The 144,179-nt window shown below is 37.0% G+C and overlaps 3 long non-coding RNA genes and 3 pseudogenes across 3 annotated transcripts in view; 3 read left to right on the top strand and 3 right to left on the bottom strand.

The window, feature by feature from the left end:
• The window catches only part of LOC138838498 (uncharacterized), a 20,297-nt gene extending 11,729 nt beyond the window's left edge, over nucleotides 1–8,568 (top strand). The window contains exon 3 of the long non-coding RNA XR_011375632.1: nucleotides 8,522–8,568. This is a non-coding gene — a long non-coding RNA (uncharacterized lncRNA). The remainder of the gene's footprint in view (nucleotides 1–8,521) is intronic.
• Nucleotides 2,420–2,516, top strand: LOC138838501 (U6 spliceosomal RNA; annotated as a pseudogene).
• A 33,954-nt stretch (nucleotides 8,569–42,522) lies between the features above and the next one.
• Nucleotides 42,523–93,317, bottom strand: LOC138838496 (uncharacterized). The gene is made up of 3 exons (XR_011375630.1): nucleotides 93,055–93,317; nucleotides 43,235–43,505; nucleotides 42,523–42,586 (listed from the first exon to the last, which is right to left on the bottom strand). It is a non-coding gene; the product is annotated as an uncharacterized lncRNA (long non-coding RNA).
• On the bottom strand, nucleotides 44,472–52,561 carry LOC138838497 (uncharacterized). Its single transcript, XR_011375631.1, has 2 exons — nucleotides 52,332–52,561; nucleotides 44,472–44,614 (listed from the first exon to the last, which is right to left on the bottom strand). It is a non-coding gene; the product is annotated as an uncharacterized lncRNA (long non-coding RNA).
• LOC138838510 (U6 spliceosomal RNA) lies at nucleotides 75,497–75,596 on the bottom strand (annotated as a pseudogene).
• A 25,135-nt stretch (nucleotides 93,318–118,452) lies between the features above and the next one.
• On the top strand, nucleotides 118,453–118,549 carry LOC138838502 (U6 spliceosomal RNA; annotated as a pseudogene).
• The last annotated feature ends 25,630 nt before the right edge of the window (nucleotides 118,550–144,179 follow it).

The following is a 144,179-nucleotide window of genomic DNA, read 5'->3' as shown; positions in this document are numbered from 1 at the left end:
CCTCACATTATCTGACCTTTTCCGCTTGACTCATACATATACTAGATATTGCAAATAAGGGAAACCATGGTACCTATGTTTCTTTGGGCCTGGCTTCCTTCACTTAATTTATTTTTTTCCAAGTTTTTCCATTTCCTAACAAATGGGGCAATGTCATTCTTTCTGATGGAGGCATAGAATTCCATTGTGTATATATACCACATTTTCTTGATCCATTCATCTACTGAGGGACATCTGGGTCGGTTCCATATCTTAGCTATGGTAAATAATGCTGCAATAAACATTGTTGTGCTGGTAGCTTTAGTGTGGTCTTGTTTGTAAACATTTGGGTAAATGCCCAAAAGTGGGATTGCTGGGTCATAGGGGAAATCTATGTGAAGTCTTTTGAGGAACCTCCATACTGCTTTCCAAAGTGGTTGAACAAGTTTACATTCCCACCAACAATGAAGTAAGGGCGAAAATGATTTTTAAAAATTTATTTGAAAAGGAATATACTTTCAGGAGATTAAATGTAGATTATCATTGGTTTGAGAGTGACATTTTTATACCACAGAACCATGTTGTACTGAAGTCCCAGTGTTTTGAAGCACTCCTTAGTGCTTCAAATATTTTTTCTGAATTACATTTGACCTCTAAGTCAAGTTTTCGGGCTTTGGTAGAGCAATTATAGATCTATCCTTCTAGGAACTATTTTTTGGCCCAATAATGTAGGAATAAAATCCTTCGTTAATCATACGTGAGGGGTATTAAAAATAATCTTATGACACTTTGTGAACTTGTTCACTCATATGGGCTGGTCATTTGTAAGTTGAATTTTGAATTACAGTACTTTCTCTCAAATTGTGTGATCTCAACCTTCATTTTAAGTTGCCTTGCATTTCACAATTGCTTACTGCTAATTCCTGCATCTCAAGGAATTGGGGCCCTGAAATATAGGAAATGCGAAATTGAGATGGGTCTTCAATTACTTTGTTTTGATATATTGCATGGGCCTTGGTGAAATATCTTGCCCCTGTTATCTGATGATGCAGGAAAATAGGCCTTGGGATCCTAGGACCCATGGGTACTGCAGAAGAATAATATTTTTTAGACATCTTAGCAAAATTTGGGCATAATCAGTAAGAATGCTTCAGAAATATGGACAAAAACAGTTTGGGACAAGCGAGTTAAAACAATAAACAGAGTTTCAGAGTAAAATCCATTACAGATTAGAGGAAAACATTGTTTTTTTATCATGTGGATTCAGAAGACCAAGAAGAGTTATAATGTATCACAAGTTTATACTAAAAAGTTTGCATTGATACGTTTTCTAGTCTAATACATATTTGAAACCTAAATATTTATATTCCAATTCTATTTATTGGAGGAAATAAATATCAATTTATTTGTCAAATTATCAACTAATTCTAGTAAGTTTCATTGTGTGAAATATAAAATCAGCACATATAATATAAAATATAACTATATATAATATGATTAAAAGACACAAGTTTTGTATTGTTCTGTTGTAGTTACTTTAACAAAGGCAACTCTGTTTTAAAGTATGATTCCATTATCTCTACTTCAGTGTTTGAAAGAGTTAGATCTAAAGCTTTATCATTTGTAGATTTACAGCATGGAGGCAAGAGGAAACACTGTGATTAAAACATTATCAATTTAATGCCTAATAACGAGGAGAAACATATGCACTTCTCCTGCAACTACGAAAATATTTGGTGATAAAAAGGCAGTAGTGTAAGTTCCTGCCAGGAACTTACAGACAGGACAGGACATTCAGTAATCATGCATACGAACAATTTTTTCACCTTCTTGGCTTTAGCTACTTTTAAATGGAAGGTATAATAAACAATTATATTTTGATAAAATACCTTCTCGTCTGAACAGTTCTGTTTGAACTGTTCATCTCTCTATGATCCCTTGTAACCAAGATTAGTTTTGTTCTAGTAAGAAAATCTTTGCTGTCAGGGTAAGGTATTCTGGTTGGTCTGTTCCCACATGGAAGAAAGGTAAAAGGCTCAGGTAGTCATTTGTTCCAGTAACACCTCATTTGGGAAAATGTGAGCTGAAGAAGTTTAGAAGTAGCTCTTAAGCAACGCTTAGTTTGAATCCATTAGGTCCACAAAGCTGGATAAATAAGTACTTGAAAAAGCCATCACCTTTGGACGTAACTATAAATAATAGAGAGTATGATCAAATTCCAAATAAAAAGACTTAAGATATTCATTGGAAAAAAAGTTTGCAAATGTGAGCAATCGACTGATCAATATAATTTTTTCCAATATTCACAGAATTTTAGGGAAATAAGATCGATCAATAGCATTGTTAGGAACAATAAGGTTTCATTGTTACAAGTAAGCACCCATAGATATAAGCCTGTATAAAGATTGCATCATTAACTATTAAATTTAGAGGATACTACATGCTTCAGCAGCACGTATACTCAAATTACAATACAGAGATTAACATGGCACTTGGACAAGGATAATATGAAAATTTGAGAAGTATTCCATATTTTTCATTCTTCAGATTCAAGAAATGAAAAAAAGTGATTAAAAAGTTGATTACAAAATTACAAGTGTAATAATACACATAATTCATATAATTAAATTTAGTTTGACATCAGTGTATTAAATCACCTCAGAAAGGCGTTTACATAGCATAAACTTTACAAAACTTTTCAAATTAGACAACATTGTAATTTTATCCCAAAGAAAAATAATATTAAGACCTAGAAAAAAAGGAATCAAACTGTTTCTATATGGAATACAATCGGAAAGGACACATTAATGAACCTATATATTATAAAATAATAAAGAATTCAATGTATATCTAGGAGAAAATAAATTATGAACATTATGCAAATATAGAATATAGAATATTTTAAAATATACTTTTTCAGAGAAGCACCAGAAATATTTTAGTTTCTGTACTACTCATTTCAACAGGTAAATTAAAATTATTTCTTATTAAAAAATCACAAACTCTGAACAAATTATTATACATGTTTACAAAATCTACTGAATACATTTTTCCATCCAAGGCAGGCAATTCACTTGGAAGAATTCCGCGGAATCCATGAATTTTTACAGTAAAATATTGGTGCTGCTGGGCACTGGTGGTTCATGCCTATAATCCTAGCTAAACAGGAGACTGAGATCTGAGGATCATGGTTCAAAGCCAGCCTGGGAAGGAAAGTCTGTGGTACTCTTATCTCAAATAAACCACTAGAAAACTGGAAGTGCAGCTGTGTCTCAAGTGGTAGAGGGCTCACCTTGAGCTGAAGATCACAGGGATAGCTCCAGGCCCAGAGTTCAAGCCCCATGACGGACCAAAAAAAAAGATATTGCTCTTATTTGGATTGTGAAAATATTTTGTAGGGACACAAAAGATGAACTTGCATTTTTGAAATTTAAGAAACTTAACTCGATCATTAGGACTTCGGTGAACAATTTGTACAGCCTTTTACAACTTCATACAGGTAGTGATACATACTTATGCTTTTGGCAATATCAAATAGAGTTTCTTCTATGTTGTTCTTCAGGCCTGGATTTATATAATGGTTCAACAGAAGGCGATCCAGCGTATCTTTGCTATCTCAATTCTCAACAGCAAGATATAAGGGTGTCAAGAGTCCTTTAGTTTGGGGATGTGTTACTGTGGCTCAAGTGGTAGAGAACTCCCCTTGAGCTGAAGAGCACAGGGACAGCACCCAAGCCCAGAGCTCAAGCCCCATGACCGACCAAAAAAAAAAACAAAACACAACAACAACAAAAATCAAACAAACAAAAATATTTGGGTTGGGAAAGTGGCTCAGTGGTAGAGCGCTGGCCTTGCATACATGAGGCCCAAGGTTCAATTCTTCAGCACCACATAAGCAGGAAAAAAAGCAGGAAGTGGTGCTGTGGCTCAAGTGGTAGAGTGCTAGCCTTGAGCTGAAGAGATGAGGGACAGCGTCCAGGCCCAGAGTTCAGGCCCCACGACCAGACAAAAAAAATTTTTTTTAAAAAAAGTCCTTTAGTATGGGCATTGGTATCTGTATCATGATGAAGTAAGAAAGAAGCCACTCTGTTATTATTCCACGTGTATGCACTGTTCAGGGGTGTCCAGTCATCTACAGTTATTGCATGTGCCGCTTGAGACACCAACTCACTGACAATGTCTAAGTGTCCACCGTAGGCTTCTTGAAGAGGGGTATACTGATCATCATCACTACTATTCACATACGTGGCCTTTTGGGAAAGAAGTCTCCGCACTGTAGTAAGCTGAATATTTTCAACAGCCCAATGAAGAAAGTTACTTGGATCCTTCTCCAATTTTTTTTCTTGCAATTGATACCATTCCTTACTTTTTCATCTTGTTCCCCATATTCCTAAGAATTGCCTAATCAGAGACTTTGAGTGCCAGTGGGAATGAGGTGTCCATGTATTTCCCTAATAGTTCACATTGGTTGAACTGGTCAGAAATATCTGGTGAATTTTCTGCAACTGTTTATTCACCATGATTTATTTTCTCTTTTTCCAATTTTACTATTCGAAATTATTCTAACTGGAGAATAGGGAATTGATGGAGAGCAGAGGAAAGATATTCCTCCATATTCAAATGTACACACTGAAAATGAGGACCAGTGATGTCTTCATGTGCAGCTTATTCTAGGCATGAGAAAATAGGAAATAATGCCTTCCATATAAATGATTTGGGAAATGGCAGAGCAAAAAGTGAAATGATACAACCAAAAATATAAAAGCAAAATAAATTAGGATAATTATAGAGCAATCGTGTTATATATGAGAACCATGAAATGGAGAGAGAAAGAAAGAGACAGATGTGTAATGACGTAGCTAGCCACAAAATCCATGCCTCTGATCAATTTGTAGAGCAAACAAAATTTTATTTTTTAAAAGAGATGGAAATCGAATTTATGTATTTACTTGAAGTTAGTAAATACATTTTTAGTAGCCTATGTAAAGAGACATAACTTTACCAACCTACAGACAGTAAAATAAATCCTTGATAGTTCTAGTAACAGATCTGACTGAAATCAGTTGAATCATACTTTTCTTGTACAATGAAGGATAAGAGGGTAGTAAAGCAGCTAGAGAAGGCAGGGAGATTGTATCTGTGACAAAACTTTGTGGAAATTGGTATTGAGGATTTCTTACTGGTGATCCACTTGCACTGGAAGCATGATTCTGAAGTATTGCTTGCCGATTCTGAACTATTGATTTGATTATTATATTCTTCAAGAAGAAAATGAGAATTGATAGTGAAGGACTACTAATACATTTTGACCTTCTCACTAAGCACTTTCAATCATCAAAATCACATGAAGACAATAGTCAGGCCTACTTTTTAGATGAAAGCAAGTGTCTTATAAAAACAAGGAATGTATGTAGTCATGCAAAGGACTTCTATTTTACCAATGCCGCATACATTTTTCTAATGTTGGGTACCAATAAATAATGGATCTATTAGAAAGCTCTTAAGGCTCCTATGTTCAATAGTGAGTTCTCTTACACTATATCATGGTATTTTTTTATGTATGGTTTTAAGAATAAATTTATATTACTAACTTGAATTTCTGACAGGACAGTATCATCACTGTACATTTTGCTTCTATACTCTCATTTTAAAATTACCATCTAAGTATGTGCATTAGATAACTATATAGGAAAAAGTAGAAGCCACACTGATGGCTTATGTCTTAGGTAGTAGTTAATAAGAAAGATGAAATCTGAGAATTGTGGTTTGAAAGCAGACCAAGAAAAAACAGTCCATTAGATTCTGATTTGAAAGTAACCAGCAAAACCTAGAAATGGAGCTGTGGTACAAGCAGTAAAATGCTAGCCTTGAGAAAACTGAAACAAAAAATAAATTCTGGGACAAAGCCAGGCCCTGAGTTCAAGCCCTAGTAGTAGCGCCAAACAAATAAATTAATTAATAAGGTAATTAATTAATTAAAACTAAATTAAGTGGTCACATGTGGAGAGGCAGGTAAAATGTAACATGCGTGGTAATGGTTTATGTAATATTTTGTAATAAGGCATATTATCATTTGTCCTAATCACTAATATTTTATGTGGACTTTTTTGTACAATAAACCCTGAATTTAGCATGCGTGTATATGTGTGTGTACATGTGCGAACATGTGTGTATGTGTATATGTGTGCATGTGCTGTTTCAATGTTGCTTGCCAATGTGGACAGGGTGAGGCTGAAAAAAGCTAACTGTGTTGCAATATTTTTATTTATCAGTGTTCTGTCATGTCATGTCATTTCAGTGGAACCAGCCTTTGTACATATTATTTGTCTAATAATAACATCATAATCAAAGCATTTATAATATTAAGTTAGAAAAAGAGACCGCTTTCAGCTCTTATTGTATGTTAGGTAAGAAGATACAGACATAATTAGTTAGTAAGTTGTTGCTATAAGATGATTGTCAGTACAAAATACATATTTGACCTCTTAAATTGGTTATACTTTCAAGATACACTCATAGAGTGATTTGGACCGACTTGACCAAACAGGTATTACTCTCTGCTTATTCCTGTGAAGCACAAGTTGGATAAACTCTTTCCAGATTTCTGTTGAAAATCACTTTCTTTGCAAGATTATATCTATTCTCACTAAGAGATAATCCAACCCATATTATGTTTGAATATCCCATCTTATTCATTGAAAATAAGTATTGGGGATATGCTTGTTAGATATTCCTTTCAAAAACGAACAAACAAAAAGCAAGTGTTATGTCCATATTGTGGATGCATTTGAAGGTGTTTTGTACATGCACAGGTATCTTTACTAATGGCTCTTTTGTGGGAGAAACTATGGCAACTTTAACAAATAAGGCTTTTTGAATATCTGTTCCAATATACATAACATCTCAGAGCAAGTCTTGCAATTTCTGAAAATCCTTTGAATATTTTAGTATTATTTCAGTTCATTGACTGTAGAGCTAAAATTTCTGAAATATTGTTAAGTTCTGAAAATGTAAGGGGGTATATACGCTTTTTTATGCTTCATTTTATGAAAACCCAGTTTTTATGAAAGTAAATGGAATAGAATAAAAGAATTAAGTGAATTGGGTAAGCTAATTATTAGTATAATTTTGTTTTCTATTAATAGTCTATTGAATGTAGATGATGCAGTTAAATTATTTCCTCTCTACTTCAGTTAGTTTTAGAATCTTTATAGTTATGAGTGAACTTTTAAATAAAGGTCTTTTAAAATGCTTAGGATTAACCTTGTGCTTTTCGTCCTACTCCCAAGAAAATGAGTTATTTTTAAGTGGTAATAGTTTATCATTATGATTATCATAGCGAATCATTATCATTATCATAGGGACTTAAAAATGCAGTAGTGTTGATGTCTTTTTAAACCGATTGTATTCACAAGTTGGAGAGTCTTTAATTCATAATTAGGTCTTGGTGTCAATGATTTTTAACCTGTCATTCCTAACATTAATGATAGGTAAGACTGCATTTTTGGGTATATGAAAGGTAAAATATTTATCTGGGGTCAAATGTGATTTTATATCATTCTTTCTTTAATAACATTTTAAAGTAGTACATTTCTCTCAAAATGGTGGGTATAAAAAGCAATCAAAATACTTCAAATGGTAAAAAAAAATTAGGTGAGCTACAATGTGGAAACGATTGCTCCAAAAGACCTGCAGTCTGTTTCCATCAGGAATTGGGCAGGTCATTCTTTCAGTAAGACTTGTTAACCAGAGATGGGGTCCCCAGGCAGTGCAGTGTTGAGTGAAGGCATAAAATATGATTTCTACTGTTTTGAGCTAGAAATCAAGAATGTTATAGTTTAGCAGTTCCTTTCACCAAGGAGGTATAAATTGATTATGAACATGGAGTTTTCTTCTTACAGTTACTTATTTTCTTTTTTTGTTGTTGTTGGTCATGGGGCTTGAACTCTGGGCTTGGGTGTTGTTCCTGCGCTCTTCCACTCAAGGCGAGTGCTCTACCACTTGGACCACAGTGCCACTTCCAGTTTACTAGTGGTTTATTAGAGATAAGGATCTCAAAGTCTGTCCTGTCCAAGCTGGCTTTGAACCACAATACTCAGATCTCAGCCTCCTGAGTAGCTAGCATGATAGGCGTGAGCCACCGGTGTCCGTCTTAGTTACTTATTTTCTAACAAAGATAAAGAAAATATTATTAGAGTGTGCACAATAATTTTGGGAATTTTCCTAGAATTAGTAGACTGAGTGCTGGTATTTAGTTATAAAATAGAATGAGGTTAGTTCATATAGTGGGAATGGAACGCAGGCTAACACTTACCGTGTGTAGAATGTTGTACTAGTAATTCCAACTCTGAAGACTTAAATATCATCATCTTAGAATTAAAAATATAAATAGTTTCACTTTATGGGATTATTGTGAGGATTAAATTAGATACCAAAGGTAAAGTACTTGGAAAAACAATCAGAGTTTGATACTTTCTACCTTTTATTTTATCATGTGATATATTCTAATATTTTTACTGTGATATTTATATTATCTATTTAGGATATGCAAAGTGATGTATTGATATACATTGCATTGTTCACTTTTCTGTCATTATGAGGAAAATACCTGCAAAGAAAATTTCTGAGAAGGCAAGTATCATATTGATTCATGGTTTAAGATCAGATGTCTCCATTGTTTTTAATTATATTTTTATTAAATAGGTGTACGAAATGTTTTCCATTCAACGAATCAGTTTAAAAGTACAATGGATCTTTACATAACTTTCTCACATCCTTCCAAACCTCAACCCACTTTCGTTTTTATTAGTTTCATACTATCTGCATTGAATATTATAGCTTCACTCTCTACTTCCATCAGTCTCTTTATTTCTTCCCTTTGATTTTCCCTCACATTTTCCAAGTGGTAGCCTCCTGGTATTCATTTTGTTGGATTAAAAGTTCAATTTTATAAGAAATTACACCTGTTAAATACTCCTCTACAAATAGCATGCTTTGATTAATACTGTTTTTTAACTTGCATAAAATTCTGGCTTCTAAATACGAATTCTTTTTGTGTCTGGCTGTGACTTCGTTTATTTAACATAATTTTAGTTCTATCCATTTCTTGCAAATGCTGTAACAGACTTTATCATGGATGGGTGCAATCCAATTGTGTATATGTGCAACACTTTCTCCAACCATCCTTCTGCTAAAGTGCATCTGGGCTGTTTCCATAAATTCTCTACGGTGAATAGTGCAGTAGTGAACATGATTGTGAGAGTGATTTTACTCTAACCTTTTGGAAAAATTAATCACTGTTTTTCTGGGAGCAATCCTCTAGCCAATTTTCCAGAATTAGCACATCCCTTCCTTCATCTACATCACAACGTTTTTCAGGTCCTCAAAAACACACTACCCCCTACAGGTACCAATCAGCTAAAACCATACTGTGCCCATATTCTTTTGTTGTTGTTATTGTTTTCTTTCCGGTCGAGGGGCCTGAACTCTGGGCTCCTCTGGTGTTGTCCCTCAGCTTTTTTGCTCAAGGCTAGCAATCTACCACAGAGTCACTTCTGGCTTTCTTCTTTTTGCTTATGTGATGCTGAGAAATCAAACCCATGGCCTCAGGCATGCAAGGCAAGAGCTCTACCACTGAGCCACTTTCGCAGCCCCGATGTGCCCATATTCTTTTAATACATTTTTCATAATTTTACACATAATTTAGTGAGAACCTTCTATGTACTTTCCTAATGTGTGAATGAGGTATATGACAATAGAGCAAAAGTAAGAGATATGGAATTAAATTAGCTATTAACATATTTAAAATAATTTTCAGCTCTAACTCATAGCCTCACTTAGTATTATTTTAATCTTTATTTGATTACTTTACCTATCCCCTAAATTATAACATGTGATTTAAATACAAAGGCAAAAAAGTGTGGTTTGACTTTGACACTCATGTGTGAGGATGCACAATATGGGCAAATAAAGGGATTGGAATTAATAGCCATTATCCATTTTGTTAAATGGTTTTCTCAAACTGATTCTCGCAATTCATATTTCATTCAACAACAAGAAACATGTGACAATTCCCTTTGTTTTGCTCCTCATTAAACTTGTTTCCATGTTATTTTATAATGAAGGATGATTTCGTAAATCTACTGTAGATACAAAAATATGTTAAAAATTTCTATATGTATGCATTGATATAAATATAAACACATATTATAAAGGTTATAATGATAAATTATAACTTCTGTAACTGTACAATTTACTAAATTATTAAAAACATGGACGACTCAGGCCTAGAATCCTGGTTACTCAGGAGGCTGAGATCTGATGATCATGGTTTTGAAACCATCCTGGTCAGGAAAGTCCATGAGCCCCTTATCTCCAAACAACCAACAGAAAATCAGAATTGGAACTGTAGCTCATAGTAGTAGAGTGATAGCCTTGAGAGAAAAGACTCAGAGATATCACCCAGGCTCTTAGTACAAGAACTAAAATCTACCCCCAAAAAGTATTTAATTTACACCTATGTAAATAGAGTATTTCCTTCACCCAAATGCACATCCACGCTCATTTGCAAGGTAACTCTGTTATGTCTGGAGTACCACATAATATCATCACTTAAGTAGAAAGTATTACAACATGGGTAAACTCTACCTCTCTCATGGATTTTTCTCCACTCAAATATTCAAATCTTGCAATTATTCCCATTATTTAAAGTCATACCTTTTTTTCTTTAATACACATAAGATTGGAATTTGAATTGAGTGTCTTGTGTCTCCTAAATGGATGTTCTTATCACTTTGGCATGCCCCCAGCCCTAAATTATCCTGATTAACTTTCAGATAGAATCTTGCTTCCTACTTGTGTATGATAGCGGGCTCAGTCTACTTTATGTTATTCTTCCTGGAATTTAGAAAAACAAGTGCCTGGCATTGTGTACAGATCTTTCTGTCCAGTCTGAGCTTTAACCACTATCCTCACAAAAGTAGACTCCCTCGTAGTCAGGATTTTCATAAGCTTATCATAGCTATTTAAAAAAAAATCTTTGCATTTCCTGCAGGTTCTTGAGTACTGAGTTAATTGGTGTTTTCTTGGGTTGTTTTGTTTCTTTTGAATGTATGTGTTGAGTTGTTCCTCATTTTTCTTTTTGTTTCTTTCACTCAAGTTCTTACCTATAATGCTGAGAAACCAATTCTTCTTTCTCAAGATAGTGAAGGTGAACATTATTTATTCCAAAACAATTCCAGTAATATTTAAACACCTTCAGAAATTTCGAGAAGATGGGGGAGGAGAATCTGGTGGCTAAACAAGCTCTTGCATAGAAAGCAGTTCTAGTGTTCCAATGAACAGTCCTAGGCACAACAAGTGTGCCATCACATTACAGAGAGTTTGGGCAGAGAGGAAAAATCCAGGTAAGGAGACAGATCTGAGCATTTTCCAGCAGCCATGGCTGAGGTTGCTGTGGCGGCCTTGGTGCCATCCATAGCCGCCATAACTACAACCCAGAGAGTCTGGGACAAATGTGCCAGATGCAGCGGGCAAGCAGATTTTACTCAACACGAGCAAGAACTGACAAGTAGCAGATATCTTCATCCTGCAGATAGCAGACCAGAGGCTACCCAGGAACCCACACTCCAGCGTGAGTACAAAACTAACATCCTCACTCCTTCTCAAAGGGAGCAGAGGAGGGAAGGACACCCCTCCCCCGAACACCGGAGATGTCCACCTTTGATGTAGACAAAAGCCTGGCTAAGTAGCTAGATCCAACTGAGTTCTTTGAAGAAAACAAAAGAGTCATTTAGCTAGTCACAAGTACCTACCCTGACCTGCCATTCTCAACTCCGCCCATGGGAAAGTCACAACAACAAGGCAGAGAAAGCTAATCCCACAAAGGAGTGGCTTTCTTCACTGGGTAAACAGAGCCAGAGGCTGCCCCTCCCTACAACAGCCCTGACAATCAATTGAAACTCAGTAAACATAAACCCTGAGAATGGCTCCAGGCTGGGCTTTGTGAATGTCTCAGAAGCTAGCCCCTCAGGGAAAAGCTACTGTTTGCTGAAAGGCCTCAACTTTACCCAGAACCCAGCCTTATTACAGTAACTCCAAACTAGAGGAAACAGCCACCTCCCTCTTTTGTGATACTCAAAGCAGATCTCCCTCCCACTGAACTAGCCTGAGAGGCGATCACAAACTTCTGGGTAAACCAACAGAATTTTTTCTGCCTGCCCAAACAAACTGACTTAAGAAACCAATCAAGCCACAGAAAACCAAACACCACAAGCAAACCAGAGACTCCACCAAGAGACTGGTGACTGACACAAGGGAGATACAGGATTTTCCCAGCAACCCCCCAAAAACAAAATCAAAGAAGTCTTTTTTGTATCTTTTTAAATTTTTACTTTTTAATGATAAAAATTGTTTTCATTAATCTTTTTTTTCTTCCTCTTATAACTTTTATTTTAGGTGTATGTGTGTGTGTGTGTGTGTGTGTGTGTGTGTGTGTGTGTGTGTGTGTGTGTGTGTGCTTTTTAAAAAAAAAATGTTTACTGACCTGTTGGTCTTTTTTGTTCTTTCTTTCTCATTCGTTTTACTTTTTCATCTTTTGTTCTTTTTGCCTGAATTATTTGTTGTTCTGTTCACCTCCTATATACCTGTCATTGATTATAAGACCTTATCCACAATTGTGTACATTCTTAATCCAAAAATGTATTACTCAATTCAAAACCTCTTAGGATTGAATTCCTTAATAGCAGTATTATTTATTTATACCTATAAATTATTTGAAGTATTTTTATTTTTTAATTTTTCAGGTCTCCTTTCTATCCCTCCCCTCCTCTCATCCTTGTTCATCTCTCAATTTTACTTCTTTAAATTTTCATTACTTTTAAGAGTTTCACTTTTTAAATTTAAATATTTGTCTTGCCATTTTTTCTTGTCTCTTTTTAAAAATTTTTTCTTCTCTCTTTTCTATCATTCTTTCCAATCCATTTCCCTCTGTGAGATTAGGACTTGGTTAATTTCACTCTCCTTTTACCTTTCCACATCCCTCTAACGCTGTTTTCCCCACCTTTCTCCCTAAACATAATAATTTCTGGTTGGTCAAATTATTCTTTGGTATTCTTAGCCCATTAAAACATAGTTATTTAATGTTGAATGGACTGTATCTGTTGAACTAGATTGTATCTTCAAACATTTGACTATGCAATTACAGGACTTTGGTTGATGATTGCCTTAAAATGGTGTTCTAGCACAAAACTGGCATTACTTTCATCCCAAATGGGCAGAACAAGCAAGAAAAACACAAGGAAAATGGCAAGTCCGGGTATCTCAATTCCCACTCAATATAATCAGGTGACAGAACAGATAATGAATAATCCAGACGAGAGTTCCCAAAAAGCGCTACAAACACTACTGGTAAACATGGTGAATGAAAAGATTGAAACCCTGCAAAGGACTCAGTGTGAACGTGTTAGGGAGAGAGAGGAGGCAAACCAAAGATCAAAACAGGAAGCTCATGGGCTTCAGAAAGCTACTCAAAGATTGATACTGGAATTGCATGAGCAGGTTGAGAATACTCAAAGAGAAATAAAGGAATTGTGTAAGCAGGCTGAGATCAGTCAAAGAGAACTAGAGAAGTTACATGAACGTGAGAAATCTAATCAAAGAGTAATACAAGAATTGCAAGAGCTGGATGAGCATAGACAAATATCAATAGAGCCATTCATGGAATCCATAAACAGTCACCTGAAAGGAGTCAGGAAGACCACAAAGGGAATGTTGAATGGAGCCCAACAGAAGGAATGGGAGTCCAAGGAAACCATAACCAATAAACTAAGTGATTTGAGAGTAAACACTGAACACCAAATTAAGGAAGTAAAGAATTCCATACAAGATCTAAAACAAAGCTCCAACAAAGAATTTGAAGCCATAACAGCCGACCAATTAAAAGGAAAAGAAATGAAAAATAAAGTAGAAAGTCTTGACATTAGGTTAGACTATGCAGAAGATTGAATCTCCGGCATTGAAGACAGCCTAGGTATTTTAGAGAAAGAACATACAACTATCCAAGACAAATTCAAGAAATATGATAGATCTATTCAACACTTGGAAGACACCATCAGAAGGCCTTATCTGAGGGAAATGGGTGTAAAGGAGCATATAGAGACAGAAGGTAATGGTCTAGAAAATTTGTTCAACAGGATCCCAGCAGAGAACTTCCCAACACGCAAAAAGATAGGCATATTCAGATACAAGAAGCTTTTAAAACTCTAAATAGACCAGACAAGAACAGGACTTCCCATCGTCCAATTAATTATAAGCCACACAGGATCAATTCAGACCAAGGAAAAGATCCTTAAAGCTGTCAAGGAGAAAAGATCAGTCACCTATAAAGGAAAACCAATTAGAATCACCTCAGATTTCTCAGAAGAGACAATTAAAGCAAGAAGAGCCTGGAATGGTGTATACCATGCTCTAAAGACAAACAACTATCAACCAAGAATAGTGTACCCAGCTAAACTCTCAATCATAATTGAAGGTCTAATAAAAATCTTCCATAGCAAAGAAAAACAAACAATATATCTCCACCAAATCAGCACTACAAAAGATACTAAAAGATGTCCTAAACATAGAAAACCAACAAGACCACAAGAAAGGCCAAGAAACCACATACAAACAGAATCCAAGAACCACAGAAAGAATCCAGTAGGCGCAGGACCCAAGAAGGTGGATAAAATGGCAGGAGCACCCAAATACCTCTCAGTCCTCTCTCTCAATATTAGGGGATGTAACTCTCCAATTAAGTGACATGGACTGTCTAGTTGGTTTAAAATGCAAGATTCTTCTATCTTCTACCTTCAGGAATCATAACTTGCCCATAAAAATCAAACACATTTTGAAAGTGAAAGGCTGGAACAAAATCTACCAAGCAAACGGCCCCCCAAAACAGGCAGGAGTTGCAATCCTAATATCAGATAAAATAGACTTCAAATTAACATTATTGAGAAGTGATAAAGAAGGTTACTACATACTAATTAAGGGATATCTCTTTCAGGAGGATATTAAAATTCTAAATATTTGCCAAACAATAGTGCACCCAAATTTATACAAGAAATACTACTTTAAATCTCACATAGATCCAACGACATTAATTGTTGGGGACTTTAACAAACTACTATTCCCACTAAATAGATCAACTCGGCAAAAACTCAACAGAGAAACTGCAGATCTAAACAAGTGCATACATCAACTGATTTAGCAGACATCTAGCAAATATTCATCCAGCAGCATAAGAGTACACTTTTTTCTCAGCAGCACATGGAACATTTTCCAAATCAAACTTGTCAAAATTCAGAAACATTGCATTCATATCTTGCATTCTATCAGACCAAAAGGGAAAAAAATTAGAACTCAACACAAAAAGCCACCAAAGAAAGTCCAGTAAAAGATGGAGGCTGAAAAACACACTGTTCAAACACCAGTGGGTCATGGAAGAGCTTAGAATCGAAGTTCAAATGTTCATATTATTCAACAAAAACTAGCACAGAGATTTTCTGCTCCTCTGGGACACAGAAAAGGCACGATTCAGAAGCAAGTATATAGCTCTGAGTTCCTATATTAACAAATTGGAGAGACCTGGAACCAACAATTTAATGAGATCTGACACTCCTTGAAAAAGTGAATCAAGATAAACCCCAATCAAGTTGATGGAAAGAAAGAATTAAAATTCAATCAGAATTAAGTGAATTAGAATCCAAAAAAAACCATATGAAGAATCAACAAAATGAGAAGGTTCTTCAAAATAATTAACAAAATTGACAGACCCTTAAAAAAGAAAAAGAAGAGAACACACCCAAATTAATAAACTCAGAGATGAGAATGGAAACATCACTACAAAAACAACCAAGATTCAGAACATTATAAAGGAATACTGCTCAAAACTTTATGCTAATATGTTTGAGAACTTGGCAGAAATGGACATTTTCCTGGCAAATTTTGACATGAGTTAAACCATCTTAACAGGCACATATCAAGCATTGAAATAGAAAGAGCAATAAGAGAACTCCTATCTAAGAAAAACCCAGGAATAGATGGTTATACAGCAGAATTCTACAAGGCCTTCAGAGCAGAACTCACACCAATACTCCTGCAACTCATCAATGAAATTGAAAGAGAAAGTTCACTACCGAACTCTTTCTATGAAGCCATCATAACCCTCATCCCCAAACCCTCATCAAAGAAAAAGAACTATAGACCCATTTCTTTGATGAACATTGATGCAAAGCCTCTCACCAAAATTTTGGCTAATCAACTTCAACAATTCATCCAAAAAATCATACACCATGAGCAAACAGGATTCATTTCAGGGATGCAAAACTGCTTCAATATGCACAAATCAATTAACATAATTCATCACATCAACAAGAGCAATGATAAGAACCACATGGTTATCTCAATAGTTGCAGAAAAAGCCTTTGACAAGATCCAACACCCTTTTATGGTGAAGGTCCTGGAAAAATTAGGAATCTATGGAACATTCCTCAACACAATAAAGGTTGTGCATGACAAAACTACAGAAAGCATTATACTCAATGGTGAAAATCTAAAGCTATTCCCTCTAAACTCTGGAACGAGACAAGGAGGCCCACTTTCTCTACTGCTCTTCAATGCAAACATAAAGAGGAAATCAATAGGGAAAGAAGAAGTATAACTTTCCATGTTTGCAGATGACATGATCTTGTATTTAAAGACCCCGCTCCCAAATTACTCAAGGTTACTCAAAACTTGGGCAAACTAGAAGGGTATTAAATTAACCCTCAAAAATCAATGGCTTTTCTGTATGCCAACAATGAGAAAATTGTGGCTGAAATTAGGAAAGCAACTCCATTCGTAATAGCTGCACAAAAAATAAAATACCTACGAATTAACTTAATCAAAGGAGTGAAGGACCTCTATGATGAAAACTTTAAATACCTGTAAAAGGAAATCAAAACAAACTTAGAAAGTGGAAAAACTCCCATGTTCCTAGATTGGAAAGATCAAATCGTGATAATGGCAATACTTCCCAATGCTATCTACAAATTGAATGTGATACCTATCAATATTCCAACCTCATTCTTCAAGGACATAGGAAAGGCAATCCAAAAATTCATATGGAACAATAAAAGACCCTGAATAGCAAAAACGATCGTTAACAGAAAGAACAGTGTTGGAGGAAAATCAGTACCAAATTTCAAACTCTTCTACAAAGCCATAGTAAGCAAAACAGCTTGGTACTGGCACAAGAACAGACCTCAGGACAAATGGAATAGAATTGAAATGAACCTAAAGACCTACAGCCATCTAATCTTTGATAAGGGAGCTGAAAAAAATAGAATGGAAGAAAGACAGCCTCTTCAGTAAATGGTGCTCTCAAAATTGGTTAACTACTTGTAGAAAAATAAATCTAGATCCTTATATATCACCCTGTAGCAGAATCAACTCCAAATGGATCAAAGACCTCACAATATGAACACACTCTGAAAACATTACAGGATGGAATAGGAGAAACCCTAGATCTCCTTGTTACAGGCCGAAAATTGCTTAATAGAGACCCAGAAACACAACAAATCATAGAAAGGTTGACAAATGGAACTGCATGAAATTGCAGAGCTTCTATATGGCAAAGGACATAGCTAGCAAGATCCATAGAAAGTCCACAAATTGGGAGAAGATCTTCACTAGTCATACAATGGACAAGGGTCTCCTATTTAAAATATATCTGGAACTCCAAAATTTTAAATCCCCCAAAAACAAATCCTAAAAGAATCAACAGCCCAATAAATAAGTGGGCTAAAGGCTTAAAGAGAAACTACTCTGAAGAGGAAGGAAAGATGGCCAATAGACACATGAAGAAATGCTAAACCTCCCTAGCTATAAAAAATGCAAATCAAAACAACATTGAGATACCACCTCACCCCAGTTAGAATGGCTATAATCAAGAACTCTAATAACAACAGATGCAGGAGGAGATGTGGATAGGGGAACCCTACTGCATTGTTGGTGGTAGTGTAAACTTGTTCAACCACTTTGGAAAGGGGTATGGAAGTTCCTCAAAAGACTTCATATGGAGCTCCCCTATGACCCAGCAATCACACTTTTGGGCATTTACGCAAATGATCACAAAGAAGACCACACTAAAGCTCCCAGCACAACTATGTTTATGGCAACATTATTTACCATAGCTAAGCTTGGAACCAACCCACATGCCCCTCAGTAGATGAATGGATCAATAAATTGTGGTATATATACACAATGGAATTTTTGCCTCCATCAGAAAGAATGACATTGCCCCATTGTTTGGAAAATGAAAGTCTTGGAAAAAATTATATTAAGTGAACTAAGCCAGGTCCAAGTAATAAATAGGATATGCCTGAGACAAGCAGAAAAGGTAAGATTCGTTGATGTTAGGTGAAATGTACCCCAACATAAGCATTCAAATATTTTTTTCTTTCATGCGATTGTTTCTAACATATTTATAAGATGAATTTTTGTTGCTTTGTATGTCCCTTCCCCACAATATAGCTCCTGTTTTCACTGTATTTTATGTTGGTATAGTTTGTGGAGGGGAAAGGAAAAAACAAATATTTTAAAAAAGGATAGAGTTGGACCCATTGTAACAATGAGATGTACAAGATGTTTTGTCGAAAAATGAACTTTAAAATTTTCGCAAGGCAGGGCATAATAGGGGGGAGGGGCAGGAGGGATGAGATGGAAAGTGATAGGAAGTGGAAACAAAAGAGGAGGCAACAATTCTTGATAAGAAATGTACTCATTACCTTGTCCATGTAATTGAAACTCTTCTGTATGGTATTTTCAGAATAATAAAAAAAAAACCTTCATACCTATTAATGGTATACGAATTCTATGTGCTTAGAAGGGTCTTTTTATTTTCACAGCCGTTTTTGGCATACACAGACATATCATTGATTATATGAAGATAATAAATTTCCAAATGCTTGCCAGGAGGAGTAAAACCTATAGTTTATTTTTTTCCAGAGGCTTCCCATTTCATGAAAGAAATATGCTGCTTGATGTAGGATTTCACAAAATTATATTGCTAGGAAGAACTTAAACAATCATCTAACATTACAGAGATGAGGGAGATGAATTGATCTCTTGAATAATTTACTTTTGGGTCAAATAAGAGCAGGCTGCCAAAAAGAGAGTAGACTTTAGAGAAACATGATGAGTTGTATGTAAATAGGTGCTTAGCTAATTTTGTTAATTTGTGAACTAATACAGGGAAATAAAGTACAGCAAGGTAAAAAAAAATAAAGAACTCTGCATTGAAATACTCATTTGTGTGTGTGTGTGCACACACGTGCCTCTACACACATGTGCATGTTCATGTGCTCATGCATGCATTCATCATTCCTGCTCTAAGCATCCGAGCCCAAAGTAGTGGTCTACCACTTGAGCCACTGATGCACTTCTGGTTTTTTGGAGATAATCACATGTTTTTTCATGATTGTACTGGCTTTGAAAAGTGGTTTTCAGATCTCGGCCTCCAGAGTAGCTAGCTAAGCTGATTCACCCTCTGAGTAGCTAGCTAAAATTCTGTTTGTCCTCTATGCTTCATTGCTCTTTTATTCTTTTCCTGAGGTAATCACAAACGTGTCATATAAATGTCTAATTGCTTTAAAAATACTGTTACTGTTTGGCACCAGGGGCTCCAATCTGTACTTTTAACTACTTAGGAGGCTTGAGAACAGAAACCAGGTCAAATTTTAGGGGAGTTCCTTCTCAATCTATAGCTGGGTGCATTAGATCATTTCCACCATCCTGCATTATCTAGAGACTAACATTGGAAGGACTGCAAGATCCAGGAAGCTAGACAAGTTGGTGTACAACTCTGATGCAATTGATGATGGGAAACTTAAAAGGACAGATCAGGTGCATGTTTTTGTGGAAAGGGAAACCTTATCCTAAAATTAACCACTGACATAATGCCAGCCTAGCAAGAACAATACCCCAATTTGAAATCCTCACAATTTTCCAAAACCAAAATAAGTACATACATTAACATCCCAAAACTTAGTACAATCTGTTCTTTGCTCTAATCTCATCTTTATCTGATTATCATATGGACATGACAGAATAGTTTCTTCATTAAACTTATGATATATTTTAAAAGACCTAGAAAATTCTTTCTCACTTATTAAGTGCAAACAAATGGTATATTACCTCCTTTCTTACATATTTGACTGTCGCTAAAAATCCATTCAATGATTAGTATAGTAATATATTCTGATTTATTACTTTATTTGTAACAGTTGTTAAACATGTTGCTTTTCTGCTGAAGTATAAGTATTTAAATAGTCTTAACACAGGGTGCTATATGCTGAGTCCTGGGAAAGAGTGCTATGTGCTGAGTTTTTCAAAGCATGCCATGCACTGAGTCCTATACACGGAGTGCTATGGACTCCCTCCTTCAAAGGGTGTTGTGTGCTGAGTCATCCCAAAGGCTACTATATGCTAAGTCCTTCAAAGGACACATTGTGCTGAGTCTTTTACTTAGTGTGCTTTGTGCTGTTTTTTGAAGTATGCGGTGTGCTGAGTCATCCCAAAGTGTGCTATGTTCTGAGTCCTTGAGAGGTAGTTTTCCCCAACAATCTCTCTCAGTCTCTCAGTCTCTCAGTCTCTCTCTCTGTCTCTCTCTCTAACTGGGTCACTGTGCACGTTCTTGATATGTGGAGTGGAGAGGCTTGGAGAAGAGTTTCCTCTAGAGGTGGGGCTGAGGAGAGATTCGATCCCCTGAGCAAGCGCTAGGGTTGGCGGGGAGTGCAGAGCTGAGGTGAGGCTGTAATTCCTATGGCCTGGAAGCCTTAAGGCCCAGTCAGGGCTGATCTTTTGGGCAAGGGTAGGGGACGGAGCCAAGGGGAAGAGGGGACTGGGCAGAGGGGAGGAGGAGGCAGGGTCGGGGGCCTCAATGTGGAGTCAGCAGTGGCCAGGGTCTCCCAGGGGCAGATGTACATGTGCAGAGGATGTGAGGCGGCCTGCAAGAGGAGTAGAAGTAGAGAGAGAGAGCAGAGAAGAGCAAGGATAGGCATGAGGGTAAGTGGCTTCACATGCTCTGTTCATGGATCAATAGAAAAATAGCCAAAACAAGAATAAAGGAAACAAATGTACAGCCAAGAAGAATATAGTTAGAATAAAGGTAGAGGCAATAAAGGTGCACCAAGTATAGAGGAAGCCTTGAACCAACACCCCTTCCTGCAAGCATGCTTCCATGAATCTTATGCTTTGTATGGCATGATCTCTCACGCAGATTCAGCAGGAGGTGTCATGGCATTTCTTCCTTTTTTATTTTTTAATTGAAGCTCATGAATGTCTTGGTGCACAGAAGAGATAAATCTAAAGATCATCCGGAAAATGACTGGAAATATAAGAATAAGAATTAGGAGAATTGATCTGACAATGGTAATTATAATTATTACATTAATCCAATCCAGAGGATTGAGAGCCTCCACGTTATGCTTAAATAATGCTGCCAAAGATTGTAAGTTTTTTACATCTAAATGAGCTTTACTAACTGCTATAATTTTATCCTGTAAAGCCTCCATAACATGAGAGATATCTTTATCTCTCCAGACTCCTAACAAATGATTTTTGGTGGCATTCCAATTAAAAGAAAAGCTGTATTTTAGAACAGTAACACAGATATATTTCAAACTAGCATGACATTTAACTGAGAGTTGTGTTTTTAAATTTTTAACTTCCTGACCTATAGCCAGAACCACTTCCTCCGGAGGATTTATTTTCATTTCTAACTTTTTATCTATAATTTGTTGTTCTGCTAAGGCTAATGAAACATATTTGTTTTAATCAGTAACAAAATGAGCAGTGTTTACTTCATTTACTAAGGCTGCTGTAGCAATCGCTAAAGAGCTAATTATTGTTAATAAAGCACTTATTCCTAAAATCAAGGCCGCAACAAAGCGTTTTGGCTGCAACATAATATCCAGAATTTTCAGCATTTGTAAAGCAGAATTTTTAAACCAAGGGTCATTTTATAGATCTACACGTAACATTACATATGAAGGTCTTTTTAAAATAAAAATTACAGAATATGTTTTATCCAGAGAAGAAGTAAGAAAATTAGTGAAAATATAATCCTTACAACTAACATAATAAGATTTTCCTTGATTAATAATGATTAAATTATCTAGTTTTCTAGATAAAATTCCCATAGGATAATCTACACATGCTCTTACCCCAATTGCAGTACTTTTAGTTTCTTTGGGCTTTTTCAGTAAAATCATGTTTGTTGCTGCAAAAAGTCTAAACAAATACAGATGAATGCCCATTTTATTGTGAAAGGGAGAGTGACTCACCAAAACGGAAGCCACCCACGCTGGAGTGAGCCATCTTTTCAGGGGTTCCCCGTGCCTATCAGGAGCATAGCCATTAAACTTTCCTGAATTATGTTTTAAGTAGGCGGCATAATCATAATCGGGGTTAGCAATGGAAAAATCAAAAATACTATCTGGTGCCCCAAAGGGTTGTAAAAAGAGGCCTTTTGAAATCCACATTCTCACCATTTGGTTGAGGTAATTAATACATCCCCAAACTGATCTTTGTCATGATATTTTTGTAGGCAGTTACCTAAATGTATATTCCTCTTGGGAATGAAAAAGTATTCGTTATAAGTATGAAAGCCTAATGTCATCATGCCAATTTGCCACATCAATCTTTTTTTGAACTTTTTATCATTGGATTGATCAAGGGTATCAGTCAAAAAAGTTCTATAGTTTATAGGCCAACACCCGTGGAGATTTTCTCCTGATAGCGTTATGCAAATTGGAGTGGTATCTGTCATTCCTTCATAATTAATTGTTTGAGAAGTCATATGAGAATTAGAATAGTCCTCCAAACCCCCTAGCAGGTCACTATTATTTGTCATTACTTGTATTATATCCTCATCTCCCCACCCCATCCCACAGGATGTAGAAGAGGAGGATTAGGAACATATGTCCAGTATTGTTCTCCTGAAACAGACACTGCCTGCACAGCAATAATGGCAAGCATAGCAAGAAACCTATTTTCAACAGTGATAGTCTTTCCTGTAGAAACAACAATCTCCTCCGCAGAATGGGTGAGTTTCTTAATTTATTCCCAGGTTGGTGGTTGGGCTTCTTTTGTTGTCTTCGCCTGTTGAGGAGAAAGGGGAAGACTTTTGAGCTTTGGCATCGCTTTCTTCATTTGCATCTTCTGTTTTGTTTTTTTTTTTCCTGGGTTTCTCTTATTTTTGTAGGGCACACAAGTCGATTGCGATACCAGATGGGTGACGCGGCTCCTGTGGAAACACACATGTATACACTCTTCCCGAGGTGATTAATACATCAGGCCCTTTCCAGGTGCCTGTGAGCAAATCTTTCCTTTTAACTTTTGGCTGAACTTTAAATCCAATTTCGCTCCAATGTTTTTGCATAAGTGTAAGATTTTGTTGATTAGTATTAAGGTGATTAATTACAAATAAAGCATGATGGTTTATCTAGTTAATAAGTCAGCCATCATATTTCCAAATGAAAGAGGACCTGGTAAATTTGTATGACTCTTATGTGTTCAATAAATAATTTTTCTTTTCTAAGTTGAATTAATTTTTGTAACTGTTGTAACAAGTCTATAATTTTTAATTGTCCTGATAAAAGAGCTGTCTCTATGGCAGGAAATAAGTTAACCATATGCTTAGAGTCTGTGTAAATGTTATGTTGCTGGCAAAATATGGTTAAAGCTAAAATTACAGCAATAATTTCTGCCTGTTGCTCTGAAATGTCAGATCCCTTTTAATAATAGGGAATGGTCTGGAATGTATACCACCGAAGTTCCATTTGAGAACCCATCAGTAAAAACTGTTAGAGCTCCTTCGAAAAGTGTTGTTACCACTAATGGAAAAATGGTTTTTACCTCTTCCACAAATTTTAATGAAGGATGTTGAGGAATATGAAATTTTATTTGTCCTGTATAATTTAATAATGCTAATTTCCAATTCTCATCATTCTGTAATAATATTTTAATTGTTTTTTATTATAAGTTATAATTATATTATACATTTCTTTCTCAAGTAACTCTCAGGACCTACTCCTTGCCTTGCCAATGAGTTGGCTGCACAAATATACATAAGAAGCTATCATTCTTGTCTGACTGTGAGGCAAGTGAAGCCATTCCAGGACTCCATCTTGCCATAAACATCTTGTATAAGATGTCTTTAATATTATAATAGCCCAGTCTTTATTATAGTCCAATTGGACCACTTTTGCTTGTAACTTTTCTTCCACCAATGAAATTTTTCTAACATTATTGGAGTGAATTGTCTCTTAGATTTAGGATTAGAATCCCCTTTTAAGGCTTCAAACAATGGGTGTAATTCTCCTGTGGTAATTTTCAAGTAGGGTCTAACCCAATTTATGTTTCCTAGTAATTTTTGAAAATCATTTTATGTTTTTAATTTATGTAGCCTAATACTCATTTTTGTGACATGATGTATTATTTTTCCTAAATAGTTTAAAGGTTTATTATGTTGAATTTTATCTGGAAAATAAGCAAACCAAAGTTGGTTAATTGCTCAATGGTTAATTGTTAAAATTTGTTCTGTTAAATGTTTACTTTCAGCAGCTATTAAAATATCATCCATATAATGAATAATATAAGCATTAGAAAACTCTTCCCTAGTTTTTGTGAAGCTTTATCCACATATTTTTGACACAATGTAGGAGAATTTTTCATGCCTCGTGGCAAGACCTTCCACTGATATCTCTGCCAGGGTCTTTTCAAATTACATGAGGGCACATGAAATGCAAATCTTTGAAAATCATTAGGATCCAATTTTATTGTTTAAAAAATCCTGACAATAAATGATTATTATATACTGTCCTTTAGGAACAGCCACAGGAAATGGAAGTCTTGGCTGAAGAGCCCCCATGTCATACATGGTGTTATTAATGGCTCTGAGGTCTTGTAACAACCTCCATTACCCAGATTTCTTTTTGATTACAAAAATTGGAGTATTCCAAGGGCTATTGGATTCCTCTAAATATCCTTTCTGTATTTGCTCATTTACCAATTATCCTACAGCCTGTATCTTCTCTTGAGTTAGGGACCACTGATCAACCCACACAGGCTGATCATTTTTCCATGATATTGCATCAGCAACTTCTCATCAGCGGCCCCTATGAAAAATTTTGTACAGTAAAGGAATCTGCAGTAACGAATTTTAGTTCAATGTTTTGCAAAATGTCTCTGCCCCATTATGTAAGGACAAAGAAGATATAATATAAGGTTGAAAGTTTCCAAATCTATTTTCACAGTCCCACTTTAAAATTTTTGAAGTTTGAGCAACATTGTTAGCCATACCCAATCCCATTAATGTAGATTCAGTCTTCATAATTGGTCAGGATGAGGGCCAGTCTTTTCCTGAAATACATGTTGGGTCTGCCCCTGTGTCAAAGAGATCTTTAATAGGCTTTCTATCCACTTTTATAGTTTTCATGGGTCAATCCTTAGAAATAGATTGTACCCAGGCCACAGTTTCTGTGCAAATGAAACCTCCTGTACCTCGATCTTGTTTTAGGATTTGATTTGGAAGATGGACATAATTTAAAATTAAGATTAAGATTTGAGCTAATCTTTGATCCATAGGTATTTGCATATTTTTTAAAGACCTTACCGTTACGTTAATTTTCACTTGGTAATCTGCATCAACTACTCCGGGTAATACCTCAAAGTTTTGTTATAATTTGAGCTTCTACCAATTATCAAACCCACAGTTCCTTCAATTACAGAACCATAAACTTGAGTTTCTATTAGCTGAACAGCATGCATGATAGAGATGATGTAATCTCTTTTTGCTGCCAGATCTAACCCTGCACTTCCTGGAGTAGCTCTTGGTAAATCCCATACTGTAAATGGAGGAGACAAGGGATTTAATGGAACTGATCCTTTAGGGGATTTTTGTGTAAAAGTAGTTGTTTCGCCTCTTTCGTTTAAGGGGCAGAGGGAGCACCCCTCTTCTTGTTTTTTTTTGTCTCCTTTTCTTCTGCTGTTAGGAGAATTCTATCCTTATAATATTTTGATCTACACTCATTTTTCCAATGATTGCCGTTCTTTCATCGTGGACAAAGTCCAGGCGCTTTACCCTTTTTATTGTTACTAGGTTTATTTTGCTTTTGTTGAAAATCTTTACTCATGTGTTCTGACTGGCCACATGAGAAACAGACCCCATTTCTGGCCTGAGGTCGTGTCTTATGTAATTTTTGTTCATAAGCACTGAATGATTCTCCTTTCATTGCTGCAGCATATGCCATTCCTTGAGTGACTGCTGGTGAGGCATCTATGCATGCTTTAACATTATCTTGAAATGATCCCGTCAGTAATTGAAAAGTACTTAATACATAACTTTTCATACTTGTTACCTCCTCCCTCATTTTTCTCAAAGTTTTCGTTCTCCTCAATACCTCTCACAAGTTGATATGTACATTTCCCATATATTGTCTTGTGAGCATTGCTATTCCATTGGTTTGCCCTTTGTCTTTTTTCTCACCATTTTGTTTTTCCTCTTTCATTCCCTAATTAAGGTAAATGTATACACAAAATACAGGGTACCAAAATCAGGGGGATAAACCATAGGGAGAAAACCCAAAACAAAATAGAAATCATATACTACCTTAAAAACAGCAACCGCAAAAAGAAAAAATGCCTCTGTTTTCATATCTTGGAGTTCATTTTGCTCTGCTTCAGCTTATATTGTAATATATATGCATAACAAAGCCACTGGAAAAGAATCGTTGCATGGACACTATATCATGAAAACAACGATAACTGTTTCTGATGGTAAAGGTGGAATTTAGATTGGTGAATTCACAATTCTGATAAAGGAATTTCAAAAGAGTTTTACAATTATGACAGGTAAATTTTAATTCTTCAGGATTTTTAACAACTTAGCCTATTAAGAAAATTTAAAATTGCCTGGGAAAAGAGGCTTTCATGCAAAGAAATCCATGGAGACTTATTGGAGAGAGATCAATGTGGGTGAAGTTGTCTCATTAAACAAACAAACAAACAAACCAATAAACCTCAGAAAACTTGCTGGAAATCCTGTAGGTTCCCTTGAAAATGTCCTTACCCAGGAAATATATTTTCAGTTTGTGAAACAAGGTTGTAGTGGAATTTAAATTCAAAGTTCTTTAAAAAAAAAAAAGACATCAAAATTTGTGAATTGACCTTTACCAAACTGTAATTCTTTGAAAAATATATTTTGAGTCAAAATATTTAGAGAGAAAGTGTCCTGAACAATGAAAGAATGTATTGGGTTTACATTTTTCTGTTTGTAATTCTTTCCACAATGTCTTTGCACATAAAGCACTGAAACACAGAAAAAATATCTGATAGGATAATTCAAACCAATGATTTCACATTTCTATGTGGCTCACAAAAAATAATATCCTTATTAAGATGAGATAGTGAACACTTCTGTTATTACATAAGCCAAAAAATTTTGGGATCAGAAAAGAATTGAGGAAATGAAAAATGTAAGAAAACTCTTTTTAGAACCCGAGCTAAGCATATTGGCTTCAACAGTGGAGAGAGGCCAAAACTTTTTGATATAGATTCTCTTAATATTTTAGCTACCTAAAGTGATTTTACAGAGCCTATTTGCCTCACTACGATGAAGAACAGATTGAATGAAGACATGAAAATAAATTACACATCCGAATGAGGCAACTTAAAAGAATTTTGAATGAGAAACAATGAAGATGGAGCAATGGGGGAGGCCGTATAGTCCTTCAGATTCACTAAACATGAAGCCAAGAAGCTGTGATTCATTGGAAATCAGGGAAGAGCTAAGAGGAGGACATAGAAGTAGGACATAGAAGCATTGTGCTTTGTAACAGACACTGTCATCCAAGGTATGGATGATTTAACTCTATTCTCCTCGATACATCTTGTTGAACAAATGCAAGACCAAGAGAAAAATAATCAATTGAAACAATTTTGCAAAGAATGACTTCACTTTTCCTGATATTATATCTAAAGAGAGACTTAAGAGAAAGGATAACAAGTGGAGTATACTTTGGTTTCCTCTAAGCATCTTGTTCCCAAAATGTATCTTTGAGGTTAGAAACGATTGAACCCAAAAGTGGTGGAATACTTATTTTTGTTGGCAATTGAGACACAAAAAGACTTTCAAGGTTAAAAAAAAAGAAAAAAAGGATAGTCAAATATTTGTGATCACAGCTTCTTGGACTGGTTTTTGGAGACAAAGTTTTACGAGTGTGTCCTCATTAACATAGAAGTTGGGTATTCATGACAACCAAATTCAAGAGGGAAGTTTAATGGACTCGCTAGGAAAGTAAAAAGAAAACCATTAGAAAACCCGAAAGTGGTGCTGTAGCTCAAGAGGTAGAGTGCTTGCCTTGGGCTGAAGAGCACAGGGACAGCACACAGGCCCAGAGTTCCAGCCCCATGACCAACAAAAACAAAAACAAAAAAATAAATCAAATTAGTAACAGAAACTAAGAAAACCTTGATCGTTCATCTTATATAATGGGTGGGAGAAGAAGGGTAACAAGAAATCTAAAGGGTTCTACATCTATGGCCAGGCAAATGTGTTAGTCATGTTCTTGGTGATAAGGCTTACAGGTGAAAATGATCGATTTAGGGGAAAAAACTCTCTGATAGTTCTAACGTTTATATTAAACAGATGCAAAGATTGATCTGTTTAGATATCATCAAAATAACCATGACCATGAATATGAAAAAGAATGATAAAATTGGGGGCATTATTAAAGAGAAGAAGAAAAGAAAAGTTATGACATAAGTGTAGTAATGTGAGCACCAGTGTGGACAAGATTGGAAGAAAGAGATAAGGAAACAAAAAAGTAATCGAAACAGATTTACAGAAGAAAAGAAAAGAAAGAATTTGCAGGAAGAAAAGGTCAAAACTGTTACAGAGACATTGAAGGAAATATGCTATTTGGATTTGAAAACTAAAAGGACATAGACAAGTTCAATAAGAACAGTGTTTGGTGAACTGCTAGAGATGTAATTCATATTGATGAAATTTTGAGATATGAATGTGAAGCCATAAAATTCTAGATCCATTAATTCAACAGATCCTTTTTATTTTAAATGTTGGGAACAAATGCTTTTATTCTGATCTTAGAAGAACTAATTAGCTCTAAGAAAATGTCTCTAAGAAGCCTTTCAATTCAAATATCACTGTTTGTCTCAAAATGCCTTAAATTCTACATCTTATAATGTTGGCATAGAGTTACACTGTGGAACTTTTATCCACAGAGAGTGAGTACTACCCTATTGGTTAACATGGATAAAGTACCTTCATAAATAGACTGGGTGTTTGCAAACAAGAAGTGGTAGCTGAACAATGTTCTTAGCAGTTTGTACAGATGAAATGGAAATAGAGCAATCAAAAGGAACATGCAAATAAACAAAGGCACAAAATAGAATGTGCCAAGGAAATGCTGATGTACAATTTCAAATAATGCTCAGGTGTGAGGGTGTGTTCAAAGTACAGCATCAGACAATATACTTGTATACCCTGAGAAAAAACTGCATTAAACTCTTCTGGGATTATCATACAAGGAGAAACCTGTTACACTGACTCTCTAATCAGTCACAACATCATCAATTTAGGGAGTATTTTCCAAGAGCATACTGAGAAAAAGAGGGCTCATCACAATTAGTGTTCAGGTTGAAGTAACGACAATCACATAATGTTTCATATAAGTTTTCAATTATTTTGGAGCATTAAAGTGTGAAAAAGCAAAGTAAATATTTTGCATGTATCTCAATTAAGTGGGATGAATTATATTGGTCTCTCTTTAACTTGGAAGTTATAGGTTTTGTTTTTTTTTATACTCTACGTTGGGACAATGATCTGCTTTCAGTTATTTTCTTCTCTTCCCCTTCTTTTGCCCTTCCACTTAAAGAGACATACTTGAGCTTGCATTTCTAAATCCTTCAAAATTATCCATACTTCTGTCAGCCTCCTATATCTTTCTCAAGGGAATATCTTCTTACTAAGATTTTTTTATCCCATATGATATTGGATATCTTCCTGCCTAATTCAGTGCAATATACACATTAGACTCATCCATATATCTCAACACTTGTACCACCATAAAATCCTATCCTACTTAGAAATCATGATTTTAGTATGTCTGGGGAGGTGACATATGTCATTTTTGAATGACCATAATTGATACTTACATGCAAGCATGTTTTAAACCAATATGCCTCTCAGTAGATGAATGAATTGGCATGTCCATTGTGGTGCTGTGGTCTGTGGCGGGGACGAGGAAGAAAAATGGTTGGCTACCCTCAGTTATTAATCCTGGGTCCCAGGGCTGGCCAGATGGAGAGTTTCCCTGCATAGGCTAAGCATTTTTATAGGAATTCCTTTATTGTCTATTTTTTATCTATACACTCTTGCCCAGTGCTTTCCTTTTTATATTTAGGGCAAATTTCTGATCCTCTCTTGTTAACATCAGTAGCCTTTTTACAGTTCTTCTTTATATGTCCCATTTGACCACATCCAAAACATTTTAGATTAGATGGTTTGTAAAGCATTCCAGGTAGTGGGCATAGTTTCAGCAAACAACTGCAAACGCCGGGATTCGGATGTAATGTCTTTACATGCCCTTAAATATGTATTTACATCCCCAGATTCTTTAATAGGCAATAGGGCTCGTTTACAGTCCTCATTAGCATTCTCATAAGCCAACATGCCTAGTAGTTGTTGCAGTGCAGCCTCTCCCACAACCGTATGTTCCAAGGTCAGTGTCAGTCGTGATAAAAATTCAACATAGGGTTTATTAGGTTTTTGAATTACTTTAGTCCAGGAGCTAAAATGCGCTCCTACCATCCGAACCTCCCCCCATGCCTCAATACCTATGTCTCATAACTGATCATGGATCTCTTCAGGAGAGTTCACTTGCATATGAGCATCTGCATATGTTTCTGTTCCACTCAACATAGGACAGGTTATGATCTGCAGGCGTGGATTATTGCTCTGTGCATTTTGTCTAATCCTTTCTGTATATAAGTCAGTAAACTACATTTGCCATTGTAGGTATTCTGGTTCCTTAAGCAAGGCTCTACAAATCATCTTCCAATCCTCGGGAGCAAAATTATCATGCAAGCCCATTAAGTAACTCCTTAATATAATGAGACTAAGGACCATAAGTCACTGATTGTTAAGTTTACCAATATCATCAACAGCAACACCCTCATATCTGGTTGGTTGAGCTATACCATTCATAGGAGGTGGTCAAATTACAGGATAAGAAAAAAAAGGCATTTCTTCATCAAACTCACTGAGCCTTCTGTTTTGTGAAGGAGTGATGCGGTAAAAATTGCTTCCGCAAGCTGAGGAGAGGAAGGCTGTTTTACTTTCACCTTCTCAGATTATCCTTTCATTCTGCTAATTTCTAACTCCATATGTAGTAATCTTGATAAAATCAATTCCATTTGCTCAGACATTCTATTTACGCTTTCAGTTTGTTCATTTTCAACTTTCTTTACCTCTTGTTTTTTCTCCTAATTGTGATGCAGCCTTATCTATTGCGTCCTTAACCTCCGAGTCCAATAGTAAACCTACAATAGAAGGCGCTGCCTCTTTCTTTAAGTCTGCTATTAATCTTTTCTCATTTAAAGCTTTAAAAAGGTTATGTAAAATAGCCCAAATGGACCAAAATCAAACAGGAATCCTTTCCCCTTCTCGAACATCTCTTTCTACAATACTTTCCTCATTTCCAATTATCAACATCTAATGCCCCATCAACGGGGAACCAAGGATTCCATTCCCTAACTACATTAATACACATTTCTATGTCAAAAGAAGAAATAGTTACACCATAAGCAGCAAGTAAATATTTTAGCATATGTAAGTACGGAGTAGACTTAACTTGTTCCATCACCCTGTAATTAAAAGTACTTACCTGAATATCCCTTCCTGTATTCAACACTGCAGGGTCCCTGTTCGTGTGCCAGTTGTCAACGTCTCAGGCATTGGGGTCCCTGGGTAAGTGTTGCAAAATCACCAGGACACAGGGGTTGCAGAGTGCAAACAGCAATTGCCACTGCATGCTGTGCTTTATTGTTAGTGGGTATTTAAAGACAAGCAAGTATTATCTTTGCCAAGATTTATTCAGGAGACATTCACACAAAGAATTTCAACAGATACAATTTTGCTTAAACTATGATATAAATCTTTGTATATTTTTATCTAAACTATTTTAGAGCAAGCTCAAACCATTTCCCCGTACTCTGGAAAATGCTTGACTAGCTGTTCATCTATGCGTAAGTAAGCAGAAGAGCTACTTCCTCAGCTTTGAGACATGATAGCTTTGAGATAGGGAGAGAGAACATGTTCCCTCTCTAGGCTGGTATGCCAAGAGCTTTCCACATACACAAACACAGTCCTCAGATAATCCTGAGGCCGGAGCCAGCATCATTCTGCCCCTCCAACACAGACCCTGAGTCTTCACAGAGATTGTTTACCAAGTCTTCTATTACTTTAAGCAAAAACAAAGCAAAGCAAAGCAAACAAAATAGACATTATTGTTAATTAAGCTGCTATTAAAGATTCTAGGCACAATTATACTGTTAAATGATGTTAGGAAATATGTTTTGTAGATACTGATCTCATATGTGTCACAAAAATATTCATGGATTCATAACTAGAAACTCTGAAGTGTAAGGTATATTAATTAGGTGAGTTTCATTAGGTAGCCAATGAAGAGAACACCACAGGGTTTTCAGTCAGGTAAAGAAGTTTATTTACTGAACTGCTGCCCATCCCATACATGGTCGAAATGCATGTAAAACAAAATGGGGCGATCTAACCTCTGGCAAGGATGATTCTATGTGAAGGACCAGATGAGGTGTGGCTGTTTGGGGGAAACTCTGGCCACACTGGATCTGGATGTGACTTCATGTTCTGGGACTCACCTCTGGCCAGATGGAAAGTGGGACCAGAGGCTGACCAGGTTGTGACTTAACAGGATGGGGAGGTGGCTGCCTCCAGGTGTGCCAGATACTAGGCAACACATAAAGGGTTGAAACTTAGCCAAGAATTGGCTGCATAGGGTCTGCATGACCTGGGGCAGACCTAACAACAAATACAGGTAGTACTTCTGACATATGACTCCTGACTCCAAACAATTCATTCTCAGTCATGTTCTTCCTTCCTTTCTTTCTTTCTCTTTCTTTCTTTCTTTCTTTCTTTCTTTCTTTCTTTCTTTCTTTCTTTCTTTCTTTCTTTCTTTCTTTCTTTCTTTCTTTCTCTCTCTCTTTCTTTCTCTCTTTCTTTCTCTCTTTCTTTCTCTCTTTCTTTCTCTCTTTCTTTCTCTCTTTCTTTCTCTCTTTCTTTCTTTCTTTCTTTCTTTCTTTCTTTCTTTCTTTCTTTCTTTCTTTCTTTCTTTCTTTCTTTCTTCCTTCCTTCCTTCCTTCCTTTCTTCCTTCCTTCCTTCCTGCCTTCCTGCCTTTCTTTTCTCCCTCCCCTCTCTCTTTTTTGTTTTATTGGTTGGTCGTAGGGTTTGATCTCTGGGCTTGGGCAATGTCCCTCAGCTCTTGAGCTCAAGTCGAGTGCTCTACCGCTTGAGCCACAGCGCCACTTCTGGTTTTTGAGTGGTTTTTTGAAGATAAGGGTTTCACGGACTTTCCTGCCCAGGCTGGCTTTGAACTGCAATCTTCAGATCTCAGCGTACTGAGTAGCTAGGATTACAGGTGTGATCCACCAGCGCCCAGCTCTTTCTCTCTCTATCTCTCCTCTCTTTCACTCACCCTCCCTCTCTCCCCTACCTCAACGTTCTCAACTCTCAAATAATGAACACTTGCTGAGTTGAACTCACAGGCTGGGAGAGAAGCTCAATTGGCATATGTGAAATTTATTTAATGTTTCCTTCTACTTCTACCACAGGTCACTGGAATTAAATAATGAACACTCAGCAGCATGGCTTCTCAAGCCGTTTGGAGGAGGAAAGCAAGCATGCTCACTTCATTCTGTGAGGTTCACCCTGGGAAGGTGGGGCAGACTCCTCCCTCCTCTTGCTAAATCTCAGCCCAGATTCTGCATCCATAGAGGTGACTGCCTCCAAGAGTCCCAGTTACTCAAGTGAAACAGTTACAAGGCAGAGACTTAGCTTCTTGTGGTGCTGAGATTAATGGCAGCATGATTCAACATGACCCACTAGTTTTTTGAGATTGGGACTCCTTAAATTTTTGATTAGGCTATGTTCAAATTGTGATCTATTTATTTCTGATTGCTAACCATGATTATAGATGTGAACCAGCACATCAGACCATTCAAAGTTCTTTATGCCACATGGAAGACATGAAGTTTATTTTACCAAATGACATACAACTAGACAGACAGCAAAAGTAAGTCCTTAATTCTGGTCAAGATGTGTTGTTAATGTGAAACAAAATTACTTAGCAAAATATCTGACTACTGCGATTATACTTTCAAACTTACCCTACACTTTAATATCAAATCACTTATATTTAGCCAATGATTCCCTCAAATTACCTGTAATCATTTATGTCTGGCCTATCTTCTAGAAGTAGGGAGAACATGAGCTCACACAATTAACTAAAGTGGTAGAATTTGAGAGGATCACAGTTCTGAATAGGTCTAGGAAGGAAAGTATCAGCCATATAAACCTACTAGGTAGGGATATTGGAATGCAATCCTGATCCCTGCTTTTTGGGCTGGGTGCAAAAATTGCTACTCTATGCGTAAAGTAACTTAAACTAGAAAGGAGTGGTGGAGTGACTCCAGTGGTGGAATACTTATCTAGCAAACAACATCAAAACTCAAATCAACTTCCTAAAGATAAAATAAGACAAGGAAAGAAAGAACAACTCATACTGAGCTTGTGTTCATTGTAAAGATTTACACTAAATCATTGTAGTTATAAATGCCATCATTTATTTCTAGGAGCACACACATTTTGTGTGAAGACTAAATGAAAAATTAACACCATATATATAAAGCTTTGGTAGAACACAGGTCTAGCTTACAATGGTGAACACTTAAGTTTGCATGTGCAGTGGTGTTGCAGGGTTGTTAAGGTTTATGGAAGTCCATCTTTTTGATGGACTTGACATGATGAAATTACCTAAACATACATAACCATACAGTTCACTGGACAGATACAGCTGATATATATATATATATATATATATATATATATATATATATATATATATATATATATTGCACACACATGTATGCATTTATATATTAAGTGACAGGTAAATAAAAATTAAAAAAATATAATGAATAAATTTAGTGAACAGATAACTTTTCCAAAGTATTACTTTACCTGAACCAGTTCATTTCATAAAGTCTACAATGCTATATCACACTTTCATGGCTGCTGATCCCCTTCAGATTTTTTATGAAATTGTTTTTTCTTTGTTTTACAAGTGAAAAGCCTGCCAATAAATATACTTTCATGACATTCCTTTCTTTAGAAAATATAAAGCACCTTGTGTGATCTGGCTCTTTATGTATCATCAATATAACTTTTTTATAATTTCAAGTACATATTGTCTAAGATCTCACTCATTCTCTTCCAATAGTACCTATGGGAAGGAGAAAATGAAGGATTATTCTGTTACTTTGGCAGTTTCTGTTATTAATAACTGCAATAAATATGAAAATGAAACTCTGAAATTACTTAGAGAGGTAGCTTGAAAGTTAAATTTCTACACACTTATGTTACTCCCTCAACTAAAACACAGAACTTAAAATAAGTAACATTTTTAGCTGGGTGCCAGTGGCTCATGCCTGGAATCCTAGCTACTCAGCAGGTGAGATCTGAGGATAGTAATTCAAAGCTAGCCCTGGCAGGAAATCCATGACACTCTTACTTCAAATTAACCACCAGAAAACCAGAAGTAGCACTGTAGCTCAAGTGGTAACATGCTAGCCTTGATCTGAAGAGCCAGGGACAGCGCCCAGACCCAGAATTCAAGCCCCTTGACCAAGAAAATTAAAAAGGTAAAAAGGGGGAAAAATAATATTTTAACGCTAATGTGCATATATACACAAAATTTGTCTAGAAATAAAACTATAACAGCCCCTGGACTGGCAAAAAAAGAGATTAAAGTGAAATTGCCTTCAATAATTCATTTAGACAATCTAAACTGAGGGCAGGCTACTGGAACTCACATCACTAATTGAAGAGGTAGAATTTGAGAGGATCACAGATCAGAATCAGTGTGCAAGGAAAGTAATAAGAGTCTCATATCATCCTAAAGGTTCGCATGTTGGAATGCATTTGTGATCTCCGCTACTTGGCAGACAGAGGTGAGGAACTTAGCCTGTGTTCAGCCCTCAGCAAAATGGATAACCTATGAACAAAGTAAATAAATCAAAAAAGGATTATTCTAATGGTAGAATACTTGTTCAGCAAACAAAATATTTAAATTCATACTCATTTCCTAAAAGAGGAAAGAAAAGGGAAGAAAGAAAGAAAGAAAGAAAGAAAGAAAGAAAGAAAGAAAGAAAGAAAGAAAGAAAGAAAGAAAGAAAGAAAGAAAGAAAGAAAGAAAAGAAAAGAAAAGAAAAGAAAGATAGAGAGGAAGAAAGAAAGGGAGGAAGAAAGAAAGGGAGGAAGAATGAAAGGGAAAAGGAGAGGTATAAAGAAAAACCTCATCATGCGTTAGATGTTAACAATGACCCTAAATCATTTTAGCTATAAATGCCTTCATTTATTTCTGTGCAGAGACATTTTGTATCAAGCCTGAAAAAAACCATAGCATACCGCATACAAAACTTGGGTTAAATACAGGTCTGCCCTACACTGTTGGACCAATAGGAATGTATGTCTAGTGCTGTTGCAGGTATGTTAAGGTGTGTGGGAGTTTATCATCCTGATGATCTTGCAATGATGAAATTGACTAACTACACAATTACCTTGACAGATCCCTGCTGAGACCTATATTATGTCACAGGTTAAAAAGGAACAATATATACAATGAAATATATTGAACAACCAGGCATTGTGTCCAAAATTATTTTTACCTGATTAAGTGTATTTTTATATTCTATATCACATGTACAAGTTTCTCATTCCCTTCTGTCTCATTATGTTGTCTTTCCTTGGTTTTGTTTTGTTTTCAGAACCGTGGTATAGGAGGGCATTTCTTATATTTTTGTCTTCTAGTCTTCATAATGTCTTCAGTTAAATATGCTTAAGTTCCTTTCATTAGAAAATTTAAACCACATTGGGTAGGGTCTTTTTCATGATTTTGTTATGATCTCAAATACGTTTTTATTTCTGGCATTCTACCTCTATAATCTCACTTCAATCTTTTCCAAAGGGCACTTTAGTGGAAGTAGGAAATTCAAAGGGGATTCTGGTAGAGAATTTCTGTTACTAAAAACTCTGGTACATAGTAAAGTAAATAAGTTCAAAATTATTCATTAGAGAGATGATTTGAAAGTCATCTTTTTACATCTTAATACTATTTCCTCAACCAAACCAGAGGATTTAAAATAACTTATATTTATAAGTTAATGGACACAAATGTGGATGAAAATTCTAGAAATAAAATGATCACTCATGAAACCTTACTGATACTACAAGGAATGCTTTCCAGTTAGAGGAATCATCTTCACACATTTTCACACAATGTGAATCTGCCTGTTAACAGAACCCCAAAATAGACTAAGGCATCTAATAGCTATCTAATTTTTGTTGTCTTTTGTCAATACTGCTTTCTTACCATATTGACTAGTATGAATTCTGTGACCATTATAAAATCACATTTGTAATAAAAGTTCCTAAGTAGGAACTTCAAGGATGAGGTGGTGTGGGGTTTCTGGTGAAGCCCTGTCTGGTTCAAGGGAGGAGTTGGTATTGGCACAGCCTCTGTGGTAAAGCAGGGCGGGGCTTTGAGGGTGAAAGCCAGTCTGTGTAAGGCTTTGAGACAGCAGGGAGGGGACAGGAAAGACTAGACTTGTTAGGAGCAGGGTCTCTTGTGGAGTAGGTGGGACTTTAGGATGGGTTTCCAGTGGAAGAAGGCAAGGTCACTGGGGAAGAGGCTGTTTGGGGCAGAGCTTTGAAAAGGAAGAACAAGGCTACAGAGGAGGAGGTTACTTAGAGGAGGGGTTGTGGTGTAGCACTGTGAGCCCTGGTGGGATATGTAGGGTGAGGTTTCCCGTAAGGCAGGGAAGATAATGAAGGCAAGAGGCTGACAAAAGGTGGGGATTCTGTTGCAGGAATGCAGAGCTATGAGGGAGAGGCTTTTCAAGGTCTGTGAGCGGGCAGAGTGGTGCTAGAAAGAAGTGGACTAGTAAGGGGCGGGCCTTTGGGAAGTGTGTTAGGGTGGAGGTGGGGTTTCTGGCAGAGCAGGATGTAGTAACAATGTATGGAGGAATTTTTCAGGACCAGAGCTTGGTGAGAGCAGAGATAAGATCCAGTGGACTAGACTAGTTAGGACAGGGTTTCTGGTGTAGCCAGTTACCACTTCGAAAAGAGCAGTAAGTTTGGGTGGGGATTTCAGTGTTGCAACGCAGGACATTAGACTTGGACAGGGTTTCCAGTGGGGCAAGGCAACCTTCAAAAAGGGATTATGAAGGGACAGGTATTTACAGTTGAACCTGGCAAGGCTTCCAGAGGGAGGCCAACAGATGCAGTAGTTTGCAGTGGAGCAATGTGGGTGTCGAGAGATGGGATAGTGTGGTGGGGGTTTTCTAGAGCAGGTCAGGGCTTGGAGCCATGGGGTTAATTGGAAGAGGGACTTTGAGAAGGAGTGAAAGGTCTACAAAGGTGTAGAGTAATTATGGGCATGGTTGAGTAGGGTGTGGCTCTGTGGGTGGAGCCAATAAGGGGAGGATTCATCACGGGAACAATTAAGCCATTGAGAGAGTAGATATGGGAGGTAGAGAGGCCAATGGTGGAGCAGGGCTGGCTTTCCAAGCAGGAGATGGGCTGTGTGAGAAGCTTCTGGTCAACTAAGGCGGGGCTACAAGGGCAGTTATAGAGAAGTGGAGGGTTTTTGGTGTAGCATGAAGGGAATTGTGGGAAGAGGTAGGTTCATGGCTGGGCTTGAAAAGTTCGGCTACTTAGACTAGTTATGGATCGAGTTTCTGATGAAACCAGGAGGGTTCGAGGGAGAAGTTTGGTTGGGAGTGGGGTATGAAATGGACGGGAGGATCTTGGAAGTAATAGAATATGGGAGCAATGGGACTCTGAGGGAATAGAGTAGTTAGGGACAGGGTATCTGGTGGATGAAGTTAGGATTAGAGGGAGGAGCCCAATGTAGGCGGAGTTCTTGTTACAGCAAGGTGGATCTTAGGAGGAGATATGGATGTGGCTTGGTTTCTGGTGGTGCAGAGCACGGATTCCAGGAAAGGGTGGAGTGGAAGAAGGATTTCCCTGTAGCAGAGGAGGACTTTCAGGAAGGATTCTGGTTGCAGTCAGGCCTTTGAAAGTTTATAGAAGGACTACCAGGGGGTAGGTTAGTTAAGGTTTGGCTTTTTAAGGACCAGGCTGACTGGAATTAGGTTTCCAGTGGATCCAGTCAAGTTTTATGGGAAGGGGAGATAGGAAAGGGACAAGACTTAGTGAAGAGTGGGGCTACAGAAAAATAAACAATTACTCTAATAGGAACACCATTTTCAGTCAGTGTAGAATTATATTACTTTTATGTATGCGAGAGATATTGGAGAAAGTAAGCAAGTAATAATTCCTTCCTATTGAATTTTTTTTAAATTCCTGTTGAGTGAAAATAAAACCACAGGTCACATCAGGCTCAGAGGCCCACAGTAGACTAAGAATATGAAGCACTGGACTTTATTCCCCAGCACAACCTTTAAGGACTACAAAAAAAATTAAAATATCTCACTTGGTCATAATGGACACTCTATTATCTTAAAATTGTGAATGAATAGAACTTTTACTCTGACCGTTTTAGAAATCCTAAAACTAAGTAAGTGATAATGTTTTAACTTTATATAATATGGGAAGTATATTAAAATAATTAGGAAAATATAAAATTGTACACAGAATATTTGTTGCCCAGCATCAATTTTAATCTAAAAGAATTTAAAACCAGAAAATTGCCATATAGTGAGATTGCAGCATGGTTTCTTTTCATTCATCAAAATGATGACTTAAGGAATGTGTCTTCATCATTGGATGCATCGATATTAAAACATATTTAAAAATGTGAAGCACTATACAGACCCTGAAGAAACTCAGAGGGATCTGTGCAATGAGGTTGGAATAAAATTAATGAATAGTTACAGTAAGAATTGATCTTCACTAGGCACATAAATATTTTCCAGAAGAAAAGACTACATTGAAAAATAAACAAAACAGTGAAAAGGAAGCAGGCAGGCAGACCTTGAAATACACATTATCCATTGAAGAATATCTATTGAAGCATGATTGCAATAATCTTTTACCTAAGTTACAGTACTGATCTATGTTCTTCCCTAATGCCAAATAACAAAGCCATGAAAATGCAGTAATAATTTTCAAGACATTAGACTTTACAGAAGGAATTCAATGAATGTATTTCTAGAAAGTAAAGATAGATGTCTGAGATAAACAGTAAAGCAAATATCCCCAATTCTTAGCCCTTCGAGGTCAGAGGGGTACAAGCCGAAGCACAAGGAGAATGGACAGAAGTACAGTAATGCATACCAGTAGTTCCCAAGATGCAATGATGAATATAAGAGGGGAGAAAATCAACATGACCATCACAGGACTTAGCACTGGAGAATAGAGAAAAGAACAGTGAAAATCCATGGAGAATCACAAAGAATGACCTTGCATATTTGACAGAAGTGTGCATTGCATGGCATTGAGGTCTAAAATATGTGTAGGTATTATAGGAAACTATTTGTGCTCATATGGTGCCTCAAGTAGTGATAAACTTATGATTTACAGGACACTGAGTAATAATAAAGGTCCTGCTTCAGTAGTGTAGAGTTAAACCTTGATAAATTCTGTTTTTAAATACCTAACACCCTATCAAACCAAGACAAGAAGATTCAAATTATATATAAGTGACTTGACTGCAACAATAGAGTTCAAAAAATCAAATCACATAATATGGATGCAAAAGGATTACATTATTAAGGTAATCTTTAAACAACACACAATTTTATGTGAATAGTCCTGATTATAAATGATTTGTTTTCCATACAGATTTTGGATGCACAAAAACAAAACAAAACAAAACGAAGAAATGACACTTGTCAATAGAGCTAGATGCCAGTATCTCATCTCATGAGGCTGAGATTGTAAGACCATGGTTCACAGATGGATGGGGTAGCAATCCACGAGACATTTATGTTCAATTGTTCAATCAAACACATAGTGAAACCTTGGTTAAAATAGTACAGATTCAGTCAGTCATGAGTGAAAAAAAACAAGCAAGATTTGAGGCTCTGAGTCAGTTTCATTACTGCACACACGCGTGCACACACACACACACACACACACACACACACACACACAGCGAATATTAAGAGTGTAAAAAATGAACCTATCTGCCAGGACTATCCTAAGCATATATTAATTAATAAAAATGAGGGAAACCATAGAGCCTATGTTTCTTTGAGTCTGGCTTCCTTCACACAATGATTTTTTTTTTCCAAGTCTTTCCATTTTCTTAAGAAAGGGGCTATGTCATTCTTTCTCACAGAAGCATGAAATTCCATTGTGTATATATTCCACATTTTCCTGATCCATTCATCTACTGAGGGGCATTTGGACTGGTTCCATGTCTTAGATATGGTAATAATGGTGCCAAAAACATACTTGTGCTGGTAGTTTTAGTTTTTTATTTTTTGGAGTCCGGTCGTCTGTCTTGAACTATGGACATGGACGCTGTCCTTCAGCTCTTCAGCTCAAGTTTAGCACTCTACCACTTGAGCCACAGCGCCACTTCCAGGTTTTTTTCTTTTTGCTTATGTGGTATTGAAGAATTGAACCCAGGGACTCTTGCATGCAAACACTAACACTGAGCCACCTTCCCAGCCTGAGAGAAGATATTTTAACTTATTTTCTACATGTAAATTAATATTAAGCAAAGCTAATTAAAATAATTACTTATTTACTCTTCAGAGGATGAGTATATTACACTTGGATATCTTTGAGGAAAAGACTTTAGACTCATTACAACTGATGCCTTGCATTGAAATTACAGGCTAAACTTTCTTCTTCATTAAACAAAAGCTTCAGTTCTTTCGTATTAGAATTATAAAATCATAATACCTGAATGTTGATTTGTTTTCCTTTGCTATTTTCAATTCTATTTTTCATCCATTAGCTATCTAGAGATAATTTCGACAAATGCCCATGAATGGGATTGCTGGCTCTAGAGCTATGTACATTTGACCATACAAAATGACGCTAATTGAAATGGACTCCAAGACATGGAAACAACAATTACTTTTTTTTTCAGATATCAACCTTGATGTCGGTAAAGAAGTGTAACTAGATGTTATTTTATTTCATTTGTTTTTGATTTATCTCTGGACATCTCTGTCTTGATTCTGGTACCTTCCATCTTGTATATACATTATCTGATTTGGAGAAGGAAAGGGAAATAACATAATGATGAAAGAAGTGACCCATTGCAACAATGATATTCACAAGATAATATACCGGCAATGAACTTTACAACTTTGGGGTGGGGGGTATGGTTGAGGGTGGGAAAGGATAGGAGAACAACAATGGAGTGGGTAACAATACTCATCAAGGAATGTACCTTACTCATGTAACTGTAACCACTCTGTACAGTACCTTTAAATAAAATAAAATTTAAAAAAGTGACCCTACCCTAGAAAAAAATATCCCTTTCAAAATAACCTATCTGTAATAGTACTTGTGAGGGATTCTAGAGTCAAACTGTTATACCTGGAAAGGGATATATTGGGAAGCCATCTCAAACAGCAATCAAAAGGCTGAGAGCTGTGCTGTGGAAAGGTCAAACAGTTAAGGGAAGACAGGGGTATGGGTTATTACCTCAAAAGTATTTAAGTTAGAGCTGTTGGACACTAAAAGTTTAAGACTTTGGAAACAAGATGGATGTCTGTGCTATGGTTGTAATGATTATTGCTCCATTCTGCTAATTAAAAATAAGGGATTCAATTATCACTATGTATACAAACAATACCTCAGTTAATAGTTGTAACCACAAACTAGATTGATGCCTCAGTTTGTGGACATACCTGTAGCCACTCATTACCCCACCCCTATAGTAGAATGAATATAAAGCATTTTAAACAGGATTTGGGGATCCAGAAGCTGGCAATGAGGCTTTGGGTCCTCTGGTGTCTTCTTTCCTATTACTTCCTGTGATTTCTCAGTTCTTTGGCCAGGTATCCCATCATCTTTGCTGTTTCATGGTTGTGGTGAATGACAGTACTGATATTCGGAACACCTCAAAACAAACTATGGAAAACACTTCCTCAGAGAAGATTCACAAATGTATAGGAGCACCTGGAAAGAAACCAAACATCAGCAGTCATTCTGTGATCCTCTAACAAGAAAGTGTAATTCAGGTGTATCTTTGCTTCGGATATATATAAGAGATGGACAATTGTCCCTTTTGTACATTTGGTATTTGGTATTGCATAAATTTTCAGAAACACATATACATTGTGAAATAATGTTATTTATTTCATAGGTCACAAACCTTGTCACTGGAGTGATGACCCAAATGTCTTATCTCAGTTGCCTGATTCAGACTTAGATGAGTTTGAATTGCATAATTGTGAACATTTTTCCATGAAACTTTACAACACAGAATGAAGTTTGAAGGTCAGGTCACTCCATACCTCTAAAGATTTTACATATATTACAGTAATACACACCTAAACTGCTCAGCACTCACAGCACATTGGTGTGTTATAATTGTCTTCAGATCAGAAATATTCTAGAGTTTAAAGTAGAATGACGGGCTGTACATTTTCAACGGAAGAGTGATGATCACCCCCTGCAATTATTCTTAGTGGAAAATCCTTCCTATACATTTTACTGACTTATCTTCTACTCTGTGCTTTACCATTATCAGGGAGGGTCACACTGTATAGAGCTACAATACTGCAGCAACCTTAGCTGTCTTTGAATTTTACCTCTAATCTTAATACCAAGGTCAACTTCGCAACTCTAATCACATCATTAGTGGACACCTGAACTTTCCAAGCTTGGTTAAAAATTCAGCTATCATTGCTCATTGCCAGTGTTAAAGATCTCACTCTATTAGATTTATTGTGTTTCTTCTTGTATTTCCAACACTGCCTTAGATGTTGGTTTTTGATATAGAGCTTTTAGTTTGCATTTGATTTATGGAAGTGTTAGTAATGTCAGTTGAACTGCATATATTATAATGTAAGAAATTTGATGTTTTGACATATGAATTTAATTTTCGCAATTGAGGAAGTCAATGCACATCACTAACAAAAGTTTCTTTATATGTACTGGTATTGCTTTATTGTGAACTTCCTAAAAGCCAGTCATAGGAGCACATGTCCTAATCCCATCACTTCTGTCACTGAGACAAGGCTTGAAATGTCCAGACGACTTGGCACTTCATAGTGAGAAAGTTTCTACAATGAAGGGTGAGAGAATAGAAAAAAGAGCAAATGAATCTTCCAACTGTTTTGTTACATGTTCTTTACACTTAGCCATTAAGACACCATAATAGTATTTTTATAACTTCTTACCTACTTTTTTCCTGTTCTGAGATGTTTTATTTATGGATCTCTAAGAAATCATATAAGAATCATAAAATAAATCTATAAATCATATAAGAAATCTTAAAAAAATAGTTTGTTATGGATTTATAACCTAAAAGGAATAATTGCAGGAAAGTATTAAGCACATAAAATGTAATGCACACCTAAAATTGTCTCTTTATTTAAAACTTCAGCAGTTGTAGTTTATTTATTCTAATAACAAAGATTATAATCTAAGTTACAATAGTATTCCAAATGGAACACAGAATTAGAAAAATGAAGGGGAGCACTAAAGAATGCTACTGCTACTACTAATAGTGTAAGAATATAATTTAGACAAAACTCCTTCAGACTAAAAGCCACAGGACAGCCCCAACATTACTTTGTTTCATATGAAGACAAGACCTTTTTTTGTAAAGATAAGTTTTCACAGATATTAACATCAGTTGGGTATATATTTCTTAAGGCTTTCAGGAAGGATGCTCTGACAATGCTGATGGAAGCTGACTTCTTTTGGACCTACTACACAATGTGCAGACCCCATTCCAAGCACTGCACCTGCATTAGGGTCATTTTCATGCTCAAGATAGTTCTTCCAGTTAGGAAATGAATTAAGTATTTTATTAAAAAAAGAAGTAGACAACAAGGCCAAACAAATTTCCCAAGTACCCAATACGGATAAGCTGTAGAACCATAATTCAAATCCAGGTTTCCACCAGGCATATCTGAGGATATTCTGTAAGTTTCACATTCATTACCTTTCAAGATGTATGGAGCAGATGAACCCACATTATCTTCCTAATTATGGTTAAAATGGCAATAACATTGCTACAGAATGTACATAGTTTTAAATTAAAAGGGTGTGGGTAATGACATTGTAGGTGATCTTTATACCAAATAAAGACTGAACCAAAAAGAAAAGTAAGGGGCTGGGAAGGTGGCTCAGTGATAGAGCGCTTGCCTTGAGTGCATGAGGTCCTGGGATCAATTCCTCGGTACCACATAAGCAAAAAGAAAAAAGTTGAAAGTTGTACTGTGGCTCAAGTGGTAGAGCACTATCCTGGAGCTGAAGAGCTGAGGGACAGCACCCATGCCCAGAGTTCAGGCCCCACGACCGGACCCCCCCCCCCCGAAAAAAAATTAAAGAACCTAGGCCGCAAATTTTAGTCATAGTACTAGCACTCATATACCATATATACATATATATACATACATATATATATATATATATATATATACACATATATATGCTTCCTAAAATATACAGTGAGTTAATTTTTTGAAACCTGGTCATAGATTAAATATGAGGTGTGAAAAAGTATGTAAGTCTGAAATGACTCCAAGGTATTTTGAGAAGACAGCTGGAAGAGTTATCACTTAATCAAATAGTAATTGGGGATTGGTTTGTAGATAGAGATCAAAGCTCACTTTGGGATATTTTGAGTTTGTTAAAATCAGTAGTTAGGAGTTGTCAGTAGACAGGATGCTATTAAGGACTTGAATTAAAGTAAACAGAGATGGAGAAAAAATGCAGAAATAATACTGTACTCAGTGGTAAAAAATATGAGAAGGAATATTACAGAGCTAAGCCCCGGGATACACAAATATGTAAAACATGACAAATGAAGAAAAACAGTAATAAGTATGTAATGCAGACTTATATTGGTAGGTATTTTTAATGTTTAAGGGCTATGAAGTGATTGTGTGATGACCTAAAATTTAAGAAATTCGTAAGTTCAACTATCCTTTGGGCCAACCATAGCTAATAGGTTAAGTAAAACGGGGCCACAATAGTGTGTCTTCATTTACCAAAGTGAAAGTAGGCCAATATTTGGAAAGCCACTTTTTGGACATGTGGTTGGAGTGGCAATTACTGCAGTTTGTTCAACTGTCAGTAGAAAGCAACAGGTTTAGCACAATGATAGAAATCTTTCAGGGATCTGGTAGATTTTCCCTCTGTCTTCAATTTCCCTTTTATTCTGAGAGCTAAAATATCACTATTGGAAGCCTGTCCAAATTGTGCCTTTGGCAAGTTAACAGATAGTCAGTCTATCACATGCCCAAATAAAAGAGAATTGGAACAGGTTTACATTGAGCACTCACAGTAGACAGGTCTCTGGACTTTCTCAGGAAAAGCCTTCTGCCATTGTGGGATGGATAGGGCTGGATAATATGCAAAATAGACACCATAGATTGAAAGTATTCTGCTAAGTTAACACTTGAGTTATCGGAAGTTTTAACTGCATTGTATTGACTTTAATGAATCAGTTAATCAGATTCTTCATGCCATATGATTTTACTAGACTGTAAAATTCATGCTTATCGCATTTCCTTTGTATAACGTATAGTATGTTTTGAAATTTAGTATAAAACATTTGTCTTTTCATTTATTTATTTTTAATATGTATTACTCTAGTTTTCATGAGTAGGGAAATGCCCTGGAACTTTGTAATTTGATGTCATATGTAATTTATTTTTTTTTTAATTCTTATTTATTGTCTATTGCAGCCCCCGGCTATATGTAATTTAAACTGTAGTTTTTTTCAAGTGTATCATCCTACGCTGAAGTATTTTTCTTACAAGCTTTCTAATAAATATGTAGTCTATTCAATTTTGAAAAGTACTGCTGTACCTTCCACTTATTTGTGGCATTTCTGAAATCCAAGTTCCTCTGTGTGTCAGGGTTGATACTTTTGCTTGTAACAGTTTTGTTATTGAATACATAGCATCTGACTACTTAGGGAACAAAGGATGTGAAGTTACAGTATCCCAATAAAGAACTTCCAGGACAATTCAAGGACAAATCATGTACTCTCTATGTAGGTGAATAGGAGCATAGAAAAGAAAGTCTTATACATAAAAGTGACTGGGAGTGTGTGCACATAGGTATTCACTTATTTATCTGTTGTTATAGTTTTACATATTCAATATTATTCATTATATATATATACATATATGATCACAATTTCCAAAATCCAGAGAACCACATCCATGGTCATTGCTTTCCTATGTTGCTCTTTGGGTAATAAGAATGAAACCTGGTATTGTCCTGTGGTAGAGAAATAACTCAGATTCAAACATTTTTCTTTCAATAGGTTGCCTGTTCCTACATCTAAAATGAGGAAGTCTGTTAATACATAATACATGTTATAATCTATTTAATATATTTATACAATGTATAATATATTCTATATTATAATATATATTATATATAATAACTGAGTTCATAAGGAAAAATACAACAAACATACCTAGGTCCATACTTTCCCAGCCATGATTAGGTTCAGTAGAGTTAGGTGCATTACATCTCAACAGGAAAAGTCTACTAAAGTTTTGATGACCTTGAGTTAGATAAGGAGAATTTCTGTAAAAAGAGCCTCTCTTCAATTATGAGAAAAGATAAGTTTGGAAGGATTTTTGTTTTATTTTTTTTTGTTTTTATTTAGGCCGGACAAGAAGCCTGAACTCTGGGCCTGAGCACTGTCCATCACCTCTTCAATTCAAGGCTAGTTCCCTACCACTCAAGCCATAACAGCACTTCTGGATTTTTTTTGCTTATGTGGCACTGAAGAATCGAACCCTAGGCATTGTCCCTGAGCTCAAGGCTCGTGCTCTACCACTTGAACCACAGCACCACTTCTGGCTTTTTCTGCCTGGGATTGCTTTGAATCATAATACTCAGATCTCAGCCTCCCGGGTAGCTAGGATTACAGCTGTGAGCCACCAGTGTCCAGCACTTTCCTCTCTTTTAGATGTTATTCTAAAAGCCTCCTATCCAAGGTCACTCCTAAGATAATAAATGGACCTTTGTCAATAGTTCCTTCATACTCTTATCTCCTGTTATGGCTATGGTGTGTCTTTTCCATTGTATCCTGAACATCCTTCACAGTTCTCTTCCTAATCCATGATTCTAGATATATTACTAATAATTACCTAAATTTTGTGGCTATAAACCCTAAATCACTCAACTATTAATTTAATTTAATTTTTTTTCAATATGATCGAGGTTCTGTACAAATCTGAGCTTATATTCACCTCTTGCATCTACCTCTAGGCATGAGCAGAGCCTGGGCCTAATCTGCTTTAAATGCAAGAGGTTAGCCAAAGAACAGCCTACAGTATTCCTGCCTAGGAGTCAGTACAGGTAGTTGAGTGCCTGAAAGGAGCAATGCATTCCTAACATGAGAAGGGGTGAGAGAGACAACAGCCTACAGAGCAAACTGGCAATCACAGCATTTAAAAACTTCTCCTTTGGGGAAACTGACTTCCTGCAAAGTGGCAGTGAGATAACTTTAATTTTCTTATATGAAGGAAGTTGTCATGTCTCACTACATAACTCCCTTGTAATCAAAGAGAGGGTCATTCTTTTGTTTCCACCTTAGGCCAAGTCTCAGTTTATGTCAGACTTTGCTCAGACTCTATTCCTACCAGAAGGTTCCTGATGAGGAGGAAAGTGTGATCTCTTGGCTTCTGACTGGCCCTTTGGGACCTGAGGCCAGTTTTAGTTTTCAACCTGTTCTTTCTGACAATGGGAAAGCTCATTCTCTTCATTGTGCCCTAGTATCGAATCTCTTCAGAGTAAGTCAAGGAATGACAGATTCTTTCTGAGTGAGTGAGTTTCTCCATTTCCAAAGAGGTCAATTAATATCTGATTCTGAGACCCAGGTGAAAGTCCTTTACCAGATCCTCCTAGCTGGAGTGGATGTTAGCTCAGACTCCAAGCCATCCTCATATTTCTCTAGCTCTTTCTCATGAACCAAAAAGTTACAGGAGTTTAGTTCAGAAACAAGGAGAAATGAGAGAAGTAGAAGAACCATTGGCAGGGTGAGGAATTTTGAGATTTTGGGTGAAAAAAAAGGGCTCAGAAAATCTAGGATCAGGGGGCTGGGAAGGTTGCTCAGTGGTAGAGCGCTTGCCTTGCATGCCTGAGGCCCTGGGTTCGATTCCTCAGCACCACATAAGCAAAAAGAAAAAAGCTGAAAGTGGCGCTGTGGCTCAAGTGGTAGAGCGCTAGCTTTGAGCTGAAGAGCTGAGGGACAGTGCCCAGGCCAGAGTTCAGGCCCCAGGACCGCACACCACCCCCCCCCAAAAAAAGAAAATCTAGGATCACTCACATCATTAGGGAATCACATCATAAAATTAGGGAATAAATGTAATAAATTACTACCTAAATTATTAACTCCACTACTCTACATTACAAGTGTTCTGTCAAAAGTTAGCTGTCCTAGCTCTATTTTGATCAGGAAAACAAAGTTCTACTGAGTATCTTTATCCATACCCCAGGTTGTTCTTACTCTCTACTTCTCTGTTACTTTCCTTTGCTGCATTCAATCAATGACACTTGAATGTGTTAGCATCTTCTAATCTATTTGTTATAAAGTAAAACAAATTATGGGGAAATGTATATCTATGGTACACTTTCTTCTATGGCATATTTATTTGATGTTATTAAGTATTATTTTAATAGTTTCATTGTTAATACTTGAGAAAAATATTTTACTATTAGCAGTAATTAGTTGCACATTTTTTTGATATTTTTCCACATCTGTGTATTTTTTAAGCTTCTAACATCGTCTTTTCCCCCAACTGTTGCCTTCTTAAAATTGCTTCAAATTATAAACTATATATGATGGTCCTCTATGTGTTCATTGATATATTTAAATTTTGATCTAATATGTACATATTATAGGAAATCTTCAACCTATTGTAATTGTTCTGAAAATCAATATGGATGTTCCTCATTAAAGCAAAAACACAATGCCACAAAACTTAGTGAAAGTAGGATTAGGTATATATTCAAAATATTTAGCAATGATACAGTAGAAACATTCACTTCTCATATACCAGAACATGTTTATAGCTATGAACAGCACATTTTCTTCATTCTCTCTTTCTGGTGCATCTAGGTTTATTACACAGGTTGGTTGCTATAGAATATTGCTGCCATGAACATGTATGTTCATGTTGATTTATATTCTTTCAATATGTATCCAATTGCAGTAAAGGTCATCAACATATCTGTCTTTTTGGTATTGTGTAAACTTCCATTAAGATATCCCTATGGTTTGCACTAGTTTACAATGCCACAAAACCAAATATAGTTCCTTATTTATTTACCTCTCCAGCAGTTTATTTATTTGAGTGGTGGTAGCTATTCTGGTGTGTAAGATAGGATCTCAGTGACTTTCCTCTTTATTTTCCTTCGTATTTGCTATGTGGATATGAATCTCAAAAATTTCATTTATTTATTAAACACTTACATTTGTACTTCATTCCTGATTAGTGTCTTTCTTTTTCTTTGGTATTTGATCAATTTTTAAGATTTATAACTTTTGATTTTTTCCCATTACAAATACTCATTTCAGTTAGTAAAAAGATTTTTTTTTTTCATTATAGTGGTGCACAATTAACTAAAAACAACAGATTGTACATTTATATCACTGGATGTTTTGTTTGTATTTACAGCCAGGAAATTGTTTCAATAAAGATGCTGAACTTCTTTCATTGATATATTGAAACTATAGTATCTCATATTGGCCTAAATTAATCTCAGAATTAACAGGGAGAGCCTGGGCCACCACAGTCTGGGCTAAGTAAAACCACTAACACAGTATAAACTGCATTTAAAGAGAGCAAAGGGCTTCATAAAAGATCGAAGAAAGGCATCACCTTCATGAAGCAAATGTTGAAGTTCACAAGCAGACCTTAGGAATCTGAATATCAAGAAGATCCAAGGATAAAAGTATTTAGAAGGACAACTTTAGAACTCAAAATTGGGGAGGTGGGACAAACGATAGATACCAAAACTCAGTGCTGAAGGGAAGGAGAATTTTACCTCAAACCTCAGCTGTGTCTGACTCTCTCACACAACACACACAGACACACACACACACACAGACACACACACACACACAGACACACACACACACAGACACACACACACACACACACACACACACACACACACACACACACACACACACACACACACACACACCCCTAGTGAGAGATCTTTGCCAAAGCACAGGCATTCTGGACTTAGACACCGAATACTCTGAAACTATCCATTGTGAAGGCCTTTACTGAAAGTACCCATTGTAAGTAGACATTTACTGAAAGTTAGAACTCAGGTTCCTGGAAAAACCGTGAAATGTCACAATAAATTTCTGCCCATAACTCCCCTAGCAATAGCCATCAGCGGATGACAGGAAGTACCTAAAGCTACAGATTATTTTTAATTTTTAATGTTTTTTTTACTTTTTTATTGTGAAAATACTGTACAGAGGAGCTACAGTTACATGGGCAAGATAATGTGTACATTTCTTATCAAGCATTGTAGCCTCCTCCTTTGTTTCCCTCTCCCATCCCTTCCCATTGGCCCCCGCCCCCCATCGAATCCTCCTCCCCCCTTCCCCTCACCAAAGTTGTAAAGTTCATTTTTCTCCATAAGAACTTGTACATCTCATTGTTGCAATGGGTCCAACTGTATCCTTATTTAAATGATTTGTTTTTTTCCCCTTCTCCTCCACAAATTATTGCTTATTGCTTAGCCTGCACTCGATAGCCAATAAGATTGTTATAAAATTACCCAGTTAACAGAAGGGTCGGGGATCTCAACTCTGATCCACTGCAATGGTGACAGTTGTGAGTCCAGGCTCGACCTTGCAATAAATGACTCTAATTTGGTCACATGAGAACTGGCTCCATGGTGGTCTTTGGGGATCCTTATCTAAGCACAAGGCTAGTGTACACAGAGAACCCCAGGGGCAGCTGTATCTGGAACAATGAAGCTTTTTTCCTCTTCTTTTCAGATAATCAATCATGATGTTGCAGTTGGCTCCACAGTTGCTCCACACCTGAGCAGGAGGAAGGAAAGGATGCCTTAGACTGCAGGACGGCCTTGTGTACCCCTGGATTTGTAAGAATGCAGTTTGTGGTCCTCTAGGCAGGGGTGGCCAAGCTGAAATGGTGGTAAACTTTGCCTGGAGGGTGGCACCCTGTGAGCCCTGCATGCATGGTGAAGCAGCCTGGAAAGCCCTGTGAACATCTCCGGTATGGCTTCTCAGTGGATTGGAGTTGCACATGGCATGAGACAGGAGGAGAGCAGGAATCCAGAAGATGGGAGAGGCACAGAAGCAAATGCACCTCTCCATTGAGACTCCTCGGTCATTCTAAAGAGGTTCACAACCCACACGTGGCGGCCACTGCACAGGTCCCCAGAGGCCCTACTTGTCTGGGGAGCAGTTCCTGGTCCTGATCCAGAGCTGGAACTTCCCAAGTCGCCCTGAGCTTGGCTGGGCTGGAGCGGAGTCTACCAGCCATGCTTCCTCTGCCCTGCTGAGTATAGCCTCCTAGCAGCTGCCCAGGCTACAGCACCCACAACAGACCACCTACTTGGGGCAGGCTGAAGCTGTGCTGACAATTCCTGCCTGGTGCCTGCTTCAAGGCAAGAGCCAGGCCTAGCCCACAGCAGAGCTGGCCCTCACTTCCAAGGGCATCGAGAGAGGCATGACAACCACAGGCCCAGCCTTGCTGCCCTCACTGCCCCTAGAGGTTACCTATAAGTCCCTGCCTTTGTTCTTGAAATTCTTCAGCCATTGGTTGTCTGATTTTTCATTATCTGTTTGGGTGGGACTCGAGACTTCTTCTTCTCCTCACCAAGATAACATGCCCTAGCAAAGCCACCCCAACTACCAATCTACCATATATTATGTGATTTTTTTGTTTCTCTTCTATTTTCTTCCTCCATGGTATAACCTGTTTCCACTGTATTTGAGGTCTGTGAGCTCCAACTTGTATATACAAATTTCTAATGTGGGGAGGGGAAGGGAAATTAAATGCTGAAAGAAGTACACAGTATGACCCGTTGTTACAATGAGATGAACAAGACACTATGTTGAAAATGAACTTTACTAGTTGGGAATGAAAGGTGAGAGTTGGGGCGGTGGGGAGAAAAAGGATGGCAGGGAAAAACAAAAGAGGAGGTAACAATGTTCGTTAGATAATGTACTCACTAACTTACTTATGTAACTCTAATCCCTCTGTCTACCATTTTCACAATTAAAAAAACATGAAAAAAATATCCTGGAGTACATTAAGTTCAAATATCCTAAATGCTCTGTAAACTAAGACCAATTTTAAATGGGAAGTAGGTTCTCAGAAACATTTTTTTGTCAGTGTTGGTGTTGTGCATTATTACCCAAGTGTACATAAATTAACAGAAGGAGAAACAATAGGAATAGGAGAAAGAGAAGTTCTGTGTTTAAGTATAATGGTTCAATAAACTATAGAAGACTCTGCAAATAAGACAACTTTGAAACAATAAAGCCAAGGCCAGTATTTAGACCTATGGGAGTGACATAGAGAAAGCATTACTCCTAAATGGAACATGAAGGATGAGGCCACTCTCTTTCTTCTACTAGCTATAAATCATGGTAGCTAATCATGCAAATTTGTAATAACTAGAATGCAAGAATAATTCTGGTTCCAAGCAAGTCATATATAAGACCATGGACTTAACTGGGGGAAAAATGCCATGTTGAGAGAGCAGAAATTATTCTAGCAATGAACTGGTGGCTAAGATCATATTTCTTTTTATTTCTTTTTATTTTTCTTTTCTTTTTCTTTTGATGGTAGTGGGGCTTGAACTCCATGCCTGGGCACTGTCCCTCTACTCTTCAGCTCAAAGCTTGTGCTCTACCTCTTGAGCCACAGCACTACTTACAGTTTTGTGGTGGTTAATTAAAGATAAGTGCCTAAGAAACTTTCCTACTCATGCTGGATTTGAACTGCAATCCTCAGATCTCAGCCTCCTGATTAGCTAGGATTACAGGTGTGAGCCACTGGCACCCTGCTTAGGATCACATGTAATTCACTTGCAATATATTATCTCCTTTTATTGAATACATTTTAGTGCTGTGGAAGTGAATTGTACCTTCATAGGTTTTCAAAGCCTAATTTTCACAAACTTGCATTTCTTCAAATAGAAATGCTATAAATTTTAGAACAGACATTAAAATAGATATAAAATTCACTTACAGGAATTTTTCCAGCATACATCCTCTATAGTGTGTCTTTTCAAAATTTGATTTTTGGGGATTTTTTCCAAGGTCTCACACATATTTTCAAGTGCACTGTCAATGAACTACAATTCTCTTTCGAAACACGGTTTTTACTTCTCTTTAATGCATTCATAGAAGTTTAATGAATATACAATTCTTTTTTACCTTTACGACTTGAAATCTTGCTTGCTAAAATGATTGCAGTATTATAAAAATCGATCATTATGAGGAGTTTATCAATTTCTCCACAAATGCATTACTTTATTTTGTGTCATCTTTTTATGTTAGGGTCATACTAGTGAGTTTTCTTTGTCTTTTTTCTTAGATACTAAAGAGTAACTTATTTCATATGCTCCTCCTATTGACTTTTAATTTACACATGTTCTTTAAAGAAATATCCTATTCAGGAAAAATTATATGGAATTGGAAGATATAAAAATACTTAAGATTCAGATTGTAGCATTAACGAATATGTTCCCTCTATCTGTTGGATATGTTTCACTTCGGTTATAGTGTCCTTTGAATTATGAGTATAGTTTCCTTTGAATTATGAAATGCTATCACTTGATATAATCCAGTATATTCTTGCCTTTCTTTAGCCACTAATGATTTCCATTAGAAAACTTTACTGATAAAATGTCATGAATTTTTACGTTTATCTCTTATAGGTTTTTACATCTCACATTTAGTTTGATAATCTTTTTTTATTATAAATTTTTGTATAAGGATTGAGGTAGGCCAGGCGCCTGTAGGTCACTCCTGTAATCCTAGCTAGGCAGGAGTCTGAGATCTAAGGACCACGGTTTAAAGCCAGCCTGGGCAGGAAAGTCCATGAGACTCTTACCTCTAATAAACCAATAGAAATCCAGAAGTGGTGCAGTGGCTCAAGTGGTAGGGTGCTCACATTGAGCTGAAGAGCACACGGACAGTGCCTGAGCCCAGAGTTCCAGCCCCATGAGTGACAAAAAAACAAAACAAAAGAAACAAAAAAAAGGATTGAGGTAGTAGTCTAAGATCATTCTGTAAATCCCGAAAGACAATAGTGCCAATACACCCATTTAAGATTCTATTTTTATTTCATAAAGTCATAGGATAGTTTTCAAAATCTATTGACCATACAACTGAGAAATTATTTTTAACAAATCTGTTACATTCTTCTATGTGTCTGCTCTTGTAGTAGAACTATGTTGTCTTCACTACTAAACATGATAAAAAGATTCAAAGCTAGTATGAAGGGTGAAGCTACACCATTTTACAAGATTGTTCTGACTGACCTGTATTCCTTGAATTTACATAGGAGTTTATTGAGCAGGTGGACCAATATTCTACAGAGATATCTAGATGTTTGATAGTCACTCATATTTTGTACCTTCAAAAAACACAAGACCCCAGATATTATATATAGAAAAATGTCTTCAGAGAATACTTGAAACAACTAAAATTAACTGAGGAATTAGTTAAGATTTAGATAACACTGTAGCATAACAAAGCTGAATGATAACAACTTGAGTTGTACAACAGAGGAAAGTGAGAGGAGAAAGAATGATGGACCACATAGGAGCTATATGTGATTGCTATTGTGTTTCAAAAACCAGGAAGACTTCAGAGAAGAAAAGGAGAAAAATAAAGTGTCCTGAGAGAAGTTTCTTTTTAATCCATCTAATAGCTTGTACTAAAATCAGTGGAAATGGGAAAAATTAAAATAGAAATTAAAGCGTTGTATATACATGTTGTAATAGGAATATGATAATTTTCAAAGAAATAAGAGAGAGAATAGTTAAACTCTAAAGGGAAAAGGAATGAAGAGAGAAAAGAAGCAAAGTAAAACCTTTATCAATAACAAACACAAGAGTTTGGAAGTGGAAATATTCTAAATTACAATAAAAATTGCTAGCATGGATAGAATATGGATGACATGTTATCATATATAATTTTGAAAAAGCATACTAGGAATGAAAGTCATGGTTTAAAACACTATTTGGATTATAACTAGACAGTATAGCTCAGTGGTAAACCATTGGCTTTGCATATGTGAAGCAATTGTGTGAACTCCCAAGCATTACAAAGTACACACAAAGCACACACACACAAAAACCACATAAACACACACACACACACACCACATACACACATTTGCAATATTGATATTTGTGGAGAGCTGTGGGAGCCGCGACCAAAGACGGCTGCAAAAGCAACATTGTAGCTAAAATGGCGGGGCCCGCGTGGCGCAGCTCCGACCTAAGATGGCACGGGCTCCCGCCTTCCGTCTTCCCGGTGACGAGTGCTCTCTATAAAAAACAACTCCTTATATGGCTATGACTTGGCTCCTAGTTTGCTTCTGTGTTTGCAGTCCTATCAGTATATGCCACGTGGTGCTTCAGGATTGGCCATCCAGGACGCTTATAACCGGAGCACGGGGGCAGATGGGAAGAAGAAGCAGGAAGAAGCAGGAAGAAGCGGGCAGGAGAGAAGCAGGAGAGAAGAAGCTGTAAACAAGGTCCTGAATAAACCGCCTGAAAGAAGAACCTGTTGTCGCGTCATCCTTGCGGGTCGAGGCGGTCGGGACAAGTGGCGCCCAAGGTAGGGCTCGACAGGATTCAGAACTTTCAGTGGTCAGGGTGGTGCACCGGTAAATTCCCAGGAAAAGGGGGAATCCGCGACAAGAGCAGGGGTAAGTTCCCAGGTAAGAGGGGATCTGCGATAAAAGCGGGAGGGATTTTTTTCTCGTCTCTGTAGATAAAAGAGAGAGCAGAAACCCGGGAAGAAATAAAATACAGGCCTAAAGTGAAAGTAACAAAAAAAACAACTAAGATGGGCACCGCCACGTCACATCAAATTTTTCTGGCCCTGGAAGAGCTGCTATGCTCAAAAGGACTAAAGTTAAAAAAGGATACTTTACGGAGGTTCCTTGAGGAATGCAACATTGTAGCTCCTTAGTTCCTAGTCTCCGGGAGCCTCACAGTAGCCTCATGGGAGAAGTTGGGAGAGGAGTTAGATTTTGCTTATGAACAAGGAGCACTTAAGGGTGGGGAAAGACCAATTTGGAGGTTAGTGAGAAGTTGCCTGGAGGATCAGCACTGCAGCAAGGTAGTGGAGATTGGGCAAGCAGCTTTAGAGAGACTGCAGGAAAAAAGATCAGAGAGAGGCAGTGTTGCTAGCGGCACTGCAAAAAGGCCAAGGTCAAAATTATACCCCGATTTCACAGAGCTCGATTCCCTTGAGGAATCTGACTTCGAGGAGATTCAAGCAATCACAGAACAAATTGAAAGGACAAAGATATCAGATAAAGGAAAAGAAGAGGAAAAGGAGTTAAGGAAAGATAGAGGGTGCTGCTGTGGGAGTTCCAGATGCCCCAGAACACCGACAGTTTCTCCCCCTTATAGTGAAGGTTTCAAGGTCTCGGGCTGGTCCTTCAACCCAGGGGCATGGAGAGAGGCACGAAGTGAGTTACCCCTGACTTTTCCAGTATTTGTGGATGCTAATCAGCAGAGATACCATGAGCCTTTAGATTTCAAGGTGATTAAGTCTCTAGCTGAGTCAGTACATATGTATAGAGTAACTGCATCCTTTACTATTGGACAATTCGAGGCATTAGAAAGGCATTGTATGACACCCGGACACTGGGCTAGTCTCGTGAAATCCTGCTTGAGCCCTGGACAATACTTGGATTGGAAAGCTTATTTAGTTGAATTTGCAAATGAAGAAGCCGCAGCAAACCAAGCTGCTGGCAATCCTGCTTGGGATAGAGACATGCTTCTAGGTATAGGAAGGTTTGCCAACCAACAGATAGGATATCCAGTAGAAGTATATCAACAGATTAACAAGATAGGGATTAAAGTATGGAAAGCCTTGCCTAATAAAGGAGAAGTAAGTGGGAACTTAACAAAAATCATACAGGGGTCTACTGAACCCTTCTCGGACTATGTAGCAAGGATGGTTGAGGCAGCAGGAAGAATCTTTGGGGACCCTGATGCGGCCATGCCCCTAATTAAACAACTAGTATTTGAGCATGCACTAAAGAGTGCAGGTCTGCCATTACCCCTTACAAAAATCAGGGATTGGAGGCTTGGATGAAAATTTGCAGAGAATTTGGAGGGCCTTTAACCAATGCCGGATTAGCCGCTGCAGTCTTGCAGTTAACACACAAAAAGGGAGGAAGGACAGGGGTGTGCTATCACTGTGGGAAAGATGGACATATGAAGCATAATTGTCCCCATAGAGGAGAGGGAGGTAGCAAGCTCCCAGGACCACAAAAGCAGCCTGGCCTCTGTCCGCGCTGCAAAAAGGGGAAGCATTGGGCAAATGAATGCAGATCCGTTAAGGATATCAATGGCCAACCCCTAGAGCAGACAAAAAACGAGAAGCGGGGCCCTCATCCCCAGGGCCCACAAATATATGGGGCAGTGGAGCAGGAACAATCAAAACTGGAACAGTGGCCGACATTACAGCACCCACAGAACCGCGGAGAGCCACTGCAGGCTCCGCAGGACTGGACCTCTGCGCTACCACCAGACTCGTACTAACCCCCCAAATGGGAGTTCAGTTAGTGGATACAGATTTCAAAGGACCCTTGGAACCAGGAACAGTAGGGTTGCTTTTGGGCAGGTCGTCTGTCACTCTACGGGGTCTTAAAATACACCCTGGAGTAATAGACCCTGATTATACTGGAACTATTAAAATCATGGTTGAGTCACCAAAAGAAATTTTTGCCATATCTCCTGGTGACCGCATTGAACAGCTGCTTATTTTACCTAGCCTCCATGAGCATTTTGAAGCGCAGCAACAGACTAGGGCAGAAAAGGGTTTCGGATCCACAGGAGTAGATCTGACATTTATATCACTTGATTTAGACCAAAGACCAGTGCTAGAACTAAAAATAGACAATAAAAAGATATTAGGTCTTCTAGATACTGGGGCAGATAAAAGTATAATTGCAAAAGAGGATTGGCCGTTTTGATGGCCTATACAGACCTCTCCTCAAGTATTACAAGGCCTAGGATATGCAAAAACTCCTCAAATGAGTGCAAGACAACTCTCCTGGAAGGACGATGAAGGCCACTCAGGCACTATTCAGCCTTACGTGCTAGAGCTGCCAGTATCACTGTGAGGAAGAGATCTGTTAAAAGAGATGGGGTTTACTCTGAGCAATGAATATTCAGCTGTTTCCCAAGAGATGATGACTCGCATGGGGTATCATCCTGGCTTTGGCCTAGGGAAATTTCTACAAGGCAATAAAGAGCCCATCCAAGTAAAACAAAAGTTAGACAAACAGGGACTGGATTTTTCATAGCGGCCACTGGGGCGGGCATTCCCATAGTTTGGAAGACGGGGGATCTGGTATGGGTGCCTCAGTGGCCACTGCCCTCGGAAAAGCTTGCTGCTGCTCAAACTCTAGTACAAGAACAGATAGAACTGGGGCACCTTAAGCCTTCTGTTTCTCCTTGGAATACTCCTATTTTTGTAATAAAAAGGAAATCCGGAAAGTGGAGATTGCTACATGACTTGCGTGCAATCAATGGACAAGTGCAAATTATGGGTCCAGTTCAGAGGGGCTTACTGCTTCTTTCTTCCCTACCTGAAAATTGGCCTGTTATAGTCATTGACATAAAGGATTGTTTCTTTTCTATTCCATTATTTGCTAGGGACACTGAACGTTTTGCTTTTACCCTCCCTTCCTGTAATCATGAGGAACCGGACAAAAGGTACGAATGGGTAGTATTTCCCCAGGGCATGGCAAACAGTCCAACCATGTGTCAGTTATTTGTGACCGAGGCTCTTAAGCCACTTAGACAAAAATATCCCAAGGTGCGCTGCATTCATTATATGGATGATATTTTGTTGGCCTCTAAATCAGAGCAATTACTACATAAAGCTTATGAGGAACTTACCAAGCTGTTAAATGCTAAAAGCTTGTTTATTGCCCCTGAGAAAGTACAACAACACTCTGTTGTTGAATATTTAGGGGCTACCATACATAAATCTCATATTGTACCCCAAAAGGTAGAATTGAGGAAGGAGACATTAATTGGATCTGATGTTATTTAAAGCTGCCAAATTATGAACTTAAGCCCTTATATAACATGCTACAAGGAGACTCTGCATTAGATTCTCCAAGACAGCTTACGGATGAGGCACGTGATTCACTACGAAAGGTAGAGCATGAGTTACAAAAGGCATGTTTAAAAAGAGTTAAGGAAGGTGAGCCAATTACTTTGTGTATTCTCCCTACATGTGTTCAACCTTCAGGGCTTTTATGGCAAGATGGCCCAGTGCTTTGGATTTACCCAAAAGTTTCTCCGGCAAAATCCATTGAGTATTACCCTGCCGCGGTAGCCACTCTGGCGTTATCGGGGGTTCAGCAGTGAATCCAACATTTTGGCAATGCTCCATGCTTCATTATTGTTCCATATACTAATCATCAAGTACAAACATTATGTGCTACTGTAGATGATTGGGCAGTCTTACAATGTAGTTTTAAAGGACAGATAGATAACCATTTTCCAAAACATCCCCTGTTAAATTTTCTAAAAGAACATCCCGTAGTTTTTCCTAAAGTTACCTCCTTAAATCCCCTTGCTAGAGCTTGCAATATTTTTACCGATGGCTCTAAAATGGGATGCGGCGTGTACATGGTGGAAGGCCATGACCCAGTCCGCCACCAGTTTCAAGCCGGTGCTCCACAATTAGTGGAACTACAAATTGTTGTAAAAGTGTTTCAAACCTGTCCTTTTCCTTTTAATTTAATTTCAGACTCTGCTTATGTTATAAATGCTTTAAGAGTCTTGGAGGCTGCAGGGCCAATAAAACAGGCCTCTTCTGTTGGATATTTGTTTTGTCGCTTACAACGATTGCTTTGGCAACGACAACACCATTTCTATCCCTTACATATTCGCGCCCATACTGGTCTGCCTGGCCCTTTAAATGAAGGCAATGATATTGTTGATTGTTATACCCGTCAAGATTGGATTTTTTTTAGTTCAAATTTGGATAGAGCAAAAACTTTTCATAATAACTTTCATGTTAACTCAAAAGCTTTACAAAAACAATTTCGACTTTCCTGTGCGGATGCCCGACAAATAGATTTAGATTTCCCTCATTGTGTAATTTATCACCACTTACCTAGTGTTGGTGTTAATCCTCGAGGCCTTTTGCCTCTTAAAATATGGCAAATGGATGTTACCCATGTACCTGAATTTGGACGCCAGAAATTCGTGCACGTTTCTGTAGACACATGCCCTGGCATTATATATGCCTCCCATATGACTGGATAAAAGGCACATCAGGTTATTACCCACTGCCTAGAGGCGTGGGCGGCTTGGGGCAAAACAAAACAGCTCAAAACTCATAATGGTCCTGCATATGCAGGAAATCAATTTTTCTCCTTTTGCAAAGCAATGGATGTTCAACTTCTTCATGGGTTGCTCTATAACCCTCAAGGCCAAGGCATCGTAGAACGTGCACATCGCACGCTAAAGGAGACTTTACAAAAATAAAAAGGGGGAATTGGCCATGGCCGTAACCCTAAGGAAAGGCTTTCTCTTGCTTTATTCACTATTAATTTTTTAAATTTGGATGCTCAAGGCCTGTCTGTGGCGGACAGGCATAACAAGTCTCAAGGTCTAACAAAAGGAATGGTAAAATGGGAAGATATTTTGACAGGGCTCTGGCGTGGGCCTGATCCGTGCTAACATGGGCACGAGGTTCTGTTTGTGTTTTTCCACAGGACCAACAGGATCCTGAACGACTTGTTAGGAGGGTCCAACAGGGTACCTGAATGACTTGTTAGGAGGGTCCAAGGAGAAGAAGCACAAGATGCAAGGGGTGGTGATGATTCTTCTGATCGCCCTCAAAAGGACAGCCTGTAAGACAAGTGCCGAGATGGAGTATCCTGTCTGTGTTCCCAAGACCGATGCCCTTATCTTTTAGATAATTGGACTGGAGAGTTTGACAGCTGTGGATCATTTGAAGGAGTGGGCGGGAATGGGCTCCCGTATTGGTATCCTGGCATTGGTGATCTTGTTGTGCCTGTGGTGCATATACCGGATTAGGAGCTCGCAGTGCAGAAATATGGCTACAGTGGTCCAGGCCTTCACTGCCATTGAGGCCGGACAGTCCCCCTATGCGTGGCTTGCCACATTAAAGGAATAGCACAGGGTGCGAGGCAAACGCACTGCACTTGGGAATCACTCCCTGGTGTGAGCCCAAGAAGAGCATGTTGGGTTGCAAGTGGGTTGATGCCCAAGATCCCACCTCTGCAAAAAAGGCATCGGACAGGCCTGGTCATCACTGGGGAAGGCGCGCACCTCAGGCGAAGAACAGTGCAAGGTCCTCTCATTAATGTTTTAGACAGAGGCCCAACCTCTACTCTCACATGTTGCTTAATAAAACAAAAAAGGGGGAGCTTTGGAGAGCTGCGGGAGCCGCGACCAAAGACGGCTGCAAAAGCAACATTGTAGCTAAAATGGTGGGGCCGCGTGGCGCGGCTCAGACCTAAGATGGTGCAGGCTCCCGCCTTCCGTCTTCCCGGTGACGAGTGCTCTCTGTTAAAAACAACTCCTTATATGGCTATGACTTGGCTCCTAGTTTGCTTCTGTGTTTGCAGCCCTATCAGTATATGCCACGTGGCGTTTCAGGATTGGCCATCCAGGAGGCTTATAACCGGAGCGCGGGGGCAGATGGGAAGAAGAAGCAGGAAGAAGCAGGAAGAAGCGGGCAGGAGAGAAGCAGGAGAGAAGAAGCTGTAAACAAGGTCCTGAATAAACCGCCTGAAAGAAGAACCTGTTGTCACGTCATCCTTGCGGGTCCTTTTAAACGGAAGAAATTATCACAAACAGTAAAAGTATGTTAATATGTGAAATAATAATATTGCTCGTAGTATTTAAAAGTTTAGTAGAAAGAAAATAGTCACAATATACTTGGATTTTAATAGATTAAGTAAATTGAAAATTAATAGAAGACATGAGAACTTTTGCAAATAAGTTTTAAATAATAAACATTTTGAAACATGTGTTCTTTTATTTTAACAAATGATTGATATTACTGGTGTTTTAACTCAAGATTTAGAATATGATAGCGAGGTGCTGTATATAACGCTAAGGATGGCTATATCCATAATCATTTCACTCTGAATAGTTTTATACTAAGGTCTCATAGTTTCCCAGTCTCTCCCGAATTACAAACTCTATTTACACTTCCCACCATAGCTAGAAAATGGATGTCACAAATCACCATGCCGAGCTGAAAGTTTTTTTTTTTTAATTCAAGTAAAAGTACTTCCAAAAAGTGACCAAGTAATGAAGCCTTTCTTAGTAAAGTATGTGCTTCATGAAAATACTGTAAGTATTTGTTACCTGGACAAATATTTTTATACTAAAAGAAAATAAATGTATTTAGATTCACAAACCATATAAAATTAAGAAATTAATTTTTAAATAGCCACATATTAAATATTATAAAAGCAAAATATATGTGTCTGAATAATTTACATGTGTAAAAATCATGCAAAATTAAATTTACTGATCCTAAACTTTGAAAAAAGAATTACTCTAAAGAAACAAAAAGAAACATTTAAGCTCAAAATTTGAAATTTAGAAAATAAAATGAGGTAGGGGCTGGGAAGGTAGCTCAGTTGTAGAGCACTTGCCTTGCAAGCATGAGGCCCTGGGTTCGATTCCTCAGCACCACAAAAGCAAAAAGAAAAAAGCCGGAAGTGATGCTGTGGCTCAAGTGGCTCAAGCACTAGCCTTGAGCTGAAGAGCTGAGGGACAGGGCTCAGGCCCAGACTTCAGGCCCCACAACCGGACCACCCCCCCCCCAAAAAATAAAAGAAAAGAAAATGAAGTATACTCTTTAGTTGACTTAATTAAGTGTAAACGCTCTGTATATCAATTTTATAATAAAAAATGCTTGAACGAAAAAAGCAAAAGTACCCATTGAACAATGGCAACAGCAAAAGCATCAATAGTTCTTATTTTGAGTGTACAAAAATATCGTTGGAATATATAACAATGTTCCTTCCCGAAGAAATGTACTCATTACCTCATTTATGTAACTGTAACCCCTGTGTACATTATCATTACAATAAAATTAATTTGAAATTAAAAATAAACCAAATAATATACCAATTAAAAATTCTTAGAAGCCATTGGTTAAAAACATTGTAAAAAACTCCCCTAAATATCCAAGGAATATACTTTGATGATACTATTTAAATGCTTCAAATTCAGCAGAAAAGCAAAAAGTTTAAAAACTGTTACAAAGTAAAGTAATAAATCAGAATATATTACTATTAATAATAATCATATGACAAATTTATAGTGGTAGTAAAATATGTAAGAAATGAGGCAATTTGCCATTCATTTGCACTTAATAAGTGAGAAAGAATTTTCTAGGTCTTTTTAAATTATCATAAGTTTAATGAAGAAATTATTCTGTCACCTCATATGATAATCAGACAAAGCTGATATTAGAACAAAGAACAGATTTATTAAGGTTTTGGATGTTAATGTATATACTTATTTTGGTTGTGGAAAATGTGGCGATTTCAACTTGGGGTATATTTTTCTTGCAGGCCGGCATCATATCTGTGGTTAATTTTAGGATAGTGGTTCTCTTTCCACAAGAACTTGCACCTGATCTGTCCTTTTAGCCTTCCCATCATCAATGGCATCAGAGTTGCACATCAAATTTTCTAGCTTGCTACCTTGCCTGGCCTGGATCCTCAGTCCTTCCAATCTTAGTTTCGAGATAGTGCAGGATGGTGGAAATGATCCAATTCACCCAGCTATAGATTGAGAAATAAGTCCACTAAATTTTGGCCTGGGTTCTGTCCTCAAGCCTCCTAAGTAGTTAAGAGTAAACATGCGATACCCTGGTGCCAAGCAGTAAGAATATTTTTAAAGCAAGTAGACATATATATATATATATATATATATATATATATATATATATATATATATATATACACATATATGACTTAGGCTTGTGAATACCTCAGGAAAAGAATAAAAGAGCAGTGAAGCGCAGAGGATAGGTAAAATTTTAACTAGCTACTCAGAGGCTGAATAAGCTTAGCTAGCTACTCGGGAGTCTGAGATCTGAAGACCACTATTCAATCATGAAAATGAAGCGATTATCTTAAAAAAAAAAACACAACAGGATTGTAGCAGTGGCTGAAGTATTAGACCAATATCCTTGGGCACAGAAGGTGAGGAATAGTTCCCAGGGACTATCAAGCCTCAAGAATGATGAATGCATGCATGAGCATATGCACATGTTCGTGTGCGTACTCGTACATGCATGCACACATATACAAACACAAATGAATATTTCAATGTGAAGTTATTTATTTTATTATACCTTGCTGTACTTTATTTCCCTGTATGAGTTCACAAATTAACAAAATCAGCTAAGGACCTATTTACATAAAATTCCTCATATTTCTCTAAAATCTACTCTCTTTTTGGAAGCCTGCTTTTATTTGTCCCAAAAGTAAATTATTCAGGAAGTCAACTCATCACTCTCAAGTCTATAGTATTAGATGATTGTTTAGGTTCCTCCTAGCAATATGATTTTTTTGAAATCCTGCTTCAAGCAATATATTTCTTTCACTAGAAGAGAAACCTCTGTCAAACAATTAATAATAGCTTATTCTCCTCCTGGCATTCATCTGTAGTTTTATTTTCTTCATATATTTCATGATCTCTCTGTGTATGCCAAAGTCTGCGCTTAGCATGTGTATACCATTCATAGATACTGAAATTGCTTTGGAATAAATAATGTTCACCCTGACTATCTTGAAAAAGAAGAATTGGTTTCTTAGCACTTTAAGTAAGAACTTGAGGGAAAGAAACAAAAGGAAAAGTGAGGAACAACTCAACACATAGATTCAAATGAAACAAAACAACCCAAGACAACAAAAATTAATTCAGTACTCAAGAACCTGTAGGAAATGAAAGATTTTAAAAAAATCAGCTATGACAAGCTTATGAAATTCGTGACTACATGGAAGTGCACTGTTGGGAGGATAGTGGCTAAAACCCAGACTGAACAGAAAGTTCTGTACACAATGCCATGCACCTGTTATTCTAAATTCCAGGAAGAATAACATCAAGTGCACTGAGACCAAGTTCATACACAAGTAGGAAGCTAGTTTCTAGCTGAAAAATAATCAGGATAACTTAGGGCTGGGGGCATGACAAAGTGGTAAGAACATCCATTTAAGGGGCACAAAACACTCAATCAAACTCTAGTATTAGGGGTAAAAAAAGCTATGATTTAAATAATTAGAACAATTGTAATACTTGAGTATTTGAGTGGAGAAAAATCCATTAGAGAGATAGAATGAACCCACGTTCCAATGCTACTTTAGTGATAATATTTAGTGGTACTTGAGACAAAACCGAGTTATCTTGCAAATGAGCATGGATGTACACTTGGGTGATGGAAATACTCTACTTACAGAGGTGTAAATTAGATTTTTTTGGGTAGATTGTAGTTCTTGAACTAAGAGCCTGGGTGATGCTCTTGAGCTTTTTCTCTCAAGGTTACTACTCTAATACTTTGAGCCACAGTTCCAATTCTGATTTTCTGTTGGTTTTTTGGAGATAAGAGGCTCATGGACTTTCCTGCCCAGGATGGCTTCAAACCATGATCGTCAGATCTTATCCTCCTGAGTAACCAGGATTCCAGGCATGAGCTGTGGACGTTTTTAATAATTCAGTAAATTGTATAGTTACAGAAGTTATAAATTATCACTGTAACCTGTGTAATATATGTGTATGTATAGATCAATGCATACAGTTACAAATATATTGACATATATTTGAATCTACAGTAGATTTATGAAATCATCCTTCATTATAAAATAAAATGGAAGCTTTAGTGTGGTCTTGTTTGTAAACATTTGGGTAAATGCCCAAAAGTGGGATTGCTGGGTCATAGGGGAGTTCTATGTGAAGTCTTTTGAGGAATCTCCATACTGCTTTCCAAAGTGGTTGAACAAGTTTACATTCCCACCAATAATGAAGTAAAGTAACTTTCTGTCCACATTTCCTCCAGCATCTGGTGTTGTTAGAGTTCTTGATTTTTGCCGTTTTAACTGGAGTGAGGTGATATCTCAATGTTGTTTTGATTTGCATTTCTTTTATTGCTAGGGATGTTGACCATTTCTTCATGTGTCTATTGGCTATCCTTCTTTCTTCTTCAGAGAAGTTTCTCTTTAAGTCTTTCGCCAACTTATTTATTGGGCAGTTGTTTCTTTGAGGATTTGTTGTTGGGGGTTTAATTTTTTGAGTTCCAAGTATATTTTAGATATGAGACCCTTGTCCATTGTATGGCTAGTAAAGAACTTCTCCCAATCCGTGGGCTTTCTATTGATCTTGCTAGCTATGTCATTTGCCCTGCAGAAGCTCTGCAACTTCATGCAATTACATTTGTCCAACCTTTCTTTGATTTGTTGTGTTTCCGGGTCTCTATTCAGAAAATTTCGGCCTGAGCCAAGGAGACCTAGGGTTTCTCCTATTCCATCCTGTAATGTTTTCAGAGTGTCTGCTTTGACTTCAAGGTCTTTGATCCATTTTGAGTTGATTCTGGTGCAGGGTGATATATAAGGATCTAGCTTTAGTTTTCTACATGTAGTTAACCAATTTTGCCAGCACCATTTACTGAAGAGGTTGTCTTTCTTCCATTCTATTGTTTTAGCTCCCTTATCGAAGATTAGATGGCTATAGGTCTTTAGGTTCATTTCTGGGTGTTCAATTCTATTCCATTGGTCCTGAGGTAACACTAAAGCTACCAGCACAACAATGTTTATTGCAGCATTATTTACCATAGCTAAGATATTGAACCAACCCAGATGCCCCTCAATAGATGAATGGATCAAGAAAATGTGGTATATATACACAATGGAATTCTATGCCTCCATCAGAAAGAATGACATTGCCCCATTTGTTAGGAAATGGAAAAACTTGGAAAAATTATATTAAGTGAAGTAATCCAGGCCCAAAGAAACATAGGTCCCATGGTTTCCCTTATTTGTAATATCTAGTATATGTATGAGTCAAGCGGAAAAGGTCAGATAATGTGATGTCAGGAAAACGAACCCTTAGATGTGTATTTTAATGTTTTTTTTCTTTCATGCATGTGTTTCTAACGCATTTATAAGATTATCTCTTTGTTGCTTTGTATGACCCTCCCCCCAATATAACCCCTGCTTTCACTATTTTTGATGTCAGTATAACTGGTGGAGGAGATGGGGAAAAACCAGTAGTTTAAGGATACAGGTGGACCTCTTGCAACAATGAGAAGTACAAGTTGTCATGTCCAAAACGAGCTTTCCAACGTCGGTGGGGGGGAGGGGGGGAAGGAGAAGTATTGGGATGGAGGGAGGAGGGAGGCTGGGAAGGGATGTGAAGGGTAAACAAAGGAGGAGTCTGCAATGCTTGGTAAGAAATGTACGCATTATCCTGCCCATGTAATTGTAACTCCTCTGTACAGTATGTTCACAAATAAAATTAAATTAAAAAATTAGAATAAAAAAATAAAATGGAAACAATTTTAATAAGGAGCAAAACAAAGGGAATTGTTACACGTTACTACTTGTTGAATGGAAGATGAATTGTGAGAATCAGTTTGGGAAAACCATCTCTACTTTAACAAAATGGATAATTGCTATTAATTTCAATCAACTTTGGTCGGGGGGAGTATTGGATGAGGGGGCGGGGGGAGGCTGGGAACGGATGTGAAGGGTAAACAAAGGAGGAGGCTGCAATGCTTGATAAAAATGTACTCATTATCTTGCCCATGTAATTGTAACTCCTCTGTACAGTATCTTCACAAAAAAAATATAATAAAAAAGAAAAAAAAGTGTAGGGAAAAGTTATATAAAGATCCATTACACTTAAATCATGATTTATTGAATGGAAATTCCCCTGTACAACTAGTTAAGATAATAAAAATATAATTAAAAACAATGGAGACATCTGATCTTAAACTGTGTTCTCTTAAACCATGAGTCAATAAAATAGTTTCCTCCTCAGAAATTTTCTTTGCAGGTATTTTCCTCATAGTGACAGAAAAATGATCAATGCAATGAATATCAATACATGACATTGCACATCAGAAAGAGACATAATAAAAATCACAGTAAAAATGTTAGAATTCACCACATGATAAAATACCAGGTAGAATGTGCTAAATGCTAATTGATTATTTTTCCAAGTACTTTACCTATTGTATCTAATTTAATTCTCAAAATAATTTCATAAAGTGGACCTACTTACATTTTTAATTCTCAGATGATGATATTGAAGTCTTCAGATTTGTAATTACTAGTACAAGATTGCACACATGGTAAGTGTTAGCCTGAGGTCCATCCCCGACTGTATCAATTAACCTCATTCTATTTTATGACTAAAATTCTAGGAAAAATTCCCAGAATTATTGTGTACACTCATAATATTTCAGTTTATCGTTGTTAGAAAATAGGGAACTGTAATATGAAAACTCGAAGTTCAGAATCAATGCATACCTCCCTGGTGAAAGGAACTACTAAAGTATAACATTCTTGATTTCTAGGTCAAAATAGCAGAAATCATATTCTATCCCTTCACTCAACACTGCACTGCCTGGGGAGCCTAACTCTGTTTAACACTGTCTTACTGAAAGAATGACCTCCCCAATTCCTGATGGAAACAGACTGCAGATCTTATGGACCAATCATTTCCAAATTGTAGCTCAACTAAATTGTTTACCATTAGAAGTATTTTGATTGCTTTTTATACCCAACATTTTGAGACAAAGGTACTACTTTAAAATGCTATTAAAGCAACACTGATATAAAAATCACCTTTGACCCCATATAAATAATTTACCTTTAATGTACCCAAAAATGCAGTCTGACCTATTATTAATGTTAGGAATGAGAGGATAAAAAATCATAGACAAGAAGGCCTAAGCATGAATTAAAGCCTCTCCAACTTGTGAATACAATTGGTTTAAAAAAGCATGAATTAAAGCCTCTCCAACTTGTGAATACAATTGGTTTAAAAAGACATTAAGTGCTGGGAAGGTGGCTCATTGGTAGAGAGCTTGCCTTGCATGCATGAAGCCCTGGGTTCGATTCCTCAGCACCACATAAGCAAAAAGAAAAAACCCACAAGTGGTGCTGTGGCTCAAGTGGAAGACCACTAGCCTTAAACTGAAGAGCTGAGGGACAGCGCCCAGGCCCAGAGTTCAGGCCCCACTACCAGACTCCCCCACCCCCGAAAAAAAGAAAACAATACTACTATATTTGTTCAAAATTTCTTATGATACTGAAGATTCAATTGTAAACTGTTAACACTTGAAAATAATTCATTTTCTTGGGAGTAGGAAACAAAACACAAGATTAATCCTAATCATTTTCAAAGACATTTATTTATACTACAAATTCACTCTTATAACTACAAAGATTCTAAAAATAACTGAAGCATAGTGTCACGAAGGACATAATTTAACTTCATCATATACATTCAAAGGACTTTGCTAATAGAAAATAAAGTTATACTAATAATTAGCTCACCCAATTCACTTCCATTCTTTTATTCTATATCTTTTATTTTCGTAAAAAACTGGCTTTTCATAAAATGATGCATAAAAAGCCTATATACCCACTTACATTTTCAGATTTTAACAACGTTTATTTTGAAATGTCTTTAGCTGTATAGTCAATGAACCGAAATAACAGTAAAATATTCAAAGGGTTTTCAGAAATTGCAAGACTCGCTCTGGGATGTTATTTATATTGGAAAGGATATTCAAAAAGCCTTATGTGTTAAAGTTGTGATAGTTACTCCCACAAAAGTACTATTAATAAAGAAACCTTTGTATGTATAATACAATTTCAAATGCATCCACAATCTGGAGGTGACACATGCTTTTTTTTTGTTTTTGCAATGTATATCTAACAAACATATCCACAATACTGATTTTCAGTAAATATGATGGGATATTCAAACCTAAAAAATACGGGGTTTATTATCTTAGTGTGAATAGATTCAATCTTACAAAGAAAGTTATTTTCAACAGAAATCCGGAAAGAGTTTATCCACCTTGAGTTTCACAGGAATAACTGGAGAATAATACCTGTTTGGTCAAGTTGGTCAAAATTACTCTATGAGTATATCTTAAAAGTATATCCAATTTAAGAGGTCAAATACATATTTTGTACTGACAGTCATTTTACAGCAATAACTTACTACCTAATTATATGTGTATCTTCTTTCCTAGCATATACTAAGAGCTGAAAGTGATCTCTTTTATCTAAATTAATGTGTAAATGCTTTGATTATGATGATGTTATTATTTTACAAATAAAATGTACAGAAGGGTGGTTCCACTGAAATGACAGGACGGAACACTGATAAATAACAATATTGCAACATAGCTCTTTTCAGCCTCACTGTCCACATTGGCAAGCAACATTGCAACTGCACACACACACATACACACACACACACATGTGCGCACATGTACACACACATATACATGAATGCCAAATTCAGGCTTTATTGTACATAAAAGTTCAATTAAAATATTAGTGATTAGGAAAAATGATAATTTGACTTATTACAAAATAATACATAATCCAATCACCACGGTTGTTACATTTTACCTGTCCACATGTGACCACTTAATTTCTTTTTAGTTCATTCATTCATTCATCATTCATTAGTTTGGTGTCAATACTGGAGCTTGAACTCAAGGCCTGGCTCTGTCCCAGAATTTGTTATGTTTTTGTTTTTGTTTTCTCAATGCTAGCATTTTACTGCTTATACTACAGCTCCATTTCTAGCTTTTGCTGGTTACTTTCAAACCAGAATCTAATGGACTTTTTTGTCTGGTTTCAAAGCACAGTCATCAGATTTCGTCTTTCTGATTAGGTAGGATTAAAGACCTGAGACACCCGTGTGGCTCTTAATTTTTCCTGTACATATGTAATGCACATACTTAGATAGTAATTTAAAACTGAGAGCATAGAAGCAAGATGTACAGTGATGATATTGTCCTGTCAGAAATTCAAGTTAGTAATGTAAATTTCTTCTTTAGACCATATACAAAAAATACTTAAGAAGAAATCTGATGTTGTGTGTGTATATGCGTGTGTGTGTGTGTGTGTGTGTGCTGTTGCAATATGTTCCACATATAAGCACTGTGCAGCGGTGTCCAGCCATTCACAGTTATTGCATGAATATCTGCCTTGAGATACCAACTCATGGGCAATGTCTAGGTGTCCACTCTAGGCTTCGCGATGAAGAGGGGTATACTCATCCTCATCCCTAGTATTCATGTAAGTGGCCCTTTTGGAAAGTACTCTCCACACTGTAGTAAGCTGCAAGACAAGCACTCTACCACTGAGCCAACTTCCCAGCCCAAGGATTAAGATTCTTGTCTGTAATTTGGTCAAAGCTATGTCTCTTTACGTAGGTGACTAAAAATATATTTACTAATTTCAAGTAAGTACATAAATTCTATTTCCATCTCTTTTAAAAAATAAAAAAATTGTTTGCTCTGTAAATTGATTAGAAGCATGGATTTTGTGGCTAGCTAAGTCATTTCACATCTGTATCTGTTTTCCTCTTTCTCTTTCATGGTTCTCATAGACAATATGCTTGCTCCATAATTATCCTAATTTATTTTGCTTTTATATTTTTAGTTGCATCATTTCACTTTCTGCTCTGCCATTTCCCAGAACAGCACCACATAAACAGAAAAATCCAGAAGTGGTTCTGTGGCTCAAGTTGTAGAGCGCTTGCCTTGATTTGAAGAGCTAAAGGACAGTACCCAGGCCCAGAGTTCAGGCCCACAACTAATTTTAAAAAAGAATCTAAATACTTGATAATTCTACTAACAGATCTGACTGAAATCAGTTGAATCACACTTTTCCTGTACGATGAAGGAATAGGTCTCGGCTAGGAAAGCAGCTACAGAAGGCAGGCAGATTGTATCTGTGACAAAACTTTGTGGAAAATGGAATCAAGGATTAATTACTGGTGATTCACTTGCACTTGAAGCATGATTCTGAACTATTGCTTGCTGATTCTGAACTATTGCTTTGATCATTATATTTTCCAAGAAGAAAAAGTGAAATTTAATTGATAGTAAAGGACTACTAATGCATTTTGACTTCTCATTAAGCATCTTCAATCATCAAAATCACTTGAAGGCAATAGACAGGACTATTTTTAGATGAAAACAAGTGTCTTTAAAAAAACAAGAATTTAGGTAGTCATACAAAGGACTTCTATTTTACTATTGCATTATACATTTTTTCTAATCTTGGATACCAACATTAGAAAGCTACTAGAGAGCTCTTAAAGCCCATATCTTGAATAGTGAGTTCTCTTACACTATAACATGATACTTCCCAAATCATTTACAAAGAAGGCATTGTTTCCTATTTTCTCATTCCTAGAATAAGCTGCACATGAAGACACCAAAGGTCCTCATGTTCAGACAAGGAACAAGATGAAAAAGTGAGGAATGGTATCAATTTCAAGAAAAAAAATGTAGTAGGATCCAAGCAAATTTCTTCTTTGGGATGCCGAAATTAATCTGCTTACTGTGGTGTGAAGACTACTTTCCAAAAAGGCCACCCAGATGAATACTAGGGATGAGGATGAGTATACCCCTCTTCATATGGAAGCCTACGGTGGACATTTAGACATTGTCCATGAGTTGGTAGCTCAAGGCAGATATTCATGCAATAATTCTGAATGGCTGACACCCCTGCACAGTGCTTATATGTGGAATAATACCAGAGTGGCAGATACCAATCCCCAAACTAAAGGCCTCTTGTTCACCTTGCATGTTGCTGCTGGGAATAGAAATCGAAAAGATACTCTGTTGAACCATTATATCAAACAAGGTTTGAAGAACAGGTTGGAAGAAACTGCATTCAATATTGCCAAAAGGATAAGTATGTATCACTACCTCTTTGAAGTTGTGGAAGGCTGTACAAATGGTTCTCATAAGTCGTAATGGTTTGGTTAAGTTTCTTAAATTTCAAAAATGCCAGTCCATCCTCTGTGGCCCTACAATTTTTTTCACAATACAAAGCAACAGCAATATCTTACTTTAGAAATTCATGGATTCCATGGTATTCTTCCAAGTGCATTGCCTGACTCTGATGTCAAAATGTATTCAAGAGATTTTTGTATACATCTATAATGATTTCTGCAGAGTTTGTGATTTTTTTAATCAGAAATAATTTTAACTTATCTGTTGAAATGAATAGTATAGAAACTAAAGATGTTCCTGGTGCTTTTGGGAAAAAAGTATATCTATGTTTGTACAATATCCATAATCTATTTCATTCGCTCCTAGATATAATACTTTGAATTCTACATTTTTATATAATGTATAGTTTCATTAATAAATATGTCCTTTCAGATTGCATTACATATAGAAGAAGTTTAAGATTCCTTTTTTCCTAGGTCCTTATATTATTTTATTTCTTTGGGATAACATGACAATGTTATCTAATTTCAAGTTTTGTAAAGGTTATGCTATGTAAAGGCCTTTCTAAGGTGAAGACTTAATACACTGATGTCAAACTAACATTTAATTCTATGAATTACATATATTGTTACACTTGTATTTTTGTAATCAACTTTTTAATAACTGTTTTTATATTTCTTGCATCAGAAGAATGAAAAATATGGAATACTTCACAAATTTTCATATCATCCTTGTGCAAGTGCCATGTTAATCTCTGTATTATTGTAATTTGGGTAGACCTGCTGCTGAAGCATGTAGTACCCTCTAAATTTAAGTACTTAATGATGCAATCTTTATACAGGCATATATCCACAGTTGCCTATTTGTAACAAGGAGCTGTTATTGTTCCTTAAAATGAGAATGATCTTATGTCTCTAAAATTCTGTGTACAGTGGAAATGCTTATATCATTTGGTCGATTGCTCATATTTACAATTTTTTTGTCAATGACTATTTTGTCGTTTTCATTTTAAATTTGATCATACTTTGAAGCCTTTAAAGCTAAGTCGAAAGGTGATGGCTTTTCAAGTACTTATTTATCAACTGAGTTAGCTTTGTAGAGCTAATGGATTCAAAGTAAGACTTGCTTGAGAGCTACTTCTAAACTTCTGCAGCTTAAAATTTCCCAAATAAGGTCTTGCTGGCACAAATGTCTACCTGAACCTTTACCCTTCTTCCTTGTAGGAACAGACCAACTAGAATATCTTACCCTGACAGCATAGATTGTCTTACTGGAAAAAAACTAATCTTAGTTACAAGGGATCATAGAGAGATGAACAGTTCAGAAAGAATTGTTCAGAATGGAAGGTATTTTATCAAAATATATTTGTTTATTATACTTATCATTTCAAAAGTAGCTAAAGCCAAGAAGGTAAAAAAAATTTCATATGCATGATTACCTACTGTCCTGGCCTGTCTATCATCCAACCAGGCAGGAACTTACACTACTGACGCTCTATCACCAAATATTTCCATAGCTCCTGGAAAAGTCCATATGTTTCTCCTCGATATTAGGCCTTAAATTGGTAATGTTTTAATCACAGTGTTTCCTCTTGCCTCTAGGCTGTAAATCTACAAATAGTAAAGATTTAAGTCTAACTCTACCAAACACTGAGGTAGAGATAATGGAATAATACTTTAAAACAGAGTTGCCTTTGATTCCCTAACCACAACACAACAATGCAAAACAATTTTTATATTATATATACTTATATATTTTATATTTATAAATATAAAATATGTGCTGATTTTAAATTTCACACAGTGAATCTTACTAGAATTGATAATTTGACAAATATATTGACATTTATTCTGATAAATAGAATGGAATATAAATAATTAGATTTAGGATATATATTAGAATATAAAAAGTATCAATGCAATATCTTCGGTATAAACTTGTGATACGTTCTAAGTGTTCGTGATCTTCTGAATTCACATGGTAAAATAACAGTATTGTTTTCTGCTAATCTATAACGGATTTTACTCTGATGCTCTGGTTTATTGTTTTAAATCTCTGGTCCCAAAGTGTTTTTCTCCATATTTCTGAAGCATTCTTACTGATTATACCCAAATTTTGCTGATATGATGTCTAAAAGCTATTATTCTTCTGAAGGACCAACGGATCCGAAGATACCAGTTCCCAGTTATCTGTATCATCAGATAACAAGTGCAAGACTTTTCACATAGGCCCATGCAATATGCCAACAGAAAATAATTGAAGTTCAATTTCTCATTTCCTATAATATTTCAGGACCCCAATTCCTTACAAGAATTAGCAGAATTCAATTGTGACATGCAAGGCAAATTAAAATGAAAGATGAGATCACAAAATCTGAGAGAAAGTACTGTAATTCAAACTTTCAATTTACAGATGACCAGGCCATATGAGTGAACAAAATTACAAATGAACAAGATTATTTTTAATACCCCTCTCCTAATGATTAATGAAAGATTTCAGTGCAGCCAAAAAATAGTTTCTGTAATGATAGATCCATAAGTGGCCTAGCAAGGCTAGGAATACTTGATTTAGAGGTGAAATATAATTTAGAAAAACATTAATTGAGAAGATACTTAGTGCTTCAAAACACTGGTACTTCAGTAAAACTAGGTTCTGTAGTATAAAAAAATGTTGTCATTCTCAAACCAAAGATAACATATATTTAATCTCCTGAAAGTATATTCATTTTCAAATAAACTATTTAAAATCACATTTGCCAAAATAACACTTGACAAGTAGATGATAGTGACATTACAAGGTTTTCAAGTGTAAGGAGCTAGTTACAATAGAGTTGATTTACGTACCCAGCACCAATAGCAAACAAGTTCAACCATTCATCCAAGTGTAGAAATAGTACTCCCCACCATTTGTGTTGTTCAGTAGGTGCCTTCCAGAAATGTGTTAAATAGATCAGCCTCCCATATTTCAAACCCAAATATTAGCTAATAAAGTAAATTTTAAAATTTTATCACATAAGAAGGTACATTTTAAAAAGTCACTAATAGTTGCCTTATCATGTGTTGTTTTATATTTTCCCTATCTGTCTAACATAGTAAGAAATATGACTTTAAGTTTTGAATATGGGTACTGATGAGAGATGTGACGAAAATAAAATCTGTCTTTTATTTCTGTCATATTCCTCTAAGTAGTAAATTTTAGTTTTCTTCTTTTTCCAAAACTTATAGGTAGTAAAAAAAATTATCCTATGTAAAATAAAATAATCATACACCATTGTACAAAGCCATTTATGAAAACTGGTAGTTAGAAATAAATTCTAAGCCATTTTTAAATTTTCTTGTTGACTAAAGATTAATCTTCAAATGAACGAGAATAAAATCATGTCTAAGTGCTTCACATCTCCAGTCTTGCAAATTGTTATTGCAGATGAATGAATTATGGAAATATAAGCTGACATCAGTTCAAGTATATGTGGGAGTAAAACTCCATGGAATGTATATAAACGTTTCAAAGTATTAACAGGCAGTTTAACAGAATGACTATCATGAAATTGAAACCAGAGAGGAACAATAGTAAAGAAATCGAATGAATGAAAAATGGAACAAGGGGCAAGTACAGCTAGAATACTCAATGTTCATATGTAATGAAGGAAGTGCTAAATCTGAACTCAATCTTGGAGAAAGAGTTGGTTGACACTGATAGAAGGAGTGACTCTGATCCAGGAGCATTAGACAATTAGATGGACATATTTAAATGTAAAACACTTGCAAAACCTTTTGAAATTCAGTTAAAAAAAACAACAAACAAAAACACACAAAAATGACAACCAAACAGCAATCTCTAGAGTATGAATATGACCTCTCAAAATTTTAAGCAGTTAATGAAGGGCAGTCTTTGGAAAAGCAAACAAACTGTTCACAGAAGGCAGTTTAGGGTAGGGGAGAATTTTGACCAGATTTAAAAACATTGTCTAAGGTTAAAAATCACCTATATCTTCGGCAAATATTTTCTTCTGCGAGTGCTCTTTGTCTGAAATGGATACTCCAGTCCTGAGTCACACTTAATAGCTTGTGAAGACAGAATGGAAGAAACAAGATCAAGTACGTATTACTCCACTGGAGAGAAAACAGTCCTCTCTGTTTTCTCTCAATCTCCTCACTACTCCATTTTCATACTTTTAATAACGTCAAGTGATTTTGAATTATATCTTTCCTTCTTTGTTCTCACAAAGTAATTGTTCAAAATAATTCATTAAATATTATTTGCCATTATTTTCTATCATGCTGTTTACTTGTTCAAGCGAGTCCATTAAACTTCCCCTTTTCATTTGGTTGCCACGAAAAACCAACAACTATGTTAATGAGGACCAACGCTAATGCAAAACTTTGTCTCCAAAAATCCATTCCAAGAACCTATAATCACAAATATTTAGCTATAATTTTTTCTTTTTTCTTTTACCTTGTAATCTTCTTGTGTCTAAAGTGCCCACAAAAATAAGTATTCCACCACTATTTGGTTCAATCACTTCTAACCTCAAAGATATTTTGCTAACAAGATGCTTAGAGGAAACCTAAGAATACTCCACTTTTATCTTCTCTCTTAAAACTTTTATCTTCTCTCTTAAGAATCTCCTTAGATACCATATCAGGAACAGTGAAGTTATTCTTTGCAAAATTATTCCAATAGGTTATTTTCCTCTTGGTATTGTATTTGCTCAACAAGATGTATGGAGAAGAATAGAGTTAAATCACCAATTCCTTGGATGATATTGTCTTTTACAAAGGACAGTACTTCTATGTCCTCCTTCTATGTCCTCTTCTTAGCTCTTGCCTGATTTCCAATTAATCACAGGTTCTTGGCTTCAATTCTAGTGAAGCTGAAGGACTATAAGGCGTCCCCAATGCTACATCTTCATGGTTTCTCTTTGAAAACTCTTTTATTTGGAGGTGGAATTTATTTTCATGTCTTCATTCAATTTGTTCTGCATTATACTGAGCCAAATAAGCTCTGTAAAATCACTTTAGGTAGCAAAAACATTAATACAATCTATATCACTATATAAAAAGTTTTGGCCCCCTCCACTGCTGAAACCAAAACGCTTAGCTAGGGCTTCTAATAACGTGTTTTCTTAACTTTTCTATTTGCTCAATTCTTTTCTGATCCCCAAACTTTTTGGCTTATGTAATAAAAGGAGTTTTCACTATCTCATGTTAATAAAGATATTATATTTTTGAGCTACTTAGAAATGTGAAATCATTGAAGTATCCAATCAGATATTTTTCTGTGTTTCAGTGCTTCACGTGCAAAGACATTGTGGAAAGTATTAAAACAGAGAAGTGTAAACTCAATACGTTCTTTCATTGTGGAGGACATTTCCTCCCTAAATATTTTGACCCAAGTAATCTTTTCAAGAGAATTACTGTGTAGTAATTAAAGGTCAATTCACAAATTTTGATGTCTTATTAAAAAAAAAAACTTTGAATTTAAATTCCACTACAATCTTGTTTCACACAGTAAGAGTATATTTCTTGGGTAAGGACAATTCTCATGGGAACCTACTGGATTTACAGCAAGGTTTGTGAGGTTTGTTTGTTTACTGTGAAAATGAGCCACCTTACCCACATTGCTCCCTCTCAGTTAAGTCTCCATGGATTTCTTTGCATGAAAGCCTATTTTCCCAGGCAATTTTAAATTTTCTTAATAGGCCAAATTAAAAGTTAGAACAATTAAAATTTACCTGTCATAATTTTAAAACACTTTTGAAACTCCTTTATTAGAATCGCAAATTTACCAATCCTAATTCCACGTTTACCATCAAAAACAGTCAAAAACAGTTAACATGTTGTTTTCATGATATAGTATCCATGAAACTATTATTTTCCAGTGGCTTTGTTATGCATATATATGAACATATAAGCTGATGCTGAGCAAAATGAACTCCAAGATATGGAAAGAGATATTTATTTGCAGTTGTTGTTTTTAATGTACTATGTGATTTCTATTTTCCTTGGGTTTTTCCCCTATGGTATAACTCCTACTGTGTTTGATTTTGGTACCCTGTGTATTGTGTATACATTTACCTTAATTAGGGAAGGGAAGAGAAACAACAAAATGGCGAGATAAAGGACAAAATGCAAACCAATGCAATAGTAATACTCCGAAGACAATATGTTGGAAATGTACATTACAACGTGTGAGGGGTTTGGGTGTGAAGGAAAAATGTGAGAAAAAATGAGAGAGGGCATAACAAGTTTGAAAAGTTATGTATTCACTGACTTACAATTGCTAACTCACTGTACATCACTTTCACATTAAAATTAAATTTAAAAAATAAGCTGTATGAAATAAAATTTCACTGTATTGGTATAGTAAATATTATTCTTTATGTAGTAACTTTTTAAAAATTCAGTACTATTTGGCATATAATTTGAATTAATTACCCCTTCTTTATCAGAGGGCCATCAACTTGAATGTTATCGAACTAGATAATTTTTTCACAATATACTTGCCAATATTTTCAAAAAGAATAAATTAGTACTTTCTCATACTAAAACCGAAAACCATTTAATTCTATGGAAACCCATAACTTTTAAAAGTAAATAAGTTTTTAAGAGCACAGAATATGTGTGTTCTTCAAAATTCCTATGACTAATAACTACTCACTTTCAAATTCTCAACATTCCATACCTGGGAGATTCAAAATAGTACCTGTTTGCATGTTATGTAATTCTGCAATAGATGCATTTTGCAGTGGGTGTTACAGATTGAGAAGTGAAGAGAAAAATAGCCACATTCTGGTATAGGATAAAACTAGAAAGCATCGGTTATAATTAATTCTTCAAGAGTAAGCAATTGTTTATCAGATTAAGCTATTATTTCTATGATCATCAATCCCAAAATTCATGCCATAAAGTCATCCTAGACCAACAGTTTCCAACTTGTAGGGTGCGCCTCAAAATTCCCTTAATTCACATCACAAATAGCTTATTTCTATTGGGAAAAATATTACACCTTGCTAATGTGATGCCCTCCATGTTCTGGAAAGAACACCACAATATACTGGGTTGCATCATTTTTCCTCCACTGGTATTCTTGAAAATATTATTTATATTTATACTTTTTTACTATCATAGATATTCAGGATGCTAAGATTGGAAGATTACAGTTCAAAGCCCACCCAGGCAGGAAGGTTCCCTAGATTGTTATCTCCAATAAACTTCTCAGCAAAAGCCAGACACAAGTGGTACTGAGGTTGAAGTGGTACGGCACAAGCCTTGAGCTTAACAGGCTCAGGGACAGTGTCCAGGTCCAGAGTTTAAGCCCTATGACAAAGCAATAAAACAAAAACAAAAATAAAAACAAACCCAAATCCTAGCATTTTTCTCACTGTATACAGAGGCATATAATTAAGGAAATTGCTTCCTGTGTTACATACAGGTAGAAGAAAGAAGATGTCACACAATTATTCTCTTCATACCATGTTATATTAAAGCCTCAAAAATTGCTTTTTCTAAATTTATAAATTAATATCATCAATTTCTTGGCAACTCAGTCTAAATTATTCACATTATCATTTTCTACATGAACAGTTAGAATTATCTATTAACTGAGTTCTAATTATAACTCGCTTGAAACAATATGCTAGGTAAATAGAATGCAAGAAACATCTGTAAATTTGTCAATTAAACCCTCTACCTAAAAAGAATTTTGTAGTATCCTATAGAATATGAAATTACAAATGAAACCAAAATATTTTTTGAAGTCTAAACTCCTATTTAGCAAGATCTATAAAGACCTACATTAGGTGATCTTTGCTATTCCTACAGGCTTAAGCTTTTGTAATCCTTAAGCCTTTCCTTGTAATCTAACAGAATGATGATTACTTACTTTTTCAAATTTTGGATGGGAATCATGAACCACTTTGCATCTCTGAATGTTCTGTAATGAAGAGCGCATTTAAAACACAACTGAGGAGGGGATGGGAAGGTGGCTTAGTGGTAGAGCACTTGCCTCGAATGCATGAGGCCCTGGGTTCAATTCCTCAGCACAACATAAGCAAAAAGGAAAAAAAGCTGGAAGTGGTGCTGTGGCTCAAGTGGTAGAGGGCTAGCCTTGAGCTGAAGAGATAAGGGACAGTGCCCAGGCCCAGAGTTCAGGCCCCACAACCGGAACCAAAAAAAAATTTAAAAAAAGAGTTAAAAAAAGAAAAAAATAAAATAAAACACAAGAGGATTATATACCAGTTGTATTTCAATAGAAAACTTGGCTTCTCAAAGCATAATGAAAAAATTAGCCCAAATTTCCAATTGTGTATTCATTTCTTGTTTGGTTTGTTTTATTAAGACAAAATTATACTACCTGGTCCAGGGAAGGTACCAGTAGTAATTCCAGTCTCTAATCTCCTGTCAGTTTGAGTGCTAGAATTCAAGGCTTGTATCACATTGCCCCACCATAGTTTCTTGGTTTATTTATTTATTTATCTGTTTGTTTGTTTGTTTATTTATTTTTGGGTCCGGTAATGGGGCCTGAACTTTGGGCCTGGATGCTGTCCCTCAGCTCTTCAGCTCAAGGCTAGTGCTCTACCACTTGAGCCACAGAGCCACTTCCGGCTTTTTTTTTTTGCTTATGTGGTGCTGAGGAATCAAACCCAGGGCTTCATGCATGCAAGGCAAGCACTCTACCACGGAGCCACCTTCCCAGTCCCTTCTTGGTTTATTTAATCTAGATACAGACTATCAATTCTGAACTTCTCCAGTGATATTATCCACTAGACTTCTCAGACTGTTCATGCACTATTTTCAAAGATGTTCTAACATTTGACATAGGGTATTAACATTTTCAAATGCACCTGCCGGGTCTCTGATTCATTCCTCCATGGAACCTATCCCTTTAATATGGATTACTTGACTCTCTTACTATCTCTGGTCCCTACTTACGTAATATTCTCAAACTTTTTTGAAGAAAGTTCACTTTAGGATTTTCTAATTTTAAAAATTATCACTTGATTCTAGTCTCACTCAGGACATACTTTCTATTGTTTTCTAACTTTTCTACATATTCTGATAGTTGATTCATTTGTGTATATGTGTGTGTACATACAAGTGCCTCTGTGTGTATGTGTATGTTTATATGTACGTATGCAAAAGCCTCAAGCTCTTATTCATCATTCTTGCTCATGACTGTTATTCCATCACCTGAGCCAATCTTCCAATCTAGCTTTTGGCTGGTTAATTATAGATAGTGTCTCAAACACTGTTCTGCCCAGGCTGGATGCAATCTGAACTTCCCAGACTCCTTTACATACTTAGGTTTCATTTATCCAGTAGAAACAACTTTTAAACTACAAACATTTTTTTTGAGTGTAAAGTCTAAATTGTAGCCCAGATTTTTTAACTCAAGAATTCATATAAAGATAGATTAACATACACATTACATATGTTGAATGTACACTGTTAGAAATGTGATCCTAAGCTGGATGATGGTGAGATCTGAGGATTTGGGGTTCAAAGCCAGCCCAGGTAGAAAAGACCAGGAGACTCTTTTCTCCAATTTACTGCAAGAAAACTGGAAGCCGCACTGTGGCTAAAGTGGTAGACCATTAGCCTTGAGCGGAATAGGAGAGGGACAGTGCCCAGGCCTACAATTCAAGTGCCAAGACCACCACCAACAAAAAATATATAAGTAAAGGAAAGAAAAAAATGTGATCTTATCCACCAGTTGATGGCTAGTATAATCCCTGCTCTCTCAAGATGGAATTTTTTTCCTTATTAAATCCATGCTCTTATATCTGACTTGCATTGGAAACAGAATTATTCTTCCATTTTAATTTCTACAAAGTTATGTCATTAGCAATCGTGATTAAGAAGGGAGTGGCCTCATACTTCGTGTTCCACGTAGGAGTAATGCTTTCTCTATATCAGTCTCATAAATCTACATACTGAACTTGGCTTTATTGTTTCAATGTGGTCTTATTTGTAGAGTCTTCTATAGTGTATTGAACCCTTATACTTAAACACAGAATTTCCCTTTCTCTTATTATTGCTATAGTTAACACGAGTTAACAAATTCATGTACACTTGGGAAATAATGTGCAGCACATATACTCACAAAAAAATGATCTGGGAACCTTCTTCCTCTTTAAAATTTGCCTCAATTTACAGAGAATTTACAAATTTTGAATTCAATATACTCATGAATAATGTATTTATAAGTAATATAAATTTCATGTTTTCTCTTTACTAAATTGTCTCTGAAACACGTGTTACATCAGGTCCAAATGTGTTCTTGTGTTATTTAGGTGAAGCCAGAAATCATTCATTATACCTCAAGCAGCACCATAGATTGTTTCTGGAAGTAACTGTTACTGGATATGGAAAATGATCCCAGTAGAGGAATGGAACATAGAGGATTGACAAAGTTCAAGTTAACTTGTGCTTTCCTTTTTACTGTAAAAGAAGAGAATCCGAAGGCTTGAAGGAAACTCTGTCCCTAACTTTTTCTAGTGTGTTTTTACTTATATATAATTTTTCTGTAAACTTCTAGTTGAGAGTATTACAAAAAGATATAAGGTGCCATTTGATGGCCAGCATAGAACAAAAAGAAATAACGTTGTTTTAAATATGTTCTTCTGCAGGGGCTGGGAAGTTGGCCTTGTGGTAGAGCATTTGCCTTGCATGCCTGAGGCCCTGGGTTAGGTTCCTAAGCACCACATAAGCAAAAATAAGCCAGAAGTGGTGCTGTGGCTCAAGTGCTAGAGCGCTAGCCTTGAGTTGAAGAGCTGAGGTAAAGTGTCCAGGCCCAGAGTTCAGGCCCAAGACTGGACCCAAAAAAATTCTACTGCAAAGAAACAAAGACATGGATGTTTTATAGTGTTTTGTGGATGGATATTTCACCCCTGAGATGATTCTTTTGTTGCAGAAGTCAGTTATCAATTACTTTAGTTTGGTCCTGAGTTCTCCAGAGCAATAAGGATTCCAAAAAAGCATCCAGTGCGTATGATCAGCAAAAGGAGCCACTTCTCAGACCAATACTCCTTTAAGGAGGGTCCCAATGAAATATCTGTTTTTTTGTTTGCTTTTGTGTTTAGCTTTTGTTGGTTCTGGGGCTTGAACCCAGAGGCTGAACCCTGTCCCTGAACAGTTTTCTTTCCTGCTCACCTACCCCCAAAGCTAGTACTCTATTGCTTGAACCAAAACTCCACTTCTGGCTTTTTTGCTGTGTAATTACAAATAAGAGTTTGACAGACTCTCCTGCCTGGTTTGGCTTTAAACTAAGATAGTAATTAAGCAAAGTGACATCAACTGTATAGACTTCTCTTTTCAAACGAGAAATATTAGATGAAGTTTATTGTAAAGCTAATATTTTACAAATTTTCTCTTTCTTTATTATTGTGAGCATACCGTACAGAGGAGTTACAATTACATGGGCAAGATAATGAGTACATTTCTTATCAATCGTTGTTGCCTCCTCTTTGTTTCCCCTTCCCATCCCTTCCCATATTCCCCCCTCCCCATACCCGATCCTCCCCCCCACCAACTTTGTAAAGTTCGGTTTTCGACATAACGACTTGTACATCTCATTGTTGAAATGGGTCCACCTGTATCCCTAGTTAAATGATTTGTTTTTAGAGCATATGTCCAGAAAAGAATCCATAACATAACTCAGCAAAAGTGCACTGAATCATTTTGGAATTTTTTTGTTTGGGAAGATTATTGAACTTGTCATTCCTTTTGGGGAAACTTAAAGTCATATTTCACCTTTTTTGTTGGTTGTGGGGCTTGAACTCTGATCCTGGGTGCTAAGCTAGAGCACCACCTCCGGGTTTCTGGTGGTTAATTGAAGGTTAGGGTCTCGTGGACTTTCCTGACCAGGCTGGCTTTGAACCACAATCATTTGGTCTCAACCTCCTGAGTAGCTAGGATTACAGGAGTAAACCACCAACACCTGGCTCATATTTGCATTTATGTGCACTGAATGACACTGTGTAGACAAAGAATGGAAATTTTAACCAAATGATATTGCAGCATTTCAGAAAAATTGAAGTAGCAATAAATATGTCCTCCTTTCCATTTTGTTACATTAATGACTGATGAGCTATGGGACCCTTACATTAGCATCCTCTGCCATCTGTATAGGTGTATTTAGTATCAGAAAATGTTCATAGAGAAATATAGAAAGAATAAGATTTTTAGAAAGCAAAGGAGATAAGGTGTGAAAGAATAGCATAGAAGGAGATACATTTATCACACAGAGATTAAGAGCTAGCCTAAGAGATTTAGAATGCTAAAGGCAATGAGGAACAGCCTAGCTGACAACTAGTTCTACAATAACCAAAAATGGTTCTCAAGAACAGTTTCTGGTATACCTTAATTACTATCATTTATTCCTTCTATCTGGAGTTATATATTCCTTATTTTCTTTCACAACTATTAATTAGCCTCTGCATTTTTGGTGCCATAACTGACCAAAAAGATTTCAAAATCACACATAGCCTACCATCCTCTTTGTGATTAGCAGTGATGACACAAATCCAGGAATGGTTGAATTTCCAGAATTAAACGTTACCTGACATCTAAGCACATCCCTGGCATTAATTGCTGTGACTTTTTTCAACACTGTATCCTCATATAAGTAAAGTACATGAATTAGGAACTTTTGTCAGGTGTCAGTATGGAAGGAGCAATTATATATTCCAAGTTTGGGTTATTTATTTTGCATTTACTAACTGAATGTTTTTGTTTTGTTTTGATTTGATTTGTTTTTGTTCTTTTTGCCAGTCGAGGGGCATAAACTCAGGGGTAGGGAATTTTCCTGAGCTTTTTTTTTCTTGCTCAATGCTAGCTCTCTATCATTTTTACAGCACCACTTCCAGTGGTTTTGTGTGTGTGTGTGTATGTGTGTGTGTGTGTGTGTGTGTGTGTGTGTGTGTGTGTGTTACTAAGGAATTGAACCCAGGGTTTCATGGATGCTAGGCAATCACCGTACTAGGAAGCCACATTACCAGAGCCCTAAATAACTTTCTTAAGATGGCATTACTTTCATTCTGTAACTACGTATCATAATTTTGGCCAACTGCTAGAAAATGATGTAGAAAGCAATACAATACAATAAGTCTAGTAAGGCTGGATGGACAATGAATAACTGTTATGGTCTAGCCAGGTAACAGAAGGGCTTATCTCATGGAGCTGTTTCAACAAGCTGAGGAGACAGCTCCTGACCCACAGCCAACCTCCAGAATGAGAGGGCCAACCTTGGGTTCCAGCCACATGGGGATGCTGGGCCCCCTCCTCCAGCACCCATTTGACCAGTTCTTGTGAAAGAGAGAGAGAGAAAAAAGTCAGAATTACAATTAAGTCTGGTGCCAGTGGCTCAGAATTCTAATCCTAACTACACAGGAAGCTGAGATATGAGGATCATGGTTCATAACCAGCCCAGGCAGGAACATCTGTGAGACTCTTATCTCCAAAGAACCACCAGAAAATCAGAAGTAGTGTTGTGGGTTCAAGTGGTAGAACACTAGCCTTTTGCTGAGGCTTTTGGGAACATCGCCCATGCCTAGAATTCTAGCCCCACGACTGACAAGAAGTGGACTTCCTACCACAAGAAGCGGAGTGAATAGCACCCATTGTCCTAGGGAGCATGGTAGCAAAGTCAGGCAGAGCTTCCTCTGAAGTTGAAGTCATAAGTAGGTCACCTGGCTTCTCTCTGCCTTGGTATCTCCAGCTGCAAAACTCAACACAGTGAAGGATCATCTTCCTCATGGGGATAGGGTAATGATGAGAGAGAGCCATGTTTTGTTTCATAATCCCACATCTGTTGCACAATTAATAACAGGCCTTGCCTGAGCCCTTTCTGGCTATCTTCCTGTCATTTCTTCAAAGAATTGCCGAGAACCTTATCTGAAGACTACTTCCTCTGTTCCTAGCCATGCTCCAGAGATCCCTCTGTATAAATCCCTTGTTTCCTCACAACTGTCCTGTGAGGAGAATGAGGTCTGATTGTTACGAACCTACCCAGAGCTTCACCTGTGGTCAAGAATCGTCTGCTGTGATTTTTCTGCCTGCTCAAACTGACTTAAGAAACCATTCAAGCCAGGGAAAATCAAACACAAGTAGACCAGTCTCTCCAAAAAGAGACAGGTTAAGAACACAAGGGACATACAGGACCTTCTCATACCCCACAAAAAAATCAAAGAACTCTTTTTTTGAACCTTTTATAATTTTTTTCTAAAAGTTTTTTTAATTTTTAATTTTTTACTTTAACTTTTTTCTATTAATTTTTTTCTTCCTCTCATAATTTTTATTTTAGGGGTATATGTGTGTGTACTTTTTTATCTCTTTTCAGAAACATTGAAGTAATACCTTGCATTCTCTCAGGCCACAAGGGTAAAAAATTAAAACTCAATAGGAAAAGCCAACAGAGAAAATCCTGTAACACACTGGGACAACACACTGCTGAATCACGAGTGGGTCATGGAAGAGATTAGAAAAGAAATTCAAATGTTGATGAACACATAAATTACCAGCTCCTTTGGGACACAGCAAAGGCAGTACTCACAGGCAAGTTTATAGCTCTGAGTTCATACATCAACAAATTGGAGAGATCTGAAACCAACCATTTAATGAAACATCTGAGTCTCCTTGAAAAAGAGCAGCAAGATGATCCCCAATCCAGTAGATGGTAAGAAATAATTAAAATTAAATCATAATTAAATGAATTAGAATCCAAAAAAATCATAGAAAGAATCAACAAAACAAAGATTTGTTACTTCCAAAATATTAACAAAATTGACAGACTCTTAGCAAATCTTATAAGAAAAAGAAGAGAACACACCCAAATAAATAAACTCAGAGATGAGAATGGAAACATCACCACAGAAACAACCAAGATTCAGAACATTATAAGGGAATACTTCTCAAAACTTTATGCTAATAAGTTTGAGAACTTGGCAGAAATGGACCTTTTCCTAGCAAATATTGACATGCCAAAACTAAACCAAGATGAGTTATACCATCTTAACAGGCTCATATCAAGCATTGAGATAGAAACATCAATAACACACCTCCCATCTAAGAAAAGCCCAGGACCAGATGGCTTTACAGGATAATTCTATAAGCCCTTGAAAACACAGCTCACACCAACACTCCTCCAAATCATCAATGAAATTGAAAGAGAAAGTTCACTACCGAACTCATTCTATGAAGCCATAATAACCCTCATGCCCAAACCAGGCAGGGACACATCACAGAAAGATGACTATAGACCCATTTATTTGATGAACATTGATGCAAAACATCTCAACAAAATGTTGGCCAATCAAATTCAACAATTCATTGAAAAAATTCTACACCATGATCAAACAGAATTCATTTCAGGGATGCAAAGCTGGGTCAATATACGCAAATCAATTAATATAATTCATCACATCAAGAGGAGCAAAGATAAGAACCACCTGGTTATCTCAATAGATGCAGAAAAAGCATTTGACAAGATCCAACACCCCTTTATGATGATGGTTCTGGAAAAATTAGGAATCAATGGAACTTTCCTCAATACAATAAAGACTATATATGACAAACCTACAGTCAGCATTATACTTAATGGTGAAAAACTAAAGCCATTTCCTCTTAACTCAGGAACGAGACAAGAAGGTCCACTTTCTCCACTTCTCTTCAATCTAGTATTAGAATGCCTAGCTACAGGAATACGACAAGATGCAAACGTAAAGGGGATCCAAATAGGGAAAGAAGAAGTAAAACTCTCCGTGTTTGCAGATGTCATGATCTTGTATTTAAAGAATCCAATAGACTCCACTCCCAAATTACTCAAGCTGATTCAAAACTTTGGCAAAGAAGCAGGGTATAAATTTAACCCCTCAAAATCAATGGCTTTTACAGAAAAGCCAACAATGAGAAAAGTGTGGCTGAAATTAGGAAAGCATCTCCATTCATAATAGCCCCACAAAAAATAAAATACCTAGGAATTAACTTAACGAAAGAAGTGAAGGATCTCTATGATGAAAATTTTAAAAACCTGAAAAAGGAAATCAAAAGAGATCTTAGAAAGTGGCAAAAACTCCCATGCTCATGGATTGGAAAGATCAACATCGTGAAAACTGCAATCCTTCCCAAGGCTCTCTACAAATTCAGTGCGATACCTATCAATATTCCAACCTCATTCTTCAAGGAAATAGAAGAGGCAATCAAATAATTCATAGAGGACAATAAAAGACCCCGAATAGCTAACGACCCTCAACAGAAAAAACTGTGCTGGAGGAATATCATACCAAATTTCAAACTCTACTACAAAGCAATTGTAATCAAAACAGCTTGGTACTGGCATAAGAACAGACCTCAGGACCAATGGAATAAAATTGAAAACGCAGAAATGAACCTACAGACATATAGCCAACTACTATTCGATAAGGGAGCTAAAATAATAGAATGGAAGAAGACAGCCTCTTCAGTAAAGGGTGCTGGCAAAATTGGTTAACTACTTGTAGAAAACTAAAGCTAGATCCTTATATATCACCCTGCACCAGAATCAACTCCAAATGGATCAAAGACCTCGGAGTCAAAGCAGACACTCTGAAAACATTGCAGGATGGAATAGGAGAAATCCTAGGTCTCCTTGGCACAGATTGAATTTTTTTTAATAGAGACACAGAAACATAAGAAATCAAAGAAAGGTTGGACAAATGGGATTGCACGAAGTTGCAGAGCTTATGCATGGCAAAGGACATAGCTAGAAAGATCAATAGAAAGCCCACGGATTGGGAGAAAATCTTCACTAGCCATACTAGAGACAAGGGTCTCATATCTAAAATATACTTGGAATTCAAAAAATTAAATCCCCCAACAACAAATCCTCAAAGAAACAACTACCCAATAAATAAGGCTAAAGCCTTAAAGAGAAACTTCTCTGAAGAGGAAAGAAGGATGGCCAATAGACTAATGAAGAAATGCTCAACCTCTCTAGCCATAAAAGAAATGCAAATCAAAACAACATCGAGATACCACCTCACCCCACTTAGAATGGCTATAATGAAGAACTCTGATAACAGATTCTGGAGGGGATGGGGACAGAAGGGAACCTTACTTCATTGTTGGTGGGAGTGTAAATTTGTTCAACCACTCTTGAAAGCTGTATGGGGGTTCCTCAAAGCACTCAACATAGAGCTCCCCTATGATCCAGCAATCCCACTTTTGGGCACTTACCCAAATGTTTACAAAGAAGACCACACTAAAGCTACCAGCACAACTATGTTTATTGCAGCCTTTTTTTACCATAGCTAAGATATGGAAGCAACCCAGATGCCCTTCGGTAGATGAATGGATCAAAAAAATGGGTTATATATACACAATGGAATTCTATGTCTCCATCAGAATGAATGATATTGCTCTATTTGTTAGGAAATGGAAAGACTTGGAAAAGATTATATTAAGTGAAGTAAGCCAGAACCAAAGAAACATAGGTCCCATGTTTTCCCTTATTTGCAATAACTAGTATATATCTGAGTCAAGCATAAAAGTTCAGATAAATTCATGTTAGTGAAAAGAACCCTAAGATATCTATTCATTTTTTTTCTTTCATACGATTGTTTCTAGTACATTCATAAGATTATTTATTTGTTGCTTTTTATATCCCTCCCCCACGGTATAATCCCTGCTTTCACTGTATTTGATGTTGTTATAATTTATAGAGGGGAAGGGAAAAAACAAATCATTGAAATAGGGACTAAAGTTGGACCCATTGCAACAATGAGATGTAGAAGTGGTATGTCGAAACTGAACTTGACAACTCTGGTTGGGGGAGGGGGATGGTCCGGTGGGGGGGGGGGAAGGATGGGATGGGAAGGGAAAACAAAGGAGGCTACAATGCTTGATAAGATATGTACTCATATCTTGCCCATGTAATTTTAACCCCTCTGGACAGTATCTTCACAATTAAAAAAAAAAAAAAAGAATCGGCTGCTGTGGACTAAATGTTTGAGATAATCCATCTAAATCGATGACTGTGCATGTTGCTACATGTCTACCAATGCAACTACAGATGACCAGGCCCCGTGGAACATACCTGTCACAGATAGGAGGACATCAATCCAGCCCAGCCAGAGCATATAGAGGCTCTGTTTCAGAAGTGCCCAAAACAGAAAGGTGGCTCCTCAGAGCCAGGGAAAGGAAACATGTAGCGGGTCTTGGTGCCCTCAGTGGGGTGTCTGACCCAGGGTAGGGGTGGTTTTGGGCAGCCACTCACATGTGCTCCTGGGAGAAGTTGCTTGAGGCTGCTCCAGGTGGGGCGAGCAGGAATGGCAGTGGCATTGCAGACACATGGCCTCAAAGAACCAACGCCATTGACCAAGTTGGGGCTTTACACAGCCTGGCAGGGTGCCATTGCCTGGTCTGAAATTCTGAACGTTGGGAAGGCGGTGAGGGGACTGGGGACTAAGGAGGCATCTCAATTGCCTTCTATATTCCAGTCGCCTTGAGTCTCTTCTCACCACTCAGCCATCTATACCTTCCTCAACTGCTGGTAGTGGTGTAAACTAACAGAGGGAATCCTGGTGCTACCAGGCAGCATGGAATGTGGGCGTGGCCACCATTCTTCTATCTCATTGGTCAGAAAGAACAATGAAAGAATAGGGGTTTGGCCAGAATCCTGTGATGCAAACAGCATGGGCGGAGTCAAGAAGATAGCAGCTCCCCCAGCCCTTTTCCCAGGGAACAATGTCCAATTCAGTTGGAGACAAGAGGGTGACCTGCTTTAGCTGCATGGCTGCACAGATCATTGTGTATGGCTGTTTGTTCCCAGTCCCAGACCATGAACTGAGGATATGGGCACAGTCTGTGAGCTGCTTTTGCTCATGGCTGGCCTTCCACACTGGAGCCACAGGGATTCTAGCTTTGTTGGCACTGAAGCTGGACTTTTCAGCCTAGGGTGACTTCGACCATGATCCTCCCATCACAGCCTTGTAAGTATTAAGGAAGACTGTTGAGGGCCACTGGTGCCTGCCTAATCATTGGTCTTACTGGTGTTCTTGGACAGACTGATGAGTTCCCTATCCTCGGGTTTAAGTGGTGGGAGCTATAGCCCACAGTTGGAATCCTGGTCCAGCCACCTCAAAATGGAAGGAGATCCTAAGAAACTTATTCCTGTCCATATGATTACCAATGGAATATGATGTATGTCATGATTGAAAGAGCAGTTCTTGAATGATTCTTGGATAAAATTATATAGCATTATTTTATAGGACACTGATCGATCTTAGTTAATGCTTTATGAAGCATTTAAACAATCACATTCATAAAATGGAGGCATAATGAAATACCTGAGAATTACTATACTATTACGTATTATAAAGGTGCCATATTTCTGCCAGGACAGGGATTGGAACCTATGGTCTTGGTAACTCTGTTGCACTGTGTGGGAAGGGGAAGCTGGCCTCCTTGAAGTCAAGAAATTCAAGTCGGTTCTTTAGGCCTGAAATAGATCCCCACCACTAGAAAACATCCTATTCATATACAATTTACATATATGATTCATATTTACATACATATGTTGACTCCATATTGCATTCAGTGCAGTTATTTTATTTGTTTGTTTTATTCATGTATTGACCGTTTATTTTGCCTATTATGGCACATAAAACATTGATTACATAAGATAGAGGTCTGCAAATGTATTCCACTTCATACCTGACACTCAGGACTTTCACAGAAAAGGAAAACATGTGTCGCCATCAACTTCTTACGCCACAATTCATTTTTGGGGAGTGCTGGCAACTGAACTCATAGCCTACAAGCTTACAAGGCCCAATTCATGAATGGGTGAGTGTCAGCACGCCATCTTCGGGCAAATTGAGCTGAAAGGCTATTCCCAGGACCTGAGATCAAGCCCCAGGTGTTAGCAAAATAAGAACAGATTGACGTGCAGATGGAAGTACGCTAATAAATATGTATTTATATAGAGTGTTAAAGATGTCTATATATTATTCAGTTATATAGACTACATTAATACCAATTCCTGGGCATTAATCATGCGTTCGTGTAATTAATGTTATTGTTTTCATCCTTATACTATTAATGAAATCAATCAGTGTCCTGAAATTATTGCATTCCTGTAAGTAATAATATTCTTTTTATGCTTCTTAAATATTAAATGAAAATCAATTAGCCTCCTGAAATGATGCTTGCTAAATTTATAGTAGCATCATTCATGATCAAGTCATTGAACATTGACATTGATAACATTCTATTGTTCTTCCTATGGTTGGGAACAATTTTCTTAGTATCTCCTGCCATTGGTTTGTGTTAGGAGGGGGATTCGAAATCAGGGTGTACGTTGCCACGTGGGCAGCCTTTAGCAATGCAAGGTGAAGTACCCTTTGCAACAGTGTCATTCAGACCCATGAGGGTCACCATGTAAAGGAAGTAAACATAAAAAGGCCACATTTTTTCTGTGTATTGCTTTCCCTACAAGACCTGAGGGTCTAGGATCCCAGAAGCATCTGTAGGTCTAGTGGCTGCACCCCAGCCTAGGGTGATCCAAGTTGAGGCAGAGTTGCCACAATCTGACTTCAAGCCCATACTGAGAAAAGTAAAATAAAAAAATTTAGCTCCCTGGCTTGCAATTCGTGATGTTTAATCTTCCAGGCTTTAAATTTGAACTTAGGATCTGGGTAAATCTGCAGCAATGTGGATGAAGGAGAAGATCACTGTACTTGAAGATAAGAAAGTCAGACCTGGGAAGATGGCGGAGAAGCTGGAGTCTAAACAAGCTCTCACATAGAAAGCAGTTTTAGAGTTCCAGTGAACAGTCCTAAGCCAGAGAATCACACCAAGTGTGCCATCACAAGCCAGAGAGTCAGGCCAGAGAGGGAAAATCCAAGCAAGGAGACAGATCTGAGCTCTTGCCAGCAGCCGCCGCAGTGGTGGCAGTGGTGGCAGCTGTGACCGCAGACGCCATACCTGAGGCACAGAGAGTCTGGGACAAAGGAGCTAGATGCAACAGGTGAGCAGATTCTACTCAAAACCAGCAAGAACCGACTAGGAGCAGACATCTTCACAGACCAGAGACGAACCAGGAACCAAGACTTGGCGGGAGTAGAAGCCTGAGGTCCTCACTCCTTCTCAGGGAGCAGAGGAGGGAATGCCACCCCTCCCCTCCCGTACTGGAGATCTCCATCTTGGATACTGACAAAGAGCTCCAACTCAAACATTGGAATAAAATGAATCATTTAGCAGGTCACAAGAACTTAACGGCGGCGTGACCTGCCAGACTCAGCTCCACCCAGGGAAAAGTCACGCAGCTTGGGCACCAGCCCTAGTAATGGCATTCTTCACTGGGTAATCAGAGCCAGAGGCTGCTCCTCCCTTTAGCAGCATCGACAATCAATTGAAATTCAGTAAACAGAAACCCTGAGAATGGCTCCAGGCTGGGCTTTGTGAGTCTTTCACAAACTAGCCACCAGGAAAAGCTACTGTTTGTTGAAAGGCCTCAACTCTACCCAGAACCTAGCCTCATCACTGCATCTCCCTCTTTTGTGATACTCAAAGCAAATCTGACTCCCATTGAACTAGCCTAGGAGGAGGATCACAAAATCCTGGGTAAAGCAGAGCATTTTGCTGCCTGTTTGAATAAACTGACTTAAGAAACCAACCAAGCCAAAGGACCAAAAGCAGACAAGAGACTCCAACAAGAGGCTGGTTACGGACACAAGGGAGATACAGGATTTTTCCCACCCCTCCCCAAAAAATCAAAGCACTTTTTTTTTTCTTCTTCTTCTTCTTTTTTTTTTTTTGGTACGTTATATAAAAACATTTTCATTTCTAAAACTTTTTTAATCATTAATTTTTGCCTTGATTGAAAAAAAAATGTTTTCCAGTAACGTTTCTTTCCCTCTTACAATTTTTATTTTAGGGATACGTGTGTGCATTTTTCGTTCTTTTTTGATTTCTTTCTCTTTTTTTTTCTTTTTTAATTATCTTTTTGTTTTTTGTTTAGCTCTACTGAATTTCTGATCTTTTTTCTTCCTTTCTTATCCTTTCACCTTTTCCTCTCTTTCGTTCTTCTTTATGTGACTTAATTCTTGTCCTGCACATCCTCAGATAAACCTGTAGTTGACTATTAGACCCTATCCTCCATTGGGTACACACTTAATCAACAAATTTATTACTCAATTCAATACCTCTGAGACGTAAATTCCTTAATAGCAGTAATACTTCTTTATACCTATATAATATTTTAAGCATTTTATTTTTAAGTTTTCACATCTCCTTTATATCCCTCCCCTTCTCTCATTATATTCACATTCTCTAAATAGATTCTTGTCGAATTCCTGCATAATATTATTAATTTTTATTTTTCTATTTTTTCTGGTCTCTTTTCTTTTCCATTTCCCTTTCTTCATTTTTTCTCTCTCTTTCTAATTTCATCCTACCCAACCTATTTCCTGCTTTGAGATTAGTACTTAGTTAACACTCCCTGTGACTTCCCACATCAATCTATTCCTATTTTTTACCCACATCGCTCCCTAACCCTAATAATTTCTGGTTTTCCAAATTCTTCTTTGCGGTTCGTAGCCCATTAACATATAGCTGTTTGATATTGAATAGATGTATCTGTTAAACTAGATTGTATCTGTAGACTATTGACTGTGCAAATTCAGACTTTGGTTGATGCTTGCCTTAAGACAGTGTTCTAGCACAAAACTGTTGCTATTTTCATCTCAAATGGTCAGATAAAGCCGGAAAAACACAAGAAAAATGGCAAGTCCGGGTATCTCAATTGCCAATCTTGATAATCAGGGGACAGAACAGATAATGAATAATCGAGAGGAGAGTTCCCAAATAGCTCTACAAACACTGTTGGCAAACATGATAAATGAAAAGATTGAAAACTTACAAAGGACTCTGTATGAGCATGATAAGGAAAGAGAGGAGGCAATCCAAAAGTTTATACAGGAATATCATAAGTATGAGGAAGCTACTCAAAAACTGATACAGGATTTGCGTGAGCAGCTTGAGAATACTCAAAGAGAAAGGGAGGAATGGTGTGAGCAGGCTGAGAACACTCAAAGACAACTACAGGAATCCCATGAACGGGAGGAAGCTAATCAAAGAGACATACAGGAATTGAGAGAGCAGGAAAAGAATACAAAAAGATCACTAAAGGCATTCATGGAATCCATTAACAAAGAGCTGAAGGAAGACAGGGAGACCACAAAGGGAATGCTGAATGGAAACCAACAGCAGGAATAGGAGTCCAAGGAAACCATAACCAATCAACTAAGTGATTTGAGAATAAACACTGAACACCAAATTAAGGAAGTAAAGAAGTTCATACGAGATCTAAAACAAAGCTATAACAAAGAATTTGAAGCCATCAAAACTGACCAATTAGAAGGAAAAGAGATAAAAAACAAAGTAGAAAGACTTGATAGCAGGTTACACCATGCAGAAGACCGAATCTCAGGGATTGAAGACAGCCTAGATATTATAGAGAAAGAACATACAACCATCCAAGACAAGTGCAAGAAATATGATAAATCTATCCAACACTTGGAAGACAGCATCAGAAGACCTAATCTAAGGATAATGGGTGTAGAAGAGCACCTAGAAACAGAAGTTAATGGTCTAGGAAATTTGTTTAACAGGATCCTAGCAGAAAACTTCCCAACCATGCAAAAAGATAGGCCTATTCATATACAAGAAGCTTTTAGAACCCCAAATAGACCAGACCAGTATAGGACAACCCATGGTCACATTATAATCTTCACAGAATCAACTCAGACCAAGGCAAGGATCCTTAAAGCTGTCAAGGAGAAAAGATTAATCACCAATAAAGGGAAATCAATTAGAATCACTTCAGATTTCTCAGCAGAGACAATCAAAGGAAGAAGAGCCTGGAATGATGTATGCCATGCCCTAAAAACAAACAACTATCAACCAAGAATACTGTACCCAGGTAAACTCTCCTTCATAACTGAAGGTCAAATAAAAACCTTCCATAGCAAAGAAAAATTGAAACAATACATCTCCAGCAAACCAGCCCTACGAAAGATTCTTAATGATGTCCTACACATAGAAAACCAACAACACCACAATAAAGGCCAAGAAACTGCACCCAAACTGAGAATCCAAGAACCATAGGAAGAACCTAGTTTTCGCAACCCCCAAGAAGGTGGATACCAGGGAAATAACTCCCACATACCTCTCAGTCTTATCTATTAATGTTAACAGACTGAATTCTCCAATTAAGCGACATAGACTGTCTAGTTGGTTTAAAAAACAAGATCCTTCAATCTGCTGCTATCAGGAGTCACATCTTGCCCATAAAAACAAACACATTTTCAATGTTAAAGGCTGGAGCAAAATCTACCAAGCAAACGGCCCCCATGAACAGGTGGGAGTTGCAATCCTAATATCAGATAAAATAGACTTCAAATTAAAATTCGTGAGAAGAGATAAAGAAGGTCGCTACATACTAATTAACGATCTCTCCTTCAGGACGATATTACAATTCTAAATATCTATTCGCCAAAAAATGGAGAACCCAAATTTATCCAAGAAACACAACTTTCTCTCAAATACCACATAGATCCAAAGACATTAATTGTTGGGGATTTTGACACACCACTCTCCCCACTAGATACATGAACTCGGAAAAACTCAACAGAGAAACCGCAGATCTAAACAGCTGCATAGATCAACTAGATTTAACAGACATCTACCGAACATTTCACCCAGCAGCATCAGAATACACGTTTTTCTCAGCAGCACATGGAACATTTTCTAAAAATAGACCACATTTTAGGCCACAAAGCAAACTTGTCTAAACTCAGAAACATTGAAGTTATACCTTGCATTCTCCCAATCCAATAGACGGAAAGAAATAATTAAAATTAAATCAGAATTAAATGAATTAGAATCCAAAAAATTATACAAAGAATCAACAAAACAAAGAGTTGGTTCATCGAGAAAATTAACAAAATTGACAGACCCCTAGCAAATCTTATCAGAAAAAGAAGAAAACACATCCAAATAAATAAACTCAGAGATGAGAATGGAAACATCACCATGGAAACAACCAGGATTCAGAACACTATAAGGGAATACTTCTCAAAACTTTATGCTCATAAGTTTGAGAACTTGAGAAAAATGGACCTTTTCCTAGAAAATATTGACATGCCAAAACTAAACCAAGATGAGTTAAACCAGCTTAACAGGCCCATATCAAGCATTGAAATAGAAAAGTCCAGGACCAGATGGTTTTACAGCGGAATTTTACAAGGCCTTCAAATCAGAGCTCACACAAATAGTCCTCAAACTCTTCAATGAAATTGAAAGAGAAAGTTCACTGCCGAACACATTCTATGAAGCCATCATAACCCTCATCCCAAAACCAGGCAGGGACTCATCAAAGAAAGAGAACTATAGACCCATTTCATTGATGAACACTGATGCAAATCTTCTTAACAAAATTTTGGCCAATCGACTTCAACAATTTATCCAAAAACTCATACACCATGATCAAACAGGATTCGTTTCTGTGATGCAAAGCTGGTCCAATATATGCGAATCAATTAATATGATTCATCACATCAAGGCGAGCAAGAATAAGAACCACATGGTTATCTCAATAGATTCAGAAAAAGCATTCGACAAGATCCAACACCCCTTTATGATGAAGGTTTTGGAAAAATTAGGAATCCATGGAATATTTCTCAATACAATAAAGGCTGTATATGACAAACATACAGCCAGTATTATGGTAATGGTGAAAAACTAAAGCCATTTCCTCTTAACTCAGGAACAAGACAAGGATGTCCACTCTCTCCACTTCTCTTGAATCTAGTATTAGAATGCCTTGCTACAGCAATAAGACAAGCTGAAAACATAAACTGGATCCAAATAAAGAAAGAAGAAATAAAACTCTCCCTCTTTGCAGATGACATGATCTTGTATTTAAAGAATCCCATGGACTCCATTCCCAAATTACTCAAGCTGATTGAAAACTTTTTCAAAGTAGTAGGGTACAAAATTAACCCTCAAAAATCAATGGCATTTCTGTATGCCAACAATGAGGAAAGTGTGGTTGAAATTAGGAAAGTAACTCCATTTGTAATAGTCCCTCAAAAAATAAAATACCTAGGAATTAACTTAACCAAAAAGTGAAGGACCTCTGTGATGAAAACTTTAAAATCTTGAAAAAGGAAATCAAAACAGAACTTAGAAAATGGCAAAACCTCCCATGCTCCTGGATTGGAAAGATTAACATCGTGAAAATGGCAAAACTTCCCAAAGCTATCTACAAATTCAACGTGAAACCTATCAAAATTCCACCCTCATTATTCAAGGAAATAGAAGAGGCAATCCACAAATTCATATGGAACAATAAAAGACCCCGAATATCAAAAAGGCTACTCAACGGAAAGAACACCGCTGGAGGAATATCAATACCAAATTTCAAACTCTACTATAAAGCCATAATAATCAAAACAGCTTTGTACTTTCATAAGAACAGACCGCAGGACCAATGGAATAGATTGAAAACCCAGAAATGAACCTACAGACCTATAGCCAACTAATCTTAGATAAGGGAGCTAAAACAATAGAATGGAAGAAAGACAGCTTCTTCAGTAAATGGTGTTGGCAAAATTGCTTAACTACTTGTAGAATACTAAAACTAGATCCTTATATATCACCCTGCACCAGAATTAACTCCAAAAGCTTCAAAGACCTCGGAGTCAAAGCAGACACTCTGAAAACTTTACAGGATGGAATAGCAGAAACCCTAAGCCTCGTTGGCTGAAGACGAAATTTTCTAAATAGAGACCTAGAAACACAACAAATCAAAGAAAGGTTGCACAAATGGGATTGCATGAAGATGCAGAGCTTCTGCATGGCAAAGGACATAGCTAGCAATATCAATAAAAAGCCCACGGATTGGGAGAAGATCTTCACTAGTCATACAACAGACAAGGGTCTCATATTTAAAATATACTTGGAGCTCAAAAAATTAAATTCACCAACAACAAATCCTCAAAGAAACAAGTGCCCAATAAATAAGTGGGCTAAAGACTTGAAGAGAAACTTCTGTGAAGAAGAAAGAAGGATATCCAACAGACGCATGAAGAATTGCTCAACATCGCTAGCCATAAAAGAAATGCAAATCCAAACAACATTGAGGTACCACCTCACCCTAGCTAGAATGTCTATAATCAAGAACTCTAACAACAACAGATGCTGGAGGTGATGTGGACAGAAGGGAACCTTCCTTCATTGTTGGTGGGAGTGTAAACTTGTTCTACCACTTTGGAAAGCAGTATGGAGTTTCCTCAAAAGATTTCACATAGAGCTCCCATATGACCCAGCAATCCCACTTTTGGGCACTTACCCAAATGTTTTCAAACAAGACCACATTAAGCTACCAGCACAACTATATTTATTGCAGCATTATTTACCATAGCTAAGATCTGGAACCAACCCTGATGCCCCTCAGCATATAAATGGATCAAGAAAATGTGGTATATATACACAATGGAATTCTATGCCTCCATCAGAAAAAATGACATTTCACCATTTGTTAGGAAATGGAAAGGCTTGGAAAAAATTATATTAAATGAAGTAAGCCAAGCCTAAATAAACAAGGGTCCATGGTTTCCCTTATTGGCAATATCTAGTATATGTATGAGTCAAGAAGAAAGGTCAGATAATGTGATGTTAGGAAAATGAACCCTTAGATAAGTATTTCAATGTTTTTTTTTCTTTCATGCATTTGTTTCTAACTCATTTATAAGAATATTTCCTGGTAGCTTTGTATGTCCCTCCCCCACAGTACAACCCCTGCTTTCATTATTTTTGATGTCGGTATAATTTGTGGAGGAGATGGGGAAAAACACGTCGGTTAAGGATACAGGTGGACCCGATGCAACTATGAGAAGTACAAGTTGTCATGTCAAAAACGAACTTTACAACTTTTGTGCGGGGGAGGGGGGGCGGATTGGGTGGGGTGTGGGGAGAGGCTGGGAAGGGATGTGAGGGTAAACTAAGGAGGAGGCTGCAATGCTTGATACGAAATGTACTCAATATCTTGCCCATGTATTTGTAACCCCTCTGTACAATATGTTCACAAAAAATAAAAATTAAAATTAATTTTTAAAAATGTCATATGTGAAATTTAATGAGGTCAACAAGAGATTATGTGGACAAAATGGCCTGAGAATTATAATTGCAGCATATCACAAAAGTTATGACAGGATATGTTTGTGATGTCACGGGGTGTTATGTGATATTGTGATATGTGGTTATTATGATATTACAGTGCCAATGTGATGTAAAAAGGGATTGTAATGTCACAATGGTTATGAGTTCATAATTTCTTTATGATATCAACCTACAGGCCGCATTTTAAATAGAATGAAATCACAGAAAAGGCATTCATAATGTGTCTATGGTGTCACAAGGACAATGTGAAGATCTAAATCTATCATATCATTTTAGTTTTGTGATTTCTCAATAAGCAGATGTTGTCAAAATGACAAAGTGATGTCACAATTGTGATGAACTCACAAACTGTTTTTGATGTTAAAGTGTCTTGTCTGATTCTCAATTGTCAATATTTCACAGTGGGGATTTGAGTACACAAAGGGAATGTGATGTCACAAAGCTATGTACTTTATCAAAGGATATAAGAGGTCATAATAGATTTGAGATGACACAATGTGATCCTGGTGTCAAACCAGGAATGTGATGTCACAATGGGTTTGTGATGTCAATCTGGTGATGAGATCATAATGGATTATTTATGCCACGACTTTTAATATTACAATTATTTGTCCAATTTCAATTGCTACTAGACCACCATGAGGACACGGTAAAAACCAGCAGTGCCCTTATAATCCACGGGAACAGACAGTCATCATGGCCTCTTGGTCTCGACCACTGGAGAGGGTGGCTGCATGCCACTGGAGGGGGCAGGACATGCTGCTAAAGGAGATAGGATGTCAAGCCCCACATGGTGAGCTACGAAGAAGTCATGGGCATGAACATTTGGGAAGTGATGATTGAAAACTGTTATGCAGAAAACATCGCAGTGGGGGAAGGGCCCAGCCTATATATAGGCTGCAGGTTCAGAGCAAAAGAAGGGGAGAGAAAAAGGGGAAAGGCATGGAAGGAAAGAAGTGATGAGCCTGTAGGAAGGTAAAGACCTGGGAGGAGAGGAAATTGAGGAAGAGCAGGAGGTGAAGGATGGCAGCTGGCCACATGGATATGGCAGGGCAGGACTGTCAAGAGTAGAGCAGCCTGAAGAGAAGAAGGGCATGGTGGATGGAAAAAATTTAAAGACCTGAAATGTAGGACAAGTCTGGAGAGAAGGAGAATGAAAAGCACGGAAAAAGCCTTGTCCTTTGAAGTGTGGAGTTTTGGAGATCATTATTTTGGGGGATGGTTGTTTGCAGACCAGTTAACAAATAGCTGGTCTTCTGTTTGGAGTTCTGAGGGTTCATGGTTGAGGCTGAATTTAGCTCTGGGCATCCAGCCCAGGTCAAGGTAGTCGCTTGTTACAAAATTTATGAGGACAAGGCAGGTTTGTGATATTACATTGCATTAATGATATCACAATGTCAATATGAGGTCACAAAGGGATTGTATTGTCACAATGGTGATGTGGTCGCAATGGGTTTCTGAAATCAAACTATATGCCACATTTGAGATGAAATGAAATCACAGAATAGGCAAGCACATTGTCTCTATGACCTCACAATGAAAATGTGATGTCATAAGGCTATGATGTCATTGTCATTTTGGCATGTCACAATGGGCTGATGTTATCCTAACAACATTGTGATCTCACTCTGGAGATGATGTCACAAAGCATTTGTAATGGTAAAACGGCCTGTCTGATATCAGTTGTCCTTTGCTCACAATGAGGATATAATTACCCAAGGGACTGTGATGTCACAAACCCTATGTGCTTTTTCATAGGTGCTAAGAGGTCACAACAGGTTTGGTATATCACAAGGTGATTGTGATATCCCTGTGGAAATATGATGTCACAATGGGTTTGTGATGTCACAGTGGAGATAAGGTCACACTTTGATAGTGACGTCACTATGAATTTGTAATATCACCATTACATGGTGATATAACTAGATCACAGTGAAGATAGTTGTTCACATAAGGAGCTAGAAGTCAGAAAGGCCATGAATTTTGTAAAATATTATGAGTACATAATAGATTGGTGGAAATGTGATGGGACAGAGATATCCCATTGGCAATATAAAGTTACAATTACATGAGATAGTATTGTTTTGAAGTCACAAATAGTTGGTAATGCCATATAGGTGATGAGGTCATATAGATTTGTGATTTCACAATGGGATGGTGATGTCACAATCTCATGCTAGGTCTCTAATTGACAATGAATATATAAGTTCACAAGGGATAATGATGTATCTGAAGGCATATGTTGGCACAAGTGTAATGAGTCTTGACAGGTTTGTGATGTCACAATGTGACTCAATGTTCATGACATCTGGCAATGTGTTGTTGCAGTAGTTGTGATGTCACACTGGATTTCTAATATCACATGTCATACCTGATGTATTATGAATTAAACAATTATTAGCTCAGGGAGGCCAGAGATCACACTGGCAGCATGTCAAAACATTTATGAGGATAGGACAGTTTTGTGGTGTCACAGTGGGTTAGTGATATCATAATGGCAATGTAGTGTCATCAAGGTATTGTGATGTCATAATGGTTAGGTTGTCACAATCTATTTCTGATATCAACCCACCTGCCACATTTGAAATAGAATGAAATCACAGAATAGGCATTCCAATGTATCTGTGACATCACAATGAGTATGTAATGTCATAATGATATGAAGTCATTGTTGTTTTATGATGTCACAATGGTCTGATGGTGTCATAATGACAATGTAATGTTACACTGGTGATGATGTCACAAAAGTTTTGCGATGTTAAAATGGCATGTCTGATCTCAGCTCAAAATGAGGATATGGGTACACAAAGGGCCTGTGATGGCACAAAGGCCATGCTTTCAAAGCTTCTGAGGTCATAATAGGTTTGGAATGTCACAATATGATCATGGTGGCACAATGGCAATGTGATATCACAATGAGTTTGTGATGTCTCCGTTGTGATGAGGTCACAATGCATTAGTGATATCTCATCAGGTTTTAATATAATAATGACATATACAACTTCAATTTCTTCTAATTCATTATTAGGATACTGTAATAACCAGTGTTGCCAGAATTATCTGTGGGAGCCTATAATCATTGTAAATTCTTGGCCTGGCCCACAGGAGAATGTGGGGAATGCCGCCAAAGGTGGAGTTGTTAGACCTCACATGCTGAGCTGTCAAGAAGTGATTGAGCATTGGGAAGATTGGGAAGAAACGATTAAAAATTGTTAAGCAGGAGACCAGTTAGAGTGAGGAGGGGTACAACCTATATATAGTTTGCATTTTCAGAGCATTGGAAGTAGGGATAAAAATGGGAGCTACCTGTATGTAAGAAAGTGATGAGACAACAGGAAGGAAAAACCTGAGAAGAGAGGAAGATGAAGGAGAGCAGAAGTTTGGCAAGTGGTCACTGGGTCAGAGTAGAGCAGGCCTGTGGAGATTGGAGAGACCTGAAGAGAATAAGGAAATGGTGGAAGGGAAAAAGGGAACGACCAGGAAGGAAGGACAGGTCTGTAGTGAAGGAGGGAGGAATGAAAAAGTAAAAAGCCTTGCCCATTGAGGCTTGGAGATTCGGAGATCATAATTTTTTGGCCAGTGGTTTGCAGACCAATTAAGAAAGGGTGGGGCTGCCCATTGGAGGTCTCAGGTTTGGTGGTCAAGGCTGCTTTTGGACCTAGCTATCCAGGCCAGCATAAGGTAATCTCAGTCCTCTTGCTATTGTAAATTGTTTTATTATATTAAATGTGACTACATTGTTTGTCTCCTTGTCTTAGAGGTCATAAGTACATGAGTTCACAGAAAGAGCTTGAAGTCTCAAAGGCCACGAATTTTCTAAGATGTGATGTGGCCATATAGGTTTGTAAAAACACAATGGGACAGTGATATCACAACGGCAATACCACAATATCATGTCAAAATAATGCTTTGATACTAGAATTATTTCTTGATGCCATTCTTGTGATGAGGTCACAATAAGTTTGTGATGTCACAATGGGTTCATGATGTCAGATGGCATATAATGGTCCTTAATTGGAAATGAATATATGAGTTCAAAAAGGGACTGTAATGTCTCCAAAGGCATGTGTTGTCACAAATGTGATGCCATTCTCACAGGTTTGTAATGTCACAATGTGACACAATGGTCATGATGTCTGGCAGTATGATGTCATAGGGGATTTCTGATATCACATGTCATATCAGAAATATGATATTGAAAACAGATTATGAGCTCACAAAGGTTCTAACATATGACAATGTCACAAAACTTATAAGGACAGGACTGGTTTGTGATGGCACAGCAGGTTAATGATGTCACAATGGCAATGTGATATCACAAAGGATTGTGATATCACAATGGTTATATGGTCAAATGGGTTTCTGAAATAGAATGAATCCACAGACTAAGCCTTCATACTGTTATGTCTATGACATAACGATGTCACTGTGATTTATCATGCTATGATGCCATTGTCATTTGGTGATGTCACAATGAGCTGATGGTGTCATAATGACAATTTGATGTCACTGCTGATTTATGATGTTACAATGGTTATGAGGTCACATTATGTTTCTGATATCAACACACATGTAAAATTTTAAATAGAATGACAAAGCCTGGCACGGGTTGCTCATGCTTGTAATCCCAGCTACTCAGGAGGCTGAGATCTGAGGATTGCAGTTCAAAGTCACCTCAGGCTGGAAAGTCCATGAGCCTCTTATCTCCAATAAAAACCACTAGAAAACCAGAAGTGGTGCTGTGGCTCTAGTGATAGTGTGCTCTCCTAGAGCTGTAGAGTAGGGACAGCACCCAAGCCCAGAGTTCAAGTCCCATGAACAACTACAACAAAAAGAATAAAAACAGGCATTCACAATCTGTTTATAACATCACAATGACAATGTGATCTGATAATACTATCTTGTCATTGTTTTCTGATGTCAAAAGTAGTTGATGCTATTATAATGAGAATGTTATGTCACACTGGTGCTGTCACAAAGTGTTCATGATGTTAAAATGGCATGTCTGATATCAATTGTCAGTTCATAATGAGGGTATAGTTACACAAAGGGACTGTGATGTCACAAAGGCCATGTGTTTTTCAAAGGTGCTAAGAGGACCTAATATGTTTGGGATTTTACAATGTGATAGTGATGTCAAATATCTATGAAAGCTAACAATGGGTTTGTGATGTCACACTGGTGATGAAATCAAAGTTTTGTGAAGTCACATCTCAAAATCACATGCCCAATTTGAGTTGCTACTATTTCACAATGAGGATAAGAGTTCACAGAAGAAGACAAATATAAAAGGCCCTGAATTTTCTAAAATGCTATGAAGACATACTAGGTTATTGAAAACACAATGGAACAGTGATATCACTATGGCAAGCTGATGTTGCAATATGATGACTTAAAAATGTTTTGATACCACAATTGGTGATGCCACACTAGTAATGAGTTCATAAGAGGTGATGTCACAATGGGTTGGCGACATCAAAATGACACATGTGATCTCAATTGTCAACTCACAATGAGTATATGTGCTCCCAAAGGGACTGTGATGTCTCCAAAGGCATGTGTTTTCTCAAAAGTGATGAAGTCCTAATGTGCGTGTTATCAGAATGTGACATATGCTCATATTATCTATCAGTGTGAGGTCACCATGATCTAAATGTCACACTGGATTCGGGTATCACATTTCATACCTGGATTGGGTATGAGAGGATTGGAATTTCACAGTGGATTAGTGATATTACTATGGAAATGTAGGGTCACAAAGGGATTGTGCTACCACAATGGCTAATAGATCTCAATGTGTTTCTACTCTAATAGGTTTGTGCTGTCACAATTGGTTGGAAATGTCACAATGGCATGTCGATTCTCAAATATCATTAATTCACAATGAGGATATGAGTTCACAAAGGGACTGTGTAGTCACCAAAGTCATGTGTTGGCACAAATGTGATGAAATCCTAACAGATTTGTGAGTTCACAATGTGACACCATTGTCTGGATGTCTATTAATGGGATGTCACAATATTCATAATATCAGAGTCAATTTCTGATATCATATGTCATGCCTGAATTATTATGAGTTTGAAAACAGAATATAAGCTTACTAAAGGCCTAAATATCCTAAGGGCAGCATATCACACAAGTTATGACTAAAAGCTCATGGTCTTTGGATCTTAAGATTCTTTCTTTGAAATTGTATCCTCATTGTGAACTAGTAGAAATTGAAATTGGACATGTCTTTGTAATAATACAAACTCATAGTGACATGACAAACTCATTGTGATCTCATCACCACTGTGACATCACAAACTCATTGTGACATCACATTATTGTTGTGCCTTCACAATCACTTTGTGACATCACAAAGCAGTTGTGAAGTCTTAGCACATTTAAAAAAACACATGACTTCTGTGGCCTCACAGATCCTTTGTGTACACATATTCTCATAGTGAAAATTTTGATCACACATAGCATTGTATCATCACAAATACTTTGTGCAATAATTACAGCTGTGAAATCACATTGTCATCATGACACCATCATCTCATTGTGATAACACCAAACCCCAATGACACTATACCATTTTTTTTCTTTTTTTTTCTTCTGTACATTTTTATTGTAAATATATTGTACAGAGGGATTAGAGTTACATGAGTAAGGTAATGAGTACATATCTTATCAAACATTGCTGCCTTGTCATCACATTGTCACTTTGATATCATAGACCCATTGTGAATGCCATTCTTTGATTTCAATCTATTTCAAATGTGCCATGTGGGTTGATATCAGGAAACCATTGTGAACTCATTACCTTTGTGACATCAAAATCTCTTTGTCATACCACATTACCTTTGTTATATCACTAACCCACTGTGACATCAAATACTTGTCCTGTCCTCACAACATTTGTGACATGTCATTGTGATATTTTAGGCCCTTTGTGAGTTGAAAATCTGTGTTTGACTTCATATTTCAGATATGATATTAGATATCTAAAATCCAGTGTAACATCATGATATTACACCACTGGACATCATAACAATTGTGTCACTTTGTGACATCTCAGAACTGTTAGTTCTTTACCTTTTTGACTAAATGTACTTTGGGGACATCAGAATTCCTTCGCAAACCCATATACTCATGGTGTATGACAACTGAGGTCCCACATGCCATTTTGACATCACCAACTCCTTGGGACATCTCAAATCTATTGCGACCTCCTCATCAGTATGGTGTCACCAATTGTGACATCAAAACATTATTATAACATGATGTTGAGATATCACATTGTCATTGTGAAATCAGTGTCCCATTGGGTTTTCACATAGTATGACCTCATACTATGAAGCTTCTTCTATCACCTGGTATCCTCATATTGAATTAAGAGTAATTGAAATTGGATATATTATTCTGATATTATAAACTGTGACATCACAAAACCATTGTGACCTCATCAAAAACCCAATGGGAAATCTCATTTCCATTGTGATATTATGAATCACAGTGTGCCTTCCAAAGCTATTATGACCTCTTCCCACCTTTGAAAACACACATGGCCTCTATGATATCACAGAACATTTTTTGTATCCATATCCTCATGGGGAACTAATGACAACTGACATCAGACATACCATTAAAATACAAAAAAATTCTCTCTGACATCATCATAATTGTGACATCATGTTGCCATTATGACAACATCAGCTCGTTTTGACATGTAAAACTACAATGACGTCATAGCACTGTAACATTATATTGTCATTCTGATATCATAGACACGTTGTGTTTGTCCTTTATATTATTTGATTCTATATCTAATGTGGCATGTTGGTTGATATCAGAAACCCATTTTGAGTTCATCACCATTGTGATATCATGGTGCCTTAGTAGCATCACATTGTCATTGTGATGTCACATTGCCAAATTGATGTCACAAAGGGATATTAATGTCACAAAGGTTATGACATCACAATGAGTTTCTGATATCCACCCACATGCCACATTTCAAATACAATGAAATCACAGATTAGGCATTCATAATGTGACTATGATGTCACAATGACATAATGGCAAATGCTGTAATGTCATTGTCATTTTGTGATGTTACCATAAGCTAAAGATATCATAACAACAATGTGATATCATACTGGTTATGACGCCACACAGGGTTTATAATGTTACAATGGTTATGAGCTCACAATATGTTTCTGATATCAACTGATATGCCACATTTAAAATAGAATGAAATCATAGGATATACATTTACAATGTGTCTATGACAGCAAAATGGCAATGCAATGTCATAATGCCATGATGTCAGTGTAGATCGGTGATATCACCATGAACTGAAGGTGTCATAACGACAGTCAGATGTCACATTGGTGATGATGTCACAAAGGGTTTGTGATGTCACAGTGGCAAGTCAGATCTTAATTGCCATGAGTTTATAGTGTGGATATGAGAATGAAATCACAATGACATACGCAAATGAACTGTGATGACACAAAGGCCATTTTTTTTTCAAAAGTGCTAAAGTTCCTAACAGGTTTCAGTTGTCAAAATGTTGATAGAAAAATGCTCTCAGCAGTCCTCCTTGATACTTACAAGGCTGTGATAGGAGGATGATGGTCAAAGTCACCCTAGGCAGGAAAGTCCTTGAGACTCCTGTCCAAATTGTGCCAATAAAACCAGAAGTAAAGCCATGTAGCTCCATTGGTAGAGGGCTAGCCTTGATCAAAAGCAGCTCACAGACTGTGCCCAGATCCTGAGTTCAAGGTCTAGGACTCAGAACAAACAGACATACACAACAATCTTTGCAGCCATCCGGCTAAAGCAGGTAACCTTCTTGTCCCTAAGTGGATTGAACTGAGTTCCCTGGGAAAGGGGCTGTCATCATCTTGACTCCACCCATTCTGATTGCATCACAGGATTCCAGCCACACCCCCATTCTTTCATGGATCTTTCTGACCAATGGGATAAAAGAATGGTGGCCATGCCCACATTCCATACTACCCAGTAGCATTGGGATTCTGTTTGTTGGTTGACACCACTACCAGCAGTTGAGGTAGAGGTAGCTGAGTGATGAGCAGGAGACTCGAGGACTAAGAGGAGAGGCCTTGCTCAGGCCCACCATGTGCCCGCCTGCGCTTGGGCCCCCTCCTCCCCTTCCCCATGGCACAGCATTTAGGATGACTTCATGGCATAAATCTTGGGATTGATTATCATAGAAATAACAGCTTACTCTGATCATAAAAAATGCATACTCTTGACAAATTATTACAGATGCTTCATAGTTTTATCCTCTACCAGAATGTGGCTATTTTTCTATTGACTTCTCAATCTGTACACTCCATTGGAAACTGCATCTATTGAAGAATTTTATAGCATGCAAAAAAGTACTGTTTTGAATCTCTAATGGATGGAATGTTGAGAATTTAAAAATGAGTAATTATGAGTAGTTATTTGTAGATGAATTTTGAAGAAAATATACACTCTGTCCTCTTAACAAATTATTTAATTTTTAAAGTTATGGGTTTCCATAGCATTAAAGTGTTTTTCTGTTTTAGAATGAGAAAGTAATAAATTTATTCTTTTTCAAAAAATTCGGCCAGTATATTATGAAAATATTTTCTAGTTGGATAACAATCACGTTGATGACCCTCTGATAAAAAAGAGGTAATCAATTTGAACTAGATGTCAAATAGAACTGATTTTTAAAATATTGCTACATAAAGAATAATATTTACTGTGCCAATACAGTTAAATTACATTTTACGCAGCTTATTTTTTCAATATTATTATCAAACTGATGTATAGTGAGGTTACAGTAATTGTAAGGTAGTGAATAAAAAACATTTCAAACTTGTTACCCCTCCTTCATTTTTCTCACAGTTTTCCTTCACCCCTTCACCCCTCACAAGTTATAAGGTCCATTTCCAACATATTGTCTTGTGAGTGTTGCTATTGCATTGGTTTTCCCTTTGTCTTTTGTCTCACCATTTTGCTTTTCCTCTTCCCTTCCCTATTTAAGGTAAATGCATACACAATACAAAATCAAATACAGCAGGAATGAACTTTGGGGGAAAAACCCAAAGTAAACAAGTCACATAGTTCATCAAAAACAACAACCACAAATGAAAAAATCTGGTTCCATATCTTGGAATTCATTTTGCTTAGCATCAGCTTATATGGCTATATATACGCAGTACAAAGCTACTGGAAACTAATAGTTGCATGGACACTATATCATGAAAAGAGCATGTTAACTTTTGGATGGTAAAGGTGGAATTAGGATTGGTGAATTCGCGGTTCTGGTAAAGGAATTTCAAGAGTTTTAAAGTTATGACAGGTAAATTTGAATTGTTCAAAATTTTTAACAACTTAGCCTATTAAGAAAATTTAAAATTTCCTGGGAGAATAGGCTTTCATGCAAAGAAATCCATGGAGACTTAGTAGAGAGGAAGCAATGTGGGTGAAAATGGCTCTTTTTCACACTAAACAAACCTCAGAAACGTTGCTGTAAATCCGGTTGGTTCCGTTGGAATTATCCTTACCCAGGAAATATATTCTCACTGTGTGAAACAAGGTTGTATTGTAATTTAAATTCAGTTCTTAAAAAATAAGACATCAAAATTTGTGAAATTACCTTTAATTACCAAACAGTAATTCTCTAAAAAAGATAATTTGAGTCAAAATATTCAGGGAGAAAGTGCCCTCCAAAATGCAAGTAGGTGTTGGGTTTACACATTTCTGTTTGTAACACTTTCCACAATGTCTTTGCATTTGAAGCAGTGAAACAAAAAAATCTGATTATATAATTCAAACCAATGATTTCACATTTCTAAGTGGCTCACAAAAAATAATATCTTTAATAACATGAGATAGAGAAGACTTCTCTTATTACATAAGCCAAAATATTTTGGGTTCAGAAAGGAATTGAGCAAATGGAAAAGATAAGAAAACATAGTTCCTAGAAGCCCTAGCTAAGCGTATTGGCTTTAGCAGTGAAGGGAGTCCAAACTTTTTATATAAATTGTATTAATATTTTTTGGAGGGTCCGGTCGTGGGGCCTGAACTCTGGGCCTGCGTCCCTCAGGTCTTCAGGTCAAGGCTAGCGCTCTACCACTTGAGCCACAGCACCACTTTCGGCTTTTTTTCTTTTTGCTTATGTGGTGCTGAGGAATGAAACCCAGGGTCTCAGGCATTCAAGGCAAGCACTCTACCAAAGAGCCAACTTCCCAGCTCTAAATTGTGTTAATATTTTTACTACCTAAAGTGATTTTACACAGCCTATTTGGCTCACTACAATGCCGAACAGATTGAATGGAGACATGAAAATACATTCCACATCCAAATGAGGCAACTTAAAGAGTTTTCAAAGACAAATCATGAAGATGTAACAGTGGTGGAGCCCATATAGTCCTTCAGCTTCACTAGACTTGAAGCCAAGATGCTGTGATTAATTGGAAATCAGGCAAGAGCTAAGAGGAGGACATAGAAGCAGGACATAGAAACAATGACCTTTTGTAACAGACACTGTCTTTCTAGGTATAGGTGATTTAACTCTACTCTCCTCCATACATCTTGGTGAACAAATGCAAGACCAAGAGAAAAATAATATACTGAAATAATTTTGCATAGAATAACTAAGGAGAGTCTTACGATAGAAGATAAAAGTGCAGTATTTTTCAGTTTCCTCTAACTATCTTCTTAGCAAAATATATCTTTTAGGTTAGAATTTATTGAACCAAAAAGTGATGGAGTACTTATGTTTGTGGGCACTTTAGACACAAGAAGACTTTCAAGGTGAAAGAAAAAAGAAAAAATACAGCCAAATATTTGTGATTACAGCTTCTTGGACTGTTTTCTGGAGGCAAAGATTTATATTAGATTTCTTCTCATTGACATAGATGTTGTTTCATAGCAACCAAATGCAAGAGGGAAGTTTAATAGACTCACCTGGCCAATTAATCAGCATGAAAGAAGAAAATGGCAAATAATATTTAATGAATTACTTTGACCAATTACTTTGCCAGAAGAAAGAAGGAAAAATATAATTCAAAATCAATTGACTTAAAAGTATGAAGAAAGAGTAGTGAAGAAAGATTAGAGATTTATGTAGGATTGTTTTCTCTCCAGTGGAGTAATGTGTTCTTGATTTGTTTCTTCCATTCTATCTTCACAAGCTATCAAGTGTGTCTCATGACTGGATTATCCATTTCAGACAGAGAACTCCTAGAAGAAAGATACTATTTGCAGCAGATGTAGGTGATTTATAACCTTAGACAATCTATTTAAATCTGTTCAAAATTCTCTCCTATCCCAAACTTCTCTCTTTGGACAGCGTTGTTTGCTTTTCCCAAGACTACCCTTCATTAACCGCTTAAAATTTTGGGAGGCAATATTCATACTCTCTAGAGATTTCTGGTTGGTTGTGATTTTTGTCTGTTTTTGTTTTTGGTTGTGTTTTTAAACTGAATTTCAAAAGGTTGTGCAAGTGGGTTACAATTAAATATATCCATTGCTCTTGGATCAGAGTCACTCCTTCCATCATTCTCAACCAAATGCTTCTCCAATATTTATTTCAGATTTACCACTTCCTTTATCATATGTGTACATTGAGTATTCCAGCTGTACTTGCCCCTTGTTCATTTTTCATTCATTCTATGTCTTTACTATAACTTCTTTCTGTTTTCACCTTCCTGATAGTCATCCTGATAAACTGTCTATTAATACTTTGAAAGGTTTGTATACATTTCATGGACTTTCCTTTCTGCATATGCTTGAACTGATGTCAACTTATATTTCCATAATTCATTCATCTGCTGTAACAATTTGCAAGACTGGAGACGTGAAGCACCTAAACATGATTTTATTCTCATCCATTTGGAAGATTAATCTTCAGTCAAAAAGAAAGTTTAAAAATGCATAGAATGTACTCCTAGCTACCAATTTTTATAAATAGCTTTGTACAGTGATGTGATTGTTTTATTTTACATGGTATAATATTTTTTTACTACCTATAAGTTTTGGAAAAAGAAGAAAACTAAAATTTATTCCTATATAGGAATGTGATAGAAATAGAAGACAGCTTTTATGTTTGTCATATCTCTGATGAGTACCCATATGCAAGACATAAAGTCATATTTCTCCCTGTTACACAGATAGGGAAAACATAATATTACATATGATAAGACAACTATTTGTGACGTTTTAAAATGTACCTTATTAAATGATGACATTTACTTTATTAGCAAACGTTTTGGTTTGAAATTTGGCAGGCTGATCTAGTTAACACATTTCTGGAAGGCTCCTACTGAAAAACACAAATTGTGGTTGGTACTATTTCTAGACTTTAATGAATGGTTGAACGTGTTTGGCATTAGTGCTGGGTGAATAATTCAACTCTATTGTAACTTGCTCCTTACACTTGAAAAACTTGTAATGTCACTAAGTATCATCTACTTGTTAAATGTTATTTTGGCGAATGTGATTTAAAAAGTTATTTTGTAAAGGAATAACTTTCAGGCGATTAAATGTAGATTATCATTGGTTTGAGAGTGACATTTTATACCACTGAACCATGTTGTACTGAAGTCCCAGTGTTTTGCGGCACTAAGGATCTTCTCAATGTTTTTCTGAATTACATTTGAACTCTAAGTAAATTTTTCTGGGCCTTGGTAGACTAATTATGGATCTATCCTTCCAGGAACTATTTTTTGGCCCACTTATGCTGGACTAAAATCTTTCATTAATCATAGGGGAGGGGTATTAAAAATAATCTTATGACACCTTGTGAACTTGTTCACTGATATGGGCTGGCCATCTGTAAGTTGAATGTTTGAATCATAGTACATACTCTCAAATTTTGTGATCTCATCTTTCATTTTAAGTTGCCTTGCATTTCACAATTGCTTACTGCTAAATCCTGCATCTCAAGGAATTGGGGCCCTGAAATATAGGAAATGAGAAATTGAAATGGGTCTTCAATTACTCTGTTGCATGTTGCATGGGCCTATGTGAGAAGTCTTACCCCTGTTATCTGATGATACAGGTAACTGGTACCTGGGATCCTAGGAATAATTGGGTCGTGCAGAAGAATAATATTTGTTAGACATCTTATCAGAAAAATTTGGGCATAATCAGTAAGAATGCTTCAGATATATGGAGAAAAACAGTTTGGGATCAGTGAATTAAAACAATAAACAGAGAAGCAGAGTAAAATCCCTTATAGATTAGAGGAAAACAAAATTGTTTTTTACAATGTGAATTCCGAAGAACAAGAACAGTTAGAATGTATCACAAGTTTATACCAAAGACACTGCGTTGATACTTTTTATATTCTAATATACATTTTATACCTAATTATTTATATTCCAATTCTATTTATTGGAATAAATAAATTTTAATTTATTTGTGAGATTATCAACTAATTCTAGTAAGTTTCATTGTGTGAAATATAAAATCAGCACATATAAATATAAAATATATAACTATATATAATATAAGAAAAAGACATGTTTTGCATTTTTCTGTTGTTACAGTATCAAAGGCAACTCTGTTTTAAAGTATTATTACATTATCTCTACCTCAGTGTTTCATAGAGTTGGACCTAAAGCTTTACTATTTGTAGATTTATAGCCTGTAGGCAAGAGAAAACACTGTGATTAAAACATTACCAATTTAAGGCCTAATAATGAGAAGAAACATCTGGACTTCTCCTGCAACTATGAACTATTTGGTGATAGAAATGCAGTAGTGTAACTTCCTGCCTGGTAGGATGGTAGACAGGCCAGGATATTAAGTAATCATGAATATGATCAATTTTTTCACCTTCTTGGCTTTAGTTACTTTTGAAATGTTAGATATAATAAGCAATTATATTTTGATAAAATACCTTCTAGTCTGAACAGTTATGACTGAACTGTTCATCTCTCTATGATCCCTTGTAACTAAGATTAGTGTTGTACAAGTAAAACAATCTATGCTGTCAGGGTAAGATATTCTGATTGGTCTGTTCCTACATGGAAGAAGAATAAAGGGTCACGTAGACATTTGTGCCAGTAAGACCTCACTTGGGAAAAAGTCAACTGCAAAAGGTTAGAAGTAGCTCTTAAGTAAGGCTTACTTTGAATCCATTAGCTCCACAAAGCTAATTCAGTTGGATCACCTTTGGACCTAGCAATAAATTATTGAATGTATGATCAAATTCCAAATGAAAAAGACTTAAAATTGTCATTGACAAAAAAATTTGCAAATGTGAGCATTAAGATGAACAATATATTTTTTTCCACTATTCACAGAATTTTAGGGAAATATGATCAGTAGCATTGTCAGGAACAATATAGTTTCCTTATTTCAAGTAGGCAACCGTGGATATAAGTCTGTATAAAGATTGCCTCATTAACTACTTAAATTTAGAAGATACTACATGCTTCAGCAGCACGTATTCCCAAATCACAATACAGAGATTAACATGGCAATTGCACAAGGATGATATGAAAATTTGTGAAGTATTCCGTATTTTTCATTCTCCAGATGCAAGAAATGAAAAACAGTTATTAAAAAGTTGATTACAAAATAACAAGTGTAACAACACACGTAATTCATATAATTAAATTTACTTTGACATCAGTGTATTAAATCTTCACCTCAGAAAGGCGTTTACATACCATAAACTTTACAAACTTTTGAAATTAGACAACATTGTCATTTTATCCCAAAGAAAAATAATATTAGGACCTAGGAAAAAAAGGAATCTAAAACTTTCTATATGGAATACAATCTGAAAGGACACATTATACAAACATAGAATATTTTAAAATATTCTTTTTCAGACAAGCACCAGAAATATTTTAGTTTCTGTACTATTCATTTAAACAGGTAAGTTAAAATTATATCTGATTAAAATTTCACAAACTCTGCAGAAATCATTATACATGTATACAAAAACTCTTGAATACATTTTGACATCCAATGCACACAATTCAATTGGAAGAATTCCACGAAATTCATGAATTTTTACAGTAAGTATTGGTGTTGCCAGACGCTGGTGGCTCAAACTATAAAAAGAATTTTGAGGTATTACCAGGTGTAATAGACTCAGACAGTCCTACCACTATAAAGGTCATGATAAGGTCTCTAAAAGAGACTATTCAAGTTAATAAAGGGCAGAGGATTGCCCAAATACTTTTACTCTCATATGTAAACTTGCCTAATCCCACACTGACTCAAAACAGAAAAGGAGGGTTTGGCACCACAGATACTGTAGCCTGGGTTCAGGAAATTACAGATAAAAGGCCTTACAAGGCCATTAAAGTCAATGGAAAACAAATGACAGGACTCTTAGACACAGGAGCTGACAGATCCTGTATAGCTGGAAAAGATTGTCCTATGGCCTGGCCAGTGCAAGAGACTTCTTCTTCCTTAATTGGATTAGGGATGGCTTCTAATGTAGCTTAGTCAGCTCAGAGACTCAAATGGGTATGTGAAGGGCAGCAAGGCCACTTCAAACCTTATGTTATCCCCAGCTTGCCCTTTTCTTTATGGGGCAGAGACATCATGCAAGGCATGAAACTAAAATAGGACAAATAGACTCCTCATGGAAGGAGCAAAATTTTTCATAGGGGCCACTGAGGAACAGCTTTATGCTGACAAAATAATATGGAAAAGTGATGATCCTGTATGGATTAATCAGTGGGCCCTAACTCAAGAAAAGATTCAAGCCATACAGGACTTAGTTCAAGAACAATTGAGTCAAGGGAAGAATAGAAAAGACTACCAGTTCATGGAATACTCCATTTTTTGTAATTAAAAAAGAAGTCAGGAAAATGGAGATTATTACAAGATCTAAGGGCAATTAATGAGACCATGCATGACATGGGAGCCCTTAAACCAGGTCTACCCTCTCCTGTTGCAGTCCCACAGGGTAGATACATAATAATAATAGACTTACAGGATTGCTTTTTTACAATAAAATTATAACCAGAAGATTCCAAGAGATTTGCTTTTAGTGTCCCTTCAGCTAATTTTAGACAACCTTATAATAGGTACCAATGGAAAGTGCTACCTCAGGGCATGAAAAATAGCCCTACCTTATGTCAACAATATGTGAAAAGGGCTATAGAACAAATTAGAGAAAAATATCCAGGGTCATATATTATTCATTATATGGATGATATACATATGGCCGATGAAACTAGAGAAAAGACAGAAAAAATATTACAGGATATGGTAGAACAATTAACAAAATTCGGTTTGATAATAGCTCCTGATAAAGTTCAACAGGAATGACCTTTAAATTATCTGGGAAAAGTGATTGGACATGATTATACTATGTCTCAAAAGACACAAATTAGAATAGATAAACTAAAAATATTAAATGATTTCCAAAAATTATTAGGGAATATTAATTGGATTCGGCCTAGTTTAAAAATAACTACAAGACAATTAGATCCTTTGATGAAAATGTTGGACGGAGACCTTAATCCTAAATCTACCAAGAAAATAACTCCTGCTGCATTATCCTGTATAAAATTGGTAGAAAAAGCAATGAATACAGCTAAAATACAGCAAATTAATATTGCACAAACATGGTCCTTTATAATTCTGGCTACAAGCTTTACTCCCACAGGATGTTTTTGGCAGGATGGGATACTAGAATGGATCCATTATTCCCATAACCCTGGAAAAATAGTTGCTTCATATCCCTATTTATGTGCTAATTTGATTTTAAAGTCTAGATTAAGAACTAGAGAATTATTTGGCCAAGAAATAACTAACATTATTATCCCTTATAATAAGAAACAATTAGAACATTTGATACGATTTGATGATGATTGGAAAATTGCTGTATTAACTTACACAGGTAAAATAAGCTTTCATATGCCCCAACATCCTTTGTTACATTTTTATACTGAAACCCCTGTGATATTTCCAAAGGTTTTGGTTACAGAACCTTTGGGCGGGGCATTAACTATTTTTACAGATGGATCTTCTAGCGGAAAGTCTGTGGTTTATTGCAGTACAAAACCACCATTAATATCTTCTGACCCAACTGTATCTGCACAACAGATTATTGCAGTTCTGCTAGCCTTTCAAAATTATTCAGAGGTTAACCTTTACACAGATTCCCGCTATGTGGTTTCCTTGCTTCCTGCCATTGAAACAGCCCTAGTTACTGGTCATTCTAAAGTAAAAGAGTAATTAATAAAATTACAACAGCTATTACAACAAAGAACGACAAAGGCATTTGTGGGACACATCATGGGGCATAGTAACCTCCCTGTACCTTTGTCTCAAGGGAACAAGTTAGCAGACATTAACTAAGGAAAGTCATGTAATGTCAGCTTTAGAAGAAGCTCAGGAAAGTCATAGACTACACCATCAGAATGCTAATGCCTTAAGAAAGATGTTTCAAGTGTCCTGAGAACAGGCAAGACAAATTGTAAGGGAATGTGAGGCATGCCCGGAAGTTTTTCATCCACAAAAAATGGGAGTTAATCCTAGAGGCTTAAAGCCTAGAGTTCTGTGGCAAATGGATGTTACCCATGTAACAAAATTTGGGAAACTCTGCTTTGTCCATGTTACTATAAATACTTATTCTCATGCTATGGTTGCTACAGCCCATTCTGGAGAGGCTGTGAAAGATGTTATTCAACATTTGGTTAAAGCCTTTGTAGACCTAGGAATTCCTAAGGGAATAAAAACTGACAATGCACCAGCATACACCTCCAATGCTTTTGCTAAATTTTGTGCACAATGGAAAATCGTGCACAAAACAGGGATTCCGTATAATCCCCAAGGCCAAGCAATCATAAAACGAGCTCATCAGACCTTAAAAACTCAATTGACAAGAATTAGACAGGAAGGAGAGAAGCAATACTTCCCCCATTACACTCTTAACCATGCTTTACTGGTTCTTAATCATTTCAATGCTGATGAGCAAGGAATAACCCCAATGATGAGACATTGGGGCATGGAAAAAACTACAACTTTTCCTTTACTAAAATGGAAGGATCTACTTACTGGAACCTGGCGTGGGCCAGACTTCCTGTTAACATCCAGGAGAGGCTATGCTTATGTTTTCCCACAGAATGCGGAATCCCCCATTTGGGTCCCAAACAGACTCATCAGGCCTTTCTCGGGCCCAAAAAAGAGACAGGAAGAAAATGAAAATACATCGGGAGAGAAAACTGGAGCAGAAGATAAAGACTCTCTCTATCACCACCACAGGCTAATTCAACAAAAACCGCAACACAACCTATATGGGGAAAGATCAAGAAGCTAGTTGAAAAGGCTCGGCACATTTTGTTAATGAGTTAAGTAAGGATGTTTCTCTAACATTAACAGAGCAACAAATTATTGATCCAAAATTAAAAAAAAAACAAAAAACAAAATAGAGGCTTTGGAAAAAGTAGTCTTAAAGTTAGGGACTGAAGTCAATAATCTAAAAACCCAGCTGACAACTAGATGTCATCAGTCATTTAAATATGTTACCCATTACCTTATAATGAGAGCTTAGATTGGGAAGTTACCAAAGTGCATTTACAAAAAATCTGGAAGGACAATAGCTTAATTCATGAGATAGGACAGCTACAGGAAGACATCTCAGCCCTTAGTCAAGCTCATTTGGAAACTGTGGGGATAAATTCTTTGGCAGCAGACTTACAGAGAGGATTAAAAAGTCTTAATCCTTTAGATTGGTGGCACTACTTGGTTACATTTGCAGTCATAATACTAATTGTTGTATGTATTCTTGTTGTCTTTCCAGTCCTCTTCAAACTAGTCTTCTGATCCATCTTCTCTATATGAGAAGAAATTTCTCTGGCACATCTAATATATAAAAAAGTGGCAAATGCCATGCCTACTCTGGTGGAGTCTGCTTCGCATGGAACACCTGTATTCAGACCTGAGAATGGGGCTTCACAGAAGCCTATCTCTGAGAATGGGACTTCACTGAAGTCTACCTCAGAGAATGGGGCTTCAAAGAGGCCTATCTCTGAGAATGGGACTTCACTGAAGTCTACCTCAGAGAATGGGGCTTCAAAGAGGCCTACCTCCTGGAAAGGCTGGCAAGCCCCTGGGAAAGATGTGTTTCTATTCCTGTTTTTATTTTCTTCGCTGTATAGGAGTGCCTATTAATCTTTTACTGTTACTGCTGCTTGTTCTACTTACTCATGCTCAATGTTCCCTTATTCAAGGCTCTTTCTTAAAAGTGTTGATGACTTCAACATACGATGAGTGTCCAGAGAATATGACTAACTCACCAGAGTTAAGTGCTACCGTAAAAGCCCCTCTTATGGAAACTATTAGACAAGTCATAAGTAAATATAAAAGTATTGGGGGTTTCATGACATAACTTCAGCAGAAGGAATTGTTTGTAAGAGATTTACAGGAAGCTGTAGGCACGGCTAGAGCAAAAAGAGTGTATGGCTACTGGAGACTTCCCTTTAATCCTAAAGCATATACAATTGACTCATATAGATATCCTTTAGATAAGAAAGATATAGAGGGATATTTAGACCAAAAACTAAATAAGATTCTTAAAAAGTTGGTAGATGGTAGGTGGCAATGGCTTATCAGAGGAAAATGGTGGGATCCTCCATTATCTAGAGGACCCAAAGACTTCCCCCAGATCCATAGCCTTTTACAGGTGTGTATGATAAGGATGGCAACCATTGGGAAAACTACTAAGAAGAAAGAACTTCCTATTACTCTCTTTCATTTACTGAGAGACTTGCTAGATCTAGGTCTCCTTGTTACTTACTATCAAAGAAGGAACAAGAAAGATCTTATGAGACAGTTAAGGCCTCTATGGAGAAGAGTAAACGATTATGTGAAAGGGTTACAGAAAAGACACTATGAGCTTAAATTTGATATATGGCTAGATTTAACTAAGTATACTAAATATCATCATTTTGGCCACAAATTGGGGACCCTCTAAAGAATGGCAAAGAAGCCCAGTTGCTTAAAAAAGATTTGAAACATATAAAGTACAAAACTAAACAAAAGTAACTATAAAGTACTAGAGTTCATGCCTTTCTGTCCAGCACCTTGCCCATGTGCTCTGGTTAATGGTTAATAGGTGATAAACATCAAAACCAATTGTATTTCTTAAAAATAGAGGTAAAGCCAAAAACAAGTGCCTATTGTCATAGCTGGTCATCCAAAAAACAAGATCAGGTGACCAGCTGGTGAACACCCAAAAATGAAGCTTTGCAGCAAGATTGTGTAATTTTTGCCCTTTCTCATGGAGACTTTTGCTATAAAAGCGTGTTATCCTCTGCAATAAATCACATTCAGCATTCATTCCTCTTCTGTGTGAGTTGCCTGTTTGCCATCTCCCCACCTGTTCCAGTACCTCCACTAGGTGTCCTCCATCGTCCCGACAGAGCCAGTCAGCGGCAGAGGTCCATTGTATCTTTGCTATCTCAATTCTCAGCAGCAAGAGGCCTTTAGTTTGGGCATTGGTATCTGTATCATGATGAAGTAAGAAAGAAGCCACTCTGGTATTATTCTGCATATATACACTGTGCAGGGTTGTCCAGCCATCTACAGTTATTGCATTTGCCACTTGAGCCACCAACTCACAGACAATGTCTAAGTGTCCACTGTAGGCTTTCTGATGAAGAGGGGTATACTCATCATTATCCCTAGTATTCACATGAGTGGCCCTTTTGGAAAGTAGTCTCCGCATTGTAGTAAGGTGAATATTTTCAGCAGCCCAATGAAGAAAGTTACTTGGATCCTTCTCCAATTTTTGTCTTGCAATTGATACCATTCCTTATTTTTTCATCTTGTTCCTCATCTTCCTAAGAATTGCCAAACCAGAGACTTTGAGTGCCAGTGGGAATGAAGTTTCCATGTATTTCCCTAATAATTCACATAGGTTGAACTGGTCAGAAAAATCTAGTGAATTTTCTGCATATCTGATTTATATCCTTTTTCCAATTTTACTATTCAAAATTATTCTAACTGGAGAGTAGGGAATTGATGGAGAACAGAGGAAAGATGTTCCTCCGTATTCAAAGGTACAGACTGAAAATGAGGACCAGTGATGTCTTCAAGTGCAGCTTATTCTAGGAATGAGAAAATATGAAATAATGCCCTCTATATAAATGATTTGCGAAATGGCAGAGCAAAAAGTGAAATGATGCAACCAAAAATATAAAAGCAAAATAAATTAGGATAATTATAGAGCAATATATTATCTATGAGAACCATGAAATAGAGAAAGGGAGAGAGATACAGATGTGCAATGACCTAGCTAGCCACAAAATTCATGCCTCTAATCAATTGATAGAGCAAACAAAATTTTATTTTTTAAAAAAGATGGAAATAGAATTTATATATTTACTTGGAATTAGTAAATACATTTTAGTAGCCTACATAAAGAGACATAGCTTTGACCAAATTACAGACAAGAATCTAAATCCTTGCTAATTCTAGTAAATCCTTGGTAATTCTAGTAAATCCTTGGTAATTCTAGTAAAATTTCACTGAAATCAGTTGAATCACACTTTTCCTGTACAATGAAGAAAGACGTCCAAGCTAGTAAAGCAGCTAGAGAAGGCAGGAAGATTTTATCTGTGACAAAACTTTGTGGAAAATGGTATTGAGGATTTCTCACTGGTGATCCACTTGCACTGGAAGCATGATTCTGAACTATTGCTTGCTGATTCTGAACTATTGCTTTGATCATTATATTCTCCAAGAAGAAAAAATGAGAATTGATAGTTTAGGGCTACTAATACATTTTGACCTTCTCACTAAGCACCTTTAATCATCAAAATCACATGAAGAAAATAGACAGGCCTACTTTTTTATATGAACACAAGTGTCTTTTAAAAAACAAAGAATTTATGTAGTCATGCATAGGACTTTTATTTTACCAATGCCTCATACATTTTTTATAATGTTGGGTAACAATAAATAATGGATGTATTAGAAGGCTCTTAAAGCTCATATGTTCAATAGTGAGTTCTCTTACACTGTATCATGGTATTTTTTGTTTATGGTCTTAAGAAATTTACATAACTAACTTGAATTTCTGACAGGACAGTATCATCACTGTACATCTTGCTTCTATACTCTCAGTTTTACATTACTATCTAAGTATGTGCATTAGATAGTTATAGAGAAAAAAGTAGAAGCCACACTAGTGGCTCATATCATTAATACTAGTTAATCAGAAAGATGAAATCTGAGGATTGTGTTTGAAAGCAGACCAAGAAAAAAAAGTCCATTAGATTCTGATTTTAAAGTAACCAGCAAAAACTAGAAATGGAGCTGTGGTACAAGCAATAAAATACTAGCCTTGAGAAAACTGAAATAAAAAATAAATTTTGTAAAAAGCTGTGTGTACATTAGGAAATAACCTGCTGTGTTAGGAGCCATTCCAGATGTGTAGAGGCTCTGAGTTTTGTCTACAGTTGTTCTGATAACAATAGTGTCATCTTCTTGGGGGTTAGAATATTCATGTGCTCAAGGACACCCTGAGGCCTTGGGCTACCCATTGTTGTGTGTGTGTGTGTGTGTGTGTGTGTGTGTGTGTGTGTGTGTGTGTGTGTGTGTGAGTGTGTTTGTTTCCCTCATTTTCCCCTGTCCACTTTGTGAGTGCCTGTCTGCCTATTCCTAATCTCGGATAGTGCCCCTTCTCCATTGCATACTTGCCTTTAGCCTCGATCAGGATCTGTAATCAATCTTAAATTGTCAGAGACCTGAATATTCCACTTTTCCTTTGGAGCCCAAATTCGGCTGTCCATATCTTTGTACACCTCCAGAGGATTCTGGGTCAGCAGGCCAGCTGGCATATGTTCTCCCCTGCCTTTGGGGGGGCAGGGTCAGTCATGCGATGTCCTGTCATTTTCCTCAGCTGGGCCTCTGGCTGTACGTCCCACTCTCAGCAGTCTGGCAGTGGAGTAGGGGAAGGGTGGTTGCCAGTGGCTCTGACCAACTCGAGTTTGATAGCTCACTGAAGGCTAACCCAGCAAGGATGATCAGGGTTGACATGGGAGGTGAGGCCAAGGTGGCTTGGAAGTATTGGTCGATGTCTAGGAAATGTCAACATATCTTTTCACAGGTAAGTCTATCTTCCAACCCTAGCAGGGCCTCTAGACAAGTCCAGATGTCAGAATACAGAGGCACAGAGTTTGAGCTCCAGGGCCAGAGAACTAGGGGATGAGAGACTGGTATGGCCAGTGCCTCAATGTTCTGGGGCATTATCCTTGAACTGGCTATGTCCCCCTTGCGTAAGTTCTTAACCCAGTGCTAGCCACACACCGGCCACTTGTGCTGTGGAAGTGGTAGGAGCAGAGGTGAGATCTAGGATGATCAAAATCGGGATTTATGGCCTGAATGGGGTGTAGGGTGTCTTTAAAAAAGTCTTAGAGCTGGAACTCAGAGCTTGGCATTGTCCCTGAGCTTCCTTTGTTCAAAGCTAACACTCTAACACTTGAACCACAGCTCACCTTTCATCTTTTTTAGTAGCTGAGTAGACAGAAGAGTCTCACATACTTTCCTGCCTTAGCTGGCTTCAAGTTGCTGCCCTAAGAGCTCAACCACTTGAGTGGTTAGGATTTCTGGTATGAGTCTCTGGCAACTGCTAAGGATGTGTGTGTGTGTGTGTGTGTGTGTGTGTGTGTGTGTGTGTGTGTGTGTGTGTGTGTGTGTGTGTATGTGTGTGTGTGTGTGTGTGTGTGTGTGTGTGTGTGTGTGTGTGTGTTTACCAGGGCTTAAACTCAGAGCTTAGGTGGTATCCTAGGTATCTTTAACTTGTTTGCACAAGGTTGGTGCTGTACTACTTGAACTACAGTAGCTCCACTTCCCATCTTTTTCATGATTCTTTGGAGATAAGAGTTTTTCCAGGCTAGCTTTGAATCTTGATTGATCCATAGGTCTCAGCCTTGAGTAACTAGGATTATAGGCATGAGCCACTGGCATCCAGCTGCATGGATGTCTTTTCCTAATCTCTTCTGTTCTAACAGCTGTCTACTTGCCCTGGCCTAGATCTCTGACCTCCACATCAGCTTCCACCAGCCCCTGACTGTGTGAAGAACATATAACTGAAACCTGATCCCATTCTTTTTCCTCAGGGGAGGAGGTTATGTTTCATCTGAAGCCTGGGGTAGGAGGGGTAGCTGTAGATGGGTGCTCAGCTGGGAGAGAGGTAGTATGTTTTAGCCAAGAAAGGAAGTGTGGCCAGATGCTAATAGCTCATGCTCTCATACTTCTAGCTCTTCAGGAGTCTGAGATCTGAGGAGTGCCATTCAGAGGCAGCCTAGATAAAAAAGCCTGTGAGACTCTCTTCTGCAAATAACCACCCAAAACCTGGAAGAAAAGCTGTGGCTTAAGTGGTAGAGTGCTAGCCCTGAATGAAAAAAGTGAGGGACAGAGCCCAGGCCCGGAGGTCAAACCCCAGTACCACACTAAATACTGTACATAAACTGCTTTGTCAAACAGCAATTTCTATACAGCTACTTAAAGTTAATTTAAAAATATGATTAGAATAAAATACCAATCACTTTGGGAAGAAAACATAGATAGAATTGAAAGGTTGTTTACAGGAGACAAAGTAAATTTTATATCATACACTTTGAGTTGAAATTTGTTCTTGTCTTCTTACATCATTTATGAAATTGACAATACTATAGTTATGGGTCAATTTCCTTGAGAAACTTATTGTATTCTTCTGTCTTTTCACAAGAAACCATAGAGGTGATTTTTTGCCTCTTTTTTGAAAAATTGTGAACGTACCTTTCAGAGGGGTGACAATTACATGGGCAATGTAATGAGTTCATTTCTTATCAAGCGTTGTTGCCTCCTCGTTTGTTTCCCCTTTCCATCCCTTCCCATCTTCCCCCATCCCACCTCCAAGCCAAAGTTGTACATTTTGTTTTTCGACATAAAGTCTTGCACATCTCATTGCTGGAATGGGTCCACCTGTATCCCTATTTAAACAATAATTGTTCCCTCCCCTCCAGAAATTATACAAACATCAAATACAGTGAAATCAAGGCCTTACTGTGGGGAAAGGACATACAAAGAAACAAAGAAATCACCTTATACATATGTTAGAAACAAACACAAGAAAAAAAATACATTTGAATCCTTATCTTGGAGTTAATTTCTCCTAACATCAACTTATCTGACAGTTTCTGCTTGTCTCAGACATATATTAGTTATTGCAAATAAGGGAAACAATGGGACATATGTTTCTTTGGGCCTGATTTACTTCACTTAATATAATTTTTTCCAAGTCGTTCCATTTCATAACAAATGGGGCAATGCCATCTTTTCTGATATAGACCTAGAAATCCATTGTGTATATATACCACATTTTATTGATCCATTCATTTGCTGAGGGGTATCTGGGTTGGTGCCACATCTTAGCTCTAGTAAATAATGCTGCAATAAACATAGTTGTGCTGATAGCTTTGTTTGTGATCATTTGGGTAAATGCCCAAAAGTGGGATTGCTGGGTCGTAGGGGAGCTGTAAGTGGAGTATTTTGAGGAACCTCCATACTACCTTCCAAAGTGGTTGAACAAGTATACACTCCCACCAACAATGCAGTAAGGTTCCCTTTTGTCCACATCTCCTCCAGCATCTGTTTTTATTACAATTCTTGAATATAAACATTCCAAATGGAATGAGGTGGTATCTCAATGGTGTTTTGATTTGCATTACTTTTACGGCTATGGAGGTTGTGCATTTCTTCATGTGTCTATTGGCCACCCTTCTTTCCTCTACAGAGAAGTTTCTCTTTAAGTCTTTAGCTCACTTACTCATTGGGCAGTTGTTTCTTTGAGGGTTTGTTGTTGGGCATTTTAATTATTTGAGTTTCAGGTATATTGTAGATGTGAGACCCTTGTCCATTGTATGGCTAGTGAAGATCTTCTCCAAATCCTTGGGATTTCTATTGATCTGGCTAGCTATGTCCTTTGCCAGCAGAAGCTCTGTGATTTCATGCAATCCCGTTTGTCCAAGCTTTCTTTGATTTGTTGTGTTACCTGGTTTCTATTAAGAAAATTTCTGCCTGTGCCAAGGAGACCTAGGGTATCTTGTATTCCATTCTGTACTGTTTTCAGGGTGTCTGCTTTGACTCTGAGTTCTTTGATACATTTGGTGTTGATTCTTGTTCAGGATGCTATATAAGCCTCTAGCTTTAGTTTTCTACAAGTGATCAACCGATTTAACCAGCACCCTTTACAGAAGAGGGTGTCTCTCTTCCATTCTATTTTTTAGCTCCCTTATCGAAGATTAGGTATGGGTTCATTTCTGGGATTTCAATTCTATTCCATTGGTCCTGAGGTCTGTTCTTGTGCCAGTAGCAGGCTGTTTTGATTACTATGGCTTTGTAGTGGAGTTTGAAATTTGGTATTGATATTCCTCCAGCACTGTTCTTTCTGTTAAGGATTGTTTTTGCTATTTGGGTTTTTTTTATTGTTCTATATGAATTTTTGGATTGCCTCTTCTATTTCCTTGACGAATAAGGTTAGAATACTGATATGTATCACATTGAATTTGTAGATAGCTTTGGGAAGTATTGCCATTTTCACGATGTTGATCCTTCCAATCCAAGAGCATGGGCGGTTTTTCTGCTTCCAAAGTTCCCTTTTGATTTCCTTTTTAAGGTTTTTAAAATTTTCATCATAGAGGTCCTTCACTTTTTTGGTTAATTAATTACTAGGTTTTTTATTTGTTGTGGGGCTATTATGAATGGAGTTGCCTTCCTGATTTCACCCATTATATTCGCATTGTTGTCATACAGAAAATCCATTGATTATTGAGGGTTAATTTTATACCCTGCTACTTTGCCAAATTTTGAATCAGCTTCAGTAATTTGGTAGTGGAGTCTGTGGGATACTTTAAATGGCAAATCATGTCATCTACAAAGAGGGAGAATTTTACTTCATCTTTCCCAATTTGGATCCCTTTGATGTTTGCATCTTGTCTTATTGCTGTAGCTAGGCATTTTAATGCTAAATCGAACAGAAGTGGAGAGTGTACATAAGAGGAAATGGCTTTAGTTTTTCACCATTAATTATAATGCTGGCTGTAGGTTTGTCATATACAGCCTTTATTGTGTTGATGAATGTTCCATAAATTCCTAATTTTTCCAGAAACTTCATCATAAAGGGTTGGTTGGATCTTGTCAAATGCTTTTTCTGCATCTATTGAGATAATCATATGGTTCTAATCCTTGCTGTTTGTTGATGTGACGAGTCATGTGATTTGCTATATTGAACCAGCTTTCCATCCCTGAAATGAATATTTTTTGATCGCAGTTTATGATTTTTTGGATGAATTGTTGAAATCGATTGGCCAAAATTTTGTTGAGAAGTTTTGCATCAATGTTCATCAAAGAAATGGGCCTATAGTTCTTTTTCTTTGATGAGTCCCTGCCTGGTTTTGGGATGAGGGTTATCATGGCTTCATAGAATGAGTTAGGTAGGTAACATTCTCTTTTAATTTCATTGAAGAATTGGAGGGACTATTGGTGTGGCCTCTGCTTTGAAGGCCTTGTAGAATTACACTGTAAATCCATATAGTCCTGGGCTTTTCTTAGATGGAAGGTCTCTTACTGCTGTTTCTATTTCAATGCTTGGTATGAGCCTGATAAGTTGGTTTAACTCATTGTGGTTGAGTTTCGGCATGTCGATATCTGCCAGGAAAAGGTTCATTTCTGCCACGTTTTCAAATTTATTAACGTAAAGTTTTGAGAAGTATTCCCTTATAATGTTCTGAATCTTGGTTGTTTCTGTGGTGAAGTTTCCATTCTCATCTCTGAGTTTATTTACTTGGGTGTGTTCTCTCCTTTTTCCGATAAGATTTGCTAAGTGTCTGTCAGTTTTGTTAATTTTTTCAAAAAACCAACTCTTTGTTTTGTTTATTATTTTTATCATTTTTAAAAGTAATTCGTTTAATTCTGATGTAATTTTAATTATTTCTTTCTGTCTCCTGGACTGGGATTTATGTTTGTGCTCTTTTTCTAGGACGTTCAGATGTCTCATTAAATTGTTGGCTTCAAATCTCTCCAATTTGTTGGTGTAGGAACTCTGAGCTCTAATCTGCCTCTGAGTACTATATTTGATGTTTCCCAGAGGAACTGGTAATTGTGTGTTAATTTTTGTTGAATATCATGAATATTTGTATTTTCTTTCTAATCACTTCCATGACCCACTGGTGATTCAACAGTGTGTTGTTCAGCCACCATGCGTTAAAGGACTTTCTTTGGTGGCTTTTGGTGTTGAGTTCTAATTTTACTCCCTTGTTGTCTGAGAGAACACAAGGTAAAAGTACAATGTTTCTGAATTTAGAGAAGTTTGCTTTGTGACCTAAAATGTGGTGTATTTTTGAAAAATATCCCATGTGCTTCTGAGGAAAACGTGTATTCTGATGGTGCTGGCCGAAATTTTTGGTAGATGTCTGTTAAATCTAATTGATCCATGCAGTTGAGGACCTCCCTATTTATTTTCAGAGCAGTTACAATAGGTTGATGATATCCTATAATATGTGGATATCAGATCCAAATTTAAATATATCACTGCACACATACAGGACCATCATATATAGCTTGTAACTTGAAATTTTAAGAAGGCAACAGTTGGGGAAAAAGAAAATGTTAGAAGGTTAATACCAAATACACAGACATGGAAAAATACAAAAAAATGTACAAATAGTGCTAATAGTAACAAAACATTTTCCTCAAGTTTTAAAGTTGAAACTATAAAAATAATCATCAAATAAATATGCCATGGAGAAAATTTACCATAGACATATATTTCCACATAATTTGTTGTATTTGATAACAAATGGATTAGAAGAAAATGTAATTACATGTCTGAAGATGATAATACTTTCAAGTGTCATTGACTGAATCCAGCAAAGGAAAGTAACAGAGAAGTAGAGAGTGAGAACAACCTGGGGTATGGATGAAAATACTCAGTAGAACTCAGTTAGGAAAGAATGTGCTCCATTTCCCTCATCAAAATACAACTAGGACAGCTACCTTTTGACAGAACAGTTGTGATGTACAATAGACGAGTTAATAATTTAGGTAGTAATATATTACTTTTATTTCCTAATCTTACGATGTCATTCCCAAATGATGTGAGTGATCCTAGATTTTCTGAGCCCTTGTTTCCCCCAATGTTTCTAATTCCTCCCCCTGCCAATGATTCTTCTGCTATTCTCATTTATCTTTGTTTCTGAACTGAACTCCTGTAACCTTTTGGTTCATGAGAAAGAGCTGGAGAAATATGAGGATGGCCTGAAGTCTGAGCTAACATCCACTCCAGCTTGGAGGATCTGGTGAAGGAATTCCACTTGGGTCTTAGAATCAGATATTTATTGACCTCTTTGGAATTGGAGAAACTCACTCCCTCAGGCAAAATTCAGAGAATGAGCTTTCCCAATGTCAGAAAGAACAGGTTCAAAACTAAAAGTGGCCTCAGTTCCCACAGGGCCAGTCAGAAGCCAAAAGATCACACTTTCTTCATCAAGGACCTTCTGGAAGGAACAGACTATGAGCAAATTCTAACATGGAGATTAAATGAGACTGGGCCAAAGGAGGACACAAAAGAATGACCTTCTCTTTGACTACAAGTGAGTTGTGTAGTGAAACATGACAACTTCCTTCATATACGAAAATTCGCTAGGTGAGTTATCTCACTGCCACTTTGCAGGAGGTCAGTTTCTCCAAAAGAGAAGTTGTTAAATGGTGTGACTGTCAGTTTGCTCTCTAGGCTGTTGTCTCTCTCACCCCTTCCCATGCCAGGAATGCATTGCTTCTTTCAGGCACTCAACTACTTGTCCGGACTCCTAGGCAGGATTACTGTAGGCTATTCTTTGGCTAACCTTTTGCATTTGAGGTAGAATAGGCCCAGGCTCTGCTCATGCCAAGAGGTAGATGGAAGAGGTGAGTATAAGCTCAGATTTGTACTGAAGAACAATCATATTGAAAAAAATTTAAATGAAATTAATAGTTGAGTGATTTAGGGTTTATAGCCACAAAATTTAGGTAATTATTAGTAACACATCTAGAATCATGGATTGGAAAGAGAACAGTGAATTAGGTCTAGGATACGATGCAAAAGACACACCATAGACATAACAGGAGATAAGAGTTTGAAGGAACTATTGATATAGGTCCATTTACTCTCTTAGGAGTGACCTTGGACAGGAAGCTTTTAGAATAATATCTAAAAGAGAGGGACTTGCTGGGCACTGGTGGCTCACACCTGTAATCCTAGCTACCCAGGAGGCTGAGATCTGAGTATTATGCTTCAAAGCAAGCCAAAGCTGAAAAACTCAAAAGTTGTGCTGTGGCTCAAGTGGCAGAGTACTAGCCTTGAGCTCAGGGACACTACCTAGGACCTGAGTTCAAGCTTCAGGATCAGCAAAACTACAACAAAATAATAATGATAAAAAAAAATAAAAGAAGGACTTAAAGATATGCGATGGAGCCGGGCGCTGGTGGCTCATGCCTGTAATCCTAGCTACTCAGGAGGCTGAGATCTGAGGATCGTGGTTCAACGCCAGCCCGGGCAGGAGAGACCATGAGACTCCTATCTCCATTAAACCACCAGAAAAACGGAAGTGGCGCTGTAGCTCAAGTGGTAGAGTGTTCGCCTTGAGCTGAAGAGCTGAGGCACAGCCCCCAGGCCCAGAGTTCAAGCCCCACGACCAACAACAACAACAACAAAAAAGATATGCAATGGAATGTTGATCATGTGTAACTGTTTATGGAACATAAAAGGAGAGGAAATTTGGAGTAAAATAATACCTATTCATTAATAATCAAGGATGCAAACCAAATGCCAAATCCCTCTTCTCAAAAACTTCCATACTTGGGCTGGGAAGGTGGCTCAGTGGTAGAGTGCTTGCCTTGTATGCATGAGGCCCTGGGTTCGATTCTTCAGTGCCACGTAAGTAGAAAAAGCCAGAAGTGGTACTATGGCTTGAGTGGTAGAGCACTAGCATTGAGCTGAAGAGGTGAAAGGCAGTGCCCAGGCCCAAAGTTCAGACCTTTTGACCGGCCAAAATAAAAACAAACAAACAAAAAACCAAAAAACTTCCAAACTTATCTTTTCTCATAATTGAGGAGAGGTTCCTTTTACAGGAATTCTCCTTATCTAGGTCAAGGTCATTATAACTTCAGTAGACTTTCCCTGTGGAGATGTAATGCACCTAACTCTACTGAACCTAATCATGGCTAGGAAAGTATGGACATTGAGACGTTTGCCGTATTTGACCTTATGAATATATAATACTGTCAGGTATTATATATAATATATTATATATTGTGTTATGTATTAAATGTGTAATAATTTAAAATATATTATGTATTAACAGACTTCCTAATTTTAGAGGTAGGAACAAGCAACATCCTGAAAGAAAAAACTTGAATCTCTGAGTAATTTCTCTACCACAGGACAATACCACGTTTCATTCTTATTACCCAAAGAGCAACATAGGAAAGCGATGCCCATGGATGTGGTTCTCTGGATTTTGGAAACTGTGAATGTGTAAAACTCTAGCAACAGATAAATAAGTGAACATCTATGTGCACACACACTCAATCATTTTCAAGTGTAAGAATTTCTTTTCTATGCTCCCTATTCACCTACATAGAGAGTACATGAGTTGCCCTGGAATTGTCCTGGAAGATCTTTATCTGGCTAGTGTACTTCACATCCTTTGTTCTCTAAGTAGCCAAATGTTATGTATTCAACAATATTGTTACAGGCAAAGGTATCCACCCTGACACACAAGGTTTCAGAAATGCCACAAATAAGTGGGAGGTACAGCAGTACTTTTCAAAATTGAATAGATTACATATTTATTAGAAAGCTTGGAAGGAAAAAACTTGAGTGTAAGATGAAATACTTGAAGAAAACTACAGTTTTAATTACATATATCAAGGTGCTGCAATAGAAAATAAATAAAATAAAAAATAAATTACATATAATTTATTACCAAGTCTGTACAAGGAAAATAGGATATGACACATGGCATCATATGACTTGAAGTTACAATGTTCCAGGGCATTTCCCTAGGAGTAATCCTTATTAAAAAAATACAAAGACGAATCTTTTTTTTTTTACCAAATTTCAAAACATAGTATATGTTATACAAAGGTAATGCAGGAAGCATGCAATTCATTGTCTTGTAAATATCATATGGTATGAAGTATCTAATTAATTGATTCATAAAAATCAATACAATGCACTTAAAACATCCAATATCTCAAGTGTCAATTTAGCAGAATACTTTCAATTTATGATGTCTATTTTGTATATAATCCAGCTCTATCCATCCCACGATTGCAGAAGGCTCTTCATGAGAAATTCCAGAGACCTGTCTCCTGTGAGTGCTCAATGTAGACCTGTTCCCATTCTCTATTATTTGGACATGGGATAGACTGAATATCTGATAAATTGCCAAAGGCAAAATTTGGGACTGGATTCCAGTAATGATATTTTGGTACTCAGAAAAAAAAAGGAAAATTGAAGACTGAGGGAAATCTACCAGATGCCTGAAAGATTTCTATCATTGTGCTAAAACTGTACCCTTCTACTGATACTTGAACAAACTGCAGTAATTGTCACTCCAACCACATATCCAAAAATTGGCTTTCCAAATATTGGCCTGTTTTCACTTTGGTAAATCAAGACACACTATTGTGGCCTTGTTTTACTTAAACTATCAGCTATGGTTGGCACAAGGGATAGTTGACCTTACCAATTTCTTAAATTTTAGGTCATCACACAATCACTTCATAGGCTTTAAACATTAAAAATACCTACCCATATAAGTCTGCATTGCATACTTATTACTGTTTTTCTTCATTTGTCATGTTTTACATATTTGTATCACAGGGCTTATTTCTATCTTAGTTCTATAATATTCCTTCTCATGGTTGTTACCACTGAGTACATGTAATTATTTCTGTTTTTTCTCCAGCTTTGTTCTTTCTTTAATTACAATGCTTAATAGCATCCTGTTTACTGACAACTCCTAGCTACTGATTTTAACAAACTAAACAGTTTCCAAAGTGAGCTTTGATCTTTATCTACAAACCAATCCCTCATTACTATTTGATTAAGTGATAACTCTTCCAGTTGTCTTGTCAAAATACTTCGGAGTCATTTCAGACTTACATACTTTTTCACACTTCATACTTAATCTATGACCAGGTTTCAAATATATTAGGAACCATATATCTATATAGTATATGTGTACTAGTACTATGACTTAAATTTGGGGCCTAGGTTCTTTTACTCTTCTTTTTGTTCAGGCTTGCAGTCTTCTATTTGAACCACAGCTCCACTTTTAGCTTTTTGGTTCTTAGTTGAAGATAAGTGACTCATGGTCTATTTACCTATTCTAGCTTGAAACTATGATCCTCTGTTTTCAGCCATCTAAATAGCTAGATTTAAAGGCATGCAACACTAAACCCATCCCTATTATATTTGAATTAAAAATAAAATTTAAGAATCAGTATTTGTAGTATTTCCAAATCAGTATGTTTTTATTTACAGTAAAACACATTGCCTTAAATGTTTTTCATTATTCCAGCTCACTTGCCAAGAAAGGAAAGGAAAAATTCACAACCAAAGAACTTCTGAATATACCAATACTCAAGCCTGCTAGCCACAATTTCTTTGATGGGAAATAACAAAGGATGATATCATCTACAGGCTAAGCAGGAGAAAATGTTCTGCACTGAAGTTACTGAAAGGTTCATGAGAATGAGGAGAAGCAACTTTATCCAGAAAGTATCACAAAGTGTTTGTGATTGTAGGTTGACACTAGTGGATAAATGTAGGCAATCTTAGAAGGTGTTCATACCGATGAAGATGAACACTGATTTCAAAGGTGTGCTTTCTTGAAGATATATTTTTTTAGCATAGTTTGTCTACCGTTGAAAGTGAGACAGTTAAGATAGGGATATTTTCTTTCCTTGTATCCTTCACAGTATAATATTAAAACCAGTTTTATACATATATTTTTATAGTAATTATAGAATATCCTTAATTATGCATATATTATAAATATATCATTTACATATTATGTAATATAATATAGTACATTTATTATGAACACTTAATTTAATTTTTCTACTCGTCTGTCCAGGTATTAAACTAGTAATATCTTTGAAAATTGATAGTAAAGTAGGGTCTTTACAATTTCTATTGCAACAAATAGCTTTACCCAATAAGTAGTTATTTATTCTGAATTGGTTTAGAAATGAAATATCATAATATAATTGAACATTCAAAAATAATTATGTAAGAACATGCCAAGGATGGAATTTAAAAAAAAAAACATAATATGACTCATGATTGTAATCCCAGCTACTTAGGGGCTGAAATCTATATATAGCTATATAAAGCCAGTTTGAGTTAAATGGCTCAGGGACAACACCCAGACCACAGTTCAAGCCTCAGTACTGACACAGAAAAAAATAAAGTGACTAAATCATACAAATATATTTATTGAAATAAAGTTGTCATTCTTTGTATCCTTCACAATATAATACTAAAACCAGTTTTAAACATACAGTATTTATAGAATATCAGTAATTATACATACATTATAAATATATCATTTATATGTTATGTAATATAATGCATTGCATATATTATGCATGCATAATTTATACTGATAACACTAACATCCACTAAATTGATATATGTTTTAAAATAGGGAATAGATTTTCTTATTTAAAAGACTTGTTTTTCCCTTTCCTCTCCACAAATTATACCGACATCAAATACAGTGAAAGCAGGGGTTATACTGTGGGGGAGGGACATACAAAGCAACAAAGAAATAATCTTATAAATGTGTTACAAACGAATGCATGAAAGGAAAAAAAAAACATTTGAATACATAACTTAGGGCTCATTTTCCTAACATCACCTTATCTGACCTTTTCTGCTTGACTATATACTAGATACTAGATATTGCAAATAAGGGAAACCCTGGGACCTATGTTTCTTTGGCTTGGCTTACTTCACTTAATATTTTTTTTCCCAAGTCTTTATATTTCCTAAAAAATGGGGCAATGTCATTCTTTCTGATGGAGGCCTAGAATTCCATTGTGTATATATACCACATTCTCTGGATCCATTTATCTTCTGAGGGGCATCTGGGTTGTTTCCATATCTTAGCTATAGTAAATAATACTGCAATAAACATAGCTGTGCTGGTAGCTTTAGTGTGGTCTTGTTTGTAAACATTTAGATAAATGCCCAAAAGTGGGATTGTTGGGTTATAGGGGAGCTCTATGTGGATTCTTTTGAGGAACCTCCATATTACTTTCCAAAGTGGTTGAACAAGTTTACACTCCCACCAACAGTGCAGTAAGGTTCCCTTCTGTCCACATCCACTCCAGCATCTGTTGTTATTAGAGCTCTTGATTATAGCCATTCTAACTGGGGTGAGGTGATGTATCAGTGTTGTTTTGATTTGAATTTCTTTGATGGCTAGGGAGGTTGAGCATTTCTTCATGTGTCTATTGGCCATCCTTTTTTCCTCTTCAGAGAAGTTTATCTTTAAGTCTTAACCTACTTATTTATTGGGCAGTTGTTTCTTTGAGAACTTGTTGTTGGGGGATTTAATTTTTTGAGTTCCAAGTATATTTTAGATATGAGAACATTGTCCGTTGTATGGCTAGTGAAGATCTCCCAGTAGTGGGCTTTCTATTGATCTTGTTACCATGCCCTTTGCCATGCAGAATCTCTGCAATTTCATGCAATCCCATTTGTTCAACCTTTCTTTGAATGGTTGTGTTTCTGAGTTTCTATTAAGAAAATTTCTGCCTGTGCCAAGGAGACCTAGGTTTCTCCTATTCACTGACTCCACTCACAAATTATTCAGTTGATTCAAAACTTTGGCAAAGTGGCTGGATATAAAATTAACCCTCAAAAAGCAATGGCTTTTCTGTATGCCAACAATGAGAAAATTGTGGCTGAAATCATGAAAGCAACTCCATTTGTAATAGCCCCACAAAATTAAAATACCTAGGAATTAACTTAACCAAAGAAGTGAAGGACGTCTAGGATGAAAATTTTACAACTGAAAACGGAAATCAACACAGAACTTAGAAAGTGGAAAAACATCCCGTGCTCCTGTATTGTAAGTATCAACATCGCGAAAATGTCAATATTTCCCAAGGCTATCTACAATTTCAATGGGATATCCATATTCCAACCTCATTCTTCAAGAAAATAGAACAAGCAGTCCAAAAATTCATATGGAACAATAAAAGACCTCGAATAGCAGAAATGATCCTTAACAGAAAGAACGGTCCTGGAGGAATATCAATTCCAAATTTCAATCTCTACTACAAAGCCATAGTCATCAAAACAGTTTGGTTCTGGCACAAGAACAGATTTTAGGACTAATGGAATAGAATTAATATCCCAGAAATGAACCTATAGACACAGCCATTAATCTTCGATAAGGGAGTTAAAAAATACAATGGAAGAAAGACAGGCTCTTCAGTGAATGGTGCTGGCAAAATTGGTTAATCACTTGTATAAAACTAAAACTATATCCTTATATTATCCCCCTGCACCAGAAACAATCCAAATAGATCAAAGAACTCGGAGTCAAAGCAGACACTCAAATAGTCATTTTTAAATAATGAACTTCTTAGTTCCTCTGGCTCACATATATAATCCTAGCTATAGTTAGGATTACAGGTCTGAGAAACAAACACTAGATGTGTGTTGTTCATGATGGTATTGGCATGTTTTAATATTGTTCGTTTCTTATACTATAATGCTCTTATTTTTACTTTCACTTAGGTGGGGGAGTGTTGAACCTTCTTTGGTTGAGATGGAGCCATGTGGAAATTCTTGCCAAGTATGGCATGAAATTCAAATCCTCCTGCTCTCAGCTCCCCATGAACCTGTGATGATAGATGTATTCCATCACACAGAGCCAGGGGTTGGGGACCATTGCAGGTAAAACTACACTGGTCATGAACTGATGTCCCAAATAGCTAGCTTTATAGGCATATGCCTTCAAAACCTTGTTGTATTTCATTTCACTTTGAAGTAGTGTTTGTACATACTTAGAGATACAATGATAACACATTACATGTATAATTTATATAAAACAGTCAATATGATTAACACGTTTATCTCCTAAAACATTGAAGCTAATGTATTTTGGTAACTCCTGCCTCTGATAGTTATTTTTTGGAATACACCATAAACATGAATACATTGATAATGTGCACTAGAAGACTGGAAGTTGATAGAGATAGACAAGTTAAACTATGTGCAGTAAGTATATATTTATCTATTGCTCCTCTGAAGAACATTATCATATATTCACCATAACAATACCACCATATATTCACCATGACAATAATATTCCTGCAGTGTAGAATATTCCATTTCATAATCTTCCATCTTTTATCTTTTTAACATTCTCCTTAGAAGTATGAATGTTTTCTTGTTCCTTATAATGTTTTGAAATTATTAAGATGGAATTTAAAAAATTCATAGAATCTACTGAAATTATCTCATTTTGTTTGGTTTTGTGTTGCTAAATCATTAAGACCAACTTTTCCTGAAAGTTATGCTAGCAGAATATATCACTAAATTGTATTATAATTACATCTTATTATTGTATTTTGATATAGGTTTTTGCTGTTGCTGTTTCTTGATACAGAGTGTTGTGAAGCTGGACTGAAACATGCAATCCCACTCTCTCCAGTAACAGTGCTTTATCACCAGGTTCTGGAGACTCATAATTATAACTCTACCTAATCAGGAGGTTGAGACGTGAGATTTAGTTCAGATAGCCTGATGAGGAATTTTTATGAGTCTCTCCTCTCCAGTTCACTACGAAAAGCTTGCATTGGAACTGTGGCACAATTGGTACAGCACTATAGTCAAGGTAAAGATGCTCAGGATTGTCATATAGTCCCTGTTCAAGTCCTAAAACACCCATATGCACAGACACACGTTCACCTACATACACACACACTCCCGCACACATGTACACGCACAAAATCACAGGCAATGCTGTATCTTAAATTCTTATCCAGAGATTGGACAACAGTCCACTTATTTGTGAAGTGTTTTCCTTGATTATTTTGAAGGAGGAGGATTGTTCATGGGACACAGATGACAAGACTTTAGTGAGGAATGCTTTATAAACCACTAGCTTATAATAAAGAACAGGAGCACAATTTTTATCTTTAAATATTACATTCCTTCAAATACAGTATTTTAAAATAATAATCATTGAATTATGAGAATACAATGCAGCACCTCTTCCCTTCTCCCCTTCCCATCTGTCATAAAATATGATAAAAGTATCAAAAATACTCTCGTCTTACAAGACTGTACACCTGTAAAAATGTCTGACTATATGTGTAATGTTTGTTTTCAATACTTTTTGATTTTTCCCACCTCTAAGTACTTATCTTTTTTCCAAGTGACAGCACACAAGGGCTTCAAGAGCAAACAGAAGATTAGGAAATAAAAACCTAACAATGTCCTAGGAATACAAACAAGAAGCACATGGCAGGCTGATAGGGCCCTGAGAAGCAAAATGATTTGTGCAGGATGTGAAGAATAGTGACAAATAAGGCCTGAATCTGACCTAGGGAGGGCTCTTTGAGGCTGAGACAATGCCTGTATCTAGTTCAAGCTGAGGATGTTGGGATTTAACAATGTCCATATGTGTATAAAGTGATGTGGGAGGGGAGATTTCTGCCTCCAGTTTGTCTTTGGGATGGTCTTATGTGAGAAAGCAGCTTAGAACATTGGACTCTGAGAGATGACACTACCTCCCTCATAATGGAATTCTGAGCACCAAGTAACTGTAACTGACAGCTCAAGCCAGCTCACTTGGCCTGTGGCTCAGGAACAAGAAAGATGTTCCTGTGTTGTTTTCAAAGTTCAAGAGACTCAGGTCTCAGGCATGAGAGGTGTGAGTGCCTCACTCAATGCTGCAGACATTGGATCAGTGCTAAACTACGAAACCAATGTCCCAGGCCTTATTATAGTAAGAAAGGGAAACACAAGGCAACTCAGGCAAGGTAGAACTATGACAGGAAACCTATTTAATATCATCCTAGCCCACACTACACCCTTCTTCTTGTGTGCTTTTTTATGTGTAGACTGAGAAAATATTTACGTGTAGTTTTTAATCCACTCTATTACAATTTCTCAATTTGAAATGTACAAGTCCTTCCTGGGATGCTGTGTGCCGAGTCTTTCACAGGGAGCTATGTGCTGAGCCCTTCAAGGGGGGTTTTCTTTCATCTGGTCCTTGTTATAGCTCAACAAGTAAGATGATTGTGCTGCTGAGAAAGTTGAGGTTCAGATATGTCCCCAAAGAAGAGCCAAATTTATGTATGTAATGAACTCTAGTGACTTGTCTCCTACAGACAATTGTTTTGGTTTAGTTTTCTCCGTCATGAACCTTCAACTCAGAGCCTAGGCGCTGACTTTCCTCTTGTGCTCATGGCTAGTGCTCTACCACGTGGAGCCAAGCACACCCTTGCAGCAAAGTGTCACAGCTTAGGTGTCTTTAGCTGAGGTCTGTCATCCTGCCTGATGATCTGGGTTCCAAACTATCCCAGACACAAAAGTCCCATGAGACTATTATCTTCTATTCACCACTTAGAAACTTGAAGTGGAAGCTGGGCACTGGTGACTCATGCCTGTCATCCTAGCTACTCAGGAACCTGAGAGCTGAGGATCACAGTTCAAAGCCAGCCTGGGCAGGAGATTCCTTGAGATGCTTTCTCCAGTGAACCACCAGAAAGCCTGAGGAGCCACTGTAGCTCAAGTGGTAGAGTGCTAGACTTGAGCACCCAGTCCCAGTCTTCAATTCCTCCAACTTACAAGAAAAGAAAGAAACCTGAAATGGAGTGCTGGGAATGTGTCTTAGGGGTAGAGTGTTTTGCATGTATGAAACCCTTGGTTTGAATCCTCAGTACCATATTCCTAGAAAAAAAGCCTGAAGTGGCTCTGTGTCTCATGTGGTAGTGCACTATCTTTATACAGGATAAACTCAGGTACAGTGCTCAGGTACTGAGTTCAAGCTCCAGGACTGGTGTTTGCACATGCGCACCCCCCCCCCACACACAAACACAAAACAGATACCAAAAGTGGAACTG

This window comes from Dipodomys merriami, unplaced genomic scaffold, assembly GCF_024711535.1.
Source record: "Dipodomys merriami isolate MVZ:Mamm:240054 unplaced genomic scaffold, mDipMer1.0.p SCAF_280, whole genome shotgun sequence".
Taxonomy (NCBI): domain Eukaryota; kingdom Metazoa; phylum Chordata; class Mammalia; order Rodentia; family Heteromyidae; genus Dipodomys; species Dipodomys merriami.
This window is presented reverse-complemented; position numbering and strand designations above follow the sequence as displayed.